The sequence below is a fragment of the Peromyscus eremicus genome, chromosome 13 (assembly GCF_949786415.1).
Source record: "Peromyscus eremicus chromosome 13, PerEre_H2_v1, whole genome shotgun sequence".
Lineage (NCBI taxonomy): Eukaryota > Metazoa > Chordata > Mammalia > Rodentia > Cricetidae > Peromyscus > Peromyscus eremicus.
In genome coordinates this window covers 8,773,423-8,907,004 of record NC_081429.1, presented here as the reverse complement: position 1 = coordinate 8,907,004, position 133,582 = coordinate 8,773,423, and the positions used below count along the sequence as shown (strand labels likewise).

The 133,582-nt window shown below is 46.3% G+C and overlaps 5 protein-coding genes across 5 annotated transcripts; all 5 read left to right on the top strand.

Annotated features, from left to right (window-relative positions):
* Nucleotides 1-27,270: 27,270 nt before the first annotated feature.
* LOC131923490 (olfactory receptor 6B2-like) lies at nucleotides 27,271-28,209 on the top strand. Its single transcript, XM_059278541.1, has one exon. The coding sequence runs from the start codon at nucleotides 27,271-27,273 to the stop codon at nucleotides 28,207-28,209; it is 939 nt and encodes a 312-aa protein (XP_059134524.1).
* A 15,178-nt stretch (nucleotides 28,210-43,387) lies between these two features.
* LOC131923489 (olfactory receptor 6B2-like) lies at nucleotides 43,388-44,326 on the top strand. Its single transcript, XM_059278540.1, has one exon. It carries the CDS (start codon nucleotides 43,388-43,390, stop codon nucleotides 44,324-44,326), a length of 939 nt encoding a protein of 312 aa, XP_059134523.1.
* An 8,807-nt stretch (nucleotides 44,327-53,133) lies between these two features.
* Nucleotides 53,134-54,069, top strand: LOC131923486 (olfactory receptor 6B2). Its single transcript, XM_059278539.1, has one exon. The coding sequence runs from the start codon at nucleotides 53,134-53,136 to the stop codon at nucleotides 54,067-54,069; it is 936 nt and encodes a 311-aa protein (XP_059134522.1).
* A 7,765-nt stretch (nucleotides 54,070-61,834) lies between these two features.
* LOC131923485 (olfactory receptor 6B2-like) lies at nucleotides 61,835-62,773 on the top strand. The gene has a single exon (XM_059278537.1). The coding sequence runs from the start codon at nucleotides 61,835-61,837 to the stop codon at nucleotides 62,771-62,773; it is 939 nt and encodes a 312-aa protein (XP_059134520.1).
* Nucleotides 62,774-68,203: 5,430 nt separating this feature from the next.
* Ndufa10 (NADH:ubiquinone oxidoreductase subunit A10) lies at nucleotides 68,204-110,488 on the top strand. Its single transcript, XM_059278147.1, has 10 exons — nucleotides 68,204-68,339; nucleotides 70,851-71,019; nucleotides 71,758-71,973; nucleotides 75,287-75,373; nucleotides 77,636-77,757; nucleotides 79,199-79,278; nucleotides 80,029-80,083; nucleotides 81,785-81,870; nucleotides 95,477-95,585; nucleotides 110,079-110,488. Exons 1-10 carry the CDS (start codon nucleotides 68,265-68,267, stop codon nucleotides 110,145-110,147), a joined length of 1,068 nt encoding a protein of 355 aa, XP_059134130.1. The 5' UTR covers nucleotides 68,204-68,264; the 3' UTR covers nucleotides 110,148-110,488.
* Nucleotides 110,489-133,582: the final 23,094 nt, after the last annotated feature.

The following is a 133,582-nucleotide window of genomic DNA, read 5'->3' as shown; positions in this document are numbered from 1 at the left end:
GTTCATCGCTGTCTGGGAAGTCAAGGAAGGGGGAGCCTAAAGTAGTGGTCACGTCACACCAAATGCAAAATCCAGATTTGTTGCTTTCAGCACAAAACACCCTGGAATGTTCAAATCTACTAGCTAAAACCGTGTGTTAGTGGGGGACCCTACAGACAGACTGGCACATCCTTATGCAAAGGGAGCTCTGGTTGAGCACATTTTATGAATCGTCACCCACACTGAGTGAGCCTTTTGATGGTGCATCTACTTGGACTCTCCCATATCCCTGTAAGAGCCCCTCTTTGTGAAGGCTTTATGATTTATGTATCTCCTCTTTATGATGAACACAAAACTTATAAAACGTATAAAATGTTGCCTTGTCTATGCCTTTTGACATTAGAAGGTATTTGACTAAATAAACATTTGGGGTTGTCCAGGGTCCCTGATTCCAACTCCATGTGACACAGTCAGGAAGCAGAGGGTGATGACTGCACATTGCTGATCAGTCCCTTGTACAGTCCAGGATCCCACCCTGGAAATGGTGCCACCCACAGTGGGTGGGTCTTCCCACCTCAATTATAATCAAGATCATCTCTCCAGATGCTCGAGGCCCATCTCCCAGGGGAGATGTTGTCAAGTTGCCAACACTGACCACCATAAACATTTTTGACCTCAATGAGGAGAAATCCACATTTCTATGGTTAGGAAAACCAGTAATGGATTAAACACTTAAATTTTATTGATAAAGTAATGCTTACAAGATGAATAGTATCCTGTGTGGGACAGGAATGTCATCTTTAACTGGATACCTCACAAGAACGCTCAAAATAAACATATCTAAAAGCAACCCTTTAATTTTAATGTCCCTCCCCAGCCTCTTCTTTCCCCACTTCTGACTCCTCCACTCAAGCCCAGCACAGATTCTCTTCCCTTGAACTTTCTTTCCCCTCCCATACAATCCTCTCACATGATCACCTGTTTCCCATCATTATCTACATCATAGGTGCACGTTGAAAACTGGAAACAATGACATACGTATTAGAATATATACTGAAATTGTCTCACTGTTTCCAGAGGACTGCCAGGAATACTGCTTCAGAGCCGAACCGTGGTCTCTGCTCATCTGTAACAGTGTCAGATTTGAGCCGACTTCATTGTCCCTCAAACACAGTCAAGTTGACACTTCACAGTGCCAAGATGACCCATTTTCCCCAAACCCAGGGTCATTGCACTTACCATTTTTTTAGACTTTAAAATGTGGTAAAATATGGAAATAATTTACCAATTTAACTATTTTAGAGTATCTTTTATGGAAATGAGTGTTTTCCATTGTTGTGCAGCCGCCATTTCTGCCCATCTCCAGAACTCTTCCACCCTCCCCACTAAAATCTGTATCCACTGAAAAGAACATGTTTTTAATCTGTAGCAACCAAAACAACATGGTCCCGGTGTGAAAGAAGTCACGTAGACCAGTGGAACAAAATAGGGAACCCAGTAATCAACACACACACACACACACACACACACACACACACACACACACACACACACACCAGCTGCACCAAGAGTTTGTGGGGTGTGGGATGCTCTCATTAGTGACCAGTATGGCAACCTGGATGTCCATATGCAAACAGAAGCAAAAGCCCCTTCACTCACACGTACACAAGTCACCTCAGAATGAGTAAAGATGTAAGTGTGAGAGTGAGAGCCATGAAGCTACTAGAATAAAGCTCAGGGAGAACCTTCAGGACATGGGCTTGAACAAAGATGCTCTAGATCACAAAAGCTGAACATCAAAAGCAAAATGAATAAAAAGCCCCAGACAAATTAGGTCACATCAAACCGAGAAGCTTCTGCACAGCCCTAGAAACAATCAAGGAGAGAAGAGGGAAGAGAAAAGAGGAGGCACGTGCTGGAAAGGGCAGCCTCTTCAACAAGTGCTGCTGAGGAAACAGGATCCAGATACAGACTACTGTTGCTCGCTCCCAATCTCCTCCCCCCCTTTACAAAAGGCAACCAGAAATGCAGTGAGGACTCTAACACCAGTCTGGAAACTGGAAATCACAGGGAAATGCCTCAAGACTGAGGGAGGGGTAGTAACTCTCAGAATAGGATGCCATGGTCCAAAAATAATGGCAAGAATTGGCAAACAGAAGAGGATCAAATTAAAGCAAAACATACCCCCCAAACCAAAAACAAAAACAGAGTGACGAGACACCCTACAGAACAGGGGAAAATCTGAGAGCATCTGTTCATTTGGCAGGGGAGTAATTTCCACAATGTGTAAAGAACTAAAAACATCAAATACCAGGAAAGCAAATAACCCAGTCAATAATCCAGGGAGTGAACCAGGCAGACAATTCTCAAATGAAGAAATATAAATGGGCAATAAATACATGAAAATGATCAACATTTTTGGCCATCAGGGAAATACAAACCAAATCGAGAGATTCTATTTCAGCCACTACACAATTGCTGTCATCAAGAAAACAAAAGCCAAGTGCTGGCATAGAGGCATGCCTGAGCAGGGGAGGCTTGGACACTGTTGGTGGCATGTAAATTAGCCCTGACGCTGTGGAAATCAGCGTGAAGTTTCTTCAAAAACTAAAACTGTAATTTGCATGTAATCCAAATATATCACTGCTGGATACAGAACCAAAATAACCAAAGCCAGCACACTCAAAGACACCTGCACATTCATGTTTACCCAACACTGATCACAACAGCCAAGTCATGCAATCAGCCTCAGAACAGACTGGTAGATAGACAGACCAAGAGCATGTGGTATATATGGACAGACAGTTTTATTTACCTGTAAAGAAGAATGAAACTATGCTGTTTTTAGGAGAATGAATTGAATTGGAGGCCGTGAGGCTAAGTGAAGTGAGCCAGTCAATCATACATAGCATTATGGGTTTTTTCTCATGTGTGAATTTGGGGAAGTGAGGTAGAAGAGGGACCATTGGAAGTGGAGGGTCACAGAGGGAGTAACTGTCATCAAAACACATTACATGTTGTATGAGAATGTTATAATAAAGCCCACTATTTTGTATGACTAATATGTGCTAAAAAGAATGCTTACCCTTGGAATCCCATTGCCATGGAACCTGGGAGAGAAGTTGCATTTGTGCTCTAGCCACTGGATCTGCCCAGGATGCAGCTCTGCTTTAGGGAATTGTAAAGACTCCCAAGCTTCCAAAGCAGTACTGTACCAAATGCCTGAGAAGATCAACTTATAAAGAGAAATAGTTTAAAGAGAAATGGCTTAGTTTGGATTTCTTTTCTCTCTCTTAGACTTTTAAAATAAAAGCTTAATTTTTTATTTTTAGCTCTTTCTTTTTTTAATATTTAAAGCCACAAAGTTCCCAGAAGAACTGCCTTACTTGAATCCCTTTAACCTGGATATGTTGTGTTTCAATTTCATTGAGTTTTTTGTTTTAAAGAATATATTTTACTCTTGGAAAGTTCCATGTAATGTATACAGTGTAGGAAGGGGCACGAACCCACTCCAGCATGTGGCTCTGGCAGGCCTTGCCCCCCCCACCCCCACCCCAGTCTTGCTAAAAACCACTAGATTATAATCCTAAAGCTAGCCACCAAGGTCCATTCCCTTATTTGGCCACTTCCCCCTCCTGAGGCTGACTACCAAGATCCAGCTATCAAAGTATTGAAGTCCAGCAATCAGAAGCTCCCTTTGGCTACCCTAATTAACATTCCCAATTAAAGTTAACCAACTTATCCTAATGTGGGACTCCCCCTTTCCCTTTATAAACTGCCATTTGCCTCTGGGCCACATCTGTCTCCTCTCTATCCAGAGGCCACCCTTTGTCTCCCCAGGACAAACACCCCTGCCCCCTTTCCCTTGTCCCCTTCCCCTTCTCTCTCTTCCCCTGTCTCCTTTGCCATCACATCCCAGCCCATTCTAACACAGACCTCACCTTCTTCTCCTCTTAAAAATCACACCTGCAAGGTCATTGGCTCCTGTTTTTCTGCCTGAGTCAGAAAGCAGCCACTTTAACTTTTCTTTCCCGATTATAAAGGATCTCTCTGTCAAAGAGGTGTTTGGGTGTGGTTTGTGCCTCATCCAGGAGGGACCCCCACTGTGCGGGGTGGGGGGGTCCCCTTCGATGTGTACTGATCACATCCATCCACCACTATTCACTCTAACTCCTACTCCTGCACCATCCGCCTCTGTCTCAGCTTCAAGTCCCCTTTTTATTTTTTTTTTATTTTTATTTTTTTGGTTTTTCGAGACAGGGTTTCTCTGTGTAGCTTTGTGCCTCACCTGGAACTCACTTGGTAGACCAGGCTGGCCTCGAACTCACAGAGATCCACCTGCCTCTGCCTCCCGAGTGCTGGGATTAAAGGCGTGCGCCACCACCGCCAGGCCTTTTACTTTTATTTATTTCTCAAGAACCCCCTGAGTCCAATTAGTGTTGTCCCTATGCATTTGGGTGAATCTCTTTCCCTTGGGAAGTTCAAAATACTTTGTAAATTCTCTTGTAATTTTTTTGACAAATACTCTATTTGTAATTTATATAATAATATATAATTTATATTGCACATAATATATCATTGACAAATCTCTGTGAGTTTTATAACATTCCATCTATTGTTGATTTTTGTGGTAACCAGAGTAAATCATTTGTATGATTTTAAACTTTTTAATGTATTTTATGGCTTAGCATATATTGAATCCTGAATAATTTTTTTTTAATGCCAAATGCCGTTTATTGAAGGAGGGAGGAGGTCTTAAATACAGGCTTACAGCACAATGGGAGAACCCCGAGGGCAGAAGTTCGCTACCAATGTTTTATAATTTTGCATCTAAGCTGTTAACACCCAATATGCAGGATGCACAGACAAGGAACTTCCCTTAAGCATTCAGGAGGGTGGAACCTGGCAGGGAATTAGCATAGGGATGATATCAAGGTCAAGGTCAGCAAGCAAGGCAACGGTTACCCAAAATGCGGGTCAGGGCTCTACATTTTTTAGTAAAATCTAAAAAATGAGCTTCTGACTTAGGTTGTGTGCAACGTCAGCAGGTCACCTTACCCTTCATGGAGACGCCTGCCCAGGCCACACAGGCGCTCTGTCTTAGGTTGGTGAGCGCGCCCCAGGCATTATCCGTCTCTGAGTACTCATTATCATACAGGCTCAATTGTGTGTGAGCTGCAGAGTTAACTGCTGCCAAAGATCTCAAAGTGGCGCTGGGCTTGCAATCTGTGTGTTTGACACAGAAAAGACCAACTGAATAATTTTTTCATGTGGGCTTGCAAAGATATTTACTCTTTTGATGTTGGGTCTAGGGCTTATAAAAAGCTGTTAGGATGTGTTGGGAGTTAATCTTGTTCAAGGGTTCTATGTCAGCCTTACTCTAATGTTGCCATAACAGAATACCTGAATGTGGGTACTTTATAAAGACAAGACATTTATTTAGTGAACAGTTTTGGGTGGTGAAAATCCATCCAAGAGCCCCATGTCCAGATTTTGTTGAGTGTTTTTTTGGCTAGGTCACAACATGACAGAGAGGGAGAAGGAGGAAATCTCCCCCTGCAGGAGTTGTCAAGGACAGAAAGTGGTTTTACTTTATACTAACCTGCCTTTAACTTGATCTGACAACATATGCCTGTAAGTCCAGAACTTGGGAGGCAGAGGCAGGAGGATTGCTGCAAGTTTGAGGACAGCCTGGATTACATGGAGAGTTCCCAGCCAACCATAATTGTGAAATGAGACCCTGTCTAAAATTTTAGTTTTCCATGTATGTAGCTTACCTCCTCTTCTCCAGACCCCTTTCCCTTTCTTGTCCCCTATCCTTCCTGTTGGCTCCTGTTCCCTCCTCACACAGTCCCCTTCAACTGCCATGCCTTTGTTTTTAAACCTAAGTTTTGCATATGACAGAAACATGACATCTTTGTCATTTTTAGTCTGGCTTATTTTGCTCAACATCTCCAGTTCCATCCATGTTTCTGAAAATGATGGAATTTCAATCTTCTTTATGGTTAAATAAAAATCCATTATGTGTTTATGTCACATTTTTTTTTATTTATCTGCTGATGGACTTCTAAGCCATTGCATAATTGGCTACTTTGAATAGTGCCACAGTGAACACAGATGCATCTCTGGGGTGGAACTTGGATTCCTTCAGATGGATACAAGAGTTTGTCTAGGTTGCAAGGCAGTTCTATTTTTAGCTTTTAGTATAAGGATTGGCTTTTCGTTTGTCACTATTTGGTGCTGTTTGTTTTCTTGATAATGCTGTTCTGACTGGAATAAGGTAGAATAATAATCCAATTTTTAATTTTCCTGATGGGTAAAGATGTTAAACATATTTTCATATATTTATTGGCCATTTGTAATTCACCCTTTGAGGATTATCTATTCAATTCATTTGCCTATTTATAGATAGTGTCATTTGGATTTTGGTATTTTATGTAGCTGGAGTGTTTTCTCTCTGGGTTCCACCAAGCCCCGGCAGTCCCGGAGCCCACTTATAAAATAACATACAGATGCTTATATTATTTAAACTGCTTGGCCATTATCTCAGGCCTATCATTGTATAGCTCTTACTCTTATATTTAGTCCATTTCTATTAATCTATACTTTGCCACATGGCCAGTGGCTTACTGGTACCTTACATCTTCCTTGTCCTGGTGGCGGCTGCAGGAAGTCCCCTCCTCCATCTTCCTGTTCCCTCAATTCTCCTCTCAGTTAGTCCCACCTATACTTTCTGTCTGGCTACTGGCCAATCAGTCTTTTATTTATAAAGAGTGATATCCACAGCAATTTTATTTTTAAATTCTTTGCATTTTCTATTAACCACTGTCACATGCACGGCTGGTGGCCTTCCTCATGACCTGCAGCCACCTCCTCACTGTTGGTTGCTCTACATGTAGTCCATGAGCTTCTGAGTGTCACACAGTCCAAAAGACCAGTCCCTGCCCTTGCTGTCTGGGCTGTTAGAGCCCTCTTCAGAAAACTCTTGTCTCTACGTTTGCCTTGAAGTGTTTTCCCCAAAATTTTCAGAATTATTGGTCTCTCATTAAGGTCTCTGATCCATTTTAACTGGTTTTTATAGGAGGTAAGATTCAGGATCTAGTTGCATCCACATACATGTGGGTATCCAGCTCCCAGAATCCTTATGGAACACTCTTTCTTCTCCAATATTTTTGGCAACTACGGCAAATATCAGGTGGCTGCATCTGTGTGGTGTTTGTTTTGAGTTCTCTACTCCATAACCTTGCTCTGTGTGTTTGTTTTGTGCCCACACCATGCTGATTTTCATAACTGTGGCTGGGGAATATAACTTGGAGTCACACACTGTGCCTCCAAACTTGCTTTTTCTTCTTAGAATGTCTTTGGATGTTTGGGGTATTTTGTGCTTCCAAATGAATGTCAGCATCTTTTTTCTAGTTCTTGCAAAGCATGCTGTTAGAATTCTGAAGGGGCCTCAGTAAATCTTAGCTTGACTGGGTTGTGTAGCCGTTTTCACAGGTTGATCTATGGGCATGGAAGGTTTTCCCATGTTCTAGTGTCTTCTTCGGTTTCCTTTCTTCAATGTTTTAAAGTTTTCATTGTAGATGTTTTATTCCTATGTAATTTTTCTTGTCGCAAATGAGATTTTTTTTTCCTGGTTTCTTTCTCCACAAGTCCGTTATTGGTATATAGAAAAGCTGCTGGATCCTGTGTGTGGATCTGTCTCCTGTTACTTGCTGAAAGTGTTCATCAGATTTCAAAGGTTTTTGGTAGAGTCTTTAAATATAGATTATGTTGTCTTAAAAGAGTAATAATTTCACCTCTTCCATTTTGTTTGTATCTATTTTCTTTCTTTTGCTTATTGCACTGTTAATAATTCAATTATAACATTTAATAAAAGTGGAGAGATGCATACACTTGTCTTGTTATGAATTGGAAAGGAAATGCTTTCAATCTCTCCCCACGTAGAATAGTGAAAACAGTGTGTTTGTTTATACCCATTGCTACATTGAGGTACGTTTCTAGTACTCTGGTCACATCTAAGGTTTTGTTATGAAGGGATGCTCAAGTTTTTCAGAACTTTTCTGCACATATTTAGATAACAATACTGTTGTTGTTTTACTCTTAGCTCTTTACTCTTTTGTCCCCCCCCCCACCCAGCTCCCAAATAAATCACACATGGAGGCTTATTATTACATACAAATGCCCAGCCTTAGATTGGCTTGTTTCTAGCCAGCTTTTCTTAAATTATCCTGTCTACCTTTTTGCCTCTGGGCTTTTTCCTTTTCTTACTTCTGTAATCCTACTTTCACTTTTGAAATTTTTATATTAAGAATTTTTTTTATTCATTTTATATACCAATCACAGATCAACCTCTTCCCTCCTCCTGCCTTTCCAGCCCCCCCCAACCCACCCCCCATTTCCTCCTATAAGAAGATAAGGCCTCCCATGGAGAGTCAGCAGAGCCTGGTACATTCAGTAGGTCTAAGCCCCTCCCCCTGTCTCAAGGCTGAGCCAGGTGTCCCACCATAGGTAGTGGGCTCCAAAAAACCTGCTCATGCAACACAGATGGATCCTGATCCTACTGCCAGGGAGCCCCTTAAGCAGATCTTACTTTCACTTTTACTCTACGGCTGGTTGTGTGGCTGGGTGGCTGGGTGGCTGGCCCCTGGCATCCTTCTCTCCTTGTTCCCTTGCTCTTTATCCCCCCCCCAGATTTCTCCTTCTATTTATACTCTCTGCCTGGTAGCCCTGCCTATCCTTTATCCTGCCTTGCTATTAGCCATTCAGCTCTTTATTAGACCATCAGGTATTTTAGACAGGCAAAGTAACACAACTTCACAGAGTTAAACAAATGCAACGTAAAAGAATGCAACACATCTGTGCATCATTAAACAAATGTTCCAGAGCATAAACAAATAAACAAACCCCTTAGAATAATATTCTACAACATCTACAATTTCGGTCTGTGGATCCTTCCATGTGGTGTATTTTATCTCTTTGTTTACAAATGTTGATGCATCCTTGTATCCCTGGAATGGAACCAGCTTGGTCATGGTGAGATGCTTACTGTGTGTTGGAAAACTCAGGTTTGATACTCTTTGCTTCGTGTTACTTTTAGAAGCTACCCCATAGTTTTCTTCTCTTATCTCCTTATCTAATTTAGGTATCTGGGTAACATTGCCTGCATAGAAGGAGTTTAGCAGTGTTCCTTCCCTTCATGGCTTCATATTTCATGCAATATTTTGAGGAACATTGATATCAATTCTTTAAAGATCTGTTGGGAATAAGCTGTGATTACCACAGCCTGAGTTTTTCACCACCAGGAGTCTACGACTTCTTCAGCTCAGTGCTCAGTATACATCTACTCCAGTTGCTGTGTCTTCTTGATTTAATTTGATAGGCCATATGTGTCCAAGGATTCATCCATTTCTTCTCAATTTTCCCATGCACTGGAATGTAAGTTTTCAGAGAATCCCCTTATTATTTCAATTGACTCCATTGCAGTTATTCAGGTGTCCTCTCTGTTGTTTATTTGTGGTGCTACTTACCATGCAAAAGAAAGCATGAGGTACAACAAAACCCACTACAAGAGTTTTATTATGAGAGGGGAAGGGGGGATTGCAATAGACCTACTAGAAACTAAGGGTGCTGAGAGGGTGGAGAATGGGCGGAATTTGCTTTTATAGCCTCATCCCCCCCCCCCGCCCCCTGCCATGTCAATATGGGCTTATGCAACTACACCACATATGCGCATAGATTACGTGATCATGTTTCGCAAAGATTACTTGATCACGGGTGCAGGGATTATGTAGTACGCAAGGCCCTGGAGTGACTAGGCATTCTGCCTGACTGCTGGACAGTGCATGTGCGGTCATGCAGTTAGGGACTGGCTAGGAATTATAATACTCTCCCTTTTAAATTAGACTAAGGGGTTGTTAATCATCATTATTCTTTTAAAAGAATCATCTCTTTGTCTCATGTCTTTTGTATTGTTTTTAGTCTCCATTTCCACTAATTTTCCCTGGTATTTGTCATTTATTTCTGTATAATAAGCTACTTTTCTGAGATATCTCTAGTGTCCTTTAATGTAAACACTCACAGCTCAAAACACTCCCTTTAGATCTTCCTTCGTTGCTACATTCCAAGGTACTGGTAAGTTGTGTTTTCATCTTCCTTTGATCCCAAGTACTTTCCAATTCCCTTACCAGTGTGTTCAGTGACCTACTGATCACTGGACAGTGTGCTGTTGGGTTGCTGTGTTAGTAGTGGCTGTAGTTTCCAATGCTACCAATGTCCCATGCTGGTCCATTTTAATCTAATAATATAATATTACTTTGCATATATTTACTTTTGTATTTGTTAAGACTTGCTTTATCACCTAAAATATTATCTATTTTAGAGATGGTTGTAAGGGATCCTGAGAAGAATGTGTATTCTATAGTTGTTTGATGGAATATTCAGGAGATACCTGTAAGCCAATTTGATCTGTGATACAGCTTAACTATGAAATTTCTTTGATAATTTTTTTTGTCTGAATGTTGTATTGGCTATTTTTTTATTACTGTGGTAAGATACCATGACCAAGGCAACTTACAGATATTCATATGGGTTTATGGATCAAGAGGGTTTAAGAGTCTATGATGGCAGTAAGTGGCAGGCATGGTGGCAGAAGACAAGAGCTTACATTTCGAGCCACAAGTGGGCAGCAGCAGAGCAAGCTGAGAATGGCAGTCTTTGAAGTCTCAGCAAGGCCACACCCTTAAACCTCCTATAGTGCCACCAACTGGGAACCAAGAGTTCAAGTGTCTGTGGCAGACACCTCATCCAAACGACCACAGAAATTATGTTTATGGATAAGAGCAGGATATGGAAATCATCCACCATTGCCATGTACTTAGTTACCTATCCCTGTATAATCATTACAATTTGTCTTATAAAACTGATGGCTCATTTGGTGATACAGATTTACAACAGCTGTAGAACAGTTCCTCCTCCTATCCCTCTCCTCCCCTTTTTCTCCTCTTCTTCCTCCTCCTCCCCTTCCTTTTCCTCTTCCTCCTCCTCTCCCCCTCCTTCCCTTCCCCCTCCTCTCCTCCTCCTCCTCCTCCTCCTCCTCCTCCTCCTCCTCCTCCTCCTCCTCATTCTCTGTGTTGTGTTCTTTAAGCATCTTCTGCAATGCTGGCATAGTAGTCATCCGTTGCCTTGGTTTATGCTTTCCTTGGAAGCTCTTTCTTTCTTCATCAATTCACAAAGGTCACATGGCTGGCTACAGCAATCTTGATTGGCAGTTGTCTACTCTCAAGTCTTGATCATTTCACCCCCTCAGGGCTTTTGGTGTTTTTGCTGAAAGGTTTCATGCTCATTATTTGCAATTTCCTTTTGAAGTTTTTAATGTTATTTTTTGCTTTGTAGGCAGGCCCTGTGTTTGGGGTTCTAAATACTTGTATGTCCATGTCTTTCCATGGACTTGGAGCTTTTTCTCCTATAATTTTATTGAAAACATGTTTCTCTAACTTTAATTCATGTCTTGCCTCTGGATTCTTAGCTTTGGCAATTTATGTCACAGAATGATAAAAGTTTTGGTCATGCTTTCTTCTTTTTTTTCCAAATTATTTGAATATAGTATTTCCTTCATCTTGTCTTCAGTACTTGGTATTTTGTTTTGTTTTATCTAGTTTATTAGTGGTGCCTTTCATTGTGTTTTTATTTTGTTGAGTTTTTATTTCCAACATTTGTTTGTTTTCAAGATCAACATTTCCTTGCTCCATTTTTCATGCATGTTGCTTATTTTCTGGTCCAAGTCCTAAGTTAACTTCTTGTTTTATTCATCTGCTGAGTTGAATCCTAGCTGATGGTACTCATCAGTTTAAAATTAGACTTGAATTCTTTGTCTGGTACTTCAATCATTTCAGTATCTTTGGATTCAGTTATACAGTTGTGAACTTTTTAAGGCATCATGTTGCCTTGCCTTTTTGTGTTTCTGAATTATGATTTGTTCATCTTTTGGGATTGATATATCTTCTGATTTTTTTCATCTTTTGAGATTGATATACCTTCTGATTTTAATCGAGGACTTAGTGAGCAGTAGTCTCATGAGTAGTCCATGGTAAGTACCACTCAGAAAACTAAAGTTTAACAGCAACAATACTAAACCAAATAAGACACACAAATACAAGTAGAAATCAATTACAGCCAATGCCTACACAACCAATGACCACAGAAAATAAAAGGGAAATATAATATGGAGGAAAGTGTGTTTAAAAACCATAAAAACAAAATTAGAAATAATAAATGAATGAAACAAAGAAAGTTATCAGTGAAGGGGAAGAAGCTAATGTTAAATAAAGAAAGAGAGAAAAAGGAATAAGAATGTTAGGAAGAGAGAGAGAAAGGGAAAGATTAACACTTGATTACAGGATAAAGGAAAATACATAAATAAAAACGGAGAAATAGAGGAAGAGAAACAAAATTCAAGATCTTTAAAAAATAAAGTAAACACAGTATTAAAGATCAGGTAAAATGGAGACACAGTGTAGAAAAAAATGAAACCATTTATAAGTAGCAAAGTACTTGGTTGTGGGTCTCTGCATCCGCTTCCATCAGTTACTGGATGAAGGCTCTGATGACAATGAGGGTATTCACCAATCTGATTTCAGGATAAGGCCAGTTCAGGCACTCTCCACTACTGCTAGAATTCTTATCTGGGGGAGGTTGTGGAGGGAATAGGAAAAGAGAAAGGATGGGAAATTGTGGTTGGTATGTAAAATAAATGAAAAAATTTAATTAAAAAAAGAAAAAAGAAAGAAGTAGTAAAGTATTAGGAGCTTTTTCCTGGGCCCTGGAACAGTGCTGGAAGAACAGAGGTTGGCTGCAGCTGGAGCTTCCTGCTTCTTCTGCCATTCAGGTTGGTGCTGAGGCTAGGCAGGTACAAGATCAGTTGTCTGTCAAGGCTGTAGTCACTTAGACCAACGGTTCTCAACCTTCCTAATGCTACAACCCCTTAATAGAGTTCCTCAGGTTGTGGTGACCCCAACCATAAAATTGTTTTCATTGCTACTTCATAACTGTAATTTTGCTGCTGTTATGAATGGTAATGTAAATATTTGTGTTTTCCAATGGTCTTAAGTGACTCTCCCACCCCCCTCCCCCAGGGGCTGGAAACCCACAGGTTGAAAACAGCTGCCCTAGAAGCTTCCTTTCTCTGCCCACCAAGAGCTGTTGCTCGCTGCACCTAACTTTGTGGTCTGTAATCTGGGAAAACTCTCAACTGTTCCAGAAACCTTCCCGTTGGTGTGTCCCCTCTTCAATGTGTCTCACAGCCACCTCAGACCCAGTCACTATGCCAAGGTGTCCCCAGGCCCCCTAAGCTGTGATATTAATATGAATATGCTATTTGAGGGGATGAATGAGAAAGGAAAGGTTCTAGTTTAAAAGTGATGTGTTTGTGTGTCAACTTGACAAGAGCCCAGTTGTGACGAGTAGTTTTATGTCAACTTGATCCAAGGTAGAGAGGCATTTGGGAAGAGGGAACCCAAACTGAGAAAATGTCCTCATCAGACTGGCCTGGGGGAAAGCCTGTGGTACATTTTCTTAATTGATGATTGATATGGGATAGCCCAGCCCATTGTTCCACTCTGGGCAAGTAGACCTGGATGCTATAAAAAAGCAAGCTGAGAAATCCATGAGGAAACAGCCAGTCAGCAGCCCTCTTCCATGGCCTCTGCATCAGCCCGACTCCAGTCTTTCCCTGACTTCCCTGAATAATTAATTATAAGCTATAAGATGAAATAAACCAGCAATCAAATATATCACAGCAATAAACATGTAACTACAACATAATTTTTGTTGTGGTTGTTGTTGTTGCCTTGATGTAAGTTTTTTCCAAGGAAGCTTCTAATCCATCAGTTTATCTTCAGGGTTGGAAAGCATCCCTTCCCCATTTTTAAGGATTCCCTGAAGTCTGTGGACTCACTAAGGTACCTGGAACAGCCTCCTAGTCCTCATCCTGGTCATCTCTGTAACTGTCATCTCTCTGCCCTGTACAATGACAGTCACAGATCTCAGAGCTCAGGATGTGGGCATGACTGGGAGGATTATTCTGTCCATCACTCCACCCAAAGAATAGCTCAAACATTTATGGAAAAGAAAAACGGATATTAAAAGCGCATCACTCACCCAAAGAGGAAAGGATGAGGGAAGCGTACCAAGGGAAGGGTTTGGAAACAGAAAGTAATGCAGAGGATTCCACACACCTCATAACTTACATTGTGTGTAAGTGGCGTAAATGCTCACGGAAGACAAGGTTGCCTAATTTTTTTTTAATGTGCTCTCTGATCTTAAAGCCTGTGGTTTGCCTTTTAGAGACAGGTTGCTTTGCAAATGTTGGCTTAGAATCCATGTAGTTGCTTGTCCAAGGATCCTGGGAGGCTGTCTCTTTTCCTCTGTGGTTTCCAGAGCAAACCCCTTTCTCCTCAGACAAGAGTTCATCGCCAAGCCTGGAAAGCATTAAGTCAGCACTATTCCTCCCCAGGAAGAGAGCCACCGCAAGCCAAGGAAAGTAGAAGCACTTTCCAAACATTCCTGACTGCACAATGGCCCAATACAACCTGAAAAGTCAAAACAAATTTTGCTCTGTGATTAGCTCCCAAGCTCCAGACTTCACACCTAACCTGAGGCAACCTTTGTGGTTCATGCCACTGTTGCATTACTTGGGGAAAAGACTATCTGGCAAGACTGTCTCATCTGAGCACCGAGGACTTCGCAAGCATCCAAGGAGCATTTAAGGTCAGCAGAATGCTATTTCAAAGAGTGAGCAGAAAGGAAACCCAGTGGGACAAAAACTACCTCAGACATTTGTGGCACTTCTCCGTATTTCAGTCAGCATGACTTGACTTGTCTACAGAAGGTTCCCCTCACCCCTCCGCCAACACAGGCTTTATGAGTGTGTCTCTGTCCTACACAACCAGATTTCCCATTCCTCTTGTTTTGTCAGGGAAGGCACCTGTCAGAAATTGGGACAGAGCCAGGACTGTAAAAGCTGTAACCAGAAAGGTGACTCCTGTAGAGATGATGCTGATTGGTAGCATGGATGCTGCTGGCCGTGGGTGTTTGCTGTGTAGAGAAAGACCATCTGAGGCAAGAAGCCAACAGACAGACAGAGATGAGACAGCCAGCTCAAATGTCCCCAACCTGTGCCCAGGCCACCTACGTCTGTTCTGCCCGCCCTTCCACCAACCCCATGGCTTCCTGTCAGAGGGCTGGGAAGGGCCGACCCAGCTCCAGTTACTCTGTGATAAATAAGATAACCTCAGGCTGTTCCTTGACCGGAGTCACTCCACTTTCCAAAGCGACAGTTTTGACTTGAGTCATTCCGTTTTGAGTATAAGTGACAGGGAGAATAACATGTTACTTATACAAGTAAAAGCCACTGCGGTGTGTGTCAGGAGACACAGATAGGTCAATTATTTATCTGTGTCAGTAAAAAGTGACACCTGTGAACAGATCAGATTCCATCAGCAATGCTGGCCATGGTCTTCAGTCACACCAGAGACAACCTCAACTGGGACTTTAGAAATGGGAGTTTTTAAAGCGTAGCAACACTCTGACCCATCATGTGGCTACTTGTCCTAGTCTTTGACACAGTGGAGAACTCCACCTACCTGTCCCCAGCTCCAGTTCAATCGTGGCTCCTCCTGCTTGTTGCCCTTCTCAAGCCCTTGACACTGCCTGTCCCTGGACCTTCCCTGGACTGCTCTGCACTGAGCAACTCTGTGTCCAAGCTCTGTTTCAAATCTCTTATCTGGCCACTGAGACTGCACGCACATCTCTCTACTCTTTCAGTTCTGTGGCCCCTCAGCCCCTGTGGCCCGCTTGAAGTCGTTCTACGAGAGCCTCTGTTATATTGCTGCAGGGAGTGAAAGTTATTTAAATGAGCAATGACTATTAGAGTGGAATAAAAGAACCGTGCTGGCCAACGGCCACAGATACAGAGTGAAATAAAAAGTGCTCATGAAGAGCAAACGAAGCTGACTGCCAATGAAGATACTGTCGTTCAACAAACTAAAACTGAGCAAAGACACAAGCGTGTCCCCGTTATTGGCATAGCTTGTTCATGACAGTAACAGCTGAATCGTCATCCTTTCCAAGGAAGAAAACATCTGCTCTTTACTGAAAGCATCTCCCACAAGCCTCCCCTGGAGTGGTTCTTCCCGAGCACTTAGCTGTTCGCTGTTATCCAGCTAGAGCTGAGGACCCCACTAGGTTCACCCATTTGGTGTGATGTCACCTCCTGACTCCAGGCTCACAGTCAGCAGCAGCATCACCCTCTGTTGCTGTTGCTATGAATCTGGCAAGGACAGTCACATGGGTGTCTCTGATTGTGGCTCTCATGCTAAATGGGGACAAGTGAAATGATTTTTTGTCAGTGTCAAAGATAACTGCTCTTGGAGACCGCTGTTGCTGTAAGAGTATGCCAATAAATGCCGCAACTTGCATGTAAGTCTGGATGCTCAAAAATTCAGCTCATCAAAGCTGGTGCAGGATGTAATGAAAATCACGAAATCCATGTAATCTGCTGAATAAATGAGAATTCAAATAAAAATTCCTCGGTGAAAATGCCAGCCTAGCAAGTTTCATGGATATTGCTATAAAATATAGTAAGAAATAATTTCCATTTTTAGAGAAACATTTATTTTTCTGGAAACAAAGGAGAGGCCTATGTTCCAGTTTGTGATTGAAGCTAGTAAGACCCTGCTACCAAACACAGAGGACCCTATAAGAACACAGCTGACAAAATCCTTATTAACTAAAATCATCAAGTGTCTAAAACATTAATAAGCCTGCGACATAAAAAAGGATCCCATATCCTCACCCAGTGGTCTTTGTCTGTGAATTCAAATTCTCCATATTGATGAAAAATAACTCAGCAGAACCATTTGATCATCTGATTAATGCAGAAAAATATTTGGCAAAAAGTCGGCAGCCATTCAAAGTAAAAGAAAAAAAAATGATTTTTCCTCAAACCAGAAAAGGTAAGCTACAAAACTTTACGGCTACCTCATGGCTGGCCATGAAAAGTGGAGGTTTCCCTCAGGTCCAGAAGAAGGCCAGAGAGTGGAGAGCAAGCCAGGGCTGACAGAAAAGGTTCTAACATGCACGCTCACATTGTGAACATCGCCCTTGAGGCCCCACCTACAAGGGCAAAGGCTTGCTGTGGCTGTCCAGCTGTCCAGCCCGGAACCGGGAGGAAGCGCGGTGTTTGCCATTTCCACAGCATCTTCCATCCCTGGGAATATGGGCTTCTCCTGCCCAAGAGACCGCCTGAGGGAAGGCCACACATGGGGTCTTAACGGAAGAAGGCTACTGCCGACTTCCGAAAGGAAATGCAGTGGTTCCCTCAGTGTCTTGGGGTCGCTTAAGGAGTTATCTGCCATTGCTGTTTTGCAAACCCAAGCACCCTGCTAAAGCCCACAGGCGCCACCCAGTGGCAGGTACTGGAATTTGGGGTACCCCCCCCCGCCCCCAGCGAAAAACTGTGTGATGCTGTGACATGGTCTGCTGTTCAAGAAACAACATCCAGAGTGCTATGGGGTCGGGACACAGCCTCTAGTTCTGACCAACATAAAATAACCCACGAACCTGAAATTCCCATAATGCCTTGGGTGAACCTCTAAGATCAATGCCCAGAGAGTTCCAGAACTAACGGGAGAAGCTGTCAGGATCATGGACCAGGGGCTGTGGGAAGTGTTTTTCCTCCATGACCCAAGAAAAGCTACCTGAGGGACTGACAATCCTGTCCTCACGTGGGCAGTGTCCAGGAAGTAGCTCCTAGAAGTTTTCCCTGCAACCGCCGATGAGACAGCTGATGGAAGAGGGGGTCAAGCAGGAGCCCCATGTGGGATCTGTACTGACCAGGGCAGTGGCCAAGGACCAGGCTATGTGGCTAGTGAGAATCTGGTCTACCGAAAGGTCCTGCTGGGGGTGCATATGGTTGCCCTCACCGCACCTCATGTTGAGGCCTGGTGCCTCCGGTGGCACCATGAGGGATAGGGGCTGTGTGGGAGGTACTGAGAGCATGTGGAGCCCTCCAGACAGGCCACTGAGGCTGGTGGTGGCCCTGAGTTCTTCCTCTAGTGGGACAGGGTTGGTGAGTTTGAGAGGGGGTGTCAGGGTGTCGAGAAGCTGAGCCTGGCTCCCCGCACACTTGCACACTCCACACGCTTGGTCACCACCTCACATGCACTCTTGCTGAGCTTGCCCTCTGGTGGCACAGCTAGAGTCCTTTGCCCAGTGAGATCCCCGATCGTTTAACTCCCGGACTGGTGTGATATTCTGCTAGGCAATCTCTTCTCTTTACACTCAGTGTCGGGTTCTCTGCTGCAGCATCTGGAAAATGGGCTAAGACACGTTTTTTAGGCATCACATCACTGGAAATTTGACAAAAGCTACTCTCAGCCTTAATCTGAGAAGCCGCTCTTTCCAGTGAACAGTGGTGAAGGCAGACACACAGCTGCTAAAGGTACGGAGATCAAATGATGGGTGAGTGGTAGGCCCTAAACAAGGCATTGCTACCATCCGCTCCATGACTCAGGGAACATTGTGGAGAAAAGGATAGAAAGAATGTAAGCTGGAAGATAAGGACAAGGACTGTGAGGTGCCGTCTTCTGGGCAAGACACAGCCGTTAAATCATGAGCTCACAGTCGCTGTGAATGTCTGCACTGGGTCTGCAGGAGAATGGATCTGTCAACAGACAGGCATGGGTGGAGGAGGGTCCCGGGGACTCTACCCCCTACACACACACACACACACACACACACACACACACACACACACACACACACTGCTGAACTATTGGATCATTGTAGATTCAGAGAGAGAAAGGGAGTTATTGCTTTCAGTTATTTATGCACTGGTCACTCCACTGGGCTCCGTGAATAGGTCCAATCCAGTGCTCCCACAGACGGCCCGTGTTAAACTGAATGGGTCACAAAATAAAACTTAAATCCAGGAATCTGGGGAAGGGACTGGTGGGGAGGAGGTGAACTGATAGGGCTGGGAGGGAGATAAGAAAGAGTATGGGGGGTGGTAATCAGAATGCGCTATATACGAGTGTGAAATTGTCAGTGAACCAAATTAATCAATGCAAAGTAATTTCTAGCATCATTTGACAGAGCATTTAAAGGAGGCAAGCAGTTCAGGAGACTATGGACACAGCAAGAGTCTCTCTTACTGCTGGCGAAGAAGACCTTCCTGCCAGGCGATAGGCTTGGCCACACAAGCCATTCACGCTCCTCCCAGGCAATGCCAAGAGCTGATCTCCTTAACTCTGGGTACCTATGACTTTATGAAGTATGAGGGAGATGTTATAACCATGAGTTTTTTTAGAGGTTTGGATTGGTCAATGTTCCCCAGGAGTTGGGAAAGGACCATCTAGCCCTGAGTTCACAGGCTCCAGGAGGGACAGGTGCCCAGTGCTTTGGTTCTTCCTGGAAACCTAATCAGAGCCCCAAATGGGCAATGAGCACAGGGCAATGGGGGACCCACCCACGTCGTCCCGTGTCTAGGCAGCTGACTTGTGGCTACAGCTGAACAGGGAAGGGCTCCAGTCTGCTTAGCCAGTAACATATTGCAGGACCTCAGACCATTCCCAGCTTTTGAGAGATGATGAAGGGAACAGACATACACATGTGGTGTTTAGAGTTGTATGTGAATAGATTTGCACATGTATAGAGTTGTAAATCTACTTTTATAGTGCTCTAAGAGACTGCTAGACTTCTTTTGCAGCGTGGCTGGGCTATCTCGCTCACACCAGTAGTGTGTATGAGAGTCTGGCTTCCCCGCAGCCACCAACCTTCATTACTGTCATAGGTTCTGCCTTAGCCTCTCCAAGAAGCTTGTAGGCCTGCTTGGTCATGCTCGATTTGTGTCACCTACTGGCTAATGGTAGTTTGTGACTCTCCTCTGAAGAAGGACTGGTTGCCTTATCAGCTCACTTCTAACCTGGGTTGAGCTTGGCTCTCTCGGTTGGCCTTGCTGAAGACGTGGGGAGGTTGAGCATTTCTTTATACCCTGGTCTCACTCTTCTGCCTAGGTTCCATGGCTCCCATCACTATGCTCACCCGGCAGGTCTGTTTGCTTTAGACTTAAGCTGTGGAGTTTTGTGCTGGTCTCTCACAAGAAAGATGCCACTGTCCATGTCATAAGCTCAGCCTTCCCTTTTCCCTCATGAACGATGACACTCACAAATTGTGGGACTGGGTGGAGCCCTACCTCATCCTCTCCTGGGCTAGACCTGGTTATAACTCTCCACAGAGTCATGTCCCTCCCTGCCTTGAAGAACAAAGGTGGCTATGGTCAGGACAAGACCATGTGGTCAGAAAATGAGTCAATGGAGAGGAAGTTCTGCCAAGGGCCTGATGGCTTGGACAGGGTGCTGGGGACAAGCAGCAGTGATGCTAGAAGGGCTGAGTTCCTTGCCAGCCTTTACCATCCAGCACAGGAGACCAGAGCTAATTGGTGGTGTGGGGCAGATCCACTTAACCATGGGGTAATTGGGCCCTGGAGTCCCACATCCTTGCACGTGGGGAAGGAAGCTTCCTTTCTTCTTCAGTGTTTCCTTTAAACCAGCTGTGGCTCAAACAGGCCAGCTGCTGTAGGAATTAGTCAGGCTACAGCAGAAGCCAGTTGTCTGGGGGTGACAGTAGGCAGGGAGAAGTGAATCTCTGGGCTTCAGCAGACTGAGGACAGCCGCACAGCCACGCAGATCTCCAAGGTAGGGACCCATGGCATCCTTCCCGCTCAGTAAGGGGACCACTGTTCTTAGAGCTGATTGTGCCATAGAGGGGCTCCTTGCTCCCAGCCTCCATCCTCCTGCCTCCTGTTGGTATTTGTATGCCCTCTTCAGCACCCCCTATACCCTTTGTATCTAACATCTTCTCCAGGTACTATTCCCATTTCCATTTTGTGTCCCAACTCCATTTGCGTGCCCTTTAGGACATGTCCCCTTGATCCTCATGCCAAAAATGGGGAAGAAACGTTCCGAGCCTCAACAAGGGCTGACATCTGCCCTTCTCCACTTCTTCCTTGCCGGAAGCTGCCCTGCTCCCCCACATACACCTCTCCCTCCCTCTGCCTGTGGTCAGCTGGAGGGATTCATGCGGGAACATCAGAAAGCCCATCTTCCCAGTGTCTGATGCCAATAAGTCAACCCCATGTGCTGTCAGGGCAGGGCCTGCTGCTGTTTCCAGAGCCCACCTTCACTGTGGCCATGGCGTGATGATGGATCCGAACCAAGGACTCAGCCTCTGGGAAGACTGCCCCTCGCTGCTTCCCACCTGCTCCCCTTTGTTGCCCCACACTTTTTTGCTTCCTCTCTCACCCACTTAAACTTCCGTGTCTCATTTTGGTGAATCCAGAAAGAATCACAAGTTTTCCTTGCAATTTGGAACTTTGAAGGCCACAAGAAGCACAGGACTCTAAGGGCTGCCGAGAACAGCTTCCCCCCAACATTTCCCTTCAGAAGTGGGACCACCCTCTTTCCCGATCCCATCCTGGGATCCTGCCCTGACTCCTTGGGGAGCTAGACATGCCCCAGGCTATAATAAGAATCCAGTACAGTCCCACCTCCCATCCCAGGTTCTAATCCAGGGCAAAGCCCAAACTCCATGCCAGTTGGACTGGACTCTAGGTAGGGCTGGGGACTCTGGGGCAGACATGGCAGAGGATATCAGTGTTTCCAGGGCCCCTTACTTCCCAGGCCCTGCCATGCCCACACTCTCACCTGCCTGCCCCTGTCCACTGCCACTCAGACTGCCGAGTGGGGACATGTCCCTGGCTTTTCATGGGAACCGACCTTCACCTCCACACTTGCCAAAAGTCTTGCCAGACATTGGAGGAGCAGGGACTCATGTCCTGTGCCCTCCGCCTTGCTCTTTTGAGCCTCACAAAGCTGACAAGCTAGTTCCTGCTCAAGATGACAGAGAAGCAAAGGGTGTGTGGGACTGAGGAGTGGAGGACAGGTGAGCTTCCAGATTTCCTGTTGTCCTCTCCTGGGAGGACTCTGCTCTGCATGCAAGTACATTTCCTTTCCCACCCCGTTTGCTCGGGGTGGTCTGGTCGCTAATCAGACAGCCCAGTCCCAGTCCTGAGCCCCTGAACTCCCAGCAGGGAGACTCTGCTTGGCCTGATTGGGACCTCACATCTCTGCGTATCCCCTTCCTCAACCTACCCCAGGGCACTGTCCTGTCATGTTTCTGGTCGTTCTCAGCCCATCTCACATTTGGTGCCAATGATTTATTGACCAGTGTCATCCTCGACTCTTGGGGTCTGTATCAAGAAAATGTGTCAGGCACTGTCCCTAGCCGAGCCCCCCACCTCCTCCCAGAGGGACCAGCAGCTTTATACTGGCACCCTTCCTCACTTCCTTCATCCACCGGGTCTCACTGTATCAATCATTTAGAATATAGATCAGCCCTGCCACCGCTCATCAGAGTGATGGCCAATCCATCAGCCTCATGGGTCCTTCAAATTCTCTTCCCCTCTAGTCCACACTGTCCCTCCAACTGGACTGATCCTGACTCCCTTCACATCCCTCAGCCATGTAGTATGTAGCCTCTGCCTTCTTCTTCCCAGGGAGCCACAGGGCAGATCTTCACCTCTTGGAGAAGTTTCTCAAGTGTCACTTCTTGCTGCTGTTACCACCCTGCTGCCCAGTCCCACCGACCTGCTCCCCCAGCTCACCACCTCCTCCCAGGCTCCCCCAGCTCACCACCTCCTCCTAGGCTCCCCCAGCTCACCACCTCCTCCTAGGCTCCCCCAGCTCACCACCTCCTCCTAGGCTCCCCCAGCTCACCACCTCCTCCCAAGCTCCCTCCAGCTCACCACCTCCTCCCAAGCTCCCCCCAGCTCACCACCTCCTCGCAGGCTAGAAGCCATACATCTTGACTGCTTCCTGCTTTACTAGAATTCACAGTCCCCATAGATGGTGGGTTGGGGCTGGTGCTTTCTCCTGATTCACTCAATTGATTGGAATGACTGCCTTGTAGTAGGCACTCAGTGAAACTGGATGGGCGAATAAGCGGTGAAGGTTCCCACCCCAGTTACGCCATCTGACCCTTGTCTCCTGGTGAGTGCTGCATATCACTGTTTACTCCTTGCACTTTTCATGGTGATCATGGGCACCAAAACCCAGCATGTCCCTGAGTTCTAGGTCATCTTCCACAAGTGCTCTTCCCAGTGCCCAAAGCCCCAAGAAGGCAGAGTCATCTTTATGCTCTTCAGAACAGTCTTCAATTTCATCCAGGAAGGTCCTAGTTAGCAGGGATATATGAGAAGACTTTAAAAAAATTGAGGCAGGATCTCACTGTGAAGTCTAGGCTTGTCTCAGGCTCATGGTGATCCTCCTGCCTCAGCCTCAAGAAGACAATTTTTAGTACCTATTTAGAAATTCCTGTTGTGACAGTGTTAATGGATTTTCAATATGAAAAGACCATGTCCTCTGAAAATCAGGACAATTTGTCCACATCTTTATCCCTTTTGTAGCAGGTAGCAGAGGGAGCTTGGTATACACACAGGTATACAGCGGCCATAGTGAAGAGCCCACTGGTGGGGTGGAGGTGACTCTGAAGGCTGTGGGTTGCTTTGATCACATCTTGAGAACCAACTTCCCTGGGTCTGTGGATGTGTTTCATTGTGAGAATTTTGACAGCTCACTATCTAGCCCTGACCTTGGAGGTGAACTGTGCTCTGGTGTAGCTTTTGTTCTGACCAACGGCACAGCTGCTTCCTGGGATCTCCTGAAGTTCCGAGAGTGTAGTAAAACATGAGACCGCCGTGTGGGCTTTCCCTCCACAACATGTGGAGTGTTCCTGTTAGGAATGGCTACCACTGAGACTAGCCTGGAAGACTCCTCCACGCTCAGAACTGTTTCCACACGGGGCAGAGATCTGAGGTCCTCACAGGTGAAGCTCCTAGGTCAGTCCCTCTTCTCTGAAGCCTCGTCAACAGCCCTGTTGGCCTCATGGTGACATCAGCTCTCTGTTGTCACTGTGTCAGTGTTCTCAGAAGACTGCCCCGCACTTGAACCTCTGGTGTTCACCCTTACGGGACTGCTTTTGACACTGTGGGCCACAGGGTGCCTCCTCTCACTTGTGAGGGGAGCTGTAAGAGAACTGGGGTAGCACAACTGCTGGGTGCTCAGTATAAGATGTGTTGAAGTTTGCTGTAACTGCTCCCCCTTTACCTCCTTCTCCTAATACCATTTTTTTTTGGGGGGGGCGGAGCTTTTGATACTAAATTGAAGTAATTATTTTTGATGAAAGGTTCTATAAGCAAAACTGTTTGGGGCGTGGATTTTACTTGATGAGACTCACGCTTTCTCTTTATTTTCATCCCTGACTGGGTAGTTTCCAGCTGAGTCTTCAAGTCCATGTGTGTAGCCAGCTATCCACTAGGGTCAGAAACCCCCTTTGCTGGGCGACCCTGTCCTATCTACAGTTTTCCTCACTGCTGGTAGTTTTCTTAATGCAGTCCTTGTTCCGCATCACCCCGCACGTTTTCTCATTTCCTTTATTTCTACATTCTTTTGTTGTTCTTTCGACTCTTAAGGATCCACGTCCTGTTAAACCCCGGCTTACCTTGAAAAGATCTGAGACTGTGCTAGCTACAAACTCGAAGGATAAAACAGCCTCTGACTTCCTCCCGTGACACAAGGCCAAACCTGCAGTCTGCTTATCGTAATCTCAACCTCACCCAAGGTTCCCACAAGTACTAAAGTGTAGCTTGTCGTTTTCCCGAAGAAGTGTCACCCTCCACTTCTTCTCAGGTGGCAAGGACTGGTGAGTGCCCCTTTCTTGGTGTGCCAACGGCACCTGAAGGTCCAAGGGGTATTTAAAAGGTTTATTCCCGTCACACATCCCTCTCCTGTGGGCAGTCCTCTCCTGTAATGATGCTCTTGGTCCAGGATTACGGTCTTGTCTCTGGTTAATGGCTGTGGCACTTGAGTTTCCCACTGAGGGAGGGTGTGTGAGTCCCTGTTCAGAATAGGTGGTCAGAAGTCTCACAGGTGGCTCCAGGTCTGGGTACAACCGGTTACGTATTCTCACCCCTCCGTGGACAATGCCTTGCTGCATTCTTGACTCTCAATGTTTGGAACTGGAGACTAAATCTAGCCCAGCTAGTCTTCCATTTTATACAACATTTTATTCTCCCTGGATGCCTTAGGATTCTTCTGCCTCGAAGTTGCGTGTGTGTGTGTGTGTGTGTGTGTGTGTGTGTGTGTGTGTGTGTGTATATGTGTGTTTGTGTGTGTGTGTGTGTGTATGTGTGTTTGTGTGTGTGTGTGTGTGTGTTGTTGTTGTTGTTGTTGTTTGTCATTTGGAACCTTCACTGTGCATCTTGGGGAGCGATAGGCAGACTTTGCTATGACTTTTTCCTTGAGTGTCCACTGCGTTGGTTACTTTTGTTGCCACTGTGCTAGAACACCGGACAGAAACAAGTTAAAGCAAGAAAGGTTCCCCGTGGCTTGCGCTGGCTCTTCTTCCCCTTCTCACAACATAGAGAATTAAGCAGAGAGCTTGATCCTTCACCAGAATCATACCTGGCCTTCAAGACCCACTTCACCTTAATAGGCCATATGTCCTAGCTGGGGACCAAGTATTTAAACCACATGAGCCTGTAGGAGACATTTTACATTTACATTCAAACCATGATGTCTTTGAAGGCCCATCAGTCAAAGGTCTAGTCACAGCCTGGGAAGGTACACGGGAATGATGAAACTTTGTGGGGGGCTGGTGGGAAGGAGTTAGGACATGTGCTCCAGAAGAGGTTGCTAGGTCCCCTAGCCACTTTCCCCCGATTCCTGCTGCCATGCTGGGGACAGCCTTCACCATGCCTTCCCACCATGATGTGCTTGGGTCACCAGGGACTGAGAACAGCCGGGCAAATGTCCATGCACCAACACCTCTGAAACCAGGAGCCAAACGAAGCTCTCCCTCCTGACGTTGAATCTCTGGTATGTTCTAGTTACGGCAGTCAGACCTGACTGACAGGTCTGCCCTTTCTGAATGGCTGAAAGAATATTCTATAATATTAAATGGCCAAACACAGGCAGGCCTTCCTGAAGGAACGTTGGGTGGTTTGTTAATTCAGATACTTGTTTTTGGCTATGAACCGGCCTTCTCCCTGTAGCCCTGCATTTCTTCCTCATAGAGGATTCGCTGCCTCTCCTTCTGAACACTCCTGCTCACCCTGTGACCTTTCCTTTCTTAGTTCACGATAGTAATGCCAGACGGTAACAGCCACTGCATGTACCCATCTTAACATTCCAGATTGCTGCTAACATTGCTATCCAGCACCCACATGGGCCCACATTCGGTTGTTGGTATCTCATGAAGAGAGCAGTGGCCTGGTGTTAGAAGACCGTGTTTTGTGCTCTGATGCAGCCTTGGTCTCGGGTAAGTGCACAGACTGAAAGTGGACACGTGCCACGTTCACAAATGTGATAAGAAAGGATTCCTGTTACATACTTGGACATGGTAAGAGTAAAGATGTTCATCTTGTTGAGTCTGCTTCTGGTAACCTTGGCAATGGACAACCACTAGACTGGTATGACCGCAGTTTCTGCCCTGAGTGACTCCTCCCTTCACTGTGGGCACCGCCATACTATTCGAGACTTCCTCCACTCGGCTGCCTTCAGACCCAGGAGTGCTGGCTTTCTCTGACTAAAACTGGTGCTGAGACTCCTCCATTGTGGATGGCTCATGTGGTCTATAAAGACAGGGATGGAGCTACTGTCCCGTGCCTGAAAGCCAGTCCTGAGGAAGGGCCTATCATAGGGTCTCCATAACCTGAACCTACCATTCCAGGAGTCCTGATGATGTCAAGTCTATTTTAAAAATCTTTTCTGAAGCCAAGCAAAGACCCAACCTATGCTAATGAGGACAGAATGCTTAGATGCAGAACAGTAGCCCCCAATGGCCCTAAAAATCACGAACCATTTGCCTAGAGAACAGGCACAAGGAACCCACTACTCTCCCATGATCATAGACTTGCTGGAGGGGTCCAGAGTACAAATTACAGTCTTGTTGTCACTACGGACTCACTAGGGGAGTATGAAAAGTATATTTCTGAGCCCAGGATCAAAGCCAAACCACCTGGCATTAAGTACTAACTACACTTGTAGCATTTTTCTCCTGCCCCGGCATTTGCAGCAGCCAAGTGTGCCTCTGTCTGCAGATCTGTCAGCCTATTCTCCCTGCACACTGCCGTTCTGCCTCTGCCAGTACCTTCTTGATTCTTTCAGGTGCAGAAGGATGAGAGGGGAGAACATCACCAAGGTGAGCACATTCATCCTGCTGGGCTTCCCCACAGCCCCCAGACTGCAGTTCCTGCTCTTCCTCCTCTTCCTGCTCATCTACCTCTTTGTGCTAGTGGAGAACCTGGCCATCATCCTCACTGTCTGGAGCAGCACCTCTCTCCACAGGCCCATGTACTACTTCTTGGGCATCATGTCCACCTTGGAGATCTGGTATGTTTGTGACATCATCCCCAAGATGCTGGATGGCTTCCTCCTGCAGAGGAAACACATTTCTTTCATTGGTTGCATGACTCAGCTCTATTTCTTCAGCTCCCTGGTGTGCACAGAGTGTGTACTCCTGGCTTCCATGGCCTATGACCGCTATGTGGCCATCTGCCATCCCCTACGCTACCAAGTCATCATGACCACGGGGCTGTGTGTCCAGCTCGTGATCTTCTCTTTTGCTAGTGGCTTCACCATCTCTGTGATCAAGGTCTACTTTATTTCCAGTGCCACCTTCTGTGGCTCCAATGTCTTGAACCACTTCTTCTGTGACATCTCCCCCATCCTCAAACTGGCCTGCACCGACTTCTCTACTGCAGAGCTGGTGGACTTCATCCTGGCCTTCATCATTCTGGTGTTCCCTCTCCTGGCCACCATTCTGTCCTACGGACACATCACCCTGGCTGTGCTTCGGATCCCTTCAGCCACAGGACGGTGGAGGGCCTTCTCCACCTGTGCCTCCCACCTCACTGTGGTCACCATCTTCTACACAGCCTTGCTTTTCATGTATGTGCGGCCCCAGGCCATTGATACCCGGAGCTCGAACAAGCTCATCTCTGTTCTGTACACAGTCCTCACACCTATCTTGAACCCCTTGATCTACTGTCTGAGGAACAAAGAGTTCAAAGATGCCTTAAGAAAGGCCTTGGGCTTGAGTCAAGCTCCATCATAGGAGGGAGGGCACCTTCTGATTCCAGAGCATCTCATGAACATGAGATGAGAATGTGGGAACACTTGGCATTGCTGTAGTGCTGAAGCTATTTAGAGCATCACTTTCTACCTTTGTGGAGTAGACATAACGGGCACTCTTTGTGTAGTGATACCATTCTATTTCTTTTATACGTGCAGAGCAAGTCTTGGTAAAATTGAATGCATTTCTCATCCCATTAAAATCAATGTCCACTTTTTGGTTGAAGGGCATTTAGGTTGTTTCCAAGTTCTGGCTATTACAAATAATGCTGCTGTGAACATAGTTGAGCAAATGTCCTTGTGGTGTGATTGAGCATCTTTTAGATATATGCATAGGAGTAGTATTGCTGGGTCTTGATGTAGGTTGATTCCCAATTTTCTGAGATACTGCCACACTGAGTGGCTGTAAAAGATTGCATTCCCACCAGCAGTGGAGGAGTGTTCCCCTTTCTCCACATCATTTCCAACGTAAACTGTCATCTGTGTTTTTTATCTTAGCCATCCTGACAGGCCTAAGATGGTATCTAAGAGTTGTTTTGATTTGTATTTCCCTGATGGCTAAGGATATTGAACATTTCCTTAAATGTCTTTCGGCCATTTGAGATTCTTTTGCTAAGAATTTTCTGTTTAGATCTGTAGGCCATTTTTAATTGGATTATTTGATATTTTGCTGTCAAGTTTCTTGAATTATTCATATATTTTGGATATCAGCCCTCTATCAGATGTGGAGTTGGTAAAGATTTTTGTGTGGGACAGAACTAGGTCCTCTGAATGTGAGTAAAAGTTGCATGGCTTGATGTGTTTATGGGTCTCCTGGTGATGTGACCAGGACTTATCCCATGTACACAAACTGGATTTTTAGAGCCCATTCCTTATGGTGTGATGCCTTACTTAGCCTTGATGCAAGGAGGAGGGGCTAGGTCCAGCCCCAACTTGGTATGCCAGCCTCTGTTGACTACTCAAGGGAGGTCTTACCCTCTATGATGAGGGGATGGGGTGGGATGGGGTAGGTGGGGGGAGCAGGAGAAAGGGAGGGAGGTGCAATAGAGGTTGGTACATAAAAGGAAAGAAAAAATTTTATTAAATAAAAAAATTATTGTCTATATTTCAGAAGACAGGAAACCCTGCTAGGCCTAGAAGGTGAGGTCTACAGTCTTAGTAGGTTTTAGTGTGTGGAAGTAGGGAAATACTGAAACATGGGAAAATGAGCTCCCAAAGTCCCCAAAGCACAGTGTGTCTGGGAACTGTGAGAGTCCACAGACTTGTTTTAGCTCATAGGGAATGCTCTGTGACAGTTCTCTGGAACAAACTTTAGCCTTTTCTTGTCACACAGCTCTTCCTACAGCCCCTCTGCTGCTGAGAAAATAGTCTTTCAACTGCTTGCATTAATCCCAATTGACAATCAGGTGGAGACTGTATCTTTGCTGTGGGATGGATGTCTTTCTGTATGCTGTGAATATGTGTTGTTCTGATTGGTTGATAAATAAAGCTGCATTGGCCTATGGCAAGGTAGCTTAGAGGCAGGCACAAATCCAAGCAGATAGACAGGAAGAAAAGGGAGAGGCAGAGAGATACCAGCATGCTGCCCAAGAAACAACATGCCAACAGACCAGTAAGCCACAGAACATGTGACAAAACAGATTAATAGAAATGGATTAGTTTAAGTTATAAGAGCTAGCTAGCAAGAGGCTTGCCATAGGCTGTGCAATTGGTAATTAATATAAGCCTCTGAGTAATTATTTTATAAATGGCTGTGGGACTGTGGGCCAGGCGATACCAGAGAAACCTTCTGACTAGAAATGCCGCCCAACGTGGGGCAAAAGTTTCCACCTAAAACCTGAGAGAGCTTAAGAAGAGATTATAAATATAGCTAAGAGCACCTTCCTAGTTCATGTTGCTCATGGCAGGCTGAGGTACAATGATGTGTCCCCTGGCCGTGGCAGGTTCACAGTGTGAGCTACAGCATGGAGATTCCCGCCAAGGTACACAGAGGTTTCTCCAAGCCATACAGTGCACTGCATGGTGGATTTAGCTTTTACTAATAAAAAAAAAAAGGTTTCTGGGCTACACATTGCTGGATGGAGCATGGACCCTCTGCATTCCAGAGTCATCAGACAGCATGGCTCTCAGAGCTGGAGGTGAATTACCTCTGCCATGTTGGGAAGCTGAGGTGGGCAGAGCCAGCAGCCAGGCCTGCTTCGGTCCTAGCCATGCTGCAGTTTAAAGCAGTGGTCAGAAAATGGTTACAGAAACACAGAAAGAACAGATTCAGATGGAATAAAACTCTAAACAGTGTATGTAAAAAAATGTATGTAGGCTTGGAAGAGAGAGGAAAAGAAGTATATATAGTTATATAAAGAAATAAATAGTTTTTAAAAATAAGGTCTTTAAAGAAACAGTAAAAATAATATAAAAGATAAGCCACATAAAGATGGAAATTACACAGAGTCTGTATTATATTGTCTTTGGGATTGTTAACTACAGAAAGATATTTGATTGTAAAGGCTGCTGGATTAAAACAATACATATATTTTTAAAGATATCTTGACTTCAAAAATGTGTGTCTAAGAATACATTGCTATGGAAAAGAGGTTCTGCTTTTGTTTCCACAGAAGATGAGAACCTGTGGATTGCATCCAGGCTAATATGGTTTGATCAACCAAGACCCTCTAAAAGGTCTCCAATGACACCATGGCAGAGATGATCCAACATCCAAAATCAGCTTCAAGACAACTGGCTCAGACAATGCAGTCACACAGACTACTCCAAGCAGGACTTGATCATAATTCTTAATTTTCTCAGGATCCCCATAAGATTACCAGTGCCCCCATCCTGCAGGAAGTAGTATGAGAAGCTATACCCAAATTCCCAAAATATTGTTTATAAATGTTTGTTTTTATTTAAAGCAGGTTGATTATAAATGCAATCTCTTTCTAAAGAAAAAAAAGGCTGATATTATAGATATGATAGGATGAAAGAATAGATTATTGAATCTACTTTTAAGAGCAACAACTTGTTTGAAATGTTTTACATTGCTATAGATTTTTAGTTTATTATAAATTTAAAGTTAATTTTGTTATATTGTATGTATATTTCTACTATTATTTAAGGAATTATGTGTGTGCAGCTCATTTAAAATTGTAATAATTAAATAAGAAATGCAGATTAATAGTTATCTAGGATAATCACATTTGTAGTCGTGTTAGTTAAGTTTTCTAGGTATACACAGATATATTTCAATTAGGTAGGTAATCTTCAAGCACTTCAAAGACCTACAGAATATGGCATTTAAAAAGTTTTAAAAACTTAGACTTTCCTGGACAATGAAACATGTCTGGTCCTGGCAGCAACAATTACTTCAAGGAGGATGATAGGCATTGAAGAAACTCATTATGGAGTTTGCTTTCTTTGTGGCAAAAGTTATTCACTGAGGAAAAAGTGCCCTTGCATCAACTAATTGACAATATGTTGTATAAACTGGACATACAGGACCCATAGGAAAGTGACCACTGAACTTTGCAAGACAAGATGGTTCTTTGCAGAGGAGACTGCCAGACATTCTACAGAACACAGAGAGAAGTGACTGAAAAACTCTAGGCCTATAGGCTGAGGATGGATGCCCCAACATTACAGAGGAACTTTGGATGACTCTCCAGGAAGGCAGCTGTCTCTGTCATTTCCAGAATTTTGGAAGTTGCTTACAATGTATTTCCAGTTTACTTAGGTAATATTATATCCTTCTGGGGTCTTTGATGTAGTTGAAGACTAGATAGTTATGATTATAATTTTCTTTGGTTATAAAAAGATAAATTAGATATGAAACTTTAGACTCACAAATATAGGATAGATAGAATATTTCTTTAAATTTGGCAAATATAAATAGGCAAGATATTATAACTGTAATTCCTGCTTAATAATTGTTTTGTTATATGTAATTTTACTATGTTAAGGTTAAAACCTTCCTTTTTGATTAGAAAGAAAAGGGGAAGGGCTGTGGGATGTTTTTCTATATGCTGTGAATATGTGTTTCTCTGCTTGGTTGATAAATAAAGCTGCATTGGCCTATGGCAAGGCAGCTTAGAGGCAGGCACAAATCCAAGCAGATAGACAGGAAGAAAAGGGAGAGGCAGAGAGACACCAGCATGCTGCCCAAGGAACAACATGCCAACAGACCAATAAGCCACAGAACATGTGACAAAACAGATTAATAGAAATGGGTTAATTTAAGTTATAAGAGCTAACTAGCAAGAGGCTTGCCATAGGCTGTGCAATTGGTAATTAATATAAGCCTCTGAGTAATTATTTTATAAATGGCTATGGGACCATGGTTCAGGTGGTACTGAAGAAACTTTCCAACTACATGTCTTCCTATTATTATTGGTTCCTTTAAAAACCACAATGCCTGCTGTCTATTAACCAACCAGGAGACAGGCTGGGTGTGGTGACTTGTAGCATGTGAAGCCTAAGTATGTGCAGGTTCTTGGGACATGAAGATAGAAAGAAAACCCACAGGAGGGAGGTGAGAAGAACACAGGTGGTGTGGCTCCCACAATTTAAAGCAGGAGTTGATGTGGTTTGCGGTGAAAAGTAAAGAAGAGGAAAGGAAGTCCAGATAACCCCAGCAGCAAAGCTCAGAGGCAGGAAGCAGCTGGAAAGGTGCAGAGCACAGAGATGCTGATAGGTTTAGTTTAGTGTTTGCATATGAGGGAGACGCTGGGGGCAGAGTCCCCAGCATGCACAAGGCTGGCCACTGAAGATTGGAAATTCCTACCTAGGCCTACTTGCAGCTGTGTAATGAATGAAAAGGGACCCTCTGGGAAGTGGAGAAACTGTGCAGGAGATGTTGGCCTGTTCTAGAAGCAATGAGCATCCCTGAGACTGAGCAGCAAACACATGGGTGGGATGGGTTTTCCAGGGTTCAAGTGGGCATTAGGATTATGGTAGGGAAAGCAGAGAACAGGCTATGCTTCTTGTAAAATGGTGTCTATTAAATATTTATCCATTTGTTGTTGCTATGGTAACAAAAGTCACGCTAAGACGCTCATCTCTGCTGTGTACACTGTCCTCACACTCATCTTCAATAAATCAAGGTTTATCCATCCTGTATACTTTTAATAGAATATATAGAATGATTATATCCCTACTGCCACTTCTAGTTGCCTTTTCTATTTCTTTGATAAACTATCCAGACAAGAGCAACTTATCAAGGAGGGTTTATTTGGCTCCCAGTTGAAGCTTGTATTCTGTTCTGATCGAGGAGTCCCAGTGGCAGGAACTTGAGGCAGCTGGTCACATTGCACTAGCAGTCAAAATATAAAAAAACAAACACTTGTGCTCAGCAAGCTTTCTCCTCTTCATACAGTCCAGGACCAAAGCCTAGGGAATGGAGCTATCCACTTTTAGTGTGGCTCACCTCAATAAACTAATCAGCATAGTCTCTCATACATGAGTGCAGAGGTTAAATGTTGCTTCACAGGTGCTTGGAGGCTCTTTCCCTAGACATTCCAAGTCCTTGATGCTCAACACCAAACATTACATTATCAAAATCAATCCACAGATTTAATACAATCCCAATCAAAATTCCAATACCATTCTGTTGTAGAATATTATTTTAAGATGTGTTACTTTTGTTTATGTTGAATTTGTTTAAATCTGTGAAGCTGTGTTACTTTGCATGTCTAAAACACCTGATGGTCTAACAAAGAACTGAACAGCCAATAGCAAAGCAGGAGAAAGGAGAAGCAGGACAGGCAGACAGAGAGAATATATAGAAGGAGAAATCTGGGAGGAAAAAAAGAAGTAGCCAGAGAAAGAGGAGGGTATCAGGGGCCAGGCACCCAGCTCCACAGCCAGACATGGAGTAAGAAATAATGAAAGATATATACAAATAGAGAAAGGTAAAAGAACTGAGTCAAATGATAGACAGAATAATTTAAGGAAAGCTGGGTAGAAACTAGCCAAGTTAGGCTGGGCATTTATAAGTAAGAATAAGCCTCCATGTGTGATTTATTTGGGAGCTGGCTGGTGGCCCCTCCCAAGGAATAAAGAGCCAAAAAAAACAACCAACAATATTTTGGCACTCAGCATGGGGCTAGAGTAAAAGAAAGAAACAACCAACACCATTCTTGACTTAGACAGAAAATAATCTTAAAATTCTTATGGAAAGGCTTTGGATGGCCAAAGCAAACCTCAGCAAAAAGAATAATGTTGGATGGTTGCCACCACCAGCTTCAAATTATAAAACAGACATATAGTAACAAAGGAAGCATGACATTGGCACAAATATGGTCAGGCAAATTCATGGACCAGAACAGAAGGCCCATGCCAAACATATATATTGTAGCCAGGCAGTGGTGGCAGATGCCTTTACCCTGTACACAGTAGGCAGGGGCAGGTAAACCTCTGTGGGTTTGAGGCCAAGCCTAGTACAGAGCAAGTTCCAGAACAAGCTCCAAAGCTACACAAAGAAACCCTGTCTCAAAAAAAAAACCCAAAAACTACATGTATATGTACATATATAATGTATGTACATTGGGGGAAAGATATCATCAACACATGGTGCTGGGATGCTGGGGAAAATTAATATTTACATGTAGAAGAATGAGGTTAGATCTCTATATCTTACCCTACACAAAAATTAACATGAAATGGAGCAAAGATCCTAACTTAAGACCCAAAACTCTGAAACTATTAAGTAAGAATGAGCCTCCATGTGTGATTTATTTGAGAGCTGGCACAAAAATGGGCACACAAATCCATGGAACAGAACAGAAGACCCATGTCAAAAATATACAATGGAGCCAGGCAGTGGTAGTGCACGCCTTTATTTCAGCACTCAGGAGGCAGGGGCAGGCGGATCTCTGTGGTTTTGAGGCCAAGCCTAGTCTACAGAGCAAGTTCCAGGACAGGCTCCAAAGCTACACAGAGAAATCCTCTCTTGAAAAAAACAAAAACAAAAATCTACATATAGGAGAAAAGATATCTTCAACAAATGCTGCTGGAAAAACTGGATGTTTACCTGTAGAACAATGAGGTTAGATCTCTATATCTTACCCTATACAAAAATTCACTCCAAATGGATCAAAGATCTCAAGACCCCAAACTCTGAAACTATTAGAGAAAAAAGTTGGCATAACACCTGAAGATACAGGTCTAGGCCAGATATCTCAACAGAATTCTATTTTATCAAGAAATAAAGACCATTGACCAATGGGTCCTCAAGAAATTTTCTATACAGCAATGGAGAGGACTGAGGGCAGGCAGGGTGCAAGGATATCTGCAAGCTACACATCTGACTGGGAACTGATACCTAGGTACACAAAGAACTAAACAACCTCAACAAGAAATCAAACAACCCGATGAGTCAATGGGGAATGAAATGAACACACAGTTCTCCAAATGTTACACATGGCTGCGAACATATGAAAAGTGTTCAATGTCACCAACAATCACAGCAACACAAGAAGTGAGACTGGCCTTGCTTTTCCCTCAACGTCTTTCCATCTTAGGCTTCTCTTTGAAAGCTGTCACCTACTCTGAGGAAGAGACTCCCTGCTTAGATAATCCTGTCTCCAGATGCCTTCAGAGAGCAGCCCAGAGATGTGTTTCTTGATTAAATACAGATCCCACCAGGTTGACAATCATGGTTTTGGGGCATGTAAAATATAAGGAGTGCACAGTCACTAAAATTGGCTGGAAATCATCCAAAACACCTCTTTGTCTTTGTCCTAGCTCTGAAATCTGTGAATTGCACCTCACTAGGAAAAAGGCTGTGGATTATCTGGTTGTCTTCACATCCAATGTTGAGGATCCTTACAACAGGGATATGAACAGATTTGGCACACAAAGAGGAAGAAATGAACATGAGGAACAAGGCTTCCAAAAGCCCAGGGTCCAGAAGCCACCAGAGCTGGTGGAGGAAGAAAGAGACTCCTAATCCAGAAGACCATGGAGACTAAAGGAAGTGTGGGAAAGAGAGAAGACAAATGTGAGGAGAACGATCCATAGGGAATAGGTGGTCCAAAACCCTCCAGGAAGGTTTAAGATACATGAGCTGAAGAAAGCGGTCAGGAGAACTGAGATGTGGGGAAATGAGTCCTGAGAACAGAAAGCCTGGTGGATCCATTAGATCCTTTCCTAAAAGTGAGGTCCTGGGGCTCTTGGCACGAGTCACAATCTCCTGTGATATCCACTACCTATGATGCGTTATGATTCCTGAGGGCTCAACCCAGCCACCTCTATGTTTACCCATCCTCCTTCTTCTCCAGTCTTGCTCCTGCACACAGGCCTGGGGTCCTGTTGAGGACCAGCCTGACTCTCAGCAATAGCCCTTGCATAATTGTTGAGCCCATGGCCACAGGTGACACAGGGACCCTCGTTACAGTGCTCCTCCAGTAGGGAGTGTAGCAGCCAGCCAGGAAAGAGGTGCGGAGGTAACTAATGAAGCCAAGATGCTCCACAGGTTGACAGGCATAGGCAGTAGCAGGGGCAGCCTGCCCCAGAGGTCCTGATCTAGCTCATTACCAGTGTGGGCAGCTTCATCAGCTGCAAGGGGGTAATTGGGCCCAGGAGACACTGGGCTCCAGCTAAAAAGCCATAACTATTCCTCCCTATACTTGAGGAGCCCATGTCCTAAGAATCTGTCTGAAGCTCAGCTGGTCATTCTGGCCAGCCTGGGAGTCACCAGCCAGGAAGAGGCCTCTCCTTGTTCCCAAAGTCTGTCCAAGTGAGGTTTCCAGAGCCCCAGGTAGGATGAGTGTGTCTCAAGCCAGGATGGATCATGCTGTGATTTTAGAGAATGTTATAAATGTGCATCACAGAAGACCCACGTGTGCAGTGTGACTGAAACCCCATCATACGTGTCCACACTGAGGCTGGGGCAAGATTCATCTACAGTCACAGCACCCAGCATGAAGGCTCACAATACTGTATCTAAGGGTTTTGCATCTGTAAGTGCTATGCTGAGTAGTGGGTCCTCTATGCATATAGTGGTCAGTCACACTGCAATGAGTGTACATTGATGGACGCTGTGTGAGTGTGCATCTATGAGTAGTGTGCTGAGTTTGTGTGGATGAGTAGTGTGCTTAGTCTGATGTATACATGATCAGGATTTGTGTGCTAAGTGCATATGATGAGTCCTGTGTTGAGTAAGCATTGGTGGGTACTGTGTTGAATCTGGATCTGTGAGAACTGTGCTGAGTGCATATTTGGAGGTCCACACTGAATATATAGTTTGGGGTCCTGTGTTCTGTCCTCCCATCTAGCAGCACACAGTCTTAGTTAGCATCCTCACTGCACTGAGCAGATCAGAATATATCTGCTCCCCAGAATGGCTAGGTCCTTATCAGTTGGTTCTACCATGTATGAGGGTAGCCTCTGAACTCAAGACTACAGGCTGACATGGGGCAGAACTTTTCATAGATGCCCAGGGAACCTCCAGTCTGCAGAAATTATCTTTTCTTGGTTTCTTGCATGAACCTGATATTGAACTCTGTCAACTCAAGGGAATTAAGTCCGAGGCACCAGGCAGACCTGGCTTGTGATGAGAGACCCCCTGGCCACTCATCAGAACCCGTGTGGCCCCTCATTCTTTTCAAGAACTATGAAAGCCAGCTCAAAAATGCAGTAACTCTCAGCCTATCCCACAGGTGGCCTCAACTGTGTTACTGCTCAGCTCCAGATCACTGAGGACGATAGCCTGGGTCTTAACAGAACAGGCATCTATTCCATCACAAGGAAGGGGACCAGAAGTTCAAAATTAATGGGTATCTGGTACAGGAAAAGACACGGGAGCTAAGAGTTTGGAACAACTCTGTTTGAGTATAGCTGGGAACAAGGTGCCTGGGCCTCCCTAACCCTGACAGCAATTAGCCTTGTGGAAGATGAACAAAAGGTCCACAGAGTTCTGTGAGTTTATAATAATTCAAAATAGAAAGTTTGTTTGAAAGTGCACACAACCATGACCAAGATTCCAGTGAACTGAGGATGCAGCTCTGAAAAGGATCGATTTACAGATAAAGATTTTATTGATCCCGTTAACCCATTATTAATTGTACCTCCTACAGTGATGGGTAGTTACATTCTATGGGTGAGCACACTCTGTAGGTATGTGCAGTCCTGGGTAGGGATATGAGACACAGCATCCCCAGTCTATAGTCAATCTCAGTCTACAGGAGAGTGTCAATGGGCCTCCACTGAGTACCTTATGTGTACTTCAAAGCCCTCTGTGGCCACTTAGCTGGGAAGAAACACAGACACACCCTGGACTGTGTCCAAGACCTGATGTTCAGATCCTAAAGGCAGTGGCCATTACTGAACTGACATGACAGAGGCTGCATGATGTCCTGGAGGATTTTGAAACACACACTCGCACTTTCCAGGAGAAAGCTGCCTTAATAGCTTCAAAACCTTCCCCAAAATTGAACCTGTCTCTGGGAAATTGGTTTCTAGAAGTTTCCTTGCAGCCAGCTGCCAGCTGATCCCTAGTTGGTGGGGCTATGTGTCCCAACCTGCCACCTTGGTGGGTGTGTCTCTGGGAGACTGAGCAACTTTTATGGAGCCTTCTTTGCTCTCTGTTCAGTTTGAGGACAGCCAGACCTTGTGCTTAAACTCACTACCCAACCTGCAGGAAACTTGCAGGCCTACATCGTGGGTGTTTCTTTGGAGCTTCCATGTCTGTGCCACACGGGAATGCATGTCCCTCCAGCCACCCTCAGACTCTGTCGTTCCCCTTGTCTCACAGCACTGAGCTTCCCTACCCCGAGCCCCTGCTCACCTCCATAGTTCTTCTGGGTCCCACAGCCTATGTGCTGCTCCCTTGTGCCCTCCTCAGGGTGCCCCGAAGTGAATCACTTCACAAATGGCAGTGCTCATCCTTGACATTCTTTCATGTTCCCTTTGCTAGTTTCTTTAACCCAGACCTGCCATCCTGTTCTCATAGATGCTGCTTAAAATCAGGGCACAAGGGTCACCACACAGTCCTGGATTCGCTCTAGTTTCCACCATCAGAACCAGGACAGGTCCTGTTTGTTAACCTGATTCTCACCCACTCACTTGCAACAGGAAGAACCAAGACCAAGAGATGGCACCAGCAGTGAGCCAAGCAAGACCCAGAGATGGCAGCAGCAGTTGCCACATAGGTCTTCAGGTGTACCCCATCCCACTGTGGCCACAACTCCATCCTTAGATGTACTCACTTCACCCAATCCCCTGGACACATCCAGATATGGGACTTCCTTCCCTGAATCTTATGGGTGCTACACCACATCTCCCTCTCTACCTCTCTATTTTGTGTCCCCCAGGATTATAATCTATTTTGAGACCAACCTTCCCCCTGTGACTTCAGGAATTGCCCTAGTACTCCTCTGGCCTTGGATTCCAAATGTTCAAATTAAGCTGGTTTGTTGTAGAACATTATTTTAAGATGTGTTACTTTTGTTTATGTTGCATTTTTTAACTCTGTGAAGCTGGGATACTTTGCCTGTCTGAAATACCTGATGATCTAATAAAGAACTGAGCAGTCAATAGCAAGGTTGGAGAAAGGAGAGGTGAGGTTGGCAGGCAGAGAGAAGATACAGAAGGAGAAATCTGAGAAGAAGGAATTAAAATAAAGAAGTAGCCAGAGAAGGAGGAGGACTCCAGGGGCCAGCCACCCAGCTACACAGCAAGCCATGGAGTAAGAGTAAGATTTACAGAAGTAAGAGAACAGGAAAAGCCCAGAAGCAAGAGATAGACGGGCTAATTTAAAGTTAAAGAAAGCTGGCAAGAAACAAGTCAAGCTAAGGCTGGGCATTCATAATTAAGTATAAGCCTCCATATGTGATTTATTTGGAAGCCGGGTGCTGGGCCCTCCAAAAGAGCAAAATACAAACAACATTTTGGCATGCCTACGTATCACTAGAATTTTCATAGTGCCTGAGAAACCTTTAAACAAAAAGGATAAGCCTCCTTTAAGAGTTTCTGATTGCCCAGTCCCATGGGGGCTCCACAGCCACCAGTCCACAGTTCATGGGCTTCCACTAGTGTGGCCGGTCATCTCTGCATGTCCTCCCATCATGATCTCGACGTCCCTCACCTGCAGTATCTCTCTTCTCTCTCACCATTTAGATTCCCAGAGCTCAGCCTGGTGCCTGGCCATGGATTTCTGTATCTGCCTCCATCAGTCACTGGACAAAGGCTCTATGATGACAGCTTGGTTATTTGCTAGGCTGGTCACCAGAGTAGACTGGTCCAGGCAGACAGTTTTTGGTTCGAACTGTTTGGGGGGCACCCAGGCAGGGGAATTGGGATCTGTCCCTGGTCTATGGGCAGACTTCTGGAATCTGGTGCCTGTGGTGTGACACCTTGCACAGCCTTGGTGCAGTGGGAAGGGACTTGGACCTGCCCAGGCTTAGTGTGCTGGGCTCTGCTGACTCCCCATAGGAGACCTCGATTTGGGGGATGTGGTGATGCGGGGTGGCTTGGGAAAGAGAGCTGGGGGTGGGTGGAGGGAGGAGGGGGGCTCTGTGGATGGTATGTGGAACGAGGAGAAAATTTCTTAATAAAGAAAAATGAAAAAAGAGTTTCTGATTGCTAAGGTAAGCCCTTGAGCAGCCAGTACATTAAGTAGGAACAAAAATCTAAGTAAAAACGCCAGCCACGGAGCAAGCATCGGCGTTCTAGAGCTCAACAGTTCCTGGTCAGACAAACCTCCAACCAGCTGCGAGTTTCATGTCTGCTTTTCATGACCTGAGAAGTGGGCAGAGCCAGCTGAGCGCTGAGTGTGGAAGAACTAGGTGTAGGTTAGCAGTTTAAAGGCTTGCTCGTATGGCCAAAAAGGCTAAAGATATGCAATAAAAGAGGTCCAGATGGAAAAACTTCTATTGTATATATTTAGTTTTACTTTTGTTTAAAAGATTTTTATGAATTGATAAAAATTTAAGGTTATTTTGTTACAATATATTGTATATATGTTCCTATTCTTGCTTTAGGTATTGTACCCATATAGTTTATTTAAAAAATATAAGATAAAATTCTATTTTTCAAGGGTGTTATTATAAACTATAATAGGATAATCATGAAACATAGGTCAGTAGTTAGTCATTTATAATAATCAAACGTGTAGCTATGTTAGGTATGTTTTCTAGGTTAAATAGATATATTTTAGATAGATGGTCTTCAAATACTTCAAGGACCTATAGAATATGGCATTTAAAATCTTTTGTTAACAAAGTTTACAATGAGATACATCTGGCCCCAGCAGCACCAATTTACTTCAGAGATGATGGGCATTGAAGAAACTCCTTATGCAGTTTGCTTTCACTGTGGCAAGGTTGGCCACTGGGCAAAGAAACTGCTCTTGCCTTTGACTGCTGATGATGTGCTGTGCAGACTGGACATGCAGAGCACACAGAAAAAAGACTGATGAACTTTGCCAAAACAAGGCAGGACAGTCCAAAATTCCTGCTTTATAGAAGAGTCTGTCAGATATTCTGCAGGACACACAGGAAAGTAACTAATGAATTTTGTCAACAGAGCAGGACAGTCTTCAAATTTCCTGCTTCATTGAAAAGTCTGCCAGATACTACAGGCATTAGCCACTGGGCAAGAAACTGCTCTTGCCTTTGACTGCCAACAATGTGCTGTGCAGGCCGTAGGCTGCAGATGGATGACCCAGTGTTGCAGAGGAACTTTGGGTGACTGTCCAGACAGCCAAAAGTCTAGATTGTTAGATAATATTATAGCCTTCTTGCTCTTTAATGGAGTTGAAGACTAGATAGTTATAGTTGCAATTTTCCTTAGATACGATAAAAAGTAACTTAGGTATAAAACATTGGAATCACTAAGATAGAATGGATAATGTATTATTTTCTCAATATGCTAAATACAAATGGACTGAATAGTGTGTATGTAATTCTTGATAATTTTTTGTTATGTATAGTTTTACTATGTTAAAGTTAAAACCTTTATATTTGTTTAGACAAAAAGAGGGAAATGTAGTAGAGCATTATTTTAAGGTGTGTTACTTTTGTTTATTTTGCATTTGTTTAACTCTGTGAAGCTGTGATCCTGTGCCTGTGTACAACACCTGATGGTCTAATAAAGAACTGGCCTAGCAAAGCAGGAGAAAAGTTGGATGGGCTGGTAGGCAGAGAGAATATATAGAAGGAGAAATCTGAGAGGAAAGTGGAGGTAGCCAGAGAAAAAGGAGGATATGAGGGACCAGCCACCTAATTACACAGCAAGCCATGGAGTAAGAGTAAGATTTATAGAAGTATAGAACGGGAAATGTCCAGAGGCAAAAGGTAGATGGGCTAATTTAAGATTAAGGAAAGCTGGCAAGAAACAAGCCAAGCTAAGGCTGTGCATTCAAAATTAAGTATAACCATCCATGTATGATTTATTTGGGAGCTAGGTGGAGGCCCACCCCCAAAAGATCAAAAAACAAACATTGGCTTCCCAGCCAACTCTTTAGACATGGGCCTAGAAAGGTAGTGATGCTATCGTCAACACATGGAATGTGTGTCAAGGAGTGTGAACAAATATGAATTCTTACTGGTGTGTGTGTGTGTGTGTGTGTGTGTGTGTGTGTGTGTGTGTGTGTGTTCATGCTAATGTGTGTGGGGGTGGGGAAGCAATTAATTACACTAGTGAGCCAACATTGCAGATCTTACTCTGTCCCAGAACCCCTAAGCCATTATACTCATACATTCTTCGAGGTGGGGGCATGATCCCCACAATATATACTCATTTAAAGGAGGTAGGCCATAGCTTCATCTATACTCAAACTTCCCAATGATGGGGGGACATGAACTAAAATTTTTTAATTCCTCAAGGATTAGATCCAGGGTAGAGGGTATGGATCCATCAACAGGGTAAGAGGCATGAACCCCTCTAAATATAGGACCCCAGACTGTATCCACATGTGCAATATAGACATCTCAAATCCTGATCACCTATACTAGACACTTCCTCTCCATGTCCCCTATTCATTATGCACCCAAACACAAGTGCACAGGTTTTCCAGTTTAAGACCTGGTAGGAGAATGAATTCCTTTCCCTGCTGCTCACAGGAACCAGGAGTGCTGTCTTTCAGCTGAAGTTACTGGTGGGCTCCCTGTTCTCCCCTCAGCTGACACGTGGCCCTTCCTATTGGTCTGTTGACCTTTTGCAGGTGCAGAAGGATGAGAGGGGAGAACATTACCAAGGTGAGCACGTTCATCCTGCTGGGCTTCCCCACAGCCCCCAGGCTGCAGTTCCTGCTCTTCTTCCTCTTCCTGCTCATCTACCTCTTTGTGCTGGTGGAGAACCTGGCCATCATCCTCACTGTCTGGAGCAGCACCTCTCTCCACAGGCCCATGTACTACTTCTTGGGCATCATGTCCACCTTGGAGATCTGGTATGTTTGTGACATCATCCCCAAGATGCTGGACGGCTTCCTCCTGCAGAGGAAGCACATCTCCTTTGTTGGTTGCATGACTCAGCTCTATTTCTTCAGCTCCCTGGTGTGCACAGAGTGTGTACTCCTGGCTTCCATGGCCTATGATCGCTATGTGGCCATCTGCCATCCCCTGCGCTACCAAGTCATCATGACCACGGGGCTGTGTGTCCAGCTCGTGGTCTTCTCTTTTGCTAGTGGCTTCACCATCTCTATGATCAAGGTCTACTTTATCTCCAGTGCCACCTTCTGTGGCTCCAATGTCTTGAACCACTTCTTCTGTGACATCTCCCCCGTCCTCAAGCTGGCCTGCTCTGACTTCTCTACTGCAGAGCTGGCAGACTTCATCCTGGCCTTCATCGTTCTGGTGTTCCCTCTCCTGGCCACCATTCTGTCCTATGGACACATCACCCTGGCTGTGCTTCGGATCCCTTCAGCCACAGGACGGTGGAGGGCCTTCTCCACCTGTGCCTCCCACCTCACTGTGGTCACTATCTTCTATACAGCCTTGTTTTTTATGTATGTTAGGACCCAGGCCATCGATTCCCGGAGCTCGAACAAGCTCATCTCTGTTCTGTACACGGTCCTCACACCCATCTTGAACCCCTTGATCTACTGTCTGAGGAACAATGAATTCAAAGATGCCTTAAGAAAGGCCTTGGGCTTGAATCAAGCTCCATCATAGGAGGGAGGGCCCCTTCTGATTCCACAACATCTGATGAGCATGCATCCTTGGGGATGAGGTCATGGGAACACTTGGCATTGCTGTTGTGCTGAAGGTATTTAGAGCATTGCTTTCTTCCTTTGTGAAATAGACATATTCTATTTGTGTAGTGATAGCATTCTATCACCTTTTATATGTGCAGAGCAGGACTTGGTAAAATTGAATGCATTTCCATCCCTTTGAAATTAACATCCACAGTTCAGAAGACAGTAAGCCCTGCTCAGCCAGGAAGGTGATGTCTACAGTCTTAGTAGTTTTTAGTATGTGGAAGTGTGAAAATACAGAAACATGGGGAAATGAGCCCCAAGAGTCTCCAAAGCACAATGTGTATGGGAACTGGGAGAGTCCACACTAGTTTTAACTCACAGGGCATGCTCTAGGGAACAATCTTCAGACTTTTCTCTTCTTATAGTCTCTTTGCTGCTGAGAAAAGTCTATCTAATGCTTGTATTGATCCCAGTTGACAATCAGATGGGGACTATGTCTTCCAACTGTTATTGGTTCCCTAAAAAACCACAATGGCTTCTGTCTCTTAACCAACCAGGAGATAGGCTGGGTGTGGTGGCTTATAACATGTGAAGACTAAGCATATGCAGGTTCTTGGGACAAGAAGATAGAAAGAAATCCCACAGGAGGGGGGTGAGAAGAACACAGGTGGTGTGGCTCCCACAATTTAAAGCAGGAGTTGATGCGGTTTGCAGTGAAAAGTAAAGAAGAGGAAAGGAAGTCCAGATAACCCCAGCAGCAAAGCTCAGAGGCAGGAAGCATCTGGAAAGGTGCAGAGCACAGAGATGCTGATAGGTTTAGTTTAGTGTTTGCGTATGAGGGAGATGTTGGGGGCAGAGTCCCCAGCATGCACAAGGCTGGCCACTGAAGATTGGAAATCCCTACCTAGGCCTACTTGCAGCTGTGTAATGGATCAAAAGGGACCCACTGGGAAGTAGAGAGACTGTGCAGGAGGTGTTGGCCTGTTCTGGAGGCGATGAGCAGCCCTGAGACTGAGCAGTGAACACATGAGTGGGATAGATTTTCCAGGGTTCAAGTGAGCATTGAGGTTATGGTGGGGAAAGCAGAAAACAGGATATGCTTCTTGTAAAATGGTGTCTATTAAATATTTATCCTTTTTATTGTTGCTATGGTAACAAAAGTCACGCTAAGAAGCTCATCTCTGCTGTGTACACTGTCCTCACACTCATCTTCAATAAATCAAGGTTTATCCATCCTGTATACTTTTAATAGAATATATAGAATGATTATATCCCTGCTGCCACTTCTAGTTGCCTTTTTTATTTCTTTAGTAAACTATGCAGACAAATCAACTTATCAAGGAGGGTTTATTTGGCTCCCAGTTGAAGCTTATATTCTGTTCTGATCGAGGAGTCCCAGTGGCAGGAACTTGAGGCAGCTGGTCACATTGCACTAGCAGTCAAAATATAAAAAAACAAACACTTGTGCTCAGCAAGCTTTCTCCTTTTCATACAGTCCAGGACCCAAGCCTAGGGAATGGAGCTATCCACTTTTGGTGTGGCTCACCTCAATTAACTAATCAACATAGTCCCTCATACATGAGTACAGAGGTTAAATGTTTCTTCACAGGTGTACCTGGAGGCTCTTTCCCCAGACATTCCAAGTCCTTGATGCTAAACATCAAATATCACATTATCAAAATCAATCCACACACTTAATACAATCCCAATCAAAATTCCAATACCATTCTGTTGTAGAATATTATTTTAAGGTGTGTTATTTTTGTTTATGTTGAATTTGTTTAACTCTGTGAAGCTGTGTTACTTTGCCTGTCTAAAACACCTGATGGTCTAATAAAGAACTGAACGGTCAATAGCAAGATGTGAGAAAGGAGAGGCAGGACAGGCAGGCAGAGAGAATATATAGAAGGAGAAATCTGGGAGGAAAAAAGGAGTAGCCAGAGATGGAGGAAGATCTCAGAGGCCAGGTGCCCAGCTACACAGCCAGACATGGAGTAAGAAATAATGACAGATATATAGAAATAGAGAAAGGTAAAAGCCATAACGCAAATGATAGACAGGATAAGGAAAGCTGGCTAAAAACAAACCAAGCTAAGGCTGGGCATTTATAAGTAAAAATTAGACACCATGTGTGATTTATTTGGGAGGACACTGGTGGTCCTCCCAAAGAGTAAAGAGCCAAAAAACAACCAACAACATTTTGGCAACCAGCATGGGGCTAGAATAATAAAAAAAAAAAAAACAACCAACACCATTCTTGACTGAGATAGAAAATAATCTTAAAATTCTTATGGAAAAACATCAAGACCCCATGGAATAGGAAGAAGCAAAGTACTAGAGAGGTCCCCAGAATTCACAAAGATACCTCCACAATAGACTACTGGCAATGGTCAAGAGAAAGCCCAAACGGACCTACTCTGGTGTTAGGATGGCCAAACACCCTAACCATTGTGCTGGAACTCTCTTCCAATGACTGATGGAATCAGATGCAGAGATCCACAGCCAGGACCTAGGTGGAGCTCCAGAGGTCCAATCAGCGAGAAAGAGGAGGGATTATATGAGCGAGAATTGTTGAGACCATGATTGGAAAAAGCACAGGGACAAATAGCCAAACTATTGGAAACATATGAACTATGAACCAATAGCTGAGGAGCCCCCAACTGGATCAGGCACTCTGGATAAGTGAGACAGTTGATTAGCTTGAACTGTTTGGGAGACCCCCAGGCAGTGGGACCGGGACCTGTCCTTAGTGCATGAGCTGGCTGTATGGAGCCTGGGGCCTATGCAGGGACACTTTGCTCAGCCTGGGTAAAGGCAGGGGGGACTGGACCTGCCTCAACTGAATCTACCAGGCTGAGCTGAATCCCCAGGGGAGTCCTTGCCCTGGATGAGATGTGAATAGGGGGTGGTCTGGAGGGGGGGGGCGGGAGAAGGGAAGACAGGGGAATCCGTGGCTGATATGTAAAATTAAATTAAATTATAAAATAAAATAAATAAATAAAATTCTCAAAAAAGTAAAAAAAAACCCATATATATATATATATATATATACACATACATACATATATATATACATATATACATATATGTGTGTGTGTGTGTGTGTGTGTGTGTATTGGGGAAAAGATATCATCAACAAATGGTATGGTGCAGAGGTTCTGGGAAAATGAATATTTACATATAGAAGAATTAGGTTAGATCTCTGTATATTACCCTACACAAAAATTAACTCCAAATGGAGCAAAGATCTTAACTTAAGACCCCAAACTCTGAAACTATTAAGTAAGAATAAGCCTCCATGTGTGATTTATTTGAGAGCTGGCACAAAAATGGACACACAAATCCATGGACCAGTAGGAAGACCCATGCCAAAAATATACGCTGGAGCCAGGGAGTGGTGGCACACACCTTTAACCCCAACACTCAGGAAGCAGGGACAGGTGGATCTCTGTGGGTTTGAGGCCAAGCCTAGTCTACAGAGTAAGTTCCAGGACAGGCTCCAAAGCTACACAGAGAAACCCTGTCTTGAAAAAAACAAAAGCAAAATATCTATATATAGGAGACAAGATATCTTCAACAAATGCTGCTGGAAAAACTGGATGTTTACCTGTAGAACAATGAGGTTAGATCTCTATATCTTACCCTACACAAAAATTCACTCCAAATGGATCAGAGTTCTCAAGACCCAAAACTCTGAAACTACTAGAGGAAAATGCTGGGAAAATACCTGAAGATAAAGTTCTAGACCAGGATTTCTCAACAGAACTCCAGTTTATCAAGAAATAAAGACCGTTGTCCAGTGGGTCCTCATGAAATTTTCTATACAGCGACGGAGAGGACTGAGGGCAGGCAAGGTGCAAGGATATCTGCAAGCTACACATCTGACAGGGAACTGAGACCTATGTACACAAAGAACTAAATAACCTCAACAGGAAATCAAACAACCCGATGAGTCAATGGGGAATGAAATGAACACACAGTTCTCCAAATGTTACACATGGCTGCGAACATATGGACAAGTATTCAATGTCACCAACTATCACAGAAACATAAGAAGTGAGACTGGCCTTGCTTTTCCCTCCACCTCTTTCCATCTTAGGCATCTCTTTGAAAGCTGTCACCTACTCTGAGGAAGAGACTCCCTGCTTAGATAATCCTGTCTCCAGATGCCTTCAGAAAACAGCCCAGAGATGTGTTTCTTGATTAAATACAGATCCCACCAGGATGACAATCATGGTTTGGGACATGTAAAATATAAGCAGTGCACAGTCACTAAAATTGGCTGGAAATCATCCAATACACATCTTTTTCTTTTTCCTAGCTCTGAAATCTGTGAATTGCACCTCATTAGGAAAAAGGCTGTGGATTATCTGGTTGTCTTCACATCCAATGTTGAGGATCCTTACAACAGGGATATGAGCAGATTTGGCACACAAAGAGGAAGAAATGAACATAAGGAGGAACAAGGCTTCCAAAGGCCCAGGGTCCAGAATCTACCAGAGATGGGGGAGGAAGAAAGAGACTCCTAATCCAGAAACCCATGGAGACTAAAGGAAGTGTGGGAAAGAGGGAAGAAAATATAGGGAGAACGATCCATAGGGAATAGGTGGTCCAAAACCCTCCAGGAAGGTTTAAAATACATGAGCTGAAGAAAGCGGTCAGGAGAACTGAGATGTGGGAAAATGAGTCCTGAGAACAGAAAGCCTGGTGGATCCATTAGATCCTTTCCTAAAAGTGAGGTCCTGGGGCTCTTGGCACGAGTCACAATCTCCTGTGATATCCACTACCTATGATGTGTTATGATTCCTGAGGGCTCAACCAAGCCACCTCTATGTTTACCCATCCTCCTTCTTCTCCAGTCTTGCTCCTGCACACAGGCCTGGGGTCCTGTTGAGGACCAGCCTGACTCTCAGCAATAGCCTTTGCATAATTGTTGAGCCCATGGCCACAGGTGACACAGGGACCCTCATTACAGTGCTCCTCCAGTAGGGAGTGTAGCAGCCAGCCAGGAAAGAGGTGCGGAGGTAACTAATGAAGCCAAGATGCTCCACAGGTTGACAGGCATAGGCAGTAGCAGGGGCAGCCTGCCCCAGAGGTCCTGATCTAGCTCATTACCAGTGTGGGCAGCTTCATCAGCTGCAAGGGGGTAATTGGGCCCAGGAGACACTGGGCTCCAGCTAAAAAGCCATAACTATTCCTCCCTACACTTGAGGAGCCCATGTCCTAAGAATCTGTCTGAAGCTCAACTGGTCATTCTGGCCAGCCTGGGAGTCACCAGCCAGGAAGAGGCCTCTCCTTGTTCCCAAAGTCTGTCCAAGTGAGGTTTCCAGAGCCCCAGGTAGGATGAGTGCTTCTCAAGCCAGGATGGATCATGCTGTGATTTTAGAGAATGTTATAAATGTGCATCACAGAAGACCCACGTGTGCAGTGTGACTGAAACCCCATCATACGTGTCCACATTGAGGCTGGGGCAAGATTCATCTACAGCCACAGCACCCAGCATGAAGGCTCACAATACTATATCAAAGGGTCTTGCATCTGTAAGTGCTATGCTGAGTAGTGGGTCCTCTATGCATATAGTGGTCAGTCATACTTCAATGAGTGTACATTGATGGACGCTGTGTGAGTGTGCATCTATGAGTAGTGTGCTGAGTTTGTGTGGATGAGTAGTGTGCTTAGTCTGATGTATAAGTGATCGGGATTTCCGTGCTAAGTGTATATGATGAGTCCTGTGTTGAGTAAGCATTGGTGGGTACTATGTTGAGTAAGCATTGATGGGTACTGTGTTGAATCTGGATCTGTGAGAACTGTGCTGAGTGCATATTTGGAGGTCCACACTGAATATATAGTTTGTGGTCCTGTGTTCTGTCCTCCCATCTAGCAGCACACAGTCTTAGTTAGCATCCTCACTGCACTGAGCAGATCAGAATATATCTGCTCCCCAGAATGGCTAGGTCCTTATCAGTTGGTTCTACCATGTATGAGGGTAGCCTCTGAACTCAAGACTACAGGCTGACATGGGGCAGAACTTTTCATAGATGCCCAGGGAACCTCCAGTCTACAGAAATAATCTTTTCTTGCATTCTTGCATGGACCTGATTTTGAACTCTGTCAACTCAAGGGAATCAAGTCCGAGGCACCTGGCAGACCTGGCTTGTGATGAAAGAACCCCTGGCCCCTCATCAGAACCCGTGTGGCCCCTCATTCTTTTCAAGAACTATGAAAGCCAGCTCAAAAATGCAGTAACTCTCAGTCTATCCCTCAGGTGGCCTCAACTGTGTTACTGCTCAGCTCCAGATCACTGAGGACCATAGCCTGGGTCTTAACAGAACAGGCATCTATTCCATCACAAGGAAGGGGACCAGAAGTTCAAAATTAATGGGTATCTGGGACAGGAAAAGACATGGGAGCTAAGAGTTTCGAACAACTCTGTTTGAGTATAGCTGGGAACAAGGTGCCAGTGCCTCCCTAACTCTGACAGCAATTAGCCTTGTGGAAGATGAACAAAAGGTCCACAGACTTCTGTGAGTTTATAATAATTCAAAATAGAAAGTTTGTTTGAAAGTGCACACAACCATGACCAAGATTCCAGTGAACTGAGGATGCAGCTCTGAAAAGGATCGATTTACAGATAAAGATTTTATTGATCCCGTTAACCCATTATTAATTGTACCTCCTACAGTGATGGGTAGCCACATTCTATGGGTGAGCACAGTCTGTAGGTATGTGCAGTCCTGGATAGGGATATGAGACACAGCATCCCCAGTCTATAGTCAATCTCAGTCTATAGGAGAGTGTCAATGGCCCTCCACTGAGTACCTTATGTGTACTTCAAAGCCCTCTGTGGCCACTTAGCTGGGAAGAAACACAGACACACCCTGGACTGTGTCCAAGACCTGATGTTCAGATCCTAAAGGCAGTGGCCATTACTGAACTGACATGACAGAGGCTGCATGATGTCCTGGAGGATGTTGAATCACACACTCGCACTTTCCAGGAGAAAGCTGCCTTAATAGCATCAAAACCTTCCCCAAAATTGAACCTGTCTCTGGGAAATTGGTTTCTAGAAGTTTCCTTGCAGCCAGCTGCCAGCTGATCCCTAGTTGGTGGGGCTATGTGTCCCAACCTGCCCACCTTGGTGGGTGGGTCTCTGGGAGACTGAGCAACTTTTATGGAGCCTTCTTTGCTCTCTGTTCAGTTTGAGGACAGCCAGACCTTGTGCTGAAACTCACTACCCAACCTGCAGGAAACTTGCAGGCCTGCATCGTGGGTGTTTCTTTGGAGCTTCCATGTCTGTGCCACACGGGAATGCATGTCCCTCCAGCCACCCTCAGACTATGTCATTCCCCTTGTCTCACAGCACTGAGCTTGCCTACCCCAGAGCCCCTGCCCACCTCCATAGTTCTGGGTCCCACAGCCTATGTGCTGCTCCCTTGTGCCCTCCTCAGGGTGCCCCGAAGTGAATCACTTCACAAATGGCAGCGCTCATCCTTGACTTTCTTTCATGCTCCCTTTGCTAGTTTCTTTAACCCAGACCTGCCATCTTGTTCTCATAGATGCTGCTTAAAATCAGGGCACAAGGGTCACCACACAGTCCTGGATTCGCTCTAGTTTCCACCATCAGAACCAGGACAGGTCCTGTTGGTTAACCTGATTCTCACTCACCCACCTGCAACAGGAAGAACCAAGACCCAGAGATGGCACCAGCAGTGAGCCAAGCAAGACCCAGAGATGGCAGCAGCAGTTGCCACATAGGTCTTCAGGTGTACCCCATCCCACTGTGGCCACAACTCCATCCTTAGTTGTACTGACTTCACTCAATGCTCCTGGACACATCCAGGTAGGCGACCATCTTTCCTGATCTGAATGGGTGCTACGCCCCATCCTCCCCTCTAGCTCTCTATTCTGTGTCCCCACATGATTACAATCATGGTCCTGGAGGGGACTGTTCATCTATTGTAAGACCAACAACTTTCTCCACTGCTACTTCAGGGATTGCTCTAGACCTCCTCTGAGCTCAGTTTCCAGATGTTCAGTAGGCTGGTTTCCCAGTCATTACTTTAGTCTGAAGCCAAGGAAAGCAGTGATGCTATCATCAACACGTGGAATGTGTGTCAAGGAGTGTGAGCAAATACGACTGATTCCTTCTGGGGTGTGTGTGTGTGTGTGTGTGTGTGTGTGTGTGTGTGTGTGTGTGTGTGTGTTCATGGTAATGTGGGGAAGCAATCACCCTATCAAGCTAACTTTGGAGATCTCACTCAATCCCAGGAGCCCCTAGGGCCTAGGCCATTACTCTCATGCATTCTGGGAAGTGTGGGGCATGATCCCAACTATACTCACCATAAAGTAGGAAGGCCACAGCTTCATCAATTCTCGCTAACACTTCCATGTTTAAAACATGGAATAAAGTTTGAGGTAAAGTTCCTTCTGTATCTACAAATAAGGTAGGGTTATGGGCTCATCAGTGGAGTAGGAGGCATTGATTCCTCTACATATAGCACTCCAGATTGGGGCCACATTGGCAGCATAAACATCTTAAATCCTGAGCCCCTCTCTTAAGCACTTCATCTCCATGTCCTCTTTTCATAATGCACCCAAACACAAGTGCACAAGTCTTGCCAGTTTAAGACTTGTCAGAAGAATGAATTCCTTTCCCTGCTGCTCACAGGAACCAGGAGTGCTGTCTGTCTTTCAGCTGACGTTACTGGCTGGATCCCTTTATCCCTCAGCTGACACGTGGTCCTTCCTGTTGGCCTGACGATCTTTGGCAGGTGCAGAAGGATGAGAGGGGAGAACATCACCAAGGTGAGCACGTTCATCCTGTTGGGCTTCCCCACAGCCCCTGAGCTGCAGTTCCTGCTCTTCCTCCTCTTCCTGCTCGCCTACCTCTTTGTGCTGGTGGAGAACCTGGCCATCATCCTCACTGTCTGGAGCAGCACCTCTCTCCACAGGCCCATGTACTACTTCCTGGGCTCCTTGTCTTTCCTAGAGATCTGGTATGTGTCAGACATCATCCCCAAGATGCTGGACGGCTTCCTCCTTCAGAGGAAACGCATCTCTTTCGCTGGTTGCATGACTCAGCTCTATTTCTTCATCTCTCTGGTGTGCACAGAGTGTGTACTTCTGGCTTCCATGGCCTATGACCGCTATGTGGCCATCTGCCATCCCCTACGCTACCAAGTCATCATGACCACGGGGCTGTGTGTCCAGCTCGTGATCTTCTCCTTTGCAAGTGCATTCACAGTCTCTGTGATCAAGGTCTACTTTATCTCCAGTGCCACCTTCTGTGGCTCCAATGTCTTGAACCACTTCTTCTGTGACATCTCCCCCATCCTCAAGCTGGCCTGCACCGACTTCTCTACTGCAGAGCTGGTGGACTTCATCCTGGCCTTCATCATTCTGGTGTTCCCTCTCCTGGCCACCATTCTGTCCTATGGACACATCACCCTGGCTGTGCTTCGGATCCCTTCAGCCACAGGACGGTGGAGGGCCTTCTCCACCTGTGCCTCCCACCTCACTGTGGTCACCTTCTTCTATGTGGCCATGATTTTTATATATGTGAGGCCCCAGGCCATTGATACCCGGAGCTCCAACAAACTCATCTCTGCTGTGTACACTGTCCTCACACCCATCTTAAACCCCTTGATTTATTGCCTAAGAAACAAAGAATTTAAGGATGCTCTGAGAAGGACCCTGGGATTGGGTCACACTCTATAGGAGAACATTACATGTTCTAGAACCTAATTTGTGGTGAAAAAGTCTCTTGTATAGCACCTAATGTTCTTTTAAAGTTTTTGTAAAATTTAGTACTAATATGGAGCTAGCTACAGTAACAAACCTTCATCCAAATATGTTTTTTCACTGTAGGCTCAGGTAACTAGCTCCTAAGTAGATCGGGTATTAGAGTCCACCCCTAGTGAGCCTCTCTGCCTCAGAAGACCCACTATGCTAGGTTCTAGGGCTAGAAAGCAATCTGGGTGTTTTGAAGGTTTTATGAATGTAGTCACGAAGCACTTACACTTTCAGGTTCTTTTTTGGCTCAGCATCATGTGTTTGGGTCTTTCTGCCTTAGCATTGATTGATGAATTGTTGCTCAATAGTATTCACATATGTATCAGCATGCAGGTTTGTGTTTTGTTATTGGCTTGCAGTATTGTGGATACTGTCTAGGATGTGTAATGCTGCTATTTGCAATCCAGGTAGTATTTTTTAGCCATGCAGTTTGGTAAGCTACACAGAACTGGATCTAGGCTAGACCTAGTTACATACAGGAACCTGATGAAACACAAAGTTATGTGTATAGTGAGGTTTTGTAGAAACTGAAAAAGCAGTTTTCTAAACTGTATGTACCAGTTTTACTCCCATTAGCAGTATAGAAGAATCCCAAAGGTTCCATACCCTGTCTAAAGGTAGTGTTGCTCATATTTCAATTCAGCCTTTCTTCTGGACTCCAAATTTATCCTAATGTGTCTTAAATCTGCCGCTTCCAATATCCCATTGTCCTACTTTCCTTCGCTGTTGCTATGATAAAATACTTTGAGGAAAAATAGATTTATCTGGCTCATAATTCAGGTTACAGTCTATCATTGCAAAGAAGTCAAGGGGGCAGGGACATACAGCAGCTAGCCACACCCACTGCCCAGAGCAGAGTGAGAGTGAGCACATGTATGTTTGTATTCATCTCGCCTTTTCCCATTTGTTTGTAGTTTTTGATCCAAACCTAGGGTATGACCTCAGCTCAACCTGATCTAGAGACCCCCTTATCAAGACTCCCATCCAAGGTGATTCAACCTTGTGTCAAGTTAGCAATTGAAACTAACCATTCCATTCCTCAAGGGTGGCAATTCAATAGCTTACATCTGTTAGTGGGCAGACACCCCATATGAAATGCTGACTGTCTTCCAGGAGTGACGAGTCTCACAAACCCCAACATGGCTTAGGAGCTATGCTAGTACATTGGGAACAGTCACCTCACCATTTGGTCTATAACCTGGATGATCGTCCTGTTCCCAAGCTTCCCAGAGTTGGCCTTTTAAGAAGAAAGCCTCAAGAGCTCAGGAATGGCCAGTCATTGAGCACTCTGTGAAGCCATGCTTACACAGCCTTTCAGATATCAATTTTGTTTTGTTCCATATCAGAGCACATGTGCCGCTTATTAAGTAGACCGTTCTTTCTGAGGAGGCTTGGAACAGAGCTGTGGAAACACTAGGGTTACATCTCATCAATGTGAGCACTGGCAGATGCAGCACAAAAACCTGCCTTGATGTTGATTGACACATGTAAGCTTCATCTTCATGGTGGCAAGGTATCACTGAGACCAAGGAGAGGATTTTGTCCACGTGGGGTTGTCTTGATGACAGTCCCACTGTACCTGAGAAGTCCTTTGTTTCCCTTACAGGTCCAAATGGCCGTTCCTCCACAACTGTAAATGTGTGTGGCCATTTGCTGGTGTGTCCTTAAGGAATATGACAGATGGGGCACAGGAAGCTCCACTGCTGGGCTGGCTCGGATCCCGAAAGGGTTCCCTTTGCTATTAACTTACTTGGGGCTCGAGCGTCTAGTCTGCCTGAAAGCCTCCTTCTGAGTCTGGCACAGGATTCACCAAGGGAATATGTGGCTCAAGACTGTCCAGTAGACTATCCCACAAAGCAACACCATGGGCCTCCGCTTTGATCCTACACTTGCTGAGTCCACGGCTTCTCCATCATCCGGCAGTGGTAAGAGGCAGGGTCCAGTTGGCTGCTGTGTCTTAGACACAGGCTCTTTAGATACTTTCCACTCATGATTTCTTGACACAGAGAAATTTTGCACAACCTTTAGAACATAGGGACATAATACGTACTGAAATCAAGTATTTAGTGATATAAAACATAAATACATTTATTTTTTCAAAAGCCTCGGTATAGAAGAATTCCCCTGTTTATTAAAGATAGATGCAGACTTGCATATTTAATCACAAGCTTATTTATTTTTACACAACGAATGAAATCTGGCTGAATATTTGATATTGAAGGACACAGAGAATCTTCAACCTCTTCGGTTGATGGATATCTTTATTTTACACCTGTCAGCGCTGAGAATGCAGTTTCACATAAACGAGGAATACAAAATGGCAGAAGTACATTTAGCACCCTTTCCACAAGTTGTTGGAAATTCTTGGTTTCAAGACAAAATCAATTCAACAGTTTCTCATGAAACTCGAGTTGGTGACTCAAACAGCAATTTTATAGATACAACACTCTAACTCAATCCAATAGAAAAGTGACACTGGTTTGATTCTCAGATGCTGAGGGGTGGTGGTAGGAATATATTGAAAGTTTTTGTGTTCCACAATTAAACCATTCCATGTCTAAAAGAGCAGGAAAGTGTGCTCTTGCAGAAAAAAAAAAAAAAAAAAAAAAACCGCTGCAGTTCCTAACATACGGTGGTCTGGAGCCTGAGCCTGGCATCTCAGGCGGACTTCTGTGGTGTTACGTGGCATGAGGGCACACGTGGCATTCACGTTGTGTTCAGAAGGAAAGCTGTGGTGAGGCCGCATGATTCAACCCAGGTCAGAGCTGTCAGCCACTCTGCTCACTGTCCCTTTAATTGGTGGTTAGTTCTTGTCGTATATGTTATGTTCAGTAACCATTTAGCATTGCTAAATCTTTCATGAAGTTTGTCTCATAGAGAACTTAGGAGAGAATGGGAGAACTCCACAAGATAGTAGTCTAGCTGCTGAGAAACGCTGGGTGGAGTCAGGGAGGGCATCAGCTAGATGCCCAGACGTGGGGAGGCAACAAAGAAAGGCCATAGGCTCCACGGGCTAAAGGGCAGGGGCAGCCTGCGCCACAGGCCCTGATCCAGCTCATTACCATGTGGGCAGCTTCATCAGCTGCAAGGGGGTAATTGGGCCCAGGAGACACTGGGCTCCAGCTAAAAAGCCATAACTATTCCTCTCTACACTTAAGGAGCCCATGTCCTAAGAATCTGTCTGAAGCTCAACTGGTCATTCTGGCAAGCCTGGGAGTCACCAGCCAGGAAAAGGCCCCTCCTTGTTCCCAAAGTCTGTCCAAGTGAGGCTTCCAGAGCCCCAGGTAGGATGAGTGCTTCTCAAGCCAGGATGGATCATGCTGTGATTTTAGAATATGTTGTAAATGTGCACCATAGAAGAGCCTCGTGTGCAGTGTGACTGAAACCCCATCATACATGTCCACATTGAAGCTAGGGCAAGATTCATCTACAACCACAGCACCCAGCATGAAGGCTCACCGTACTGTAACGAAGGGTCTTGCATCTGTAAGTGCTATACTGAGTGCTCATCTTTGGATACTGCAATGAATGTACATTGATGGACGCTGTGTGAGTGTGCATGTATGAGTAGTGTGCTGAGTGTGTGTGGATGAGTTGTGTGCTTAGTCTGATGTATACATGATCAGGATTTCTGTGCTAAGTGTACACGTTGAGTCCTGTGTTGAGTAATCATTAGTGGGTACTATGTTGACTACGCATCGATGGGTGCTTTGTTGAGTATTGATCTGTGAGAATTGTGCTGAGTGCATATTTGGAAATCTATGTTGAATGTATAGTTTGGGGTACTGTGCTATGTCCTCCCATCTAGCAGCATACAGTCGTAGTTAGCAACCTCACTGCACTGAGCATCTAGCCCAAAAATCATCTGCTCCCCACCATGGTTAGGTCCTTGTCCACTGGTTCTACCATGTAGGAGGGTAGCCTCTGAGCTCATGACTGCATGCTGACAGAGGACAGGACCCTCTCACAGACTCCTGGGGCACCTCCAATCTGCAGAAAGTGTCCTTTCCCCTCTTGGTTTCTTGCGTGGACCTGAGTTGGAACTCTGTCCATGCAAGGACATTCTATTCTGTCTGAAGCACCTGGCAGACCTGGCTTGTGATGGGAGAACCCCTGACTCCTCATCAGAACCCGTGTGGCCCTCTGGTCTCCATAAGAACCATAAAACCCAGCATGAACATGTATTCTCAGTGGGGACCTCAGATTAGTGGGGACATGGGAGCCAACAGGTGACAGTCACACAAAGTGGGTACAACTGTGAGCAAGTGCCCTCTCTTCCTGATAGCATGCTCTATTACACAGACCATTGGCCTTGAGGGAGCTGAACAGAAAGTCCACAGTCTGTCAGTCTAAAATGATTCCAAAATAGAAAGTCTGTTTGTAGGAACACACAGCCATGGCCAAGGTACAGGTGAGGATGGGCATGTCCTAGAGACACAGCATTCCCAGGCAAAGCCAGTTTGCCAATGGCTCCCTCAGGACCTTCAAAGCCATTTGTGGCCACTGAGCCAGGAAAGGATACAATCTTGCTCTAGATGGTGGCCAGCACCAGATGTGGAGATTGCAGTGGCCCGGCCATGACTGACTTAGCCAAAAGAGGTATGGGCTGGATGACACGCTGCAGGACATTGTAGGTGCTACTAAAGTCGGTTCTCAGCATCAAATCATACACTAGCATTTTAATGGCATGAAAGTGCTATGTTACCTTGGGATAACTCACAGCTGTGGCAAGTTTGGGTTCTTACAGGACACCATTCTTGGTGGCAGGAATCCTCATCCCAGGTGTAAACCTTGGGCAACATCTTTCCTAGATTTTTCTTTTCATCCCAGAACCTTTCCGTGGACTCCAGGCTTGCTGAGCCAACCTTACAGACAGCATCCAGCAGGCTATCCAACAAGCACTCACAGCACATCTCCCCAGGTAGAGATGCTCCTAGACACGGGGCAGCCACAGGACCCTCTCTGCACTTCCTATCACTGCAATGTCCTGGGCATGCTACACAACTAGCCTCACCTGACTCTCTTTTCCTCTCTCTTTGCTGCCGGGATCCAAGAGACTGCCAGAAGACCAGAGCCTGTGGCTTAAAATGTCAGACATTTAGTCTTTCAAAGTTTGGGGGACCAGACGTTCAAAATCAAACTGCCGCAGGTGGTTCTCCCACCTGACCTCTGGGAGAATCCTCCCTGCCTCTCCTTGTGTCTGGTGGCTTGAGGGATCCTCAGGCCCACAGCTGCATGGTTTCAACATCTGCCTGGGTTGTCATGTGACCATCCCTTCCTAGATGCCTATTCTTTGCTGTCTTTCATAAAGTCATTGTCCTTGGATTTAAGGTCCACCAAAAAGGAGGTCAGAAATTAGAGAAATCGGAGTCTGCCTTGTGACCATCATGTGCACACTGTGATAGCCAACGGGAAGTAGAAGACCCCTTTTATACTGAAGTCCCCAAACCCCTTACTGGGGTTCCAATGGCACAACTTTTCCAGGAGACGCTGCCCCTTTCCAGCAAACATGTAACCACTGATGTCAGCTGGACATCTAAGTATTTATTTACATGATGTTTTCTTCTTTTGCAAACCAGAATTCTAGGGCTAGAATTCCAGTGCCAGAGGAAGGACCCTGAAAACTGCTTCCCCAGACTTACTTTACCCATAACCCTCAAGCCTGCAGCTGGCCAGGCATCAACACTAGCATAGTTTCAGCAGCCTGAGCAAGCAAGGGTTCACCACTCTAAGTCAGCCTTCAGATTTGGTGTCTACCTCACCTTAAACGCTGCAGCATGGCTGGGCAGATACACAAGCCTTACCATGAGGTGCCAGGGGTCATTCATGGACAACTAAAGAGGAGAGGCATGAACCGAGCAAGTGTGGGTATCACTGGGTGGTGGAGAAGAAAGTCACTGGCCCAGAGGCCTGCAGACACAACGGGTTGGGAAAGCTGCCAGCCTGCAGCTAAGGGATGCAAGGACAGTGCTGTTGAGTAGCTCTGTGACCAGCCCACACAGACAGCCTTCTGTCCTAGAGCTGGTGTGTGTCTCGGGTGTTTGTAGGAAAGAGGTCTGAGCCTCTGTTTGGTGCTACTCTGCTACCTACAAGAACTGCCTGTGGCTGTGGGGTCTGTCCTAGGCTCAGACCCATCCTCTTGAATGAACAGTGGCCTTGGCTCTGGTTGTGCCATGGTTGTGAGCTGGTGGGTGTTGGCTGCTCCATGCCCAGGATCTCTAGTTGAAGGGGCCATGGCTCCTGACATCCCTCTTGCCTGACAGTTCTCCAGGATCCTGAGCAGTCTCCGGAGCCTCCCTCTGCTCCCTATTTAGTTTGGGGTCAGCTTGGTTGCCTGGTATCCAGCTCTTGTCCCAAAGCTTACTGTCTGAGCCGCGGGAATCTTGGAGGCTTGTACCAGGTCATCCTGTGGCTACATCTATGTCTGCTCACTGTCCACCCCGAGTAAGGCCTGCCCTGGAACCCTTGTCCAATTCTATCAGTGCTTCTGAGACCTGGGCCTATCCCTGTCTCCATGAGTGGAATACCTTCTGCAAGAGGCAATACTCAGCCCTGGCTTTCTCTGTTTTTACTGTCGGAGCTGCAATGAGCCAGCATTTGCTTCATGGGTCCCCAGCTGCACCTCAGCTCTCTATCCCCACAGCTCTATCCTGCCCTACACCATGAGGCCTTTCTGCCTCAATCTGGATGGGGTACTGTGCCATCTCTCTCCAACTCTCTAATCTTTGTGGCTCAGAGCTGCAGCTGTGGCCTGGCGGGTATTGTTCTTTATCTGCTGATTGATTCTCTTCCCCCAAAGTGCTTCCAGGAACTTTCTTTGGATCTCCTAAGCCCTCAGTTTTTCTATGTTCAAATTAAGTTGGCTTCCCACCCCTGTATTCAAATTAAGCCAGCTTCCTTGTCTGTAGCCAGGAAAGGCAGTGATGTCATCAACACATGGAGTGTCAGGATGTGTGAGCAGATGTGAGTTCTTCCTGGTGTGTATGGGGTGGGATGTGGGGGGTGGGGAGTTGATCACACAGACCAAAGAGCTTTGGAGACCTCACTGAGTCACAGCAGCAGCCCAGGCCATTACACTCACAAGGCAAGAGCACGGTCCTTTCTATTTTCTTGCTTCCAGACTAAGGAACAAGGCCCTGTATATATTCACCCCTGCAGGATAGTACACACAGCCCTATCTATATAGCAGCTTGCTTTCTCTGTGGTAAACGTTTATGATAAAAGCAAAGCAGAGCAAACACCAGCTTTGGCACCTCTGATTCAAGGGGAAAATATACAAAATAAGCATTATCATGCTTGCCATGATTGAACAGGGGGTGAATGCTGACGGTGTATGGAGAAACCAAGGCATGCCCTTCCTAGAATATAGAACCCAAATCCAGCAGCACAGAAAAGAAACCCATTCTGCACCCCAGCTACTCTTCTGATGGGCCATGTAGGCTTCCTACATCCTAAACATCTATCCTCATCAGTCCCCTTCTTGCTTGTCTCTTCATTATGCACTCAAACACAAGTGAACAAGTCTTGCCAGTTTAAGACTTGTCAGAAGAATGAATTCCTTTCCCTGCTGCTCACAGGAACCAGGAGAGCTGTCTGTCTTTCAGTTGACGTTACTGGCTAGATCCCTTTATCCCTCAGCTGACACGTGGTCCTTCCTATTGGCCTGACGATCTTTTGCAGGTGCAGAAGGATGAGAGGGGAGAACATCACCAAGGTGAGCACGTTCATCCTGCTGGGCTTCCCCACAGCCCCTGAGCTGCAGTTCCTGCTCTTCCTCCTCTTCCTGCTCGCCTACCTCTTTGTGCTGGTGGAGAACCTGGCCATCATCCTCACTGTCTGGAGCAGCACCTCTCTCCACAGGCCCATGTACTACTTCCTAGGCTCCTTGTCTTTCCTAGAGATCTGGTATGTGTCAGACATCATCCCCAAGATGCTGGACGGCTTCCTCCTTCAGAGGAAATGCATCTCTTTCGCTGGTTGCATGACTCAGCTCTATTTCTTCAGCTCCCTGGTGTGCACAGAGTGTGTACTTCTGGCTTCTATGGCCTATGACCGCTATGTGGCCATCTGCCATCCCCTGCGCTACCAAGTCATCATGACCACGGGGCTGTGTGTCCAGCTCGTGGTCTTCTCTTTTGCTAGTGGCTTCACCATCTCTATGATCAAGGTCTACTTTATCTCCAGTGCCACCTTCTGTGGCTCCAATGTCTTGAACCACTTCTTCTGTGACATCTCCCCCATCCTCAAGCTGGCCTGCACTGACTTCTCTACTGCAGAGCTGGTGGACTTCATCCTGGCCTTCATCATTCTGGTGTTCCCTCTCCTGGCCACCATTCTGTCCTATGGACACATCACCCTGGCTGTGCTTCAGATCCCTTCAGCCACAGGACGGTGGAGGGCCTTCTCCACCTGTGCCTCCCACCTCACTGTGGTCACCTTCTTCTACATGGCCATGATCTTCATGTATGTGCGGCCCCAGGCCATCGATTCCCGGAGCTCCAACAAGCTCATTTCTGCTGTGTACACTGTCCTCACACCCATGATGAATCCTCTGATTTACTGCCTGAGGAACACTGAATTTAAGGATGCTCTGAGAAGGACCCTGAGAGTGGGTAATACGCCTCAGTAGATATTAAGTATTCTCAAGTGTAATTCAAATAAAACCTCACATCACCTAATTCTACTTAATATTTTAATTAAATTTAACAAACCTGTAAAACTACCTACTGAGCCTTCATGTTTTCTGAGTGCAGATTCAGGGAACATCCCCCAGGTAGATCAGGCATCAGAGACTAGTCCTAGCCATCCTCTCTGCCTCAAGAGAACCACTATGCTGGTTTCTAATGCCAGAGAGTAACCTGGTGTTTTGAGTTTCATTGATGTAATCATGAAGTACTTACACTTTCATGTTCTGCTTTGGCTCAGTAGTATGTGTCTGGGTGTCTCCCTGTCTTTGCATGTAGCAATGATTCATGCACTGTTGCTCAGTAATATTCACATGTGTATCAGCATGTAGTCCTGTGTTTTGCTATTGGCTGGCAGTATTATGGATACTGTCTAGGATGTGTAATACTGCTATACACAATCCAGATATTTTTATTGGTATTCATTCAGTTTAGTGAGCTACACAGAGCTGTATCTAGGTTAGACATAGGTACACATAGGTTGTATGTGTCTATAACTGCTGAAACACAAGGTATGTGTATGGCCAGGTTTAGTAGAAACTTTTCAAAACTTTATGTACCAGTTTTGCTCCAATTAGCAGCATAGGAGAATCCCAGAGGTTCCAAATCCTGGCCAACATTTGGGATTGCTCATATGTTTCAATTCAGTCTTTCTTCTGGGCTCCAAAGGTATCCCACTGTGACTTAAATCTGCATTTTCTAAATGCAAATGGCATTCTGCAGATACTGACACTGTCTCACTGTCCATCTGGTATGGCCTCTCTGGTGAGCCATCTTCTCCACATCTTCTGCCCATTTTCATATTGGTCCCTTTCCTTACAGGGCTTCTTACATCATCTGGATCTGAGCTCCCTGTCAGATCTGAGCCCTTTGATGCAAAAATCATCCAGTTCATTACATGCTCTGCCCTCATAGGTCTTACAATGAGGAAAAGTTCCTCATTTCCATGTCTAATGTGTATAATTCCCCTTATAGAGATTTTACATATAAGAAATGTTTGCTTCCCCTAAGTTCATGAAAATGTTCTCCTGTGACATTCTAGAAGCTTTTTTTTTGTTGTTTAATGTTTAAATTTGTAATCCATCTGAAACTGAAACCATTTTCCTTAAGGAAACTTGAAATTGGTCTAGCACTCACCCATTGTTTGAAAGGTCACACTCTTCCCTAGGTAGTGTCACCCTTTAATAAAACAAATCGCTGAAAACATATGGCTTTCTGTGCTTTGGACTCCAGCCTGCTCTTTTTGGCTACATGGTTTTGGGAACCAGACCCACTCAAGACTTTCTCAGAGGCTCTGATGAGAGGACAAAAAGGAACATTCATTCCACATCCTTGTATGGGAGTAGACTTCACAAGGATGGTCTGGGGCTCAAGCCAGTGCTTTGAAGGAGTCAAGGTTGTGGTTTCTGGGGACCCGACTCTTCACCCTGGGCTATGGTTATCAGTCCTAAAGCAGCTGTGTCTGAAGGATCATGTGTTCTCTTGCCAACATGGTCTGATTTAGCTCTCTGTCGATCTTGGCCATACATCTCCCACTCCCTGCAAATAGTTTATAAGATGCTCTGTTTCTTAATAAACTTGTTTGGCATAAGTCATCAGCTTATGCCAGACTCCAGCTTTTATTCTATCTATCTTCTACCTGCCCCCATCTCCTGGCACTTCTCCCTCAAGACCCAGTCACTGAAGAAGGACCTGGTTCAGGTCAACCGGTCTCTTCCTGCACCAGTAGTACAGGGTTTTTGGAATGTGGCCTTTCCTGTACCGAGAGGTCTATGAGCATGTCCTCCATTCATGTGCTTCTAGTCTAGCTCGTCTTGGTTTCTCTTGGGTCTTCCTGGAAGGAGTTACACTTCTTAGAATCTGCTTGTCAGTGTCAACAAAAGAAAAGCTTGCAGGTTTCTATTCATGGGATTGTGCTGAATCTACAGATTAACTTGGAGACAATGTTATCATCACAATTTTGAAACTTTAGTAAGAAAATAATGAGCACCTGTCTTCTGTCACAATTTCAGTTTCCTGACACTACCTTGTAGCATTGGTTAGCAGTTCTTTCTAGTGCTTGAATTTCTAAAAATTACAACACGAAAAAACATATCTTAAGTTTAAATTGTAAAATTCTGTTACTTTATTACACTGTGCACAATGCAATTTCAAGCTTTTGGAGATAAAGGTAGATTTACATAAAGTAGCAAAGAAATATACCAGGTAGTCAGTCCCATGTGTCCCTTGCCTGGTCTTTCCACTAGTGTCATCTTGCATGACTAAGGTACAGTTTGGTGAGAGGACACTGACTAGGGCACACCCTACAGCACTTGCTCAAGTCCCAACAGTTACGTAGATTCCTATGTCACAGCATATGCTCGTTTGTGATGACTGTGGACACAGCGCAGTTGGGGGCCGAGCACTTCCATCACCAGAAGACATCGATGCTACTGACCTGCAGCCACACCCCTATGCTGTAGCCACTAGAAGCTCCCGAGTTTTTCTTCCTGTCACTTGATTTCAATACCTAATATATAAATGGAACCACACCGCTTGACCTTTGGAGCGTGCCACTATGCCAGATCCTGGGTTATTTCCAACGTGAATTTAAGGAAGCTACTTATATATTGAAGACACAGGTCTGTTGTCAAATATGTGGCTTGTAAATATTTTCTCTACTGTAGTTTGCCTTCTCGTCCTCTTAAGGTCTCATATGGCAGACATTTCTGGGTTTGATAAAGTCTAGTTAACCTGTTTCCTTTTTTGAACTACCATGATACTCTCCAATTGCATTCTTTTCCCCCAAAAAATTTCAAGATTCTTTATGGCTGAACAAAACTTCATTTGTCTGTCCAGCACATTTTCTTCATTCTCTGATGCTGGACACAGGTTGGCTCCATAACTTAGCTATTGTGAGCAGTGTTGCAATAATCGTTGAGGTGCAAGTATTTTTGTGGCATGTTGACTTGGAATTTTTGGGTAAGCACCTAGGTGTGGTATAGCTTGGCCATATGCACTAATTCCACTTTTCTTTAAAAAAAAGAATCTCCATACAGGCTAGCTTAATACATACACTATCACCAGCAGTATATATAAAGTTTTTTTGTCCACATCCTCACCAGAATTAGTGGTTATTCATTTTCTTTATGACTGTCATTCTGCTTGGGCAAAGTGGAATATCAATGTACTTTTACTTTCATTTCTTTGATCACTAATGATGTCTTTAAATTTTTCATATGTTTATTGGCCACCAGTGTTTCATCATTTGAGAATTACCTGCTCACTTCACAGGCCTACTTATTAACTGGGCTGTTTGGTGTTTGGTGAGTTCTTTGCATATTTTAGACATCAATCCTACAGATACGTAGCAAGCAAAGATTTTCTTCCATTTTGTAGACTATCACTTCTCTTAGTTGTTTCTCTTGCTGTGCAGAAGATTTTAGTTTCATGAACTCACTGTTTTCTGTTTGTGTCCTCTGCTTTTCTTCCAGCTTCCAATGCACACCTTGTATATATTTTTTAAAAGAATTCCATCTTTATTTGCTTGTGTTTGGGAGTGTCATTTTTGCAGTATTGTTAATAGTATGTCTAGGAGTTACAGCATGCAGACACACTTACAACTACTACTGTAGGGCTCATTCATTACTCTGCTCACTGGACCAAACATTACTTCCATTCAGGTTCTTCTAGCCCCGCCCCCCTTTTCTTATTCTTTTTACTTATTCTGAGTATTTCCTGTACATACATGAAGCACTACACTAATCATGTTACAGTTCTGTTTCAACCACTCAATGTGATTTAAAAACTCATTCACTGAGGAATAAATTATGAGGCTTCCGTTCTCCATTCTCTCATTCTGACTTTCTGCTGGAGTCCCCAGCCTTCTGCTGCCATTTAGAAAGCTTCCCTCACCCAACTATTTTAAAGAAAAGTCTTGCTGGAGATGAAAGCGGCCACTCAGGTAGGCTTATTCTTCCTCTGGATGGCTGTGGAGTTCCTCCAACAGCTTCAGGAGATCCTCCACCCCCATCAAGAAACCCTCTGGTCACAAGCATCCACGGAAAATAAAATGGGTGGGAATACTTCCCAGGCCATTTTGTTGAAGCCTATATTATGTTGACAATAAGGCGAGACAAAAAGAATCCCTGACTAAAAATCATAGACCACTCTCCTCCACGAACAAGTGAAGGGTTCTTTTTAAAAGTTCAAGTACAACTTATTATTATAAGAATGGCATATATAATCAAATGGGGGGAGTAATCCAGGGATTCAAATCTCATCGAATAGTCAAAATTCACAAATATCTCACAACAGTTAACTCACAATAAAAACTGTCAGCAAACTCAGGGCAGATGACTGACTCCAGCTTAAGTAGCATCATTAAGACCTGCAAGTTAATGGCATACACAGCTTTTCATTATGCCACCAACAGAAGCTGTCAAACACAGAGACCTTATCTTAGGAGGTAAGGCAGTGTCTTTCCTTGAGGGTGAGCAGGGACTGACACCTAGCGCACTGGAGGGGAGTTGTGGAATGGGATGATCAGGATGCAAGAGGAGAGGGTTCCCAAACGGCACTGGGCTTTCTAGAAATGCGGAAATGTAGGGCACGTTTTGTGTCTCCTACATGGAGGTGGTCTACGCCCAGCCCGGGACTGGCCCACTGTTTGGGGGATCCTTCCCCTAACAGCACTTTCCTGGCTTCCTCAGACTCTTCTTCCTTAGCCTCTTCTTCAGCTCCTCAAAGGAGCTGGAGCTGAAGATGTTTCGGGGAGGCAGCTGTGGAAATGAGGCAGGGAGGCTCTGCACTGGAGACCACGGTGGTTCCAGACCTGAGGCCACCTCGGCTCTCAGCACTACTGGAGCTCAGAACTGGGTCGTGCCGGGGTCTCACCCACAGAGCCCGGGCGGGTGGCAGGTCCTCCTCTCGGAACCCAGGGCGGGGAGTGGGTGACGCCCACAGAACCAAGGAAGTGGGTCCTCTCCTCAGAGGTCCGGCGTGGAGCCGGGAGGCAGGTTCTCACCACAGACTCTGGGGAGCGAGCGGGTCCACCCCACAGAACTCGTAGAATACCCGGACGGAGGGGGGTCACATTTTCGGCACACCCCTCAAGGCATCGACGAGAACCCTAGCTCAAAGTTAGCAGCCTCCATGCAATCCACAAGGCGCAGCATCTCGCCCTTAGCCACCACACACGCAGTTCTACTGCCTAGGGTCCAGCCGCGGGGCTCGTTCTCAGGAGCTAACCCCATCCTCAGAGTGTCGGTCTAGGATCAAGCACCGCCCCTCCCCTAGAGCCCCACCGGGTCCCCTGCCCTCTGCGGGAAGATTTTTTTTTCCGACAGGCGCCGCGAACACCTCGGCTGTGATGTCACGACAGCGCGCCGCAGACAGACTAGGACCCCGTCGCGCTCGCGTCCCTCTGGTCCTTGAGTCGGCCGGGACGGCGGAGCTATGGCTTTGAGGCTGCTGAGACTTGTCCCAGCGTCGGCGTCCGCGTGCGGCCTCGCGGCCGGAGCCCAGCGCGTGGTGAGCGGCGGGCGGCTAGTCTTGCTTGGGTCCCGGCCTGTCGGCTCCGCGCCTCGACGCCCGGCATTGTTGATCTGACCTTCGAGCCGCAAGCTCCTGAGGCCCCCACCCGCAGCTCCGGGTGCAGCGTTGCGGCGGGACTCGCTCTCCTGGCTGCACTTAGGGAACCGGGATGCCGGAGCCCTGGAGTCTGGGCCCGCTTGCTCATCCGTTCAGTGATTGGCGAAGCTGCTTGGTCAAGCGCCCTGTAGACGCTGGAGTGATGTGTTGTGTAACAGAGACTTTTGGGGTAGATTGGGGAGGATTAGGACCTTCCTAAGGTGTGTGCAGGATGGTGGGGGAGACTAGGTGCCGAGCGGGCCGTGGCTGGAAACGGGACACGTTTTATGACAGCATGATATCTTCTTTGCTTTCTAATAGCTAGAACTACATAGGTGTTAAATTGTAAAGGGATTGACCTCATACTAAGGATTTTTATTTTGAAGAGAAGAGTGGTGTGTGTGTGAGAGAGAGGTGTGAATGTGAGCCAGAGAGAGAAATGGGGTGTGCATGAATGTGAGCCGGAATTAGCGCTGTCAGCCTAAGCCGCATTAGGACCACACTTACCAGCTGGAGCACAGAGCATATTCACAGTGCACTTTTGCTTTGACCTTGACTCTTAGAGGCTACATTCATTTCTTTGGCCCTCCATCAGTTCCTTCAGTGAGGTTGTTTCACATATGTATGTTGGAAGTTCAGTCACGTTCTGTGTTCCGTCCTAAGTTTTGTGTGCATTGAGTTCATTCCTCACGCTGTGCAGTTCCGTGGTTTTGCACAGTGGGCAGTGACATATCTCTGCCTTTATAGTACCACACGGAGTAGTTCACAGCTTTAAAAAAAAATCCATTGTGCTTAATATTCATTTGTTTTCCACTCCCTAAACTGACAGCCACTGCTCTTTTGATGATTTCTGTCATTTTTGCCTTTTCTAGACTCATGTAGTCAGTCACACATATTGCCCGTCACACTGCTTTCTATGTTTACATTTACTTTTACAGTGGGGCTGGAGAGATAGATCAGCGGTTAAGAGTACTCGTTGCTGTTCTAACACACACACACACACAGTCTAAGTAATAAATCTTTTTTTTTTTTTTTTTTTTTTTTGGTTTTTCGAGACAGGGTTTCCCTGTGTAGCTTTGCGCCTTTTCCTGGAACTCACTTGGTAGACCAGGCTGGCCTCGAACTCACAGAGATCCGCCTGGCTCTGCCTCCCGAGTGCTGGGATCATGGTGTACACCTTTAATTCCAGCATGAGACAGGTAGATCAATGAAATCTAGGGCAGCCTGATCTACACAGGAGTTCCAGGCCTGCCAGGAAGAAAAAAAGATTTGCTCATGTCTTTATGGCTTGTTTAGTCTGGGTAATGCTCCATAGTTTGGATATATGATCATTTGTCTGTTTACCTATTGAAGACCATTTTGGTAGTTTTCCCTTCGAGACGATTATGAAAAAAAAAGCTGCCTTAGGTATGCATGCAGATTTCTTGTGGGAATGTGTTTCCTACAGTTGGGTGATGTGGTTGCTGGGTCCTTAGTGAGGTGGTAGTTTTCTAACCATCTGTCTTCCACTGACTGGCCCATTGCACTACACAGCAGTGCAGAGCATCCTGCCGCACGCTGTCTTGCTGGTGGTGGTGCTGGCAGTCATTTGAATTTGTGGGCATCCTGTGAGCACACACAGTGCATCTCCTGGTTCTCATGGGAGCATCTTAGGTGCTTACTTGCCACCCACATTATCTTTGTGGGATCAGTTTACTTCTCATTTTAAAATTTGCTGCCCTTTGAGTTGTTCACCTTTTAACTGTGTATCCCCCACTCTTCCCTGCTTGGGGATCTTTTTTTTTTGGGGGGGGGGAGAGTGGGTTCCTTCAATTTGGTGAATAGACTGGGAGACTGCTGATGAGGATGTCTCTTGCCTTATGGATGAGAGATGTAAGAATGACCTTAGCATTGGTACAGCAGTAGAGGGAGATGATGCTTCTTCTGCAGAGCCTGGGAGTTTGGCTTCTGTGGGTGATTAGAAGGCAAAGATAATGCTTGTATTTGCTCTGTTGTTTGTTGGATCATGGACAGTTCCCGCTGTAAAGGGCATCATATTTGGGGGTTAGAGTATGGAAACTCTACTTTGGTTTAAGTCTTCTAGCTTTCTCAAGCCTACAATGTGCACTCAGTGGTGGTTAACTAGGTAACTGAAAACAGACGCTTAGATCAGAGAGGTGCTTTTATTCTGTCAGGTTCCCCTCTCCTCTGCCATCTGTTCATCTAATCCACCCACCCAGTTTTTATTAACATAGCAAACATCCTTGTTTCAGGCTCTGTTCTATGACCTAGGGAGGTAAACAGTCAACTCTCAGAGAGCTTACACTGAGGAAAAGGGAGTCAGCTCATCAAGCAAGAGGGACCTCCTCGTATTTTACCTAATAGTTGCTAATGCTTGCAGTAACCACAGTGGTGATGTGATGTGTTTTTCAGGAACAGATTCACACCAGTGTGCAGTGCCAGCTGAAGTATGGGCATTTGGCCTACATTCTTGGTGATAAGGTATCCAAAAAATTCAATGACTACAGCCGAGTGATAACGGTAGACGGGAACCTATGCTCTGGGAAAAGCAAGCTCGCAAAGGATATCGCAGAGACCCTAGGTATGGACAGCATACAGAATGGCCCTGGCTTATCAGGCATGTGACTGCTTATCCTACCTAGAATTGGGTTGACTGTTGACTGACTAAGTTTAGGCCTAAGGTAGATCTTTTACATTTTTCAGTTGCTTGTTGAATATATGCCTATAATCTGTCTCAGTGCTTGAGAGGCTGAGGCAGGAAGACTGGCATGCAATCGAGGCAAGCTTGGGCTATACAGTGAGTACTAGGCCACCAGATCTTCATAGGAAGACCTCCATCTCAAAAAGACTGAATTGTAGTGAATTTAAAAATTAATGGCAGTTACCAATTGGAATTGAGTTTTACCTGGAGTGCAGCAGAGTGCCTGCCTGAGCTGCTTTGCCAGAGGAGCTGTCACTGGATTTGCTTTCACATGGGATGATGGGGAGATAGACCGACCTGTTCCGGTTCTGGGTGCAGCCCTCTGCTTACTTGCCTTTTGCTGATGGTGGACAGCAGCAGTGGGGTGAGGCTTGGAAGGGGCTGTGATGTGCTGCTTGGTCACGGGAAATGGTGAAGTGTGCTCTTTAGCTGTTGTCCACGGCACCTCACGTGCTTCTTGAGCATGTAAAGAAGTGTGGGCAAAAGGTGTCTTCCCTTGGGTTCTGATGCCCAGCCCTGGCGATAGCATTCACATTTTCTTTGTGTTTTTGTCCAGCCACACACTTACAGTCCCAGTGATCAGTCAGCCCATGCTTCATCTGGGTGTCCTCTCCTTAGGCATGAAGCACTTTCCAGAAGCAGGGATACAGTACTCGAGCAGCACCACAGGTGACGGAAGGCCCCTGGACACGGAATTCAGTGGCAGCTGTAGCTTAGAGAAATTTTATGATGACCCGAAGAGCAACGACGGCAACAGCTACCGCCTGCAGTCCTGGCTGTACGCCAGCCGCCTCCTGCAGTACTCAGACGCCCTGGAGCACCTCCTGAGCACAGGTACGACGGACGGGTCCTGGGTGGGAGGCTGGGGGCCCGTTCTGAGTGGAGGTTTTCTAAAAAGGTATTTTAGGCAAGTTCTGTGTTTCCAGTAAGATCATAAATCCTTGAAATCCTTGTTGATCTAGGCTCCCAGCAGCACAGCCTTATCACTGCTGCCCACAGCAGGGAGAGCTGCAGCTTGTAGAAGTGATGTCACTGCTGTAAACATAACCGTGATAGAGGACAGAGCATACAGGTGACTGGGAGGATGTGAAGTCAGACCCATCAAGATGGACTGTGTGTCCTGTAGAGCCTTGAATGACTGCCAGTGGGTTTTCTGGAGGGACAGTGGCCAGGCTGGAAGTTGCCACAGAATAAAATTTAAACCTTGAAAAGATGGCAGAGGTTGGGGGAAGGCAAAACATGCAGGGTCCCAGGGCCCTGCAGTTAGGGAGAGTATGTCCTTAGATGCTATCCAAGCCAAGTATGTTTGGGCAAGCAGAGTTTAGAGTGGGAGACTGCAGCAAGGACTAGGAAGCAAGGACATGGGGGAGAGCAGACGACAGAACAGCGATGTGTGTAGAAGAGGTCAGGATACAGCCCCTTCCCTGGGAAACAGCAAGGGTATTGACTTGGACCTGAACCCAGAAAACTAGCAGCAGACATACTGTGCCACTGGCACATTTGGGGGCGGGGGGAGGATGTGGCCAGTATTTAAGGCTGGGTCTGCTCCTTACAGCAGTGGCTGCCCTGTGGTTGATGAGTGGACCATGTGGGAGAAGGGGTGACTGGTGCTGGCTGCCCCATGATTGATAGACAGATTATGTGGGAAAGACTGGGTGGTTTGTGTTTAAGGCTGTGTCTACTTTCTGTGGCAGTGGCTTCCCTGTGGTTGATGGTGGGTTTAGAAGCAAGTTCAGCTGTACCTGGGAAGTTGGATCAGTGATTCTGATTCTGAGCTATGAGAACAAGGATGTGTTTTCAGTAAGGCCTCAAGATAGCTGATAAAGCTACTTCACAGATTTGCACTTGGGGCCCATTGTCTTGAACTCTTGGGCTCCTGAGCACATAGCGTGTGTCCACAAACCCTGGATCGTGCTGAAGTTATCACAGAAATGTCTGGTTTTTATTTCCCAATTTTATTAATGATTATTTTCTTCCATGGATGGAAGCTCAGGTCTTGATTAGTATTATTCCTAGGAACTTATGTGGTCTGGAGTCTTCTTCTTGGGTTCTGTACTCAGAGAAATCCAAACAGTAGCTTGGAAATGCTATTGGCTTTCAGGGCAGTCCATTTTCTTTTAGAATCATATTCTACTCTATTTTCTAACTGCTTGTTTCTTAAATTAAAAAGAAACACTTTACAGCTGGGCGGTGGTGGCACAGGCCTTTAATCCTAGCACTCAGGCAGGCAAATCTTTGTGAGTTCAAAGCCAGCCTGGTCTACAAATCAAGTTCCAGGACAGCCAGGGCTACACAGAGAAACCCTGTCTCAAAACCAAAAAAAAAAACAAACACTTTACATTTTACATGTTAAGTGAACAGTGATTTGTTTCCTTTTATGCGGTGTTCAGTTTCTCAATATTTTGTAAGTGCCTGCTGTGTGCTAGGCGTATTCCAAAAGCCAGAAATACTGCAGGAAGGAGGCTTCTATTTTAACAGGAGGATAAGACTGACTGGAAATACATATGACAGTAGTGGGCTGGTGGCGAGTGCTCTGGGGAGCTGGTCCTAGGTGAAGTTATATAGTGCTCTGAACAACGAGCTTTCTCCCTGTGGTGTTTGTTCTTCCAGAGGGGAAGGTTCTGCCTAGGCCGAGCAGGATGGGTTGCAGGGACTTTTGTCTTGAGTATCTTGAGTGATTATATTGCAGTGAGTGAAGCTGGCAGTGATGTCCATAAAGGTGAGAAGTGGCCAACTTAGAATATTTGACCTGGAGGTCTTTACTTTGAAGGAGGGAGGAGACCATGTAGTTGGAAGTTTTCCTATGCCCTGCCCAGTCCTGTAGTTGCTAAGTCCCAAGTAAACACACAGAGGCTTATATTAATTACAAACTGTATGGCCTATGGCTCAGGCTTCTTGCTAGCTACCTCTTCCATCTTAACTCAACCCATCTCTATTAATCTATGTTTTGCCACATGGCTTTGTAGCATTACCTGTTCTCTCACATCTTGCTTCTCCTGGCGGCAGCTCGCATCATCTGCCTGACTCCACCCTTCTTCATCTCCATCTTCAGTTTGAATGTACCGCCTAATGCCTAACCTTATTCTGCCTCGCCATTCGGCAAACAGCTTTATCATCAACCAATGAGAGCAACATATATTCACAGCATACAGAAAGATATCCCACAGCAAGATCATTAGGAGATTTGAGCACAGCTTTATCAAGCCCAATTTGCAAGCGTCCTTCTGCTGCTGAGGAGGGAGAATGAAGATATCATTGGGAGAGGCTGTCTTCTGTGCGCTTCCTTTCTCCTTCTCATCGAGTGTGACAGGAGTGGTTGCCTTTGGCTGCCTCAGTACCTCAAAGACAGAGCTGTCCCTGTGTGGCTGCCCATCTCTCAGGCCGTGCCAAAAGATGTAGAAGACACTGGACCAGAGAAAGAAGTGATCTGACATCATTACATATCTGACCTAGAAAGGATATTTGATTAGAATGTTAAGCAGGTCTCAGTCAACAAAAAATAATGCTCTGATCCAGGCTGTTCTTTGGGACATGATTGCTCTGAGGCAATAATCTGAAGCTGCTGCTGAAAGAGAAATAGCTTTCTTTAATGGTGGAGATGGCCTCAGGAGAAACAGGAATCTTACTTTGACCCTATAGTATAGCATTATACTAAATGCTGGAATTCTACCTCTTGTTACAATATCAGGACATGAATTTGTCCCATTTCCAGACACATGAGGTAACAAAGAGTTCTTAAATTATCCTGAACTTGGAACATTTTTGTACTTAATTATTTATATTTAGAAAAACAACAAAAAATATATGTTTGAGAGAATTTGAGGATGGTTGTGATGAGTAAGACATGAAGTATAAGAGGAGTTGACCTGGGGTCTGAGAGGTCACAGTGAGACTGAAGCAGCTAGTTTAGAACCCACATTCCTCTTCTGTCCCAGGTGATAGAGGAGATGGAGTTACCCCAAACCAAAAAAGCACTGTGGTTTTAAAGGTGTTTTCCACTGGCAGTAGTGTAGTCTTTGAATGTATTTGGTAAGAACTGGAACTGTAAGTGACTGGCCTTTTGTTTTCCATTTCTAAAATGAAATTTCTAGTTCGCAGTACTTTTTAATCCATGTGGTTTAAATTTTTTGTTTGCTTGTTTCAACAGGACAAGGTGTGGTCTTGGAGCGCTCCATCTTCAGTGACTTTGTTTTCCTGGAGGCAATGTACAACCAGGGCTTCATCCGAAAGGAGTGTGAGTTGTATAATATGCCCTCCGGTGTGCTTGTGCCTCTGCTGATGGGGATACCTCCACAGAGGCTCAGGGCAGGGTATTTTGTCCTATTGCGTACCGTATTCCCCGGGGAAAGGGAGCTCAGTAAGCTCCCATTGTCCCGGTCATCCTAAATAGGTATCTTTTGTCCCTTCACTTACCCTGAAGCAGAGTGGCATCCTTGGTGCCATCCCCCAGCTTCCTTAGCCATACCCCAAGTGACCCTTGATCCTCAGGTCAGCCCTACAGCTTCACTAGTTTTCCTTGGCCTGTATAGCTAATTGTGCTAAACTCTCCAGTTCTGGTATGTAGTTTTATGAGATTGGGCCATTTTATTTCCTCTCTGTTCCCGCACGGTTGCCCCTCCAACAAATTGGTGAGCCTATTTTAGGAACACTGGCATCGGTTGGGTCATTGGCAGATGACAAAGGAAAGAGACTGAAAGGCTGTTGGTTAAAGGAGGTGGCCCGGGAGCCCTGGGGAGGTTGGTGTGTCTGTAAGGAGTTCAGGTGTGCTGTGCTTAGCTTGAGTCACCTTCAGGGTCTGGCTCTTGCCTGTGTGCTTGATGGCTTGATGTATGCTTGGTCAGGGAAACTGAGGCAAGCAAAATGATGCTATAATCTGGGACTCTGACTCTGGCTCTGCTGTATTCTGGTGGCTAGAGGTCATCCATCTATGTGTGTGGAGCAGAAAGAGTTGGCAGGGGCAGCCTGCCCTGTACATGCCGAGCAGCAGTTGAGGTTGGTCAACAGGTATTTTTGGGGGCTACTGTGAGCACAGCTCTGCCTGGATGCTCAGGGATACCACACAAGGAAGGCTTTTGATATCCTAGAGACGAGGGCATTAAGCCAGCAGAAGTAATGGGTGGCTGCACAGCATCCCTGAGCACCCCTCAGCTTCGCTGTAGAATGCTATGGAAAGAGCATGCCGGGGACCTGGCTGACATGTGACCGGGGTAGTGGGGGTCATTGCCAGGGACAGCTCCTGTGGTGAATGGCCTTCAGGGATCATCTACCAAGTGCAGGAGAGAGTGAGGACAGGGGCATTGTCAGCAGCAGGCTGGGGACTGGGTGGTGGTAGGGTGGCAGAGCATGGCAGGGAATGCACAAGTAAGGACTGGCCTTCGAGGGCAGGAGGCTTGGATAGCTTCTGGAAGTCCTGAGGGACCACTGAGCATTTATTTTAAGTGTGAGAAGGAAGATTTGGTAGGTAGGTGGTCACAGAAATGTCTGGAGGGAACATGTGTGGTGAGGAAAAGTCCAAGGGGAGGAGGCAGTTGGGAGGAAGTGGGAAGGGAACAGGGTGGTCTGGGTTAGCGGACGCACTGGCAGCAGGAGTTACCTGCTAAGGAGATTTAAGCTGACAAAGAGGGAACAGTGGTCACTCCTAGAGAAGCGCAGCAGGAGAGTGAGGAAGACCAGTTTGTAGAATGGAGAGGAGTCAGTAGGCTGCAAAGTGGGTTTCTGTGTGGGTATCGTGGGTGTGGAATTCTCTGGAGTTAGCCCAGGATATCCCCAAAGGCAGACTCATGCTGCTAAGGCCTGTGGGATAGATCCAACAGGTGTAGTTTGGGGTCAGCACTGACAGTAGGCGGGCCTGTTTGGACTTGGTAATGCTCGTGAGTGATAACAGAGTGGTAACCAGGTCCTAGGTATAATTACTGAGGAAGCAGAAACCCCAGAGGATAAAGCTCCGTGGCTGCTTGTGCACAGAAATAGCCAAAGGGTAGGAGAGGGTTGGCCATGCCACAGGGCTGTAACAGGTGACCATCGGATTTTACATGTGTGAGGTTGGTGACTGAGACCAGTCATATTAGTACCAGGACAGGGAAAAGTGCGTTGGCTAAAGTCAGTGACATCCAGTGAGGGAAAAGAGGCCTAGGGGATGGGATATTGGCACAAATAAGCAGGCAAATGGAGAGGAAGCATAGGAAGCAAGGGAGTCCATGACCTTAGCAGAGGGCAAGGCTGGTACATTGCAAGCAGAGCAAGGCCTGGCTTTCTCCTTAGACTTATGTGGGTGTGGTCAGGGCACCATAAAGAAATAGATACACAGCAGGTGTATCATGCATCTCAGCTCAGAAACATACAAGGAGAATACTGGTGTGCCTCCAACTTGCCTAGGAAGTGAGGAAGACATACTCAGTCTGTCCTGTGTGCAGCGGTTAGGGTGATGGTTTAGATCCCCATGTGCCAGAAGCCTGTAGCTGTCTAGAGTTTGATGACGATGGGTTCTCTCACGCAGGTGTGGACCACTACAAGGAAGTGAAACGGCTCACTCTCCCAGAGTACCTGCCACCCCACGTAGTCATCTATGTCGATGTGCCTGTGCCAGAGATACAGAGCCGGATCCAGAAGAGAGAAAATGTAAGTCAGTACCCATGAGAGTCAGGCGTCTCCATGTTTTTGAGATCAGCGTGTGCCAATTCCCAGTGACCTTTACAGGGCAGGAGACACGTGCGGGAGGTCCCAGCCAGGAGCACACATCTGTCCACTGAGCCGTTCCTGTGGGGAGGCAGTGTGAGCTTCTCCTCTACCCTGCTTGGATTTTCCTCTTCTCTAAGAGGTCTCGTGTCCTGTTGTCTAGAGATGAAAGTGATTTGGATGGCCTTTCAGTTGCTGTGTAAACTCGATGGGTGTTTTGTGTTGAGTGTTTATGTTACATTGTGTATCTTTTCTGATCCATCTGCATGTGATCTTGTTTCACTTTGGCCATGGCTAGTGATTCCCTGTCACCCCTACAGTGCCTTGGCCCCTCCCTCACCTGTTAATACTAAGTGCCTGCGTGGTCTGTCAGACGGAAGTGCCTGCAGTTCCTGCGTGGTACCCACTGTGCTGGAGTTCCCGGGTGCAGAGTCAGTCCCCTTCACCTTTGTAGACAGAGTGCAGTTGACTGTCACATTTTCCTGTGCCTGGTCCAGGGACCAGGGCGGCAGGCACACTCAGAAAATGAGTGGCTCTTTTCTTCTTCTGAACAGCTTTAGTGAAATGGAATTTGTACTTAATTACATGCACCAGTTGAAATTTACAACTGATGTTCAGCAAACTTAGCAAATTACAGCAACTTTCATCACAATCCAGTTTTAGAATATTTTCTTTATTTCTATAAGTCAAAACAGTAGGCCTAATCATTTTTTTCTCCCTCTCCTCTTCCTTCCCACAAGTGTTTCTTGAGTACCTATGTACTAGACTACAGGGTGCTGGGGCAGTGTGCTAACTGAGTAGGTGAGTTCCCCACCCCAGCAGCTCACGCTCTAGTAGAGGAGCCCTGTCGTGAGCAAGGAAATCAACAAAAAGCCACAGAGGATGAACCAGGGTGAAAGGATGAATCTCAGCTAAATTGTCCACTCTTAATTGAATTTTAAAATGTTTTAAAATGATCTTCAGATGCAGGGGGAGTGAAAGTGACAGAGTGCGTGGAGGTGGGGAAGAAGGGAAAGAGCAGAGAGGTAGAGAGGGCTCTGCAGCAGGAGAAAGCGGAGGCAGGTGGGAGAGAGTTGGCCTCCCAGTCTTTGGTCCCTTGGTGCCTTCACGTGATGTGAGGCACAGTAGAAAGGCAGGCGGAGCTTTCCAGGGGGACCTTTGTCCTGACCCTGCTCTGTGTAGAGGAGATCATGACATGGGTTCCTCTGTAGTCCAGGAATAGTTCTCGCTGGCTGTACCCCCTCCCCCACCTGTCCCTGAAGCCCTTGCGGCTTGTAGGTCCTTAGGAAAAAGCACTGCCTCCAGTTGTGGTCCTGCTTTACATACACTCAGTGAGAAACCAAGTCTGAATGCCTCCTGCTCGGGTTTCTCTGCTTTCGTTTAGCCACATGAAATGAAGATCACCGCTGCCTATCTCCAGGACATCGAGAATGCCTACAAGAACACCTTCCTCCCAGAGATGAGGTGAGCCCGGCACAGTGCTGACATGCAGGACTCAAGCTGCTTGCAGAGACTGCAGGGAGCCCCATACCCCAGAGTGCTTTCTCCCCCCATCACTGCCTCGGGCTGCAGAGACAACAAGAGACTTTTCAGTTCAGGTTCTGTGAATTTGTTTGGGTGGTTTTTTTTAAATGCTTTCCCCCCTACTGTTATATCCTTAAAATTCTTGATGCTAAAAATAAGTCACTGTTCAAGTCCATATTGAAGTTTAGCAGAAGAGGTGCATTCTTATTCAAGTAGCAGGCAGATATCTAGAAAAATTGCTGGAAACACTTAGCATACTGTGGTGGAAATCCATGAAGACAGTCCATAGATCCTTTTAGTCGGTGTCCTTCTGCAGTATTGGTGTCTTCCCATTCTTGTCCCTGTGTTGAAGCATGAGAGAAGCATGCTTTCCTCACTCCACGGGGTTCTCAGGGTCATAGGTGTATTTGTATGTAAAGGAAGGTGTTACAGTTAGATTGTTTGATGCTGAAAAGTTTCAGGGCATTGTTTAAATTCTCAAAGAAATTAAAATTGTGAATAAAAAAAATGAAGTAAGTGATTGTTGCCTTCTACACAGTCATACTGCAGTGACATGAATACCAGAAAACCCAGGTGACAGGATATGGGGGTGCTGTGTCAGACAGAGCAGGGCCTCTAGTGGCTGCTGGGCATTTGTACAGACCTTCTACCTGGGAATGCTGACTATGTGCCTCTCCTTCTGTCTTACAGTGAGCAGTGTGAAGTTTTGGTGTACAGTACCTGGGAATCTGAAAACTCAATCAAGGTGGGCGATGCTAGCCAATGGTGGATCTTATTCAACTTGATGCATAGGATTCCCAGACCACATGTTGAGTTTGATTGCTACTAGTTTTAGGAGCATTGGTGCTCCTAAATCAAACAGCAGAATCTGCCCTGCTCATCACCCTCCCTGAGCCATCAAGTTGTTGATTCTTTTAAAAAATAGTTTTGTTCATAGGATCTTAAAATCATAGATGACAAAGATGCAAAATGCCTCAAGGCATGTATGTATCCCAGAACATGACAGCTGCACCTTGCATTAGTTCAGAGGAAAAGTTAGTCATTTAAAGAGAACTGGTTTCCTTACATCTACATTTTGTGAAATTCCAGTTAATCTTAACAGATTAACCAGGCAAGAAAATTCTGAAAGGAGTAATTCAGGCCATCTCCTCTCCCAAGTACAAAAGCATATGTACAGTAACAAAACCTCTGTGTCATTAATCCAAGAAATAGCAAGTCACCCGGTTAGTGTGAGTTCTCTCTGGTGCATCGGCCTCAACACAGAGACCGTCTTAGCTTGGCAAAGCCAGTTCCTTCAGTGTAATAATAAAAAGTGAAATAGGAGGGAAAAGGTCATTCTTACATGGTATTAAGGTAAGTAAATATCCATTCGTTGAAAAAACATAAGACTAAAGTAAAGAAACAGAAGTTCAAGGCCAGCCTGAGCTACCTAGTGAATTCTAGACCAGCCTGGGCTGCATGAGACCCTGTGGACAATGACAAAAACTAACACCAAATCTCCCACAGGAGTTCTGCTCTCAATTTATTCATTGTATCGAAGGCTTCAGCTGCCAGCACCTGGGAAGATTACTGCAAGTTTGAGGCAGCCTGGTCTACATAATGAGTTCCAGGCTCGCTAGGGCTCAATAGCAAGACCCCATCTCAGAAAGAAATGAAGGTCAGAAGTTAGTAAATAATAAGAAGCATAGGAATTCAAGACTAAGTGCCAGCTCCGGCCCCTCTGTCCTGCAGAAGGGTCTTGCAGAGCTGGTGGCTCTGAGCACCCTGCATGCTCAGTTCTTCTATACAAAGGGCGGGAGGAAGGGGACCTGGTGAGCTCTCCCACTAGGGAAGAGCATTCTGCTTTCAGAAGGAGCCTGTGTTTAAGCGTGGCTCTGCTGCTTCTTGCTGTAAGTATTCTTGTTCCTGGCTTATCCTACTTGGTCTGAAAGGCTAGTTTCATTACTTTCCTGGTCCTTGTTTGTATTCAGTTTATTTTTATACCTTTTGATTGGTGTTTTGATATCTATTTAGATGGTATGTATCTTAGAATAATGAGCCTTCAAGTGCGGGCCGAGCTAGGTGTGTTCTCGAAGAGCTTTGAACATGAAAATACTGCCTCTGTGAAAGGGCAGGACTGAGGCCTGGACTCTCCAGGAATGTCTTAGTGTTCAGGTTCCTTTGCTTTTCAAAAGTGTGGCTCTTTCCTTCTAGAAGGAACTTATTTGGGAAGACAAGAGTAGTCTATCCTTAATGCTGGCTATTCCGTCTAGTCTTACTTTTCTTCCGGTCTTCAGAGCAGCTCTGTCCCCTTGGTATTTTGGGGTGTTGATGAGGCAGCATCATGCTAAGCAGCATTCAAGTCCTACTATTTTGTTGTTCTTGACTTTTATGCCAAGAGTTTGTACCTTACAGTGTTGCCTCATTCACAATTCTAAAATGAGGTTCTCTCTTTCTCTTGTTTTAGGTGGTAGAGGACATTGAATACCTTAAGTACAACAAAGGGCCTTGGCTTAAACAGAGTGACGTTTCCTTTCACCACCTGCGCTTGCGGTGAGTCACTGGGGAAGCTGTTGGGGCAGGAACAAACTACTCCTTGGAGTATACTGCAGGGGTCTGCTGCATGTTGTAGAAGTAGACAGATTTTAAGTAATAAATGCTTCAACTTAGTTGTCAACTGCACCAGCAAGTACTAAGGTCTTTATCCCTTTCCCTTCCAAAGAACTCATGAATTCTCTAGTGGGCTCAGTGTGTAGTTGTTTGTTGTTATTGATTCCAGCATTATTTTGCTTCTACCCTGTGCCAGGCATGGTTCTAGTTTGAAAGACTATAGGGATCAAATAATATTTCTGCTCTCAGCAGAGACACATTTTAGTGGGAGAAGCAGAGCAAACCAGGTCGTGGAACTATTGAATCATAAAGGCCACTACTAAGTCCTGGAGTGTGAGTGAGCAGGGTATGTAGACCTTTGCATGAAGAGACCTGAAGGAAGTAGGACTCAGCCTTATGCATCTGAAGCTTACCAGGTGTCAGAGGGGCAACAGATGGAGAAGCTGAGGCAGGGGCATGCCGGGTGGGGGTGTAGTCCCACAGTTAAACCTGTGTGGGCAGGCAGAGGAGCCATGGCAGAAGCAGACCACAGGTATGGGAAGGGAGGCCATCTGCCTATGTACAGTCCTCCTACCACAGCCCACACCCCTTTCCCCTATTAGCCTTTTGTGGCATGTCAATATTAGGCTCTCATAGGCGACCTGTGTACACTAAGCCTCCCATTCCATCCTCTTTTGAGCCACAGTGCCCTGACTTTTTGGAATTTGTTCCCATGGACATTTCAGGGGTGATCCCTGTGCTCAGCATGTCCGCTGACCTTGTAGATTTCCAGCCAGTTCTGATTACTGCCAAGCCTGTGCTGCTGGCCCCCAGCTGGACTCCAGTGCACAGGAAGCTTACCTGCCACCCCAGGTCCTACACAGGCTTCATGCAGATGCGCATACAGGAGAGATTCTTGGAGGAGGTGCTTTTCATTGTTTTATAGCTATTCCTACAAATTCAGGAATGACTTTGTAAAGAAAGCATTGTTAATTGTTTGGCTTACATGTCAGAATATTTCAATATTTAGGGCCCCCCTTTTTAAAGGGGTTGCCTGTGTTTCTTAGCTTGGTCTCACACTCATAGGTCTAAGTGATCATCTCACGATGCCTCTCCAGTGGTTGGGAAGACCAGTCTACACCAACATTGCTGCCTTACGGCCTATTAACTTAAAATAATGGGGACCATGGTGTTTGGGGTATGCCTTTGTGTGAAGTCATTCCACTGCCCTGATACTGGGCCTGGGGCCTTGCACTTTGGCACTGCAACTGTGGTCCCTTTGACTCTTCCTGGGCTGCCCGTACCAGAATGGCGTTGGTGCTCAGTCTCTCTTATCAGTATTTGGAAGTAAATGACTGTGACCGTTTCGGTGGCCCTGCCTGGGGCTATGATGGGGGTGCCTCCTCAGTAATGCCGGTGTCCTTGGTCCTTGAGAGTGTGGAGGATGGATCAACTGTGCTTTCTCCACCTGGTGGGTTAAGTGGAGCTGTGGTCTCCTGTGTCCAGGGCACAGCCAGCTCGCTAACATGTATTGCCCAAGGGCAATAAGCTCGGTGGTAGAGCACTTACTTGCCTGTGATGCTGTGGTTCAGTCTCCAGCAGTGTGGGGTGGCTGCAGTGGATGTGTGCGGCAGCTTTTCCTTCCTTCCGTCACCAGAGCAGCGTCACAGCGACAACAGATCCACGTGGGGGCAGGAGTCACCGTGCTGAGTGTACTAATTCACAGCACGGTGTTTAATGGGATTTCAACTTGTAATCAGACTCAAGTGTTAGGTACAAATTACTTTTCTCGTTGGTTGGAATGGATGTTGAAAGCTGAGTAAGGCAGACACAGCTTAGCATCTCTGCAGCAGACTGCAGGGTGGGGATAGGGTTTGCTCTAGCCAGAATGTGGGGCAGGTCACTTGAACCTCTGTGCCTTGCTTTCTTCATCTATGAAATTTTAGCGCTAAGCAGAACATGAGACTGAATTTGCTGACTAGAAAAGAAAAATAAGTGTAAGTATAGAGTTCACACATGTTCCGTTCCATAGACTCACTGACCCACTGTGCAGCAGTCTTATGCTCAGTGAAAGAAACCTGCTGATAGAACTGCATCTCTGAAAAAGGCTCTTTAAAGAATCTAGTATCCTCCATCGAAACACAAGACGGAGGCTCCTTCTGAATCTTCCTGGCCAGGGGAGGAAGCACCCAACTCTGTCTGTGGGTCCTGCATGAGGGCTCTGCAGCCTGGAGGAGTACCTTCTCAGGATGCACACCACAGTCCAGCAGAGGCTGCAAGCTTGCTGATAGACACAGTGAAGCAGAAACAAGAGGGAGCCTCTGGTACCTTAGAAACTCAGGGTTCTCTGCAGTGTTGAAGTTAGCTGGGAAGCTCCCTGAGGCTGTTTTTGTTGTAGTCTGCTATTTGCTGCAAATGTGGCAATGTGACAGAAGGTACTCCTGGAAGTCTCAACTGCTGGATGCACAAGATGGAGAATGGAAAGAAGCAGATGTCATAAAAGGAAATATATTTAAAAGGCTCCAGAGGAAAAGAGACTTTTCTTCATTAAGAGAGACACTTGATACCAGAGACCATCCTGTCATGACTGGGTCAGAGGTGTTCCTTGAGGGTGCCAGGCAAGTGGATCTCAGTGTGTCAGCTTCCTGTCATGGTGACAGATAAAAGAGAAAGGCTTATTTTGGCTCATGGTTTTGGAGGTTTGGGACCATGGTCATTTGGCTGTATGGCTTGGGCCTGTGTCAAAGCAGTACAACATGGTGGACATGTGGTAGAATAGGCCCTCAGCTCATGGTGGCCAGGAAACAAAGGGCTGGTCCTAAAGAGCACACAGCTATAGACCAGTGATGGCACCAAGAACATGTAGACCTTTGGAGGAAGACAAAGAATCCAACTTCTCTTCCTCCCTAGAGTTTAACAGGCTCTGTTGGTGACAGGGACACCCTTCTGTATCTGATTCAGCATCTCTGGGACCTCAGCACCTGCTCAACTGTGGGGATATCTGATTTCCCATCTCAGCTGTGAGCTCTTCAAGTTCTTCAAACACTCATTTTTTGTGTGCTCCCTTGATGCTTTGGAAATGTTCACTACATGAGTGGTTTGTGATCACCTGAGCTTTTCAGAGGAGCTGTTCCTTCCATCAGCTACCTTAGCATTTCCTGCTCCTCTTACATGGCTGTCTTCATATCCTTCCTCACTCGCTGTGATGTCTGTAGGCACAGAGGGTGATGTCTGATGTTGCTTTTCCTCTGATCTCATATCTTTGTAAAATTGTATCTACACTTAGTGTTCCTTATGCATTTTCTTCATTTCTCCTACTCACAAGCATGAATTAAGTGGTGGTCCTGCCATGTGCCACACTTTGTTTACACATCCTTAAGCCACACTTAGAAGTACAGGAGTGTTTGTTACTATTTCAAAAAGTAATAAATGTGAGTTGTGACTTTTTTTGCACAACAATAAATTTTTAAGGAAAAGTAAGCAGTCAGGCTCTTGGGAAGGCATAGGATTTGTGGCACCAATGGTGAAGAAAGATGAGGCAGTGGGCTCATGCTAGTAGCATGAGGCAGCACTAATTAAGCTGCTCAAGGCTAGGCTCCCAGAAAAAAGATGTACAGATAGCAAGGTGAAGTAACTATAGGGCACAGGCACATCTGCTTGTCTTTGGAAGTGAGAAACAAAGATCAAAAGCCAAATTACCTGCCCTCCTGCTGTCACAGGACCAGAGTTGACAGTTGAGTGGGGTTTCCAGTCAGTGCAGTGTGTATTTATGTATTTCTGGATATTGTCTTACAGTTTATATCCTATTTGAATATCACAAACACGTCCCTATTTTACTAAACATTGAAGTTTTTTTATTTTTATTGGCTACCTGTATATGCCATTTCTATCTATTAACTTGATAAATGAATCGGGTTGACAAACTATGGTCTGTAGTTGAAGTTTTCCTGTGTCCACCCAGCTCCTGCAGCTGCTCAGACCCAAGTAAACACACAGAGACTTATATTATTTATAAACTGTGTGGCCTTGGCAGGCTTCTTGCTATCTAGCTCTTATATCTTAAATTAATCCATTTCTGTTAATCTGTAAGTTGCCACGTGACTTGTGGCTTACCAGTACTTTTATATCTTGCTTCCTCTGTGTCTGGCTGGCGACTCCTGACTCAGCCTTCCTGTTCCCAGAATTCTCCTCTCTGCTTATCCCACCTATACTATACTTCCTGCCTGGCTACTGGCCAATCAGAGTTTTATTTATCAACCAAATCAGAGCAACACATTCACAGCATACAGAGCAATATCCATAGCAGTGGTCTGTGTGCCAGATCACCCCAGAGCTGCTCAGACTCTTCTTACATTTGCATATTAGGTGGCAGAAACTGTACAGCGCTCCCAGTTGTGCATGAGAAATGTGTCAGTGAAACCCACTCATATAGCATAGTCACTGTGTAGTTTTAAAGCCTCTCATTTACTATCTGGTCCTCAATAGGAAAAGCTTATTTAACCTCTGGGATAAAGCAGAATTCACTGACTATTTATTTGATTACTGATCTTTCTGAATATTTTTATTCCTTCATATTCACGGCATAAAAATGCACATATTGTGCACACTTCTTTGGTTCCATGTTACTTTCTTAAGTTGTAAGAATTGTTGCTGGGTCAGACTGTACAAATAAATACATTTTACAACTATTGATTTTTTTTTTTCTCAAAGTCTTGAGAAAGTTTTGTAGAAACTGTTGCCAGTAAATATTTTATCTGTTAAAAAGTACAGTTAGGGTTGGGAGATGACTTAGTAAGGGACCTAAGTTAGGAGTGCAGGCACCCCCATAACAAGCTGGGTGTGGTTGTGCATGCTTGTTTGGAAGCAGGGAGATCCCTGGGGCTTGCTGATCAGCCAGTATAGCCAAATCCATTCAGTAAGAGACTTCATCTCAAAAATTAGGATTGAGAGTGAATGAGAAAGATTCTGAGTGTTGCTTTCTGGCCTCTGCACACATAGCAACACACACATATGCATATGCATTTGCACAAACACAGGAACATTAAAGTGTGCATATGTATACACAGTGATACAGTATAATTAAGTAAAAATCAAAACCTGCCATTTTGTTCCCAAACAAAAGAAAAAAATTGTCTTGCTTATGTTCCTCTTGGTTGCTTATGTGCCTTTGTGAGTCTCCTTTTCCTGGTGGTGACTTTTTCAAAGAACTAGGCGTTGTCTTTTCATTTGCTGCTTTGTTTTTAGCTGATGATTTTTGCTTGTTTCATTTTCCTCCTGCTTCCTTAGGTCTCAGCTGTTCTCTGCAGCATCCCAGGGTAGATCTCAGACAGCTGAGTTAGACCCTCTGTCCTAACAAAGCCCTGGTCCACTCAGTTTCCCTCTTATACTACTCTTCCCGCAGCCTACACATTTGATAAGGACCATTGTTAATTTCATGAAGGGAAAATATTTTCAGAGTTCTTTGGAGACTTCCTTGGCTGACATGTGATTTGGGAGTGTGTCATTTTGTTGTGTCTGGAGTTTTCCATCTATCCTTCTACCCCCGTACATAACCCTGGTGTGATCTGCAAACGTTCTGCCTAGTTCTCTTTTTTTACCTCCATTCGGGTGTTCTGTAGGCAAGCATGTCTTATTTATGCCTTGGTACATGCTCTATTGAGCAGACTGTGGGTTCTGCTATGGAACGGGATGCTAAGTCTGCCTATTGATGAAGTGGAGGCATGTGGTGACCGGGTCATCTGTGTCCCCTGTGGATCTGTCAGTTCTGAAATGGGGTTAAAGCCCAAGCAGCGCCAGCTCTCCTGGGTCTCCAGTGAGGCCTGTTTATTTTTGCCTTGTGTTTTGATTCTTGTTGAGAAGAATCTTACATCTTCTAATTCGATAATACCACTTTGTATGTGCCTGATACTTTACTTTGTTTTGAACTCTGCTCTGTCTGAAATATTATATTAAAGACACTTTTGCTCTCAGCATAGGCATGGTATCTTTTTCTTCATTCTTTTACTTTTAAATTGTCTCAATTTAAGATCATTTTCTTACACAGCAAATAGTTGGGTCTTGTTTTTTCATGTCATCTGATAGTCTATGTTTGGATCTTTTATGTTAAAGTGAGCAGTAATAGTGGAATCCATGTTTCCATGATTCCTGTTTTCTACTCCTTACATAGTTTTCTTTTTTACCCCCTCTCTGAAATGAACTGATCGTTTTATATAATTCTACTTATGTATAAGTATTTCATACTTTAGGGGAAAAAAACCACATTTTTAGTTGCTGTGTTTTCCTGTCATTCCCAGCTCATCCGTGTCCACTGCTATTCTACAGGAGGGCAGGTGGCTGACAGCAGGAAGCACCCTTTCTCCCTAACAGTATTGCTGGCATTATTCCACTCTCTGCAAGCTATAATCTCTTAGGATATTGTAATTGTTATCAGTTCTAAGAAAAGGGCAGTTAGCCTACTCTACCACAACACCAACCAAGTTATTTTTTAAAAAAATTGTGACTGCTGAGTATGTGGAGACTTTTCTGTCTTTGTGGTGTGACAGCTTGTGTCCATAGTGGGGGTTACTGAAAGTATACGGCAGGAAACATGGAGGCTGTGTGACAGTACTGTGCTTTTTGTGTTCTTAGAGTTTGCTATCCACAGGGTCCCTAGAAGCACCCTGTGGATACCATGGGGTGCCTATAATTGCTTGAAATGGTGTGTGTGTGTGTGTGTGTGTGTGTGTGTGTGTGTGTGTGTGTGAGAGAGAGAGAGAGAGAGAGAGAGAGAGAGAGAGAGAGAGAGAGAGAGAGAGATTAGATTGACTTATAGGATGCCATTCTAATAGTCCAGCAATGGCTCTTCTCACTGGAGGGACTGAAGACTCGGTCGGGTAGGTGTTCAATCCATGAGGCTGTTCTCTGTAGTCCCAATCTGGCACTCAAGGCCTGGAGGATTCCTAGAGTCTGAAGTACACATTAGAATCCTGAAGATGTTGGTTCTAATATTAGTGCATAAATGCTGCAGCAACAGGATAGATGAACTTGCTAGCAAGAGTGAGGACAAGCTGGTAGTAGTTTCCTCCTTCTGTAGCCCTGACCACCCCAACAAACCATTGTCTACAGCCCATTAATCAATATACATTCAGTCACACATCTGGCTAGTTCTCCTTCCAAGTAAAATGTTAAACCATTTGCACTGCCCATAGTTCTGCTCACTGTGAAGATTTCTCTTCAGGGTCCTCCGGAAAGTAGTATATGCATTGAATCAGCACTCGGTATCTGGCACTACTCCTTTAGCCAAGTCTAGGTATTGGGGTGGAAACAGGAATGGTTCCATTCACTATCACCCCTAGGTATTGGGGTGGAAATAGGAATGGTTCCATTCACTATCACCCCTAGTAATCTGGTAGGCATTTTTTTCTTCCTGATTGCATGACCTTATGCCCTGCTGTCCTAGAAGTTTGGGTACTAGAGAGTGGGTGGTTGTTATGAAGAACTTGACTGTGTTTTGTTTGCTTGTTTGTTTATTTTGTTTTGAGGAATTTGGAAGGTTTTGATGCTTAAACTAGAAAAGCAGTTGAATTTAGTAAGCAGAACTTAATGGACTATTCTAGTAGGAACTTGGAAATCAGTAGCACTGAGGGTAGTACAGACAGTGGAGGGCTCATGGGGTTTCAGAGGAAGCAGGGACTTGACTAACAGCTGTTATATCTTGGCAGAGAATCTGGCTACCTTCTGCCCTCGTCCTGAGAACTTGCCTGAAGTTAAATAATGGACTAATCTCTTTGGCAGAGGAAATTTCAAGACAGTATAACATCGAGTCTTTAGTATGATTATTATCAATAATCCGTACATAGTTCTACATTGAAAAAGAGCAAGTGGGGCAGAAAGAAATAGAACATACATAATTTGGAGGGAAAAAAAGCATTAGGAGGTTTAATCTTTACAACCAAGGCTTGTAAACAAGGCATCTCTTTCAAGAGAGGCTTTTATTATTTAAAGAGATTAGCATAGTTAAAGGAGAATCTACCTGTTCTACATTGAAGGAATAAGATGTCCAGAAGATAAGACCCCACCCAGCTGAGCTTCTGCATTTGGAGGAAGCTTGAGTGGCTTCTCCTCTAGAAAGCTTCAACATACCAATGTGGTTGAAGGCAAGGAGGGGCCATCCCCAGCTGGCAGCTGAACTTGGCAGTGTTATCTACGGTGGGGCTCTAGAGGCATGAAATACGCAAGGGTTGAGGCGCCAGGGATTCTTCCGTGGTTTCAGAGAGCTGCGAGTTGAGGCAGCATGTGGCAGGGGAGTCCCTGTAAGAATGCCAGCCCCAAGAGGACAGGAGGCCATGCAAGAGTATTGCATGAAGCCAAGAACGTTTGCATTAGAGACCCCGAATGTTGGAGATGCTAGAGCTATGGGGTGTCTGTCAAGAAGAGCTGCATGCAAGGAATAGAACCAGCCCAAGAAATTTATGTGTACGTTGGAGGCAGCAAAACTAGAGGGGCAGAGCCATCTAAGCCAACTGAAGTCCCAGACATCTGACATGGAGCTGCAGGATCCTGAGTTTGTCTTGGTAGGTTTTGGTCTTGCTTTGGTCAAGTATTTTCTCAAATGCCCTCTCCTCTCTTTTGGAATGAAAATGTGTATTCTATGCCATTGTATGTTGGGAGGGTGTGGTAGCTTTTTTGATTTTTACAGGAGTCACAGTTTAAAAATGGCCATGAGTATCTGAAGAGAGTATACTTTTGAACTGTGTTAAAATTGAAAAAAGACTTTTGGGGCTTTTAAAATAGACTAAATGTATTTTGCATTATAATGTCTTGAGGGGAGCCTGTTGGGACCAGGGAGTAGAATGTGATTTGAATGAGAAATGTCCCAGTAAGCTCATGTATTTGAACACTTAGTACCTAGCTGGTGGTACTGTTCGGTGAGTTAGAGCCGTGCTGGAGGAAGTACATCACTGAGGGTGGGTTTTGAGACTTCAGAACCTCACCCCACTTCCAGTTTGCTCTCTAATACTCGTTAGTGGTTGAAGGTGTTACCTGTCATCTCCCTGCTCCTGCTGACTTCTGCCATGCCTTCTCCACCATGTGGATTCTCTCTGGAGTCCTAAGCCAAAGAAACTTTCCTTAAGTTGCTTTTAGTCATGGTGGTTTTTATCACAGTATCAGAAAAGTAACTAAAGCACCCTTCTTTTTTTTTTTTGGTTTTTTCGAGACAGGGTTTCTCTGTGTAGCTTTGCGCCTTTTTCCTGGAACTCACTTGGTAGCCCAGGCTGGCCTCGAACTCACAGAGATCCGCCTGCCTCTGCCTCCCGAGTGCTGGGATTAAAGGCGTGCGCCACCACCGCCCGGCTAGCACCCTTCTTTTTAAAAGGTTGCTGTTGGCTTTGTTGTCTGTACCTTGCATGTGTGTTGTGCACATTGTACATGTATGTTGGTAAGTTTACCTTAGTGACACCTACTTTATGGTTCTAACCTTGCTTGACAAGTTCTCTTCACTGTATCACTGTCTGACCTTCAGTTCTGAAATCTATTTGCTACCATATGGCAGTGCCATCAGGAGGGTATGCAGGAAAGTCCTCTGTACTCCATGGAATGTCTGCTTTTCAAGTGAGAAGACCCAGCTCAGGGAGCTTGGCCTGTTAAGGCCCTGTGGCTCCAGTCCATGTGAGGGCTGTGTAAAGATTCTAGTGTTTTGAACTCTGGGAAGTGGAGCTGCTGTTGTGCTCTGAGCCCGTGGCTGCCTGCCCTGCTCTGTCATGTGCTCATGGCTGAGGTTGTAGTACTCACCTGGGCCCCTCTCTCTCATGCCAACCCTCCCTTCTCCCACCGTCCACTCTGAAGCTGATGCACTCCAGTGTGGTGAGATGCTGCTTTGATGCCCTCATTTTGGATCTCTTCTTCTGATCGCTTGTTACTAACTGCTCTCAGCTGTTTCTGTTTATCTTTAAGTTAAGGGAGTTCCTCTTTCGCCTCTATGAAGAGTGCTCCCACACACTGACATTTCTGTTCCTGGGTTAGCTCAGGAACTGTGGCCTCTGTCATTGGCTGAACCCCAGTGTTCTTCATTTCTTCACAGCCTATGCAGTCACCTTAGTACCTTCCCACAGCTCCTCTTAATTCTGTGGGTCTGTCACACAAATGTCTGTGATCCTTGCTTGTTACGATCCGTCACTGCTGGGCAGAATCACACTGCTGTGTAAGCTAGCGTGATACAGGAAAAGAGGACTGCCTGAGATCCGGACACACTTACTGACATTGGGGAGTATGTCTGGCTTTTGACCTCCCACGGATTATAATACCATGTTATTTTCTAAATGCGATTTAAAACACGTGTTAGGGCTGGAGAGATGGCTCAGAGGTTAAGAGCACTGACTGTTCTTCCAGAGGTCCTGAGTTCAATTCCCAGCAACCACATGGTGGCTCACAACCATCTGTAATGAGATCTGGCGCCCTCTTCTGTATACATAATAAAACAACAACAACAAAAAGAATTACAGGGGAGACCGAGGAACAACTAAAATGACACAAGGTCCTGGGTTTGGTCCTCAGCTAAAAAAAAAAAAAATAAAAAATAAAACACGTGTTAATCTGATCCCATGCTTAAAAATCATAATTTTGGTAATTACTTAGTTCTATGGTTATCAGGGTATAGAGCTGTGTCCTGTAATTTCCCCAGTTTGTAAGTTACAGCGTCCAATTAATCGCTTTCATTCCATTGACTGTGGCTTTGTCCTTTCCCTGTCTTGTGTCCTCTGCAGTGTCAGAGCAGTTTACAATGGTAATTGTGTTGACTTTAATTTCTTGAATGAAAATTATGATCAATTTTCTGAGATAATTACTGTAAACATGCCACTTGCCAGTTATACTCATTGGTCCAGAACTTGACCAAATTATTGCTTTCGAGGATTTCTATTTCATTTCAGTTAGGTTTGTGAGTGCGCTCACTCCTCCCCAACCTCCCAGCTTCCATGGAGCCCCACCTGCTGCCTCTGGAGCCCGTTTCCAGACCCATCTGGTACTGTGCAGACAGATGGGAGCTCTCCATGTAGTTTCAGGCAGAACTACAACCCAGGGGAAGCAAAGCCAGGCTGTGAAAGGTGGGAGAAAGGGCACATTCTGCTAATGGAGAAATCTTTAGTCTTAAAACCTCAAGTGTCGTCTTCCTCTTTTCTGTCTTCGCGCCCGTGACCGTCTGTTCAAAGCGGTCTGTCTATCCATAGTGCTTCCAGCAGACTGTGGTCACCACACCATAGCTGCACCCTGGTGTGGCAGGTACATTGTTCTCAGCTGGGTTTCCAGCTGCAGAGTTGAACCAAGTACTCTGTGAGCAGAGCTCTCCTTAGCTACTCTGTGTTCTGAGTCAAAAAAGGCTTCGCAGTGCCTTTATTTTAATTAGCTCTGATGAAGGGTGTTCTCTATAGCCTATCTGAGAAGTATTTACTGGAGATGTGTTATGTGGCTCTCCTCATCTCCGAGATCTCTGCTAAGAGTGGAAATTTTCCAGGTTTAAGTAAACTGCAGAATAGACAACGGATTACTTTTAAAGCTTTCTTCTAACTTTTTCTGGGACATGTGTAAATTGTAATTTTGCCAAATTAAACATAGATGGCGCTGTTGCTCTGACTAGTGTACTTTCAGGACACCGTCTATTTTCTAAGGATTTTCAGCTGTAAGAGTAAACCAGATACCTGCCTACTACTTTGTTATTTGTTAACATTTACCATATACTTCATTTTTAGTTAAAATATTTTGTTGCCACTTCAAAATTAAATGGCAGCAGGTACAAAATAATTCTGTGTTACAGTTGAGAGCTGTGTGCTCATACATTGCTGGCATAGAGTCATATAAAGAGTGTATGAGAAAGTTGTCAGCTTGTAGCTATGGAGAGGGGGTGCTAGAAGATGATGCTGAAGGTGGGCTTTGGTACTGTAAAATTTTATCTAACAGCCAAGCAAAGCAAGCTTATAGAACATAGCTACTTTATGTCCTTTGCAGACTTTACTGTTTGCATGCTTGAATTGTTGTGAAATGTTTTCATATTTTTTGGCAGATAAAAAAACCCCTGGATATGAAAGCTAAGAGAAGCAACCTTAATCTTTGACTGTGTCGAGTATGGCCATTACCTAGACAAGGGCAAGCCACGTGGGAGGATAGGCAGGCAGGGCTTTGGACAGCGCTGCTGGCCATGGGATTTGGGTCCCTGAGTGGTTAATTGTGGGAGTGATGTCGCCTTTGTGCCAGGACACCAGGCCACGCCTTTGCTACTCCTCACGAAGCTCAGTCTGCCACAGCCCTTGTTCCCCCGTGGTCTCCTATGGAAGCATGACCCATGGACCCATGCACCTTGCATTCCGCTTAGGTTGTTCTAGGCCTGTGGGGTCCTGGCTGTCTGTGGCTTTGTATAGTGAGCCTGGATGCTTCTTACAAGGTCCAGCCATCAGGAGCCAGATACAGTACAGAATCTCCACTTGGAAATTGCAGAGAAGGAACACCCTCTGTTGCCTTTACAGCTTAGGGTGGCTAAGTATCTGTTGAAAATAATGACTTTGTTTCTTGAGCATGTAAGAAAAGCTTTAGTGACTTTCCACCTCAGACAGTTGTCTCACCAGGTAGCCCAGGCTAGACTCAAACTTGTGGCAGTTCTATGTCTTAGCTTCCCAAGTATAAGGATTTAAGCATTTAAGGATTTAAGCCTGCATGACTGCTCAGCTTTAGTGCTTCTTTCTTTAAAAAAAAAAAAAAAAAAAAAGTAAAGGTTTATCTCTTCAAGCATAGTGGCTATTTTGAGACCAGCTTTAAAGTGAATGAGCTGTAACAACAGTATAGAGATTCTCACATCAGCAGAATGACATGGTAAAGCAGGGAGAGAAGCCCACAGCTGGTATTACTAGTACCAAAACTGAAGCTGACCGTTGATAAATGTGGTTCCATGGGCTACCTGGTGAGTTCCCGTGGCACTGTCGTGTCTCCTCAGCTGGTTTAGCTGCCTCCTCTGTTGTTGGTATTAATGTCACATATTTTTAACGAGGGCAAAGTATGCATAGCATGATGACCTGCCATCCGCGGGTAGCTTTCTCCTTGTTGTGTGTGAGGCACACATTGACTCCATTTTCCCGTTTCCCAAACTACCCATCAGAGCCCACTGTCTGAAGGTGCCAGGGCTTCCCAGAACTCCCCAGTTCTGGAGCTGTCTCAGCTGAGCGGCTACACAGCCCTGGTGATCTGTGAGAGGGCAGTGCTTTGGAGCAGTGTTTATCTCAGGGGTTTGTTGCTGTTTTGTTCTTCTGAAGATTTATTTATTTTTATTTTATGTGCATTGGTGTTTGGCCTGCATGTGTGTGTGTGTGAGGGTGCCAGATCCCCCTGGAACTGGAGTTAAAGACAATTGTGAACTGCCATGTGGGTACTGGGAATTGAGCCCAGGTCTTCTGGAAGAGGAGCCAGTGTTCTTAACCACTGAGCCATCTCTCTAGCCCCTATTTTAGGGATTTTTTTTATATGGATACTTGAAGAGTCAAAGATAATATTTGCCTAATGGTACTTATTTTGATGGCTTGTTGTAATCCATGTTTTTCTTACTTTTCAGGGTTCAGGATAAGACTGAAGTGCTGAATTTCACTACCGTTCCTATCTATCTCCCAGAAATCACGATTGGAGCTCACCAGGGTACCCGAATCCAAAACAGCTTCAGAGCGGTGAGCCTTAGCCATGGGGTCAGAGTCTGGGGTACTAAGCCACTTCTGTGAAGAGTTGACCTTTTTCTGTGCCCCTCAATTCCAGTCGTAAAGCAGGACTCCTCAGACATGCACCGTGTCCAGTGTCATTTCTGGTGCATTGGCTTGATGGACACATGCCCTCCATTCTTTAGCACTGTCTCCAGTTCTTCACAGCTGTACCTGACGTCCCCTCTCTTCACAGTGCATCTCTAAATCACTAGGCTTGCATTTCTGCAGTGTCCTCCAACCAAGTGGTACGGTGCAGCAAGGATGGCCGAGAAGACAGTGGAGGCAGCAGCCCCACTCTGATCGTGCCTTTCTCTAATTTACACACCTTCCTCATGAGTCATTTGTTCCTCCGTTGGTGTGAGGAATCATTTCCAGCCATCCAGCCAAGGACCAGAGGCCTAACAGGAGTAGTAGCCAGCATCTAGCAGCATCATGGACTGGGAAGAGTGGTCCTCTGTCTGTGGGCTGCTGTAGCTTGTTAGTTATCGGAAAGTGTGAAGTCATGACATTGAAGTGGCCCTGAGGGAAGCATGTGGGAGTCTGTGTCCCTGGGAGAGGTGTGTGTGCCCCTGTCACTTGCACAGCAGAGGCTGCAGAGCACCGGAAGCAGTGAGCAAGCGTTCCGCTGGGCTACTTGTTTTGGTTTGGTTTGGTTTTGGTTTCCCTTTCTTGAAATACTCAACATTTTTTGTTAAGCAAGTTCTTTGGGGCTATTTGAAAATATTTTATCCACTGTAGAAGTTTGGGAGCACAGCCATCAAGACGTCCACCAGGCACCGTCCGTTCATGTGATGCTGCTCTTACTGTGCCATGAGTACAAGCACCTGTGTGCTGCCTGTCTCTTCCTGAGTACACCGTGAAGACCTGTAGCTTCCTCAACCCACGGCTGAGGTGGCTCCTTGCTGTGCACGGTCTGTGTCTGGGCTGACATCATCTTCCCTCAGTGGACTCAGCTGTTCCCTGTGGCCTCCATGTTCACACTCCATCCTCCCTCAGCCATGTAGAAGCAGCCTCATTCAGGTCCATCTTGCCCATTGTCTGCTGTAGCAAAGAGGGTCTACAGCATTGTGGGACCCGCCTCCCTCTGTTCTGTCGGCTTTGGCCTCATTGGTGATGTGAGTGTGCTGTTGGCTAGGTGGTTAGTACTGTCCCTTTTGTGCCTTTAATGTTGGTATCTGTACTGTTAGTAATAAAGCTAGCCTTCAGGCTTGTTCTCAGTGTTACTGCCCACCTTAGACTTCCGTCAGCTAGTATTCGCATAGATAGCTTCTGTCTAGTTACCTGAAGCTATTAAAAACCTCTTGCTCTTCTGAATATCTGGAATATTATCCAGTCACATTGGAAGGAAGATGTACTTAATTGGGTTGTTTTACAGTGTTTTCTGACCTGTCATAGGTTTTTACTTTTTCTTTTATCTTACCTTTCGGGGAAATAAGATTTTTTTTCTGGCTTTCATTTATTTCCCTCTGCTTGCTGACTGGTTATCACTCTATTACTAGTTAATCACTGTAGTTAACTAGTAATCCCTGGTAATTAAAGTGGTCATCTCTGATATATTTGAGTCTAAGGTCAGTAGTTTTCCAGTTCCAGGCCATGTAAAGTCACAGACAGTGTTGAGCTCTGTTTGGCCAACTCCTCCTGTGGGCTGTTGTGATTATGTGTCTTAATTCTCTGTACATTTTAAGTCCCTCAAGACATTACGGGGAATGTAGAAATAGTATTGACTCAAGATAGGTCTGCACCACCCAACACTTAACCCTGCTGTGGTCACATCCTTCTGTGGCTCTGCTTCTGCTTAAGACCATTCCCCTGGAAGAATTTGTTGCAACAAATTAAAATGATCTTTATTTGATCTTCATTTATCTTTTATTGACAAATTTCTAAATTTGTTGGGGAGATACTTCAGACTTTTAAAAATGATAAGAGGGACTGGAGAGATGGTTCAGCAGTTAAGAGCAGAGGACCTGGGTTCAGCTCTTAGCCCCCTGGTGGCTGACAACTGTATAACTGGTTACAGAGGAGTCTGTGTCTTCTTCATGTGGCCACTGACACCAGGCTTGCAAAACACTCATAGAAATAAGATCAAAATGAGTCAGTCTTAAAAAGGACAAGAATAAAGGGCGGCGGCGGCGCACGCCTTTAATCCCAGCACGCGGGAGGCAGAGGTAGGCGGATCTCTGTGAGTTCGAGGCCAGCCTGGTTTACAGAGTGAGTTCCAAGAAAGGCACAAAGCTACACAGAGAAACCCTGTCTCGAAAAAAAAAAAAAAAAAGGACAAGAATAAGCCAGGCATGGTTTCCTGTAGTCCCAGCATTTGGGAGATAAACACAGGAGGATGAAAAATTCAAGGTAATCCGTAGCTATGTGGTGAATTCAAGGCCAAGCTGAAAAAAAGTGCTAATAATAGAAAAGAATAACCTTCCCTGATGCACATGAGATTGCTGTAATGCCTTTTATAATCGTGTGTCATCAAAGTCACTGAATACCATGTTCTTACTCACTGTATGGTCTCAGCACCCTTTCTGCAGGGTGCATGCTCATGCATTAGGAATGCCACTTACTGGACCGCTAGACCTCCTAGACCACAGCCCAGCATGGGCTGTGGAATTGTGTTCTATTGAGTCTTCCATTAAGATTTGGGACGCTTCACTTGAAGATGGCCTTCTTATGAACAAGATGCCACAAGGCCCCCCTGTACCTGGCAGTCTGTATGAGCGGATTTACATGCTGCTGCTAACTACATACCAATTGAGGGCTATCAATGACCCCAGAGACCCAGGATGGATGAGAGGTTACGTCTGATGGCTCTGTCTCCAGTCCTTGTATCTGGATTTTCTCGATATTTAAGAACTTGATACTTCAAAATGTTTGGAGACTACAGGTTGCTTAGTTGTTGAATATCCCTATGTCTGGTGTGTTGGATGTTTCCTCGTGAGTAGATTCAGGCCATAGTGTTTTGTGAAGGGAATGTCAGAAAACTCATTGCAGCTTCCTAGGCAGTAGTATGTGCTGAGTTGGCCCTGTCACTGCTCACATTTCCTTTGATCATCTGACTACAGATGATGTAACTCTTTCATTCTTCATGATCAGGAGTCATTGGGGAAATCTGGGATTGCAAGTGTGTGCTCTTCTGTCAGATTTTCAGAGTTGTGGCGTCCATTGATTTTCTTACTTACTTGGTTATCACTGTGATGGGTTCCTAACTATAGTTCTTTTTCTGTCACCCCTTCCACAGCTTCAGGAGCTGCTGGAAGGAGATCCTCTCCCTGTATGGGATTCATTTGTGTGTTTGTCTGTGGGTGGTGAAAATCATGAGTTCATACTGTCAGGGTCTCACTACCTCTGCAGGGTTGCATGGTGACTGTTCAGCCCTTCTTGCATTCTCCCTGTTGGCACTTACAGGACTACTACTGTGTGAGAGCAGCCTTGTCTGTTCCCCTGCTGGCCTATCACAGTTACCATGCTTTGCTTCAAACCCTACCAGTCTGTCACCCCCACTTTCAGGGAGTCACAAGCTGTATTCAGCCTTATAGAAAGCTGTAGGTCAGACTTGGAAGGAAGGGAGACTGTCTCCGTTCTTGAAGAGGAATTTGCATGGGGCAGAGAATTCTGAATTGCCAGCTTGTTTTCTTTCAGCCGATTCAGACTTGAGCATCTCAGGATTCTGGCTCTGTGTTCTAACGAGCAGCTTACTGTTTCTTTGGAATACTTCTTGTTCCTCTATGGGGTCTGTTTCTTGTCTGGTTCCTGATGGGTCTTGAGCTTTGTCAAGGGTGTGTGTACCTGGGGGTAGGCCATGTCCTTTGTCTTCACTGCCGTGAGGTGCGTGAAGCCCTTTGTCACCTCAGCCGCTCTCTACAGCCAGTGCCAGTTCTCTGCTCTCCTCAGGCTCCCAAAGGCGCTGGTCTCATGCTGTGCCCCGTGTGCTAGGGTTCTGCTGTCTCCTTCCGGCCTTTCTCAGTGTGCTTCAGCCGCACATGTCCTTCTGCCATCTTCCAAGCTGCTAACTCGTTGTCTTTTCCAGCCCTTCTAATCTACGGGCGTGTCATTGGGCTCTTAACTTTAATCATTGTCTTTGTTGTTGTTTCTAGAGTTTACACTTTCATTTCAACTTTGCAGAATTACTTTTGCTGTACAATTTTTTGAAACTTAATCTCAAATAAAGGAATCTGATGAGTGCCATGTCTGTCTTGGGGTCTGCTTGACTGCTGGGCTCGCTGCTGCTGTTTGATCCTTTTGTCCTTACAGCCTGACAGGTGCTTCCTGTGTCTTGTCTCGCTGTGGCTGTTACTTGTCCTTTTTGTTGTGTTTGGTTAAGAATGTAAAGGTAGTTTTGGACTTTGCCAGTGCTACTCATCCACAAAGAGATGCACTGCACAGTCATCTGGTCAGCAGGAAAGGGACAGACCACCAGAATCCATTCTAAGACCACGCTGATGACTGGCTGTGTGTGGGTTCCATGAGGTCTGATGTGTCTGCAGCTTGTCCTGCCTGAGAGAGCATGCTTACCAGGGTCACAGTGTCTTATTGCTGCTGCTGCTCATGAGAGTTGAGGAGACCCCAGGAGGCTGATGTGCTGACTGTAAGCCCCCCTGCTCTTTGTCCTGACACCCTAAAACACAGCCCCTCCTGCCTAGATCCCTGTGAGTGGATGACTTTATGTGCCATCTGCCTCTGCTTGTATGGGAGGGCAGAGTTGGTCTGAACCAGCTAGTCATCCGAAAGCTAGGCGTAAGTGGGTGGCTATCTGGTGAGCTTGCCACTGTCACTATCATTGTGCTTTTATGGCTTTCTTCGTTCTGATATTCTTCTCGGTGATGTCTTGTCAACTTGATACACGCTTTGGGGAGAGGGAACATCAATTGGAAAAATGCCCCTACCAAATTGGTCTTCAGGCAAGCCTGTGAGCGTTTTCTTAATTGATGATTAATATGAGAAGGCCCAGCTCACTGTGGGTGGTACTACCCCTGGGCAGGTAGTCCTAGATAGTATAAGAAAGTAGGCTAATCAAGCCATGCGGGACAAGCCAGTGAGTAGCATTCCTCCATTTCCTGTGCCTCAGTTCCTGCCCCTAGGTTCTGCCTTGAGTTCCTGCTCCAACTTCCGTGGGGGATGGACTACAAACTGTTAAGATGAAGTAAACTCTTTGTTCCCCAAGTTGCTTCTGATCACAGCAATAGAGACCTAACTAAGACAAATACTGAATATCAGAGTTTATGGCATTGCACACATATGGATTTAATTTAATGTTAAAGATTTTAAACAAATAATTGAAGAAATCTATTTTTTTAATTTCAGAATATTTTTAAAAATAAGTTTAAAATAAGTCTAGTTTTTCAAAAACAGATATAGATAGACATATGGGGGGGGGGATGGCTGTGATGTCACCGGCTTTCAGGTCGTAGGAGGCATGGACACTGGGTGTTAACTGAAGTGTCATCCAGGTCTCCTCAGCATTTCCCTCTGTTCCTCTGTGCCAGGCCCCCATCCAGACTTGATGGCACAGACCCCAGTTCTCGGCAGGCTCCTCTCAGCAGTGACGCACGTGACCCTTGTTCTTAGTCACAGTTTAAGGAATCTGCAGTGGAGTTTCAGGTGGGCATTGGTGGGGTGGTAAAGGTCAAGGTGAATGATCAGCATGGCCACTTGTTGACCTTAACCTTGATTGCCTGTGGTCTTCCCTCTGAAGAGTCGCTCTGTCTCTTTCTTCCAGAAGTACTGTGTGTTCTTCAGGTTTCTTCTGTGTTGACTGAGAACTGTGTGACCATTTAGAGGAATGTTGGTTTTGTTTGTTTGTCTTTTAAGGAAACTAAGTTACTTTTATAAAAATGATGGGTTGACATGAAGCATGGCAATAAGTAATAATGACTTTCTTCTTAGAGACAGAATTTTCTTTGCTATTAAAGACAGCAGCAATTATCACAAAATTTCCATCTGGAAATTGCATTATGGATGAATCAGAGATGAATGCATGAAGAGCCCTCCATCCATTTCCTACCTAGCTATCGACAGTCTGGGAATCTGTGGCTTTCATGAAGGTGCTTCTCTGGCAGCAGAATTGTCTTCCAGCTACCGTGCTCAACTGTCAAATAGTCCTTAATGATCTGCTTACACTGCACTGGCAAGTACCACTGCCAGGGCTGTCTGGGTGCCAGCACTGCCCACCCCACTCCTGGGAAGTGGAGAGGTGCCACCAGCCAGGTAGTGAGGCCAACCAAGCACTTGAGACTACAGCGTCAAGACTTCATGTCATGAGGAAGGAGGCTAGTGAGAAGGAGTGAACTGGCTGGATATAAAGAGGTGGTACAGGAGCTGTGCACCTTGGGTACTGTGGGAAGGCCAAGGAGGTGTAGTCGGACTTTTATTTGGGCCACTGGCTCACAAATAATGACATAGAGACTTATTAATTAAGAAAGCAAAAAAAAAAAAAAAAAAAAGAAAGCTTGGCCTATAGCTTAGGCTTATTCCTAACTAGCTCCTATAATTTATATTAATCTATGTTCTATCACGTAGCATTACCTCTCTTCCATCTTGCACCTCCCGTTTCCTGTCTATGTCTCCTGGCATCTCCCTGTGCCTGGATTCCTCCTCCCCTTCCTTTCTTTCCCCGGAAAGCCCACCTATACCTCCTGCCTAGCTATTGGTCAATTGGCTTTTTATTACACCAGTCACAGCAATATGCCTTTACACGGTGTATAGATATTCCACGACAAGGAAGGAAGCTTGGGGTGCTGCTTTGGTGACTGCGTGGGGTCTCAGGTGAACCCTGAGAAAAAGTGTCAGGAGAGTGTGGGAACCGGCTAGCCAGTATTTTATTAGTTTGTTACTTGGTTTTGTTATTGAAGACCAAACATTTTGTGAATTGACAGAGTAAGTGCATTGGAAGCAAGGGAGGAAGTTCAGGACATTGGGGCAGAGGACAGAAGGGGACTAGGGCAGGGGTCCCGGGCCACACTACACAGAGGCCCAGCTGGTCCACTGGGGCAGTGCTTGAGACTGTCCACTCATTTCTGAAGACTTAGTTGCTTTTTTTGTAGCTGCAATGAAACACTTGACAAAAACAACATTAGGGAAGAATTACTTATTTTCCTGAGAGTTTCATGGGTGGCAGTCTATCCTGGCAAGGAGGAAGAGGTAGAGAACAGCAGCTAATACAGCAGTTAAGAAGCTGAGGAAGAGTCACACACCCAAGGACTTGCTCATGGTAGTCACTTCTTCCAGCTGGGCCCCAACTCCTACTTCACCACCTCCCAAACATCTTGTCATATTGTGTGTCCATCCAGGGGTCAGTCTACTCACAGATCAGAACCCTCGTGCTCTCATTGTCTCTAAAAACATAGGCACACTCAAGGTGTGCTTTACTGTCTTCTAGGTCATTCCCAACTCAGAGTAATTATCACAAGTCTGAGCTCTTTGACTTGGCACCCAAAGTCAGCTCTAAACATACACAGTAAGTACCCCAGCCTCCCATCTGCACATGTGTTTGCCAGTACTTCCTTCATCCACTTGATTCACTGTGATCCCACAGATCTGGCTGTGGAGAGCTGGAGCTTATCTCTGCATACATGGCTTCTGCATGTAGAGCAGTTTGTCCCTGGCAAAGTCCTTGACGTCTCTCTTAGCACCTGCCTTCAGAGGGCCCTTGTCAGGTGATGTGGGTCTCCCTGATTTTAACATGCTGTCTGTGGGACTGTGGCTTTGGAACTATTACCACTGGGTAGACACCTGAGAACAGTAACTTCCAGAATCTGTCAGTAGCCAGTAGTTCAACAGGGACAGTAGGGCCCCATGAGTCCCTCCTTGATCTATGGTTGAGTGTTGACAGGCTCTCATACAGGTGCAGTACAGGCAATCACACTGCTGTGAGATGGTGTTTTCAGTGGCTGTGTCGTGCCCTTTTCTTCCCACTTTTACGTTCTTTCTGCTCCCTCTTCCATGATGTTGTCTACGCCTTAGAGAAGGTGTATAAAGGGATGAGTGTTGTTGGTTGTTTGTATTCTTTTGTTCTTTTGGGGCCTGCCACCCAGCTCCCATTTAATTACACATGGAGTCTTATAAATGCCTGGCCTTAGCTTGGCTTGTTTCTAGACGATTTTCTTTAACTTAAATTATCCCATCTACCTTTTGCCCCTGGGCTTTTCCTTTCTCTTACTTCTGTATATCTTACTTTTTCACTCTTCTTACTCCATAGCTGGCTGTGTGCCTCGGTGACTGGCCCCTAGCATCCTCCTCTCCTTGTTTTGCTCCTAGATCCTCCTTTCTCTCTTTTTCTTCTGTTTATTCTCTCTGACTGCCAGCCCCACCTATCCTTTCTCCTGCCTTGCTATTATTGGCCATTCAGCTCATTATTAGACCATCAGGTGTTTTAGACAGGCAAAATAACACAGCTTCACAGAGTTAAACAAATGCAGCATAAAAGAATGCAACACATCTTTGCATCATTAAATAAATGTTCCACAGCCTAAACAAATGTAACACATCTTAAATTAATATTCCGCAACAGATGAGCACTCAGCCATCACTTATTCTTAGTACCTTGAGCAGCCATGAGTCTCTGCATTCACTGTTACTCGCTCACAGAGAAGCTTCTCTGATAGAGTCAAGTAGCGTTTATCTATGAGTATAATCTTAAGTATTTAAAAGGCAGTTTGGTGTCATGTCAGACAACAGTGGTAAGTTCCCCCTAAGACATATGGTTTCCCAACCCTGAGTTTGGGAGCAAAGGTTTATAGTACCAGACATGCATTCCCTCCTGTGGAGCAGGCCTCACATCTAATCCAAGAGTTGGTGGTTACCCATAATAGTAATCCCACTATTGCACTTGTGGATGCATCTTGTCTCACATGGCTTTGTATTTTGTAGTGTTCACACCTAGGTAAAACCACTGATGACTTTTCTCACTCTTTAGTGGGTACAGTGCCTTCCAGCACTGTGAAAGCTATCTGGCAGGGAAGAAACAGTTGGCCGGATTCCAGCTTGATTTCTCTGTATTTTGCAACCAAGGTACATGGTGTCTTATCGTTTAGTTCTGGTGGTATCTGTTGTGGAATATTCCTTGATACTGTGTGAAGATGTGCCACTGTGATTTTTTTTAATAAAGAGCTGAGCAGCCAATAGCTAGGCAGGAGGTATAGGCAGGACTTCTGGACAGAGAGAGCTCTGGGAAGAAGAGAGGCGGGGTTGCAGGCCAGACACAGAGGAAGCAAGATGGGCAGTACAGAGTAAAGGTAGCCAAGCCATGTAAAGAACACAGATTTTAAAATATGGGTTAGTTTAAGTTATAAGAACTAGTTAGGAACAAGCATAAGCTAAGGTTAGGTGGTTATTCAGGAGCTGGCAGGCGGGACAGAAAATGACTGGCTACAGGTAACCAAGAAGAATGCTGGGAACCCATAGTGGGACCTCCACAGCCAATAGGTTATGGGGAGAGATTTTGCGTTTGGCACTGAGATTTTTGTTTAGGCAGCCTGTGGAATAGTAGAAAATATCTGACAACTGTACATCCGACAGAGGACTAACATTTGGATTGTGCAAAGATCTAAGAACAAACCCAAAACTTAAGAGTTCTATTTAAAAATGGGCTTTGGAAATAGAGAATTCTCAAAATAAGAAATATTAATGGCTAATAAATACTTTAGAAAGTATTTAAAATAATTTAGCCATCAAGGAAATGCAAACTGAAACAACTTTGAAATTCCGTCTTGCCCCAGTCAGAATGGCTGTTATCCAGAAGTCAGATGACAGCAGATACTGTTGAGGTGATAGGGAAAGAAGAACTTGTAGTCACTGTTGGTGGGAGTGTGGACTGGTCCATCACTGGAAATCAGTGGGGAGCTTCCACAGAAAGCAACATATGGACCTACCATATGACCCAGCTATACCACCCTGTGCATTATAGTCTACCAAGGAGACCCTGGCCCATCAATGTCCATTGCCGCTCTTTTCATGATAGCCAGAAAATGAGTCAGCCTGAATGTGTTGTCAACAGATGGATGCCGAAAAAGAATGTGGTACATTCAAAATGGAATTGTACTCAGCTGTAAAAAAAAAATAAAATTTACAAGTATATGGATAAAACTAGAAATGTGTGTGTGTGTGTGTGTGTGTGTGTGTGTGTGTGTGTGTGTGTGTGTACCCCAAGTGAGATGACCCAGGACCAAAAGACAAGATCCAGCTTAGACTCTTTAGATCTGTGTGCTTAACTTGGAGCGTATGTAGAAGCCAGGAATTAGAAAAGAGCCATCAGGGGACGCCTTAAGTGAGGGTGTCTGGTAGAACCTAGGTGGTATGAAAGTAGAAAAGGATAAGGCTGGATGTGGGTTTGTTTCCACCAGGGTCGGAAAGATAAGGGTGTGGGATGGGAGAATTAACAAAAACAATGGGTATATATCTCCAATTTTGGAAGTCAATTAGAAAACATCAGTTTAAAAAAGCAAGAGAAGAGAGGTCTCCTGCATGGCTGTAATGTTGCTTCTAGAAGCCATTGTATAAACTGTTACCATTTAAGGAGATTTGGAAAAGGCTCAACTTCTGTCTTCTTCCTGAACTGTCATTTTGGGTGCATTCCATACCTTTGTTTGGACCCTGGTTTGCCTGACTAACTTAACAGTTTTTACAGTATGGATCTGATAGTGACAAATTCCTTTGGCTGGCCAGCTAAAAAAATTTTATTTCAACTCAATCTGGAAGGTGTTTTCAATCGATACAAGGTTGTAGCTTGACCATTCTTACAGCACATGGAAGGTTCTCTGTGCCTTGGGCCTGCGTGGTTTCTGATGAGAAGTCTAGTCAGCTCTAGTTTTTGGTCTTGGTGCCCCAGGACTCTTTGAGGATTTCTACCCCCCCCCCCTTAGTGCTTGTTTTTAGAGGTTTTGTTGTGATTTGCCTCTGTGTGGTTGTCTGTGTATCTTGCAGAGGTCTGCTGAGTGTCTGGGTGTGCTATCTGTACCTTGCAAAGCATTTGGAAAAGGTTTAGCCATTATTCTTAGGGGTTTGGAGGATCTATTTGTATGTGCATTAGACAGAGGTTTTCATGGGTCACTGGAACTGTTCGGCCATTTTCTTTCTGCCTTATTTTGAGTCAATTCTCTTATATCTTTATATTCACTATTTTCTATGCTGTTAAGAAATAGGCTGTTGTTATGTTTTGCTCATTTGGATCTTCAAAGAAACAGAATACAAAGGAAATGCTGAAGCAGTGGATTGGGAGGAAGCAGAGAAGGGTCAACTGGAAGGGGCAGGAGAGCCTGTGGCTTGCCCGACAGTGGGGAGGACAGGTTGAGGAGGCGTGTGGCCAGGCTAGAGAGAATGCCTCCGGGAAGAGCCTGTGACTACAGAGTAGACTGGCGCTGCTCCTTTGTACCCAGCCATTAAGAGGAGGATGTGGCCTGCCAGGAGCAGGACGTGAATCCCAAGGACCGCTCCTCCTTCACAGCCCAGCAGCAGCCCCGCCTAGCACATTCGCTTGACCCCCACGCCCATCCAGTAGAATTGTACTTCAGGATCTTGTTTTAAACTTGGAACTTGTGCCTTTCTGTTTTCCAGTTCTCCCTTACTTCTGTCGTCTGTCATTTTGTTCCCACTTTCCTAACAGATGCTTTAACGTCCCCGTTAACTAATCCATCGCCCTCGTCATTTCTAGTCCGCCTGACTCTCCCTCTGGTTTCGGATCACATTTTCCACTTGCACGTGTCTGGAAGTCTATCACTGGCTGCAGCACAGTGTGAGTTTTAGGGTTTGGCATGCTAGTTTATTCTATTCCGAGTCAAGTGTTGGAGGTTTGCTGGCTGCAGTGCGGGGTACTTGCACAGCAGCATTACTCCTGCGAGCACTGAGTTCCAGTTTTCCAGTGCCTCTAGCGTAGCCTGTTTGGGGGGATGGTATGGCCTGAGATCTCTCTTGTGCTCGTGTCTGTGAGGAGGGGCCACTGGGAACCCATCTGACCCACCGCCTTCAGGGAGTAGCCATGAATTCATACTGCACATAGCTCCTAGAGGTTTTGTCCAGCCTTGCAGGACATCACCTATGCTGCCTGGACATTGTCTTCAGCCCTTAAAGACCAGTGGCCCTGTGACAAATTCTGGAGCTCTTTTTCTGTCTAGACCCTGTCTATGTCCCTACCTCTACCACATCCACTCTGGCCTGTCAGGATCAGATAGGACATGGGACTCAGCTTTCCAGTTTCTAAATGCTTTTAGGTAGAGGAAAGAGGCCAGATGCAGTAGCATACAACGTTGGGAAGCTGCAGTTAGTCTGGCGGGTCTCAATTGTTTGGCCCCAGTACTGGAACCCAGGACCTAGAGGCTGCTATGTTAAGTTGGCCCAAGTCCAGCCTGTGGTCAGGGGAGGCCTTTTCTGCCTGGCTGCGTTGAGACTGAAGTATCCACTCAGCTGGCTGTGGCATGTAGAGGGGCACCTTTTACGACTCTCAGAATCCCATTCCTTCATGTAACTTAAATCCAAAACTCAGTGGCTTCACTTGGGCTACAAGTGACACCTTGCCATTGCCTTCAAGCTCCCAGCTGGACTTTGGTGCGAGGTGGTACCTGGTTTGCAGGGACCCCCAGTGGGCTGGGCCTGGAGTGCAGCCGGTTCGCTCCTCCTGCTAGGAGCCCTGAGAGACCGAGAGCATGGTAGAGTTTTAAGGGGAGGAGGTGCTGAGTCAGCTCCCATGCCTAAGCCTCAGCACAGTAATGCAGACCAGAGCTTCCACACTGTCAAGTTAGAACCACGGAGGGGGTGCTGTCTACACCTGCTGTTCAGGCTGTTTTGCTTCAGCAAGCAATTCTGTTTCTGGGAGTTTATCCTAAGCACATTCGAAGGGGAAGGATTGTAGGGAGGAGCTGGGGCTGGAAACAGCAGGCAGGGCTCGACAGCACAGGTCCACTCTCAGACTGGAGTGGGTGGAACGAGGTGTCCAGGGACTTGGGCTCAGCACCTGCTTCGGAGTTGGAACAAGTGCAGATTCTTGCTCTGGATGGAACAGGTGTGTGTTCGAGGCAGGTGACTTATTCTTTTTGAAAAAGAAATACCTGTGCATGCTATCACATTCCAGAGGTGCAGAAGAGTATCCTGTCCTTCTGTGTCCAACTGCCCAGAGGCTTCATCTGCAACCTTATAATGATCTGAATTGCTGTTTTAATTTCAGCATGGCCTCCAGCCCACAGATGAGCAGTTAGATATTGGGAACTTAGGGGTGCTTTTATGTACATTCAAGTGTTGTACCTTCTCCCCAGAACCTGAAAGCACCCCTCACTGGATTTTATAAGCCAATTAAATGCCCCCGAAAAATTCCAGAGTGGATTTTGTGAAGCAATTAGTAAACATTGGTGAGGATCAGCAGGTTTGGTGGTTTTCAGCTAGTTTTTACATGCTCTAGTTTAAAATTCAGGACAGTGGTAGCAGAAAAAAACTCCTGGGCTTGCTGGCTGACTGGCTGCTGGTGTAACACAGACCCACTCAGATAGTCTTCTAAAGGGTGTGCGTGTTCTGTTCGTCAGGCATAATTGTGTGGATTGTGTCTAACCAAGAAGTGCCCTTCTCTTCAGCTGGATGGCAGTTGGAGAAGCTTTGTGTTTCAGTCCTGGCACACTGTACCTGTACCTCTTGCCTGAGGCGGTTCTAGTCAGCCACCTTCTCTCTGCTGGAAAGCTTGCTTCTGGCTGGGGGAGGTGGGGGGGGGTTGCCTCCAGCCTCTGCCTGCCCTCCTGCAGCCTTTGTACTGATGGGCTGCTCTTGGGGCTGTGTGGAGCACTTCCTGTTGTCATACAGGCAGGTCCCTAGCTGCCTTTTGCTTGTCTGTAGTTCTTTCTGAGCCCTCTGGCTGTTAACACCTGTGTTCTTGTCTGTGCCATCCAGCAGTCCAGCCGGGCAAGGACAGAGCCTCTGGTAAAGGGAGGCTGAAGTCTTGATCCTTTCAGCTCCTGATGACGCCAGGGGCCTCTCCCACAGCTTCCTTGCTCCCAGAGTAGTTTCTTGCCTATGTTCCTTGGACATTTCAGTGGCTTCCCAAGGCCTGTGCCGTCTCCCTTACCTTCCTGCACTTCCCCAGGGCCTATGTTCAGCTCACACATCCCCGTCATGCACTCTTCCAGGCTGAGACCCTGGTGACCATGGCCTCTTAGTGATCTCATCCCTGGTTCTCAAAGCTGTCACCATTCACAGTAACCAAGCAGGCGGTCAGGGCTCGAGAACAAGGCGCTTCCTAGGCCCGGTCCCCTCTGCCAGTCCTCGCTGAGAGCCACCACTGTCTCCTGTCCCTCCTGTCCTTATGGACATCAGTGAGAGGCTAGGGGTTTGTCTTAATCTCTGTCCTGGACAGGGCTTCTGTGGGCAAGGCTGCTTCATTGCAACGGATCCTTGCTCTCGGTGCTCCCCTGGGGACTAGATGCGCAGTAACTGACCAGCTCTGGAGGCTGGGAAGGTGGTCTTTACTCTAAACAGTGTTTTGATGCCTCCTCACAGCTGCCAGGCCGGAAGTACAAGCCTGGGTACAACGCCGAGGTGGGCGACAAGTGGATCTGGCTGAAGTGAATGGTCCCTCTGCCTAGCTGTGTCACCGCCGTGCAGATGTGGCTCTGCCCAACTCTGAATTCCAGAGCTTTGCAAGACAGCAGGAAGAAAGCAGGATCAAGAAATTGCCCGAAGAAATGGTTTAACAAAAACAGTCTGCCCTGTGCCTAGTCAGTTGATTGAAAGATTCAACTTCCACAGAAAAGATTCTGGAACCTTTCAGTTTTATTTTAGAATCATCTGAGAAAAACAAAACAAACAAAGCTGGTCTGCTGTGAAAGAGCAGCTTCCACTAGACGTCCCATGTCCCTGTGCTGTGTCCTTCCGTCCTCTCAACTTCAAGAAATAAAGCTGGCTCTGTAGCTCCTCTTCTTGTGTCTGCACGGCACACACTACAGATGCACACGCACATGCACACCCGCCCCTGGAGGTGAGGCTCAGCCCTCCCATCCCTTCCCTGCACATACACACACGCACATGCACACACATGCGCACACACACACACACACACACACACACACACACACACACGCACACCCCTGGTGATGAGTCTCAGCCCTCCCGTCCCTTCCCTGCGCGTACACACACACACACACACACACACACACACACACACACACACACACACACACCCCTGGTGGTGAGGCTCAGCCCTCCCGTCCCTTCCCTGCAGTTTGGGTCATTCACACATACTGTTGAAGTGATTTTCTGAAGCATTTGTTCTTCTTTTAGCGGTGCACAGTAGAGCAAAAAGGGAAGAAGAACCTCCAGAGATTAGCAGAATGGTGTCTTCTAGAGCATTCTAGAGCAGGCTCACTTGATGAGCGTGGAATTTGGGGACAGACGCTAGTTCTGATGCTGTTACCAAAACTCGGTGCCAGTCCCAAGTAAAAAAAGCAATTGCGTTTTGTCGTTCACCTATATTGGAACCCGGGGAAAGAGTCCCTATGAGCTGGTGTCGGTCCGTGTTGCTGTTCAGAAGTTCCTCTGTAGGTTGTCGTCCTAAGTTGTGAGTTTGCTGAGCCCCCTGCCGTGGCTGCTCTAGTACATGTGATTTACATTTAACTTAATTAAAACTTCATGAAATTTAGCACTCAGTTTCCTGGTAGCGCTGGGCTCCATCAGGTACTCACAGCACATGGAGGTGGGATCAGTATTAGACACTACAGAAGAGAATACTTTCCTCTTCCAGAACGGTCTGCGTGGCCTTACTGCTGTTGCTGCCCGCCTGCCTTTCCTCCCTCTTCCTCCTCCTGAAATGGGCCAGCCCTGGGGTGTTGTGGTTTGAGTAGCGCGGGAACCCTTTGAGGAGAGGCTTAAAGAGAGGAAGGATCTTTATCTTGGCCATACTTCCTGCCTATGGCTAGGAGGAGCTGCCGCTTCTGAAACCCTGCACAGCACACATGCAGCCTTTCCAGCAGTGGGTGCCCAGAGACCTCAGCCATGTTGCCTGGCACATGTCGGCACAGCACACTCGGTCCCTGGGAGTCCAGTCCACATGCTTGTTTCTTTCCCAGTGGCTCTCCTCCCTGGGTGTAGTGTGACCCTTGTGATTTGTGTTGCTGCAGAAGTCCATCTTCCCGTTTCCTGTGTTCCCTCTGTGTGTCGGCAAAGGAAGATGAGGAGTATATGTTCCCAGTCTCCTCCAGGGTGAAGCCCTGCAGAGGAGACTAGTAGATGCTCTGATCTGGTTTCAGTGCATTCCCTCAGTTTCACCAAAAATGCTTACTGCCCTTTAAAACAGATCAGGGCTGAGATGAAAGCATGCGCTTTGAATAGGCCACATTGGCAGCCTCAGCACTTGGAGGATCAGGAATTAAGCACTGTCTCAACACAGGTTCTGTGTGTTTTCTGTTGAAGAGGAAGTCCTCGAGGACTTAACACCCTTATGGCCATCTTCCCCCGCAACCCCCTGGTCTTCAGCAGAGCAAGGCTCAGCCTGGTGGCAGCTGGCATGCTCCCCAGGCCTCAGACTGCTGTCAGCTGCAACCCACCATACAGCCATGGAGCCATGGCAAATAGCCACCTGGCCAGGCAAAGTAGTGCAGTGAGGCAGCATGTCACTGTGTGGCCACGTGCGGGATACAGGATACTAGGGGGCCCCAGGACCTGCAGTCAGGCTGCACTTGGATGTAAGTGTGCACGGTTGTGCAGTGCAGCAGAAGTGAACACCTCTTTTCTTGCTTTACATAGGCCCCTCTTCTAAAGCCTGCTGGCTCCTGATTGCTTGGAAACATCCTGTGTTCTGTTTGCCAGAAAGGACTTCTGGATTGGCTGTTTGTAAGCAGTGTGTGCTGGCGCCAAGGAGACAGGCCTGCTCTGGGGCAGATCTGCAAGGTTAGGGCTGCTGTGCAGTGGGCAGGATGGCCCTGCACTTACCACCCTCCACCTAGGCTTTGAAAGGAAACAGCTCAGGGCTAGGAGGGAGAGCCAGAGTCACCCTGGGCTTTGCATCTAATATAAATAAAGCAGCCCCTGAGGGCATTGCTTCTCTCGGGACCTGCAGCCCTCAGGTCCTCTCATCCTGTTGGGTTTTTTAGAGGGAAGCCCCTCTGGAAGGCAGCAAATCCAGGATTTGACCAGAGAGTTGGGGAGAAAGTGCCTTTCTCAGCTGCATGGCCCTGTGCTCCTTGTCGGGAGGTCTGAGTTTTGGTGCGTCCCATTTTCTCTGGAACTCTGATTTGACACCCTAGGACCAGAGATCTCCAGTATAGACTTACCCCCAAAGGATCAGTGGCAGGAATCTTTAAGGCAGGGTATCATTGGCACCTATGAGATGTTGGCCTTTACTGAATGGTTTAGTATCCTGACAGGAAGCTGGTAAACAAGTCGACCCTTTAAACCTGCGTGTTTCTAGGAAGGGGTGGTGCCAGCAGCACAGTAAGGGTTTTTTCTGCTAATGCGTTGGAAGCAGAGGGTCCCTGTGTTCCTACCAAAATCAGTAGCCTCATGGGAGTGAATGGACTGAGGGCCCAGAGCATAGTCCAGTGGGATGTGAGTAAGGCCTCAGCCAGCAGGCCAGTGGCAAGAAATGAAATGATGCCACCTTGGAGCCGCCCTGGGAGCCAGAGCAATATGAGACAATTCAATACTAAGGAAAAAGACATAACACTGGCTTCCCTCCCACGGTCCCAGGTGGTCTCACCCGCTGCAGTGGGCACATCCCAGTAGATGGTCATCTGTCTGTGGGGATCATCCATCCTGGGCCTTCCTAGCACTTCCCCACACTCTGCCTTCAATCCTTTCTACTGCCTGCAGCAGGGAAATGCAAGGTCAGCTTCAAATTAAAGCACTCTGTGCTTGTAAACCACTCCTTGCCTGTAGGAGGCAAAGGGGAGTGGTTGGCCTTCCTGCATGCAGGCTCTTCAGGATGTCCTTCAGAGGCCCAGGCTCTAAAGGACAGCCCTGGAGAAGCAAGAGGTGAGGCAGAGATGGAAAAAGAACTTCACTGTGGGTAAGAACTGGCCAGTGGGGGGGGGGGGGGGGGGGGAAGCACTGTCTTGAAGGCTCCTCTTGTTGGAAAACTGATACAGGGATGGTTATACAGGAGGTGGGTGGTCACGGCCTGTATATGTATGTCCTGTAGGTGGGGAGTTATGCCCAGATGTGCGCACCTGCCCTTAATCGCCTAGTGAGATTACCTCATTTCAACAAGCCCACAGTCAAAACAGTTATTTTGACAATGATTATTTTGTCCTCAGCCCTTTTAATCCACTTGCTGACGATTCTGCACCCAGACTTTCCCAGTGGCCAGTCTGGAAAGAATGGCTGCCCCAAGGCCCTGTTGCTGATCAAGCCCAGGTAAGGAAAGTGGTACTCTTCCTTCCACTCTTCCTTCATTATGAAGTCCAAACTGGAATGGGCGTGTTGAGCATGGGAGACACATCACTGATCAGCGGTGCAGCCAGCCCCAGGCCCTGAGCTCAGTGTTGTCACAGGAGGGGAGAGTGATTCACTGAGGAACTGTAGCCACAAAGGGAAGGAAGCCTCAGCAATCTTAGATACCCCTTGGCACACAGCTACTCAGGGGTCCTGTGTGATTTCTATAAAAACACCGATGCGGAGGTGCCATGTGTTCTGTACACCGTCTCAGGAGGGACAAGGAGGCACCAATGATACCTCTCCCTCCTTGGCACTCGCACATCTTGGGTGTGAGCTCTTAGAGTGTCAGTCGGAAGCAAAAGGGTGTCCCCATCATGTTACACCCTGTCACTGTACCCCCTCTCCAGCAGCTGGGCACAGCTGTGGTGCCTGAGCACAGAGTCCCCACTCAGGACCAGGCCACATGTGTCGTATCACCAGCCTGGGAGGTGAACACGGCTGAGGCAAAGATGAACAGCCAATGCCCAAACACACCCTCTGGTTCCTGCCTACAGGAAGTGTCTCTGGATCATGAGTGCCCTGCTGGAGTTCAGCCCTCCATTCAGGGGTTCTTGTTGCCCTCAGTGGAGCCTTGTTCTCACACAGCTCTTTCAGAGTCCCGAACACCTGTGGGCTGTGCAGTCTGAGGACAGACCCTGAGGAGGTCTGGGTGTCCAGGCTGCTCAACCTGGAGATGGGCTCTGGGTGAGGGGACTCTCAAGGCCCACACAGAGCACTGGACCCTGATGCTCAGTGTGAACTACAACTTGTGTTTTCCCACAGCCCGGATCTCACATGACAGACACCCCTGCCCTCAGGATTCCCCGTGCAGCTCCCCTCCCAGCTGCCTGTTGTCAAGTCTCTGCAGCCCAGAGGTGCCCTGTGGCCAGCAAGGTGACCCTGGTCAGCCCTGATGTCCATGTACAGTCTCCCCAAGTCTGGGAGCCACCCCCTCTCTCTAGTCTCTTCCTTGGCCTAAGTGAGTCTTTTGGCAGGGCTGGTTAGGAACCAGCAGCTGTTGAGGGGGAGCCATCTGGGAGAAGGACGAGCTGGCTCAGGGAGCCCTGGACAATAGTAGTGGAAATTGCAGGAAATGGGAAGAAATGGCAGATCCGGGCCCTATTTTCCAAGCTGCCAAGCTTTTTGAATATACATATAACAGGTATAATTACGTCTCTTCCTTCTAAACACTTCCAGATCATTTTTTTTTCCCTTTTTAAACTGGCCAGCATCCCACCCTTTGTCAGCAGCACTCAGACCTCCTCTCTGGCCTTAGGGGCTCCCGGAAGCATCGACAGGGCTGCTGGGAAGCCAAGAGAACAGAGCCTGTGGGCTGCTGCAGCCACAGATACCTCTGGTGTGTGCTGGCCTGGCAGGGCTGCTGTCCTTCCTGGCCACTTCAGGCAAGACCTGGCACTTGTCTCCAGGCTACCATGTACCTACGGGTGTTCCAGGTTCAAGGCATAGGAAAAGTCTGATTTTCTAGGTACCTTTGTCTTAGTGAGAGGGAGGTAGAGTGTTGATCATCTCCTCTGAGTCTGGCTTTGACCGGGGCCTTAGAGACAAGGCAGCATCACCAGGACTGACAATCAAGTGGCCTGGGCCGGGCAAGAGGGCTTCTTGAATCCCACCTGCCCCTACCCGTCCACTCAGACCCCCAGTATAAGTTTTTTCATTGATTAAGCATGAACATGGCCGGACAGGAAAGCGTGTGATGGGGTGAAATGACCTACCTGCGGTTCTAACGTCACTGGTCCCAGGCTTCTCTGCGTCCTGACTGCAGGTGCAATGTGAATGGCTGCCTCAAGCTGTTGCCGCCATGCCGTCCCCGCCAGGATGGACTGTACTCGAACTGTGAGCCAGAGCGAGCCCTTTTTAACTTACTTTAGCTGAGTCTTTCGTCACAAAAACAAGAAAGGCAACTAATACAGCAAGTCCAGGCATTTATCCTGAGAGGTGGGACATGGAAGGGACTGTGTGCCCTGAGCTGTGTGGGCTCTGACTGGAGGCCTTAGGTCCTCCCCCACCCACTGCAGCTCTGCTTGTGTGGTCCTGGAGTTAACTTGAAGCCAGGAGTCCTCCCCAGCAAGGGATGTGATGGGCTGTGCACAGAGGAGGAGACGTAGAGGAAGAGGCCTAGAACCTCAGAAGACTTGGATCCCCTCCCCCCTCCCTCTTCCCTACTCTGGAACCACTGGTGTGTGTCACTTACTGATATTACCAAGGTGGAGGGTGACCAGGAAGGCTTCAGCAGGCCAGGCAGCAGGGGTCTTAGGTCCAGGGCTGGCTTCCAGATTCCTAGCCTGTCTGTCGCCTTGGGTTTGCCCCAAGATGTAAGATTACAGGCTCCTACTAGACCTTGCTAAAGCCACTTATGTGAGCCACGTGCCTTCTTGCCCTCCTGGCCCGCACAGAACCTGGGAGGACAGGTGACAGGTCTCCTCTGTGGCCTAGAACAGGACCTTAGAGTCCAGGGTGTCCTGCAAAGATGACATCAGGGCTCTAGGACATTTAGGCCAGGAGGCCACTGGCGTGCTGCCTTTGAATCCAGTTCTGGTCTCTGATTGGCCACCACCCCTTAGCCTCAGGAGCTGATGACAGGAAGTTCTGGGCTTAGGGAAGTATCCTGTGGCACTGCCTATCTGGGCTCCCTAAAGGTGTTTCCTCCCATGCACTCAGCTCCAGGGCCAGGGCTACAACAACTGCCCCCCCCAACCCGGCTCCCTACAGTGCAACAGCAGCATTTGGGCACACACAGTCCACTTGCCTCCCCGAACCCAGCCTGTCCTTCCTGGACTCTGCCTTCACGCCTTCTGTGAGCTGTAGTCTGAACCTCCTCCCTCCCTGTCCATCTGCTGAGGTGCCCTCTGGAACCTGCGCTCACCCTGAAGCCACCCAGGGGATGCCAAGACAAACTGTCATCGTTGTGGAATGGCCTCTCCCCATCGCTGCCTGGGTTGGATGTTCAGCCTAAGTTCCCCTGATTCCGCACTGTGAAGCATCTTCAGAGGTCACCAGGATGAACTGTTTGAAACCACGTCTGCTGTAAGTACCTTTTCAATGTCTGCATCAAATATGGATGGTTTCCGGAATTACATAGTGCGTGTTGAACAATGGCCGCTGTCAGCGTCACCCTTTGGTTTCGTGAACTCAGAGCCACAGTTGGCTGAATCCAGTCTACTCTCGTTGAAACTTGTCTCTCACTTGTGTATTATCTGGGCCTGTTTATTTTTTCTTTCATCTTAAGAAAAACAAATGATATAAACATTTTTTATAGAGCCATGGAATCAACTTATCACCAGAAATGTTAGTGACAGAATTTTTAATAAAAATTTGATTTCTCTTGAATTTGTCATTGGTAGAAACTCACATAATTAGCCCATTTAAATGTGTGTGTGTGTGTGTGTGTGTGTGTGTGTGTGTGTGTGTGTGTGTATTTACATTACCAAGCAAAACCTTATTGTTAAAGCCTGTCATATATTCTGGAAACATATCCATGTTGCTCTGGGCAATAAAAAGAAGGGGCATATGATTAAGGAAAAAATAGTTTTCATGCCAAAGTCTCTTGGTGGATCACAGAACTCAAATGTTTTGTTAACTACCCTGCAATTTGTTGCAAAAGATAAGTCAGTATTGAAAGCAAAATTCCTTATAATTTAAATGAAAAACAAACTATTTAAAGAATAGTCCTCATTTGATGTTAGCCAAGAAACTGAGACACAAAGAATATTCTATAAGGAAATATTTTCTTTTACGTTATCAGAGCTCCTACAGAATTCTGTTCATGTATACATTTGTATGTGGAGAAATAAGAAATACATATTTTATTTCCCTTCTTTCCAACACAGAACATTTCCTTAAATATTTAGGAAAAGTAGAGAATAAAATGATTAACCCTTCACCCAGATTCAAAAATCTTTGAAGCTGAACTGTAGCTCAGTGGTGGAGTTCTTGCCAGGGGTGCTTGAGGCCTTGGAATCTATCCCCACTGTTGAAAAGTGGGGAAAAATGTTTTTCAATCTTGTTACAACTCCAGCTTGCTGGGGAGCCTGGGACAGCGTCTGTGGCATGCCCAACTTGGATGAGGTGGGCCAGCCCCTTTGTTCTAAAATGTGCCAAAGCAAGCAGCTTGTGACTTGGCTGCACCCACATGAGCCTGCACCTTTCAGTGGTGAGGCCTTTCTCCACATCACCCGGAACCCACTGCTCTCTGGCTCAGGAAGACTTCCCTCATCAAATACAACACAAGCTCACCTCCAGATCTGACTGTTGAGTGGTGTACTCACAGACAGATGTTTGCATCAGGAACCATCAAAGCCAAGTGCCCCGCCCCACGGCGACACAAGGCACAGGCTTGCCGAAGAGCCTGGGACACAGTGTGCGGCATCCCCAGCTTGGGCGAGATGGGCCATTGCCTGTGAACTTTTTAACAGCCCCGTCCACTCCTGACCCTGACGTGTGCAGCAAGTGGCTGCTCTTCTCATGGTTGCTGAGTTTAGAAAAGAATACTGCAAGCAGGCTGTGATGGCTTGTGGACATAGGCCTGTAAGTGAAGCGTTCAAGAGGCTAGAGCAGGAGAATGGAGACCTTGAGGCCGGCCTGGGGTACACAGCAAGACCCAGGCTCCAAAGAATAAATAGATAGATATGATTGATAGATAGATAGGTAGATAGATAGATAGATAGATAGATAGATAAACAGACAGACAGATAGACAGATAGATAGCTCATAAATAGATAGAAGATGGGTGGTTGAATAGACAGACTTTTTTTTTTTTTTTTTTTTTTTTTTTTTTTTTTTTTTTGGTTTTTTGAGACAGGGTTTCTCTGTGTAGCTTTGCGCCTTTCCTGGAACTCACTGTGGAGACCAGGCTGGCCTCGAACTCACAGAGATCCACCTGCCTCTGCCTCCCGAGTGCTGGGATTAAAAGCATGCACCACCACCGCCCGGCTGAATCGACAAACTTTTAATGGAAAGAAAAAAATCATAGAACTCCTGGAGGGCTCAGCACCTAGACGAAGGTTCACAGTCACAGAATTCCCAGAGGGCAAAGCACCTTGGTGAAGATTCACAGGCAATGGCTCACCTCACTCAAGTCCCAGGCTCTCCGACAAGCCAGTGGCAGGGGTTAGATGGAGAGGGAGAGAAAGGAGACTTGGTGGCATGTGGATCTGATGCAAGCAGCCAGCTGTGAGCACGCCATTCAGCAGGCAGATCTGGGTGAATGCTTTCCTTTTCTGATTGGGAGGAGGGGGCTGGGCCTACCGTCACAGGCCTGCTGCATGCAGAAGCCAGGAGTCCAGTGTCACAGGCTGTGGTGTAGGAATTCACAGAAGGGAGAGCCGAGTTGGGCAGGTCAGGCACTTCTCAGGCCAGTCTAAGCAGTGTGAGTTTGTCCTGAGAGTAAGCTGGTTTTCACAGGGAAAAACTTGGCTATGGAAGGGTGGCAGGTGTCCAGCCTCAGGGTCCCTCACAGCATCACCCAACTGCTTCCTGATTCTCTCTGCAGCTGTGCTCTGCACATGTGCCACCCACTCCAATGCTCCGTGTCAGCCTCTCAGGCCCTTCCAGAACACAGGCAGGCTCCGGAGTAGGGTGGCACGGGGGTGCAGCTGCAGGTTCCCAAAAGGCTGATGAGTCTGCTTGCTGTCTTCTCTTTGCATCTTGGTACTTTTATCCCGAAACTCAGGTCTTTGAAGGCCAGCAGAGTGGACACAGGAGCCAAGAGCTACACACTAAGCTTGCCGTCCACCCTTGCCTCACAGCCGTACGGGTGAGGCCAGCTGCAGAACCTGGGTATCCCCTGTGTGGTGTGCTGGAGCTCAGACAAACCTCAGGCAGGGAAAAGGTGACTAAGTCAGCAGAAAGCCGAGGACCACCGGTACCAGGTGGCATGGGCAGGCTGAGGGTGAGGAGGGGTAGGACAAGACTATTTGTTGTCTTCAGCCTTGCGTTGGAGGGTTGCTGGCTGGGCATGAACACTCCCTGCATGTTGAATGTATCTGTGTGCAGAGTTGAGCAGGACCCTGACCCAGCGTCTAAGCAGACAGGTGTAAAATGGTGGGAGAGATGTCAAGCTTTTGTCCTGCTGTTCATGATCCCCAGGACATCTGCAGGCCCAAGAGAGGACTCGGCTCTTAGTCTACATGACAAAAGGGTGGTCTGGCCCTACCCTTATGAACAGGGTCTGCAGAACCGGGATGAGCCTGGTCCTCTGGTGAGCAGGAACCAGGCAGTGTGGCCTCTGCTCTGGATGATCAGAATCTCAAGGGCGAGTTCTGGCTGACACTCTGCACTCCTGGGCTGGGCTGCTGCCTGTGATAATTTCACCTTCGGTGACTTCCATTCTCCTTGCTCTGCTACAGGAATGTCTCCTTGTGGAAACATAGCTCCAGCTACAGGCACTGTCTGGGACAGCCATCAGCAGCCAACCACATCCCCCAGTGACTGCTGCCGGGATGTAGATAGGTGTTCTCTGATAGATTTGAGAAGCTTCCAACCATTATTTTTTCAAACATTTTTCTGTTGCCCTCCCCTCCATTATCCAAGTGTGCACAGACAACATTATCCAAACGCCCAGCATTTCATGGTCCCTTGTGATCATCTCATTTCTACTTTGCTCTTTGGATGCCATAGTATTTATCTATAGGCCTGACTCTTCCCTTCTTGCAATTCACACTAAAAACTGAGCTTCCACTGAAATTTTGATTTTAGTCTCTTTACTTCTTATTGCTAGGATCTCTCTCTGTGTGTGTGTGTGTGTGTGTGTGTGTGTGTGTGTGTGTGTGTGTGTGTACATGTGCACGCACATGTGCATGTTTGTGTGTGGATGGGTCCACATATATGTATGCTTGTGGAGTCAGAGAACAACCTGGGTGGGTGGGTACACACGTTTGTGGGGGATGGAAGGGGTGCTCATGTGTGCATGCTCGTGGCAGTCAGAAGCTATCCTGGTGGGTGGGTACACATGTGTGACAGGGTGGGTACCCCGTGTGCATGCTTGTGGAGGACAGAGGACAATCGCAGCTGTTTCTCAGGCACCATCCAGAGACAGGGCCTCTCACTAGCCTGGAAAGTCACCAAGTAAGCTAGGCTAACTGGCCTGTGAGCTTCAGGGATCCACCTGCCTTGTCGTCGTTGGGATTATAAATGTGAGCCACTGTGTCCAGTTTTACGTGTGGGTTCTGAGGATCGAACTCAGGTCTTCACACTTGCAAGCCGAATGCTTTCCCAACCAAGTCATTTAAATTAACCCTTCAGCTTAATTCTAAAAAACTATCTTTTTATTGATATTATCTACTTGATGAGATGCCATCATCAAACCTGTGTTTTCTAATTTAATCAAGGTTTTCTTTCTTTAGTTGACCATATTTAATTTATGATGACTATTTTGAAGTCTCTCTGTGTTAAACCTGACATCTGTTTACCCTCATAGGCAGGTTCTATTGTTTGCATCTTTTTGAATATTCATTTTATTTTTAATTGTGAGAACTGGAGAGGTAGCTCAGTGGTTAAGAACACATGCTGTTCTTGTGGAGGGTCTGGGTTCAGTACCCAACACCCACTTTGGGTGAATTACCACTGCCTGAAACTCCAGTTCCAGGGGATCTTCTGGCCTCCTCAGGTACCTGCACACACATGGTGCACATACATACACTCAGATACACACATATATACATAAAATAAATAAATACATCTTTATTTTTAAGTATGTGTATGTGAGAGAGAGAGAGTGTGTGTGCTTATGAGCGCAGGTGTCCTTGGAGGCCAGAGGCATCAGATCCCTGGAGCTGGAGTTACAGACTGCTTACAGCTGCCTGACCTAGGTTAGGATTCTCTCTCTGCAAGAGCAGCCAGTGCTCTTAACTGCTGCGCCATCTCTCCAGCCCCTAGTGCTTGAATTTTAAGTCTGAATCTTTGTGTTCTGTCTGTCTGTCGGTATGTTTGAAACAGCCCTTTTAAGATAATATATTATATAATACATAATATATGATAATAAGATAATATATTATATAATACATCAGAGCACATGCTCATCTCCTGCTGACCTAACTGGAGCCATGCTGTGAACTGCCAACATACCTCAGGGGCATGTGTCAGGAACTTCAGGGGATGGGCAGCCCCAGCTGATGGCCAGCAGGAAACAGTGTCCTCCATCACACAGATGCAAGGAGATGAACAAGGTCATGACCTGATGCTGGACCCAGGGTCTTCCCAGAATGGCAACAGTTGACAAACTCCGGAGTCATGGGAAGTGAGGCTCCAGGTGTGCCCTGAGGGCTTTTCCTGATTAAATGAGGAGGGAAGTCCCACCCACTGTGGGTGGCACCATCCCTGGGGGTGGGGTCATCTACTGAATGAGGAGAAAGGGAGCTGAGCTCCAGCATTCAGCTCTCTGCTTCTTCACTGTGGATGCCATGTGACCAGCCTCCTGCTGTTCCTGCCTCTGTGCCTCCCCCACCATGATGGACTGCAGCCTCAGACTGTGGCCAAACTGAACCTCTCTCTTTTCAGTCACTTTTGTCGCCAGATATTGTACTTTAAACATTGGGACGCAGTTGGAGAGGTGAGTGGGCTTGGGGAGGAGAGCCCAGAAGCAGTGTCACTAACACCACAAGTGGTGTAGATGACAGCCACCCCGGCTCCCCGGGGGACAAGGCACACAGGCTCATTTCATCCGTCTTACAGAAAGGATATCCAAGGGCCAGATAAGCTTCCTGTCCAAAGGAGCGCCGTGGAACGGGGGAACATGTTACCCAGCCGAGGCACAAACAACCCAGACAGAACATGACCAGTGCCTTGCTGTCCTCACTACCTAGGGCAAGAGAAGACATGGTTCACTCAAGACTCCCTTCCAGATGAGCTGCGATTGGGAACACTGGGAACACTGTCCTTGGGGTTCAGGGTCTACCCCGCATCAAAGTGCGCGTGTGCAATCATCCCAGGCCACTCAGCCATAGAGCAGACAGAGAGGTACCCATTATTGGTTCATAGGAGGGGCAGGGATGGGACTTCTCAGTCAGTGGGGACCCTCTACAGTAACAACACTCAGAACATCTGGAAATCAAATAAGACATGCCACTTTAGTGACAGATCCACATGCATATAATGTATGTCCATAGTGTCCTGTCCTGCATGCCAGATTCTCTCTGTCTGCATTCTAGACACTATGTATCACCTGTGTAATAACAATAAAAATGAAAGAAAAAAATCAAATTTGTTTTAGAAGGCAAAATCCTGGCTGTGATTCTGGAGGTTTTGCTGACTTTATTAGCAAAAAAAAAAAAAATTACTGTAGCTACATTGCTTGTAAGTAGGGGAAACTCAGGTGGCAAACACACTAGTTATTTAAATTAAACACACTGCTCATAATGCATTATCCTGGAGTTACAGCAAGCTGTTTCTGCTTGAGTCAGAGAATAATCACTTATTAGCAATAAAACTAAAGAAGTCATCAGGATCATTTCAGCAAATGGAAAGGTCTCTTGCCATAGATCTAGAATTCAGAAGGGGGCTCACTGCATGTGCATTAGCTGGAGGTGACCCTCATCTGGGGTCAGGCTGTGTGGACCACACTAGGTGGGGACGACTGTCTCTGTTCCTCAACTGAGGAGATTGAAAGCTGAGGACACTCTAAATGGGGAGACACGTAGACCATGTCTGCCTGCCTTTCTAGAATTAGGGAAACAGAATCTTCTACCTCAAGTCTGTTCCACAGCCCCAGGGGACCCTCTGATGTCTGACATGGAGATGAGGAGAAATGGCCAATGGGGCCCCCATTGGAGAGTTGGTTTAAGGTGACCTGGGCCATGGATTCCAAGGCTGCAGGGACCATGGGCATCAGGAGGACAGGTTGTGGCCCAGCTGTGGGACAGTCACCACACTGCATCTGGGGGCCAATGGAGGCTCTGGGCTCTAGGCTTTAACCTGGGAGGGGCTGTCCATCTATCCTGGACTCCAACCCCCTGTCCACCTGGGTACCCCTGCTGTTCGATGTCTGTCTGTCTTGATGGTTCTCTAGCAAATCCCCAAACGCAGCATGAGGGCCACAAGACACACCACAGTACTCTAAATCCTCCTCCTTGGGCACCTCCACCAGGCCCAGCCATCTCTCTCTGAAACTGTGCAGGTCTCAGGCCAGAACTCTCCCAACCTGGTATCAGGCGCTGCTCTCTATCATGGCCAAAACTGAAAGGACCTTGGCCCATGTCGTGCAGGTGTTCATCTCTGTACCTGTGGCCCGAAGGCTGCTCTGTCCTGTGATCTGGGAGGCCATCCTTAGCCTCTGCAGGGCACGGGCTCTGCATCAACGGTTGGGTGGGTGCAGGCTGGAGATGTGACATTTCCCTCTTCTGACTGCAGTGAAGCTCTGCAGTTTGGGGCTCCTCCTGTGAGCGTCACGGGCCTGGCTTCCATTTTCAGCAGCCGAGTTTCCCTCCCCGGAGTGTGCATGCAGGTATCTCACTTGCCTGTACCAACCAGTGTTCTCGGATCCCTGCAGGTTTCTGATGAATTTGTCCTGCAGAACTGAGAGCTTCACCACTGCCCCCTTCCACCTCTGCCCTCCCTGAGATTCCAGGGGTGGGGGAGCTCCCCTCTTCATGGGCATCTGAAGCGCTCTCTCTCTCTCTCTCTCTCTCTCTCTCTCTCTCTCTCTCTCTCTCTCTCTCTTTCTCTCTCTCTGCTTTTCAGAGCATACACTCCTCCACTCCCCTCCTTGGTTCCCCTGAGGACAGGAATTTTCCCTCAGAGCCCTGGCAGTACGCCTGGGGCTGTTCCTTGTCCCTCAGATGAGCCCCGAGGGAGCCTGTGCCAGCTGCTAGATCCGTCCTCTGTGTCTCAACAGCCTGGATCTTTCAGGAAATATCAGCCATCAGCACAATTTGTTTTAAATGCCGAGAATTGTCTCCTTCAGTTCTTCTGCAGAAAGTGTTCACACTGTGCCCCGAGGTGGATCTTTCCCTTGTTGGTCTCCTCCTGTTTTTGCATTTCTGAAGCTGATTTTCCCAGAAGGCAACCAGTGCCGTGGAAGTTGGTTTCCAATTAAGCTCTGCTTCTAAAAACTGCAGATTCTTCAGGGCCACTTTGTCTTGGCATGAACCAAGCTGACCTCACCTCAGGGACACAAACGCCCACAATAGGTGTCTACAATCCTGTTTTACACAGTAACCAATCCCGAGGCTGCTAGACATCTCTGCTCCCTGACGCCATACCCCAGATCCAGTCTGACTCAGAATATCACATACTTTGCAAAGGTCCTCAGGCCTGTGCAGAGTCTCTCAGGACCCTGCTGCTGGCCACAACAGAAACGCTTCACCCACAGCCAGACCAGTGCCAGGCACCAGGCAGCTCCCTGAGCAGGGAAGCGGGGCCAGGGATGAAGCGGAAATCTTGGGATGTCTGCAAAGTCACAGGAAGAAACAGTGCCACTGTGAGCTACGGGCTTAGCATGTGGTGCAGTCGCCCCCAGAAATGCATGAGAACTACCCTGTTCATCTTTTTTCCCAACTGGAGACTCTAACCCTCCTGCCTCTGGTAACCCAGGATCTTCTGTGGTGAAGCCCAGGGAGGGTTTGGAGGAAGCTGCCCTGCCTCTTACCTTCTGGTTTAGCTGGAATCTTCTCACAGGCCTGGACACGCCCTTTGGCACTCATCTTTGGAAAAGCTGGCTGCTGGTCAGTTTCCCACCATTGTGGCACATAGAGAAGAGATGTTAAGAACAGATTTACCTCGGCTCACGGCTTCAGAGGCTTCAGGCCGTGGTGGTTGAGAGGGCATGGTGGAGTGAACCATTCACACCCAGCTGCAGAGATGGGAAAGACCTGCACAGGGCTCCCTCCTCTCTTCCCTTCCAACCCGTCCAGGCCTCTAGCCTGTGGAGTGATGCCATTCACACTCAAGGCTGGTCTCCCTAAAGTTTCTCTGGACACCCTCCTGGCAGTTCTGTCCAGTCAGGTTGATATTCACGAGTCAGCTTCACACTGACAGAGCAAATGCGGCCGATCTTTGCTGCTGACATCCGAGACCCGCATGCTGGTGTCCCCCTGCTCACTGACCTCGGGTGGGGACCCCTTGCCCTTCTCACCCTGGCCGCACAGTGTGCTCATCATTTACTTTGGGTCAGCTGCTTCTAGAGCCTGAGCAAATCACCCAGAGTAGAGCAGGCAGGTCCTCCCTCCTCGCTTGGGCATACGGGAATTCATGATCTGCATAGTTGGATTTTTTTTTCATTTTTTTTCCATTTCTGTTGACTTTTGACTTTATGTTTATTACACTCCTGATGCTTCCTGGGGTGCTGTTATTTTGAAGATTCTGGAGGTTACCTGCTTTAGTGATGGACACATACCACGCCTCAGATCACCCACTCCACAGTCTGAGCTCTGTTTCAAACACTGGTGCCTTGTGCTGTATTTTCATTCAGATCCAAATGCTAAGTTTCCTTGTGGCTTTTTCATTTCCCCTGATAATGGGTTAAAAGGCTTCATTGGCTTCCAAATGTTTGGGGGTTGTCCAGTATTGTGCAGCTGAGAGCAGTGTGCCTTGTGCCCTCTCGAGAGGAGGCTCTCTAAACTTTACGCTCACAGTGGTTCATGTGTTTATTCCATCTTTTTTCCGTATTCATTTTCCTTATTACTGTTACGTTAGTTATGGGGAGAGACATGTTAGCTCAGACTGAGTACATCTTCCTTTTTGGTTTTATCAATTGTGTGTGTGTGTGTGTGTGTGTGTGTGTGTGTGTGTGTGTGTGTGTGCTCTGAAGCCCTGTTCTAAGGCTCATCTATAAAAAGGCTCATCTCTCTTCTTTGTTTAATGCTTACAAAATTAGGGCTATAAACATATTCCTCATAAATTAAGAATGGAGGAAGAAGAGGAAGAAGAAGAAGAAGAAGAAGAAGAAGAAGAAGAAGAAGAAGAAGAAGAAGAAGAAGAAGAAGAAGAAGAGAAGAAATGTTATGGATGTTTTGGCTGCACAGATACCTATACACCACATGCGTGCAGTGCTCTTGGAGGCCAGAATGATGGTGTGGGATGCCTTGGAACTGTAGTTAACAGAAAATTGTGAGCCACCATGTGGGTGCTGGGAACCAAACCCAGGCCCGGCCCTCTATAAGAGTATCCAGTGCCCATAACCACTGAGCCATCTCTCCAGGCTTACATTCCTCATTTTCAATGGCAATTTCCCCCCCTCAACCCCCAGCCCAGATCTTCCCTCTGTGGTAATATCATCCCTTCAGCTTAGCTCTTGGAAATATAATTTGTTCCGTATGACTTTCCTGTCTTTTTTTTTTTTTTTTTTTTTTTTAGTAGAATGCATCTGGGCATCTTAAGATCAGTCTGGTTGTCTCTGCTCTTCAATTGGTGTTTAGGCTATTTATCTTTAGTGTGATGTGTTCAGAATCCACTAGCTTGCTATTCTCTCTCTCTCTCTCTCTCTCTCTCTCTCTCTCTCTCTCTCTCTCTCTCTTTCCCCTCCCTCCTTTCTTCCCTCCCTCCTTCCCTCTCTTAATGTTGGAGATAGAGCCCAGGGTCACATACATGCTAGGTAAAATGCTCTACTGCTAATTTAATTTATGATATTTAATGACTAGAACTCAAATGTGAATTTTGATAAGATGCTTTTCATGGTCATTCAGTTCAATGTATTTTTTAAAAATTTCTTCTGAAATTAAAATTTTGGAAAAAGGAATGGCCCGTGGATTGTTTTGGAGTGTGCTGTTTAGTCTGCAATAGTCTGGGAAAATCCCAATAGCATTGATCTTTGGGTTGATTTCCTCTAGTCAGAGCCCACACCTCATGGTTGATTCTTTAGCTTTCGTGAGGTTTCCTTTTGGTACAGGCTTCGGTATTGTAAGGATTATGTCCTTAATTATGTCACTAGCCTGTGACGGCGTCCCAGCCTAAAAAGCAGGCATGCCCTCTCTGTGCCCTGTCTTTCCACACTCTCTCCTTCCATATTCTCTCCCCTCCGTGCGGTTCTCTCTCTCTCTCTCTCTCTCTCTCTCTCTCTCTCTCTCTCTCTCTCTCTCTCTCTCCCAATAAAGCTCTAGGAAGGTAACCATGGCTCGTGATTCTTCCTTCACTGATACATCTAGCACTCTCTTCCTTCCGTTGGCATGGCCGCAGGCGGCAGCCAGCCACGAGCCCCGCTGCTTAACCAACAGGTATGTCTTGCTGAATGAGCCCTAACCAGAATGAACCCTTGAACAGAAGATTGTGTCCCACAGGCTATGATGGTGCCGATGTAAGGATTTTTTTTTTTTTTTTTTTTTTTTTTTTTGGTTTTTCGAGACAGGGTTTCTCTGTGTAGCTTTGCGCCTTTCCTGGAACTCACTTGGTAGCCCAGGTGTAGCGAGCACATACCCCAGTTACGGGGGAGGAATAATCACTCTTGATTCAGACTTGGTATAACACTCATTTATTCACACAGTAAGATTACAAGCAATATTCATCCTGTCTTCCAAATGGAAGCAGGAGTACCTCTCCGGGTATACAGGTTCGGACTCGCCACGTCTGTTCCTCTGGATCTTGGGTCAGCCTTCCTCAAGTCAGCCACGTCTGCACTGGGCACAGGATCTCACGTCTCTGGCAGAGGAGAGTCGTCTCGCGCGAGGGCCTGATGAGCTCTGTTGGTCGGGTCTGAGGCTTCATCTTTTATATTCTTTCCTGGCTAGGTTTCTAGTCTTATCCCTACATCCACACATAGTCTATAGCTTATCACTACTCCATTTGTGGTTTACTTACATCATTCTATTGCTTATCACTCCTGACCAGGGTTGTTCACCCTAGGCCTTACATGTGTTCCTTACACCAGGCTGGCCTTGAACTCACAGAGATCCGCCTGGCTCTGCCTCCCAAGTGCTGGGATTAAAAGCGTGCCCCCGGCCGATGTAAGGATTTTGTCCTTAATTACGTCATCAGCCTTCGATGGCGTCCCAGCCTAAAAAGGGGGTGGACCCTCTGTGCACCCCTCTCCTTTCCGCTCCTTTTTCCCGTCGCCCCCCCCCCCCAATAAAGCTCTAAAAAGGTAACTACGGCTCGTGACTCTCCTCCAGCACTCTCCTCCTCGGGCAGCAGCCAGCCACGAGGAGCAGCGCCACAGGGTAACCAACAGCTGTGGCTCATGTTTTTCTGGGGCCTTGCCAACTTTTTGCTCAGTTTTTCTACTGATAGTTGAAAAGAGGATGTTTAAGTCCCCACTCTGAGGATTTGTGGGTTCACCCTTTCACTTCTGACAGTTTTCACCTTATGTCTCTCAGGCCTCTTTGGGGGATGCACACATTTGTGATAGCCCTGCTTCTTGATCGGGTGACCCTTGTTCTGTCATGCCCCTTGGTCTCTGGCCATTTTCTTTGCTCTTTAGTGCACTTTAATATTTGTGCAGAGGCTCCTGACTACATGTGACTGACATCTACTGGATGTGACTTTGTCAACCTTATCTTCTCTACATCACTGTGTGTCTTAGTCACTTTTCAGTTTGCTGTGATGAGACACCATGACCTGGGCAACTTAGAGAGGAAAGAGTTTATTTGGGGTTTTGTGGCGAGCCACAAGAATATGTTATAAGGAGTCCAGCTGTGTATTAAAGCTATACCTTGGCCAGGCCAAGGGTCAGTCAAGTGGGAAGCCATCTAGCATGTACTATTTGGTGTTACACAGCTTAATATTCAGCTGTACCTTGTTATGAATTTCTTGTGCTCACAATTCCCATAGAATGTGTGTGTGAACTTCCGGGCCAGTACTTGGATAAGCTCATGTAGGCAGAGTCAAGCAGGTGGTAGATACATAGCTTTGTTTCTTGTGCAGATAAAGCTCAGACCATCCCCTTGCCTTGAGGCCTAGTGGCTCTCTAGAGCAATTGACTGAAAACAAAAGAGGTTTTTACATATCAAGGTGGAAGGTAGGGTGGAGCAACATTCCTGAGGAGGCAGAGAACCCCCATGGTGAGGGGAAGAAGAGACAGGCGTTTTCTGTAGAAGCAGACAGAACGGCATGACCAGGGAGAAGGGAAGAACATAGAGTTAATGTAGATGGTAAGGCAGAACTCTTCTAGAGTTTATCAGAGCCAGGAATTGAGAGCAAGTAGAGATGGAGGGCGAAGAAACAGAGGACGAAGATGAGGCTGGAAGCATAAAAGCTTAGTAGTTAGCAGGACTATGAGAGGGCAGTAAATGAGAGGACAAAGAGGAACTGAGTGTCAGGATGGAGCTGAAGCTATGTAGACAGGATTTCATCCCAGAGAAATAAAGTAGACGGACAAAGAGCTTGGTGTATCTAGATTTATTCCTGCCCTGAGTGCCTGATGGAGCTGTAGCTGTATAGATAGAACTTTGTCCTAGAGGTATAAAGTTAACAGACATAAGAGCATAGTGTATGTAGATTTTTTTTTTTCCCTCAGATATCCCACGCCAGATGTAGCATCTTCCCCAGACTCTGGGCAATCCATACCATTTCAGAGGGTTAGAATCCATAACGATTATCGTGGGAAGCATGGCAGCAGGCAGATAGACATGGTGCTGGAGCAGTAGCTGAGAGCTCACATCCTTAACTACAAGATGGAGGGAGAATCACCAACTAGAAATGTTGATGGATTTTGAAACCTCAAAGTCCATCTGCATGACACACCTCTAACAGGATCCACCAACTGGGGACCAAGCATTCACATATATAAACCTATGGGGGCCATCCTGGTCCAAACCATCACACCTTGTGAAGGTCATTTCCTGGGCCTTAAGCTCTGTCCTATTGGCCGGCCTTTCCCTGTCTTTACTTGGCTGAGCAGTAGGATAGTCACTGGTGGAGATGATTCTTTATGTCTTCATTTTTGCTGCTTATTTTCTGTTCTTTCTCCAGTGTCTGTGGGCCACGTGGACATTTCTAGCACTCTGTCTTGATTGTTGTGGAGTGTTGCATGGGTCTTGCTCTGGCAATTCTAATGTTTGCTTTAGATGTACACCACACACATCACTTGTCATAGGTTCTGGGTATCTCTATTTCAGATGAACTGCAGGGGCCACACTCCTTTTATGTCCCTTAAGCCCTCCCTATTCCTGATGCTGCTGGCTATTTCCTGTATCTTCTGTCAGAATGTTCTATTTTGTCTGCTGGAATGTTCTGGGTTTTTTGTTTTGTTTTGCTTTGTTTTAATTTATGTCAAACGTATTTACAATTGCTGTGGAAGCATGGCAGTTTCCTTGATATCTTGGTGGGATTCTGACTTCTCTGACACTTCATTGTTGTCGTGTTCTTAGTTTTTCACTCAGTTTCAAGTCCTCCTGGGTCTTGGAAGAACAAGTGACAACCAGTGAAACCCACATGTCTTTCCATTGTGTGACTGAACTCTGGCTCTTATTCGGATCATGTATTGATTAACTCCTTAGATAGGAGACTGACACCCCATTACTTCAGGTATGACAGAAAGCCATGTTCCCTACTCATCCTCCATTAATACCCTTGGTGAGGGCCCTTGTCAATGCTGGAGATGACAGGACATCTGACTCCACACAAGTCTCCAATGACACAGCTGTGCACCTGAAACTTCATCTTAGGACTCTGCAGAGATATGGAAGGATTGGCTTTTGGTATGAAGAACAGCACTCCAATTTTATTGTGAGTCCAGGTACACTGTCAAGAAAGCCATGGGAGCCAAGAAGATACTTGTCATTTAAAAGTGACTGTGGGTGGCATTTCCCAGATGTCTCTAGTAACCTGAACTCAGCTCATGGTGGGCTTGCACAGGAAGCGCAAGGCCGGGTCTAGTGGACTCGTTTGTCATCTTGCCAGGTAAGAGAGGAGAGTCAGCCTAGGGGCTTGACCCACCCACAGGCGCAGGAGCTCTGGGATTTGCTGAATGTGAGGGTGGCATGATTTTCTCTAGGGTTCAGGAGATTTTGCCATTGCTTTTAAAGACACACGTAGCCCCAGAGTACAAGCTCCTAGAATTAGCGAGGCAGGACTTGCAGTAAGAACCAGAGGTTCCTGGAAAGCTGGAGATGAAGATAGCCTCAGCAAGTTCTGAATGTGGCACTCCCAATACCAGCTGAGAAGACCCTGCTCATGTGGCGTTTTGCAGGGGGTCTCTGACCACTGTGGCCAACAGAATAGTGGTCCAGGAGAGGCAAGAAGGTAGTTTGATTCAACATGACTAACCTGGTGTTGGTTCAAACTTAATGAGTCTGACCCGAGTAGTTTATTTTCGGCATATTTAAGCACAACACAGTTTGGTGAAATTTTCACTCTCCTAGTGATAATGGACTGAATCCCGTGTGCACAATAAAGCATACATAAATCACCTTGAGGAACAAAGAAAGCTAAATAAGACTGGACTTTTCTACATCGAAACCCATGTCAAGTACATGTGACACCTTCCATAAAGATGGCTTCTATAGATTGAATAAGAAGTAGGATTACAATAAGGGTCTGGGGAGAATCCAGTGTGGTCCCTGGCCACATGGGTAACATGAAGGTCACCAGGCTATTAACCACGTCTGCTCCCCCAGCCTTCTGGGTGCATAACAGGTTACACATCCCTTCCTTTGAAGGACCAGCCCTGTGTGTATCACATTCCAGATTCCCTAGTGCTGATCTGTGAGCACAAGGACCTTTTGCCACCGACCATGTTTAACACTGATTCAAATCCAAGTACTAGGAGGAACACCACGGTCTTTTCACTTTGTGGATTAAGATGTTGGCATGCAATGTGTGAGGGGAAGCCAGCTTTTTACAGGGATGCAGACCCAAGAGGCTGCCCATGCTCTGGTAAACAGTCCTATTCTATGCACATATGAGCAGCATAAACTGGGCTCAGTCGGTGTTTTATAACAACAGCTTGGGAAGTTGGAGGGAAAAATGGAAAAAGGAATATATAAGGAATTGTAGGGAAGAAAATGGGGTGGATTTGATCAAAACATGTGTGAAATTCTCAAACAGATAAACAAAGATGCAGACATGGACCCAGGGAGGAGACAGGAACTGTAGGGCCACACGGATTAGACCCAGAAGCCGCAAGAAAGGGGTGCGTTTCTTTCTATGTGATAGACAGCCCTGTGGTGAGCTGGTGGTGGGCTGATCAGAACACCCTTCTTCTAGGGGCTTTGCTCACAAGGAGTACACAGCCATCTCACTGTCCCCTCCTGTTCCCACCCAGGTGTGAAAACACCCCCCAAGTGCTAATGTAAGGTCTTTTTCATTCTAAGTCCATGGGGTGGGCTTTGCTCCACCATGTGAAGGGAGGCAGGTGGACTTCAGGAACTACTCATCGATTCCTTGGGGGGCTGAAAAGCTAGGGGTTAAGTGAAAGCTGTGTGCCAGCCTGAAGAGGCCATAGGAAAGGACAAGAGATGACCTAAGGAAGGAAGGAAGGAGGAAGGTGTCACTGTAGGTGAGGGCTGCTGCTTTGTGAAACTTTAGCCCTGCCAAGCACAGGCCTCTTTGTGACCTGTGTCCTCGGACAGCTTACAAGACCCCTGCCTGGTGAAGCTGGTCCCTGTGGCTTTGCCCATGCCCTGCCCTGCCTCTGGATCTTAGGCTCACATAGCTTCAGAAATCTCGATGTCACGAGTCCTCCTTCTCCCCATCCCAATGGCTCTGGGAAGTGA

What these genes read in the sequence shown, in the direction of transcription:
- LOC131923490 (XM_059278541.1), top strand. Translation starts at nt 27,271, where the DNA reads ATGAGAGGGGAGAACATCACCAAGGTGAGCACATTCATCCTGCTGGGC.
- LOC131923489 (XM_059278540.1), top strand. Translation starts at nt 43,388, where the DNA reads ATGAGAGGGGAGAACATTACCAAGGTGAGCACGTTCATCCTGCTGGGC.
- LOC131923486 (XM_059278539.1), top strand. Translation starts at nt 53,134, where the DNA reads ATGAGAGGGGAGAACATCACCAAGGTGAGCACGTTCATCCTGTTGGGC.
- LOC131923485 (XM_059278537.1), top strand. Translation starts at nt 61,835, where the DNA reads ATGAGAGGGGAGAACATCACCAAGGTGAGCACGTTCATCCTGCTGGGC.
- Ndufa10 (XM_059278147.1), top strand. Translation starts at nt 68,265, where the DNA reads ATGGCTTTGAGGCTGCTGAGACTTGTCCCAGCGTCGGCGTCCGCGTGC. An exon ending in GGGCTTCATCCGAAAGGAGT is followed by an intron (nt 75,374 to 77,635) that starts GTGAGTTGTATA and finishes TCTCTCACGCAG; the next exon opens with GTGTGGACCACTACAAGGAA. An exon ending in AATCTGAAAACTCAATCAAG is followed by an intron (nt 80,084 to 81,784) that starts GTGGGCGATGCT and finishes CTCTTGTTTTAG; the next exon opens with GTGGTAGAGGACATTGAATA.